The sequence below is a fragment of the Manis pentadactyla genome, chromosome 16 (assembly GCF_030020395.1).
Source record: "Manis pentadactyla isolate mManPen7 chromosome 16, mManPen7.hap1, whole genome shotgun sequence".
NCBI lineage: Eukaryota > Metazoa > Chordata > Mammalia > Pholidota > Manidae > Manis > Manis pentadactyla.
Genome location: NC_080034.1, coordinates 24,093,281 through 24,237,459, shown reverse-complemented (window position 1 = coordinate 24,237,459; position 144,179 = coordinate 24,093,281).

Here is a 144,179-nt window from a genome sequence, read left to right as displayed (position 1 = left end):
CCAACAGCTGGAAATTTAGAACCCAGTTGTACATCTGTACCTTAGTGACAGTTCTATATCTAAATAGGAATCTGAGTTTCAGATTTTCTTTTCTGTATGTGGTAGCTCTTGACATGCAAATGGCATAATTTAAAGAGACAGTGTAATGTGAAAATTGAGGAGAGTCAAGGACAGAGTTCTGGAAGCATCAAGAGTCAGAAAGATAAGTGAACTAGAGACCACAGAAGAGTGTTCAAGAGTCAGGGAGTGATGAAGTCAAATGCCACAGAGAAGCTGAGCAAAACAGAGTGAAAAGCAGTCTGATTAGCAGATAGGGAATCCCTGGAGTGGTACCTGAGTGTAGTGGCTACAAGAGTAAACGGAAGATGCAGAAGTGGAGCAATTCAGGTGATTTCTCTCTTGAAACTTGTATTTTACAGAAAAGAGAAATATAAACTGATAGTTGGAACCAATATAAGGCTTTTTCTTTTTTCATTTTTCACTTTTATTGGTTGCTCATCACGTTTTTATATATGGAAGAGAACTGAATACAGACAAGGACAAAAATAGAAGAAAGAATAGCAATGTTAGATCATCCCAGGTAAAATGTGAGATCATTTTAAGACGAAGATGTTGGAAGCCAGCCTTGGGCAGGATCAGGTGCACTGCTTCCTCTGATACTGCAAAAGGAAAGGGTGAGGGGAGCAGATGGTTTAAGGCATGATGAATGGATGGCATTTGTGCCTGGTATTCTGTGCTCTTTATGAAGTAGATGCCAGTGTCCTTTGTTGAAATGAGGAAGGGCATCAATGTGGGCTAGAGGAAAGGGAGATTTGGTGTACCAGATATGGGGGGGAGTGGTCAGGACAAATGGAAAGACTAAGCAAGAATGAGTATCTGGCTTAGGTGGGAGACTGAAAATAAAAGATTGAAAGGTATAAATTTAGCAGACATGGAATGAAATTCAAACTGTCTAATGTCAGCTGTTCACCTTGTACAAACCAGTAAGTATCTCCGAGTTTCAGTGTCCACTTAAGAAATACAGAAACAGATATCTCCTCTACCATTTTCACGACTATTTAGATGATTATAAATAATGATGTGAAAGTAGGTTACAAATTTTATAATTAGTTTTCAATCCAATTAGACCTCTGTAAAATAAAAAGTAAATTATGGTTGTATTGATGATCAGATAAAAAAAAATACACTTAGATAAGATAGTGAGTCGGAGGGTAAATGTTAACTTGTTTAGTTGCAATTAGTGATTCCACTTTCAATCCACCATCTTTATGAAACAGGCCTATATTTCATATGAAGGCTTAGCAATTCGAATTCACCTTTTACTTGCTGGGTATAATAAAATAATGGTCCATTAAATTAATTCTCTATTTTGGCAAAAGCTAAAACTGTGCAAACAAAATACAATGTAAACTTAATCTGTTCTGTTTATAGTCTCGCTGTCATTTCAAGATCCTTTGGGGATGTTACATGGGCTGGTCTACTGTTTGGATAAAGTCTACAAATATGAATGAGCACAGAAATTTTTGGAGTTTCTGCCATCAGATTAAGTTGGATACAACATCAAGTCAACAGCACATATCATTTTACAAAAGAAATAAGGGTTTATTATCACTGAGAAACAAATTCCCACATTATATTTTATTGGATATACAAAAATGTTTACACCCACTATACTTCAAATCTGCCACTTATTTCAAGAGTCATGTTTTTACCAAAATAAATCACTTTTCCAGTGAGTTATTATGTTTTCTAATATGCTAACTGGTCTTGTTGATCCTATTGAATGTTCATTAACAAATACAATCATAACATGTTGTTATTCTTTCCTAAAATAAAGTTCTCAGGTTGAAAATAAGGTAATTATTGACAGGAGCAGCATACAACTTATTTAATGGTGAGCTATTCTAGACAAGTCCATTGAGTATTTTAAAATTTAATTTGTTCAGGAAAAAAGGGATGGCCATCCTTTTTGTGCAGTAATGCTTTAGAATATTTGCTCATCCCAAATGTCTTTAGAAAGCCAGAGAACACACACAAATCAGGAAATTATTATACAACTAAGAACTGTTTTCATTAAATTAAGAAAATCATTCAAGAAAAATACATAATGTCAGGCAGATATACACTAAAACAGATATCTGAACTGTGGATAAATTTAGTAGTGAATTTGTTTCTATACTTCAACCCTTTAGTATATAAGGACCTTCTGATGGATCTTTATATATGAACATATTTTGACACCATAAGATCCTTACCAGCTTTACTGAGAAATTTTTTTCTCTTTCTATATCAGAATTAGTAAAGATGGTATCTCATCAGTTCTAAAATGATCACCAACATTCTCTTATTATTAAGGTAGCCCTTATTTCTAGAAAACTTTTCAATTTATAGTATGTATTTAGATGCAGTGCCTCAGTGACCTAGTAAAAGTCCATGAAGTTCATGAGGAAACACAGTTTCTTAAAGACTGGAAAGCTGGAGGTGAGAGAAGTGATGTCATGTGCCTTGTATGTTCAGTCAGATGCCACAACTTGGTTGCTGAAATCTAGATGTCTTTTTCTTCTGTAGACCACAATTTATAGCTTATATTCATTAATGGTGTACAACTAGCAAAATACTGCTTTATGCATTATCTCATTAAATCCTCTGAATAAATTATACCTGTAAAATAAGCATCAATATATCCATTTTCTAATTAAAAACTCTAATATTGGAAGGAATTAAAGTTCCTGCTTAATGTAACCCAGTTTATATGTAGAAATGCCAATACTGAATCAAAATCTATCTAATCTTTTAACTACATGATCAATTCAGATTATCCACCCTTTCACTACTAACCATTTTCTTTTCAATTTATTGCTCTGTGATTACAGTGATTCCAAGTTTTACAAACCTTCCAGAAATGAAGATCCTCAATACCTAACCCATTCCCCCCTTTGAGTTATTTGTAAAAGTACACCAAAGCATTTGGGCAAAGAGATTCAATCAAGGAATCAGGTAAAGACTGAAAAACCAGGAGAAGAGAAGTAGAATAATGAACATGAGTGTGCTCTGGGTTGGGAGGCTTGCTTACTTCTTAGTCTATTTGATCTTCACTAGTCTGCTACACTTCTTAGACATCCATTTAACTCCTACAAACCAAGATTTTCCATTGCGTGAGCCTGAGACTATAAACTAGGTTCACCATTATATGAATCTAAAAATTCTTAGTCAATAAAACATACTTATTAAAGGTCCATTATTATCTAAAGATTAAGTCCCAGTAAACTGGAGTGGAACCCACCCTACTTAAGGTAAATGGATTAGTTATAGTTCACTATTCAAATCAAAATCTCCAAATTATACTTGCTGGTTTTTATTCCCCCTGCATGTGTGGGAAGACATTAGGGGAACAGGGGAAGAGGGAGTAAAATGCAACTACCTTTGTGCTCTCTCTAGGCGTATCTATTCACACCATCATAAGATCTGAGTTGTAGAAAATAGAGCAAGTATTGTTAATTCTGGAACTCTATTAATTAGCTACTTTATAAGAAAGACTAACTCATCATGTAGTAAGCATACACACTGCTCAGTACAAAATTGCTCCATTACTGAGTAATCAGAAAATAGGTCCTTCATTGCTGTGTAAAAGAGCAAAGATGTCTGATCTGTGTCTTGTCTTTTATGTACGGTAGGCTGATAATTGCCCCTGAAGATACCAGTTTCTAATCTCTGCAACTTGTTACCTTATTTGAAAAAGTGTCTTTGTTGATATGATTAAGTTAAGGATTATTTGATGAGGTTCTCCTAGATGGTCTGAGTGAGCCCTAAACTTAATCACAGGTGTGCTCATAAAAGGGACAAGAGATGTGACCCCTGCAGAGGAAGAGCAGGGTCACCATGGGGGTGAAGGTTAGCACGATGCTGTCACATACTGGTGGCAGCCAGCAGAGGCTGGAGAGATGGCACTGGAGTCTATCCTCAGGCCTCTGCAGGGAAACACTGGCCCCTGCCGAAACCCCTGCTGACGCCTTGCTTTTGGCCCAGTGATAATGATTTCGGATTTCTAGCATCCAAGCTGGGAAAGAAAAAATACTGGATGAGTTAAGCCACTGAGTTTGTGGGAATTTGTTGCAGCAGCCAGAGGAATCCAATACGCCTTTTCACTTACACTGACCTAGTATTGTTACAACTACTCTTCATATTTCATTTTTGACATTAAGGTACAGGAGATGGCACTATATGCTTTTCAATAGCTATTCCCATGCTCACTATAGAAATAATCAGACTCTGTATTTCTGGCCTCTAGAACACCTTGTTTGTAATGATAATCCAATGAAAAGAGATCCTACTTTTAAGATATTCTTTATAGGTGAACATCAGGGTCCGTGATGAACTCAAATGAGAATTAAGATATTTCCTCTTTCTCTTCTCCAATTCAACTAATACGCCAAGCTGATTACAATCTTCTGGGTTATGGTTCTAATTTAACATTAGGATAAATTAACTGACTGGAAATTTCTTGGTCATTTGGAATTATTTTTCACTTGCTCATGGGCTGTTGTTTAAATGCTATGATAGCTGATTAAAACACTTCAAACATTACAAAAATAAATTCTATTTAGTGACCTTTCTAGATCAGCTGCTATATCTCACAGCTTTACAAATTGTTATTTGCCTTATAAATATGCATTGTAATTAAGAATGCTTATTCACAGATAATAAGCCCCACATTTTACTCTTGGCATGTTATTGTTCAAGGAGTATGAAAGGTCAGACCTGATGGTTTTAGTTCTGTTACTTGATGTATGAATTTGCTTCAATTCTCAACGTTACCAACTCCCCAGGAAAAGAAAAAATGTTGTACTGGAATATTTTCTAAAGGACAGTAGAGAAGATGGAATTTTCAGCACTTAATGGTTGATTATACTTTTCACTTAGGGAAACCAACTGGGACACCCAAATAAATACAGAGGTACTTTCTGATTCTTCTTAGCTAGTTTCATAACAGGTGAAGTAGCCAGTGATGCTTTGATTGTCCTAGAAAATGTGTGGAAGAATACAGCAATGTTCCCCATCCTTGGATGAGAGGAAGCCGGAAATTGGATGTTACCAAAGTACTGAGATAAATAAGTGGACTGTTCTCACCTATGCTGGTGATTTTCCTTTGTAGACACATTCTAAGGATTTAGATCCCCGATTCCACAGTAAAGTGATGTAAGGTTAATGGTTGGGCATGGATAACATACGGTGATGTCTGAATGAGACATTCGAGGGGCTTCCTCTATGTCAACATTCACAGTTTCAGCAGATATGACAATCCAAATTTATAACAAATATTCTGGCCCCTTTTACTAATTTGAAATGACACCCACAACTTGATCTACCTATACATATACTTTAAAAAGAAATAAGTAAAATAGCTCTGCTTCCATTTCATACCTAGAAATCCTCAGAACTTTACTATTAACAAAAATAAAATGCTGACTAATTTGCAAAATCATAACTTTTCTTCAGCCTGTGAAAGACCTGAAGTTGCAAGGGAAAATATGTAAAATAAATTTCAAGGGATAATGACTTCCTTTTAGGAGAAACAGGACACACGGACCTTTCCAGCTTTATAAGAGCACAGCAGGAAGGACTAGCTGCTATCAAAGTGGGTAAGAAGAAAATGGCAGAAAAGTTTATAATTTCTTAAAGGCTGTGTGTGAACTATTGAGGCAGCTTAGAAAATCTCCAGACACAAGCTGCATCACACTTGAGCTCTAGAGAAAGACTGGGAGCAGAGGGGATACCTCAGGTGTCCCACAGGTCTCTCAGGAGCTGTTCATTTATTTACATACTTTGCTTCTGTCCTTTATAATTCCTATTTTCTTTAGTTAACTTTCCTTGGTCTTTTTATCAGGTTCTTTTTTATAGCTTATTTTTCTACTGAGAATTTCTGTCTTTCCATTCATGCCTCACGGTTTAATTTTACCTTAAGAGGCATCATTATAAGAGTGGCTTCACGACTGCCTGAGTTTAACATCTGCTGACCTCCGTTTCTTTTGAAAATAAGTCACCTTTTTCCTGTTTCTTGATATGTAAAGCAATTTGGATGACAGTCTGGACATTGTGTGTGCTCTCTGGCGTTTTTTATAATCCTGGTAAGAATATTAAGTTGTTATTTTGTTGGTGCTGTTTTATTAGTCAGTCCACCTGCTTAGTCTGACCACAGATTCTTTCTCACTTTCTGTAGGCAATGATTGTAACATCAGTAAATTTTCCAACTTAACATCAGGATTTTCTTTCTGGCATTGATGAGTTAATGCCAATAAAGGGTAAGTCTGAGATTTGTGCAGTGGTTTCATTATTTCTTAGCATATTTGATTTGATATTTCTTAGAATATACTAGCTTGAAATTTGTTATGGTTGATCAGCTCAGCAGTGAGCCCAAGATTTGTGCAGATCCATTTACAGAATTAAGTCCCCTTCTTATCTAGGTCTCTCCCTCAGAGAATTTCCACCACACCTCTCCACACTCACCCCTTGCCCTACCCCCCCAAACGCCCCCACCCCCCCAAACACACACCCACATGCCTGCTCTCTTATGTATATATTCTAGTTTGTGGATTCCATGATTCTCTGGCTCCTCCGGCCAGGGAATTCTCTATACAATCCTGGGCGGACATTCCACTGGAGTATAGTGGCCAATGCCACCACTCTCTTCAGCTCTATAACTGACTCCCACCTGTAAGTGTGAGCTGTGGGAGGAATGAGAAAATGTAAACTCACCTTTCCATGCAAGTCATTTCTCCAGTTTTGATTACCTTTCAAAAATCTGCCTGTTTTTCTTTTTTTCTATTTACAGGATTTCTCAAACAGTTGTTGGTATTTTTTTTCCCAGAGTTTTTACATGTAGTTAGTGGAAGAGATAGGCTCTACTGAACTCATAGTACCATAGGGTGACTGGAATTATCCATGTTAAATACTACATAAATATTACTGAAGAAGAGATATTGTAAGTCAATTTACATGAGACTTAAACTTTATATCTAGATAAAGGAGAGAATATCAAATCCAAAGCAAGCAGAAAGAAGAAATAATTGAACAAGTTAAAAAATAGAAGAACTGAAAAATAATGAAAAGCTGGTTATGTGAAAAGATCCATAAAACCTGTTAGCTAGACATAAATTAACAATTTCAGAAATGAAAGAAGAGTTATCACGATAGATTTCACAAACAGGGAAAGGAAAATGACATATTTTTAAAATACACAATAAATCTAATAACCTATAGATCATAAAAAACTTTGAGAGACACCAAAAAAGTTGACTCAGGAAGAAGCAGATAACCTAAATAGCACAGCATCTTTTACAGAATATAATTTGTAGCTACAAACTCTCCCCCGCCAAAGAAATCTTCAGATCCAGATGGCCTGGTAGGTAAATTCTGCCAAATGGATAAGAAAGGAGTAAAATCAATTCAACACACCCACTTCCTGAAAAGAGGTTAGGGGAGAATATTTTTGAACTCATTTTTTTAAGGCCCAGAAACCAAACAAATGCATCACTAAGGGAGAAAACTAAAGACTAATATCCCTCATAAACACAGATGTAAAATTGGGAACAAAGCAAGGCTGTCAACTCTCAACTTCTATTAAATGTTTTAGGGTAGGTTAACAAGAGATACAGAAGGACATTACATAATGATAAAGGAGTCAGTCCAAAAACAGGATATAACTATTATAAATATCTATGCATCACACAGGATGACCTACATATGTGAAACAAATACTAACAGAATTAAAGGGGTAAACAGAATGGAATGCATTAATAATCTTAGGAGACTTCAACAGACAACTCAGTCCAAAGGACAAATCAAGCAAACAGAAAATAAGGAGACAGAGGCACTGAACAGCATATTAGAACAGATGGACCTAATGGACATCTACAGAACACTCCATCCAAAAGCACCAGGATACACATTCTTTTCAAGTGCACATGGAACATTTGCAAAAATAGATCATATACAGGCCACAAAAAGAGCCTCAGTAAATTCAAAAAGACTGAAATAGTACCAATCAGCTTCTCAGCCAACAAAGGTATGAAACAAGTAATAAACTACACAAATAAATGAAAAAGCACACAAATATATGGAGGCTTAATAACATTTTCCTAAATAATCAATGGATCAATGACGAAATAAAAACAGAGATCAAGCAATATATGGAGACAAATGACCACAATAATTCAACACTGCAAAATCTGTGCTAAGCAGGAAAGGCCGGGCTAAGAGGGAAGTATTTTGCAATACAGGCCTACCTCAGGAAAGATGAACAATCCATTATGAACAATCTAAACTCACAATTAATGAATCTAGAAAAAGAAGAAAAATAAGGCCCAAAGTCAGTAGAAGGAGGGATATAATAAAGCTTAGAACAGAAATAAATAAAATTGAGAAGAACAGAATAATAGAAAGAATCAATGAAAGCAGTAGGTGGTTCTTTGAGAAAATTAACAAAATAGATAAACCCCTAGCCAGACTTATCAAGAAAAAAAGTCTACACACATAAACAGAATCATAAATGAGAAAGGAAAAATCACTACAGACACCACAGAAATACAAAGACTTATGAGAGAATACTATGAAACATTATATGCTAACGAACTGGATAACCTAGAAAAAATGAACAACTTTCTAGAAAAATACAACTTTCCAAGGCTAACCCATGAAGAAACAGAAAATCTGAATAGACCAATTACCAGCAACAAAATTGAATTGGTAATCAAAAAACTACCTAAGAACAAAACTCCTGGTCCAGATGGTTTCACTGCTGAATTTTATAAAATATTTAGTGAAGATCTAGTACCCATCCTCCTTAAAGTTTTACAAAAAGTAGAAGAGGAGAGAATATTTCCAAAACTCATTCTATGAGGCCAGCATCAATCTAACACCAAAACCAGGTAAAGACACCACAGAAAAAGAAAATTGAAGACCGATATCCCTCATGAACATAGATGCAAAATACTCAACAAAATATTAGCAAACCGAATTCAAAAATACATCAAAAACAACATTCATCATGTTCAAGTAGGATTTATTCCAGGGATGCAAGGATGGTGTAACATTTGAAAATCCATCAACATCATCCACCACATCAACAAAAAGAAGGACAAAAACCACATGATCATCTCTATAGATGCCAAAAAAGCATGAGACAAAATTCAACATCTATTTATGATAAAAACTCTCAACAAAATGGGTATAGAGGGTAAGTACCTCAACGTAATAAAGGACATATATGACAAACCCACAGACAACATCACACTTAATAGCAAGTGGCTGAAAGCCTTTCCTTTAAGATCGGAAACAAGACAAGGATGCCCACTCTCCCCACTTTTATTCAACATAGTACTGGAGGTCCTCACATTGGCAATCAGAAACACAAAGAAATAAAAGGCATCCAGCTTGGCAAGGAAGAAGTTAAACTGTCACTGTTTGCAGATGGCATGATATTGTACATAAAAAGTCCTGAAAAATCCACTCCAAAATGACTAGATCTAATATGTGAATTCAGCAAAGTTGCAGGATACAAAATTAATACACAGAAGTCTGTTGCACTCCTATACACTAATGATGAACTAGCAGACAGAGAAAACAGGAAAATAATTCCATTCACAATTGCCTCAAAAAAATAAAATACCTAGGAATAAACCTAACCAAGGAAGTGAAAGACCTATACTTTGAAAACTACAAGACCCTCATACAAAAAATTAAGGAAGATACCAATAAATGGAGACACATCCTGTGCTCACAAACAGGAATAATTAATATTGTCAAAATGGCCATCCTGCCTAAAGCAATCCACAGATTCAATGCAATCCTGATCAAAATACCAACAGCATTCTTCAATGAACTAGACCAAATAGTCCTAAAATTCAAATGGAACCACAAAATACCACAAATAGCCAAAGCAATCCTGAGAAGGAAGAATAAAGCGGGGGAGATTATGCTCCCTGACTTCAAGCTCTACTACAAAGCCAGAGTAATCAAGACAATTTGGTACAGGCACAAGAAGAGAACCATAAACCAATGGAACAGACTAGAAAGCTCTGATATAAACCCAACCATATATGGTCAATTAATATGAGATAAAGGAGCCATGGACATACAATGGGGAAATGACAGCCCCTTCAACAACTGGTGTTGGCAAAACTGGAAAGCTACATGCAAGAGAATGAAACTGGATTTTTGTTTAACCCCATACACAAAAGTAAACTCAAAATGGATCAAAGACCTGAATGTAAGTCATGAAACCATAAAACTCTTAGAAGATAACACAGGCAAAAATCTCCTCAATATAAGCATGAGCAACTTCTTCCTGAATGCATCTCCTCAAGCAAGGGAAACAAAAGTAAAAATGAACACATGCAACTACATCAAACTAAAAAGTTTCTGTATGGCAAAGGACACCATCAACAAAACAAAAAGGCATCCTACACTAAGAAAGAATATATTTGTAAATGACATATCCGACAAAGGGTTAACATCCAAAATATATAAAGAACTCACACACCTCAACACCCAATAAGCAAATAACCCAATAAAAAATTGGCAGAATATATTAAGAGACAACTCTCCAAAGAAATCCAAACGGCCAACAGACACATGAAAAGATGCTCCACATCACTAATCATCAGGGAAATGCAAATTAAAACCACAATGAAATATCACCTCACACCAGTAAGGATGGCCAGCATCAAAAGGACTAAGAACAACAAATGCTGGTGAGGATATGGAGAAAGAGGAACCCCCTACCCTGCTGGTGGGAATGTAAGCTAGTTCAACCATTGTGGAAAGCAATATGGAGGTTCCTCAAATAACTAAAAATAGAAATACCATTTGACCTGGGAATCCCACTCCTTGGAATTTACCCAAAAGAATACAACTTCTCAGACTCAAAAAGATATATACATCCCTTTGTTTATTGCAGCACTATTTACAATAGCCAAGATATGGAAGCAACCTAAGTGTCCATCAGTAGATGAATGGATAAAGAAGAGGTGGTACATATACACAATGGGATCCTATTCAGCCATAAGAAAGAAACAAATCCTACCATTTGCAGCAACATGGATGGAGCTAGAGGATATTAGGCTCAGTGAAATAAGCCAGGCAGAGAAAGACAAGTGCCAAATGATTTTCCTCATTTGTGGAATATAACAATGAAGGTAAACTGAAGGAACAAAACAGCAGCAGACTTACAGACTCCAAGAAGGGACTAGCAGTTACCAAAAGTGAGGTGTGTGGAAGAGCGGGCGGGGAGGAGGGAGATGGAGATTCTGGGGTATTATGTTTAGTACACATGGTGTGGGGGGTCACAGGGAAAACAGTGTAGCACAGAGAAGGCAAACAGTGAATTTGTAGCATCTTACTACATTGCTGGACAGTGACTGCATTGGGGTATGGGTGGGGACTTGAAATATGAGTAAATGTAGTAACCATATTGTTTTTTCATGTGAAACCTTCATAAGTGTATATATCAATAATACCTTAATTTAAAAAAAAGACAATTTGTTACTGGCACAGGTACAGACCCACATACCAGTGGAACAGACGAGAGAGCCCAGATATAAACCCAAACATATATGGTCAATTAATATATGATAAAGGAGCCATGGATATATAATGGGGAAATGACAGCCTCTTCAACAACTGGTGTTGGCAAAACTCTACAGCTACATGCAAAAGAATGAAACTGGTTTATTGTCTAACCCCATACACAAAAGTAAACTAAAAATGGGTCAAAGACCTAAATGTCAGTCATGAAACCATAAATCTCTTAGAAGAAAACATAGGCAAAAATCCCTTGAATATAAACATGAGCAACTTTTCCTGAACCCATCTCCTTGGGCAAGAGAAATGAAATAAAAAATGAACAAATGGGACTACATCAAGCTAAAACCTTCTGTACAGCAAAGGACACACACCATCAATGGAACAAAAAGCCTTCCTACAGTATGAGAGAACATATTTGTAAATGACATATCCCTTAAGGGGTTAACATCCAAAATATATAAAGAACCCCAAAAAGCAAATAACCATATTTTAAAAAGGGCACAGGATCTGAACAGACACTTCTCCAAAGAAGAAATTCAGATGGCCAACAGGCACATGAAAAGATGCTCCACATCACTATTTATCAGGGAAGTGCAAATTAAAACCAGAATGAGTATCACCTCACACCAGTTAGGATGGCCAACATAGAAAAGACTAGGAACAACAAATGCTGGTGAGGGTGCAGAGAGAGGGGAACACTCCTACACTGCTGGTGGGAATGTAAACTAGTTAAACCGTTGTGGAAAGCAATATGGAGGTTCCTCAAAAAACCAAAAATAGAAATACCATTTGACCGAGGAATCCCACTCCTAGGAATTTACCCAAAGAAAGCAAGATCTCAGATTCAAAAAGACATATGCACCCCTATGTTTATCACATCACTATTTAAAATAGCCAAGATATGGAGCAACCTAACTGTCTATCAGTAGATGAATGGATAAAGAAGAGGTGGTACATATACACAGTGGAATACTATTCAGCCATAAGAAAGAAACAAATTCTACCATTTGCAACAACATGGATGGAGCTAGAGGGTATTATGTTCAGTGAAATAAGTCAGACAGAGAAAGCAAGTACCAAATGATTTTCCTCATTTGTGGAGTATAACAACAAAGCAAAACTGAAGGAACAAAATAGCAGCACACTCACAAACTCCAAGAAAGGACTAGTGGTTACCAAAGTGGAGGGGTCAGAGAGGGTGGGTGGGGAGGGAGGGAGAAGGCGGATGTAGGGTATCATGTTTGGTGCACATGGTGTGTGTGGAGACACGGGGAAGATAGTGTAGCTCAGAGAAGACAAATAGGGACTCTGTGGCATCTTACTACACTGATGGACAGTGACTACAGTGGGATGGTTGGGGGGCACTCGATAATAAGGGTGAATGTAATAACCACATTGTTTTTCTGGTAAAACCTTCGTAAGAGTGTATATCAATGATACCTTTATAAGAAAAAAAAATGTTTTAGGGTAGGTTTGCAAGTGTGAAAAATGCAAACAAACTAAAAAAAATAATAAAATTTAAAAGAGTACAGTTTTGAAAGGAGGAAATAAAACTACCTTTGCTTAAAACATGAGTATTTATATAGAAAAAAATGAAGAATTTACTTAAAGGCTTCTAGAAATCATTAAATGAATTTTGTAGGAAATGATATCAAAATGGGAAAAAATCAGTTTCCTTCCATATATTATCAATAAATGATTGGAATTACAATTTTTTCAAATCTATATCAAATAGCATCAAGAACATGAAATATTAATAATTTGTGTAGAAGAAGTAAATGGAGAGATACAGATTTTTTATCATTTGGAATGATTATGAAATATAATTTTATCATTTTTAAATATGGATTCTTCACAAATTGATCTATTTTAAGCACAATTCAAACTACAATTCAGGCATTGTAGCCTTGGTATGATAAAATGTGAATAACTCTTGGTAAAATTTCAAAAAGGGGCAGTGGACTTACATAGCAGAAAAATGTGTTTATTCAATCCATGCAAAAGTAATACTAAATAGTTTGGTTCTATCCTCAAATAATTACATATAGTTTTTTATTTTCATGTCCATATATGCATACTCAGCAATGGACAATTTTATACCTAGTTATGACTATCTCACACATTGCAGTGTGCCTGGCATTCTGCACCCCATCAGCTAAACGCAATAGCACCATCCCCAAATATTACATCAAAAACAAAACAAAAGAGAAGCATTCTATTTTTTTGAGTATGTCCTATAAGATAGTATGCTTCACAATTCAGTCATTGGAATTTAAGGCTTTTAGTCATAGTAATTTGATAAATGGAATATGTAGTCACCAAACTGATATTTTTATTCTTATAAACTGGTGTTCCTTCATCTGAAAATGAGGATAATAACAATACTGGTTTTATAGTGACCATGGGATGGTTTTTAATTTAAATAAAGTAATACTTTGCACATAACTAGGACATTGTAAGCATTCAGTAAATGTTGGTTATAATTTTTGAAGATTATAATATTTTTGTTTATTTGTTTATTACTGTAATTAGTGGAGTTATCAGAAGCATTCAAGAGGTTTTCCCATTATTATCATTGATTTTCATGCAAGTAATATAACCTCATCATATTTTCTGGTTCTTTCTGAACTATATAAAGTGGAGAAATGATAACACCTCCCTGCCTCTAAAGAGTATGTCTCCAATCAGTTGAGGGGCTTCCTCTGGGGTGAAAGTGGTATAAATGATTGAGATTTGGTTTGGCAAGGAGTTCCTAAAACAGACATCCCTTCTTCTCTTCCCTAGCAGGACAGAACAGGATAGAAGGCATAAGAAATAAAGAATATGGAAATATGAGAATGTTAGGAATACCATCTTAAGAATTTATACCCTAGGCTCTGATTTGTCACTTCTCATTTACATAACACCTATTCACAGTGATTCTATTTTGAAGTTGTTAAAAGTATTGTAAGAATGATTTGTATTAGGCTTTTATTTTTCTTTCAAAATGCACACAGAAAGCATTTCATCACAACTCTCAAAGGCTTGACAATACCTTTCATTTCAGTTTATCCTGGAGGTCTGGGTGAAAGTCTCCCCTTCTCTGCCCTGTGGGGGATTGAGGCACAGTCACGCAAGCTGTTGATCCTTGCCTCTTCTTCTCCACGTGCTTGGGCCATGCACAAAATCTGAATGCAACTGGGCCTCTGCACTCTGAAAGCCTCCACTGATGGGCATTTCTGTGAAACTGGGACACTGGTTTCAGTTCCTTTCTGTGTCTTACCTGGGAGAAACTATGAGTGTATTTTATCTCCATGAAGGCAAACTGTAAAACCTAACTTAAAAAAAAGAATAATTAAGTGGCACAAAGGATTTGCTATCTGAAAAATTTTCCACAATTCCCTACTGTTTTCCCTTTGTAACCTGGCATGTTTGTTTATCCTGACTGCATTTGGAGGGGCATGGAGAGGAATCATGCCACATCACGTGATTACATGAAGATAAAAATGCCTGAGACACACAGATACACCTTCCCTTTTTTGCCTCACAGGCAAAATTCTCACACACACTCTCTCATAATGGACATTTGAAAAATATGTGAATATTAAGTCTCAACTCCTTATAACTTAAGGAAAGGCAGAAGAGAATTATCCTGGATCCTCCATGACAAAAAAATCTCCTTTCACTTGGAAAAATTACAAAGATAAAGGTATAATGAACACTTGTTGCATACCTACCAGATGCTCAGCATTGTTCCAGGTGATTTATATGTGTCACTTCATTGCACACAGAATAGTGGAAATAAAATATAGCTAGTTATATGCCTGTTATATAAAACCTAATTGGCCTGAATAACATAAAACTGATGTGCATGAAGGAGATGATAAGGGAGGTCACAATTATTGGGGTGGGGCTATGCATTACCAAGCAGTCCCCCCACAGAAATCTGAGGGAAGCAACATCACGTTAATGGGATAGATGTGAACTTTCCGTCTCCAAAAGGCTACCTGTGTAGCCCAATGAGCATAAAATGAGTGTTGTGAGGCCCGTGTATGGGAGGGGAGTCAACTGCAATATTGCTATTTGAGAACCTTCATTTTCTTAGCATCATCTTAGTTTTATATGTTAGTGATGAAGAAAATAATCATTTTTGAAATGTGGTTAAGTCAGGAATCACTGATTTATAGCTGAGGAAAATTGACTTAGAAAGCTCATTTTTGTTGTGATTTTTTTTGCCTCCTCTTCCAAGTATATAGTAGAAAAAATTTTAAATTAATTAATTTACATAGACAGAGTTCCAAATTTTATTTAAACTGAGTGTCTATTTCCATTGATTGTAAGAGATGGCTAAGCAGTGAGGAAGAATTAAGAGAGAGGGGAACATTTTAAATGACCTGACACATTTCACCAGATCAAAATGCAGTGTGTGTATTCCTGCTCTTCAAAATATTCTTGCAGAAGAAATAAAACAGGAGACACTTTTACTGTTTTGACTGCTTCAGAGATTAAAAGCAAAAACCATACTTTTTTCCTTAGGTGGACTAAGTTGTAAAGTCATCCGTACTCCCAATATAATGAATAATAAACATATAGATATGTACGTGTGCATATTTATTTGTCAGTAGATTATTTTTTTATATCTATTTGAACAAAACACCTCACTACAACATTCTTTTACTCAAAGCCCTCTCCCTCAAATGATTTTTCCCTAAATATATAATCTATGAAATTTGAAATATTTTTCATAAGACAGATAATTTTAGATTTTGATTTTTAGACATATGTTCCGGTGAGCTGTTGGAAACAGTGTGAGTTCATCAGTTCCAAGTTAATTGTATTATTTCACAAAACAAAGTAGATCAGCATTTTTTCACAAGCTGGTAATAGAACTCTACAGCTCTTCCCCCTTACAGTGACAGTGCATTGCCTGCTCTAGCCTGTTACTTCGCAAATTTTAATGTGCACAAGAATTATCTCAGACTTTTGGTGATGCAAATTTCCAGTGATTACAGGAGAGGTCGTTAAGAAGGAAGTGAAGAAGCAATGGGGAATGAGGAGGTTTTTGTCTTTTTTAGTGGCTTCACAATTTCTCCTCTTGGTGGATTCTGTTTTCTTTGTATAGATGGCAACTTAAAAACGGAAGCTGATTATTTACTTTCATAATACTATTTTCCCTGTAGCTGGTCTGATTCTATGATATATCGATATAGCCAAACAACTCAGGATTTGAGAGGAACTTACTGTTTTAGCAGTAAGGCATGCTTTGTATTTTAATTATCTGAAATAACGAGTCTTATAATTGGTGGCATTCTGTAATTTGATTGGCAACATTTTCTCTTTTCTTTGCTCTTTTTAAGCTTATCTCTTTATTTTCCATGAATCACGAATCATGCCTCTTAAGATCTGTGGGATGCTAGGCTAGAAGAACTGTGGTTGCTGTTGACTGCATCCTGTACACCACTGCGCATCTCCTACTCTGCGGAAGCACAGCTCGGGCTCTGATGGCTTGAGTGGCAGATAATAATGTGGGTTCTGCTGCAGGCAGTAGCCAAGTAGGATTGAAGCCATGCAGGGTATGACATGGTGAGAGAACAGGGATCCCATTTAGTATTCTGCACAGATCTTCTTTCTGGGACCCCAGGGAACAATCATGGACCTGCAAAGTCAAAAAGTGTTTTCTTCTTCTTGTTCCTCCTGAGACTCTGCTCTAAATACAACTTACACTGGATGGAGAAGAGAATCAATGATCAACACTTCTCTCTGGTAACAGCTGTGGTTATTCTCTGAACACATATTTGACAAAAGTTCAAAGACATTTTTGGGCTCCCAAAATAAAGGCCACTCTGTTACGCTGAGTTTGAGCCAAATGACGAGGGATTCTCTCGTCCCATCAGCCAGTGTAGGTGTAAGAGAAAGACGCTTTCAGACCTTCATTGTCTTTACCAAAAACAAACAAAAAAGAAACAGAGTAACTTTAAAAGTCCTATTGGTAATATGAGATAGTTTCCTAAACTTAAATTTTTTTAAACTGAAATAACATTGGTATACAATCTTATGATGGTTTCAAATATACAACACACTGGTTCAACAGTTACCCATACTATTAAATCTTTATCCCCTTTAATGTGGTTACTATCTGTCAATTTAGAAAGATGTTACAGAGTCATTGACTATATTGTCCATGCTCTACTATTGTCCCCATAACCAACTGATATTATGATTGAGAATTATTGTGCCCCTTTATCCCCCTCACCCTCCCTCCCCAACCCACCCAACCCCTCCTCCTTGGTAACCACTAGTCACTTCTCAGTGCCTATGAGTCTACTGTTATTTCATTCTTTCTGTTTTGCTTTGTTTTTATATTCCACAATTAAGTGAAATCATATGGTATTTGTCTTTCTCTGTCTGTCTTATTCACTGAGCATAATACCCTCTAGATCCATCCATGTTGTTACAAATAACAGCATTTCTTTTTTAAGGCAGGATAATATGCTATTACGTCTATGTATCACTTCTTTATCCATTCATCTATTGATGGACACTTGGGTTGCTTGGCTATTGCAATAAGGCAGTGATAAACATAGGGGTGCATATATCTTTTCAAATCAGGGATTTTGTTTTCTTCAGGTAAATTCCAAGGAGTGGAGTTACTGGGTCATAAGGTATTTCTATTTTTAGTTTCTTGAGGAACCTCCATACCGATTCCACAGCAGTTGCACCAATTGATATTTTCAGCAGCACTGTAGGAGGGTTCCCTTTTCTCCACATCCTTGCCAGCATTTGTTATTTTTTGTCTTTTGGATGTTGGCCATCCTAACTGGTGTGAGGTGATATCTCATTGTGGTTTTAATTTCATTTCCCTGATGATTAGTGATGTGGAGCATCTTTTTATGTTCCTGTTGGCCATTTGTATTTCTTCTTTGGAGAAGTGTCTGTTCAGGTTCTGCACCCATTTTTTCATTGGGTTATTTGGTTTTTGGGTGTTGAGACATATGAGTTCTTTATATATTTTGGATGTTAACCCTTTATCAAATAAGTCACTTACAAATATGCTCTTTCACTCTGCTGATAGTGTCCTTAAACATGAACAAAACTTTAATACAAGGATGAACAATTTTCTCTTGGATACATCTCTTCAGGCAAAGGAAACAAAATAAAAAATGAACAAGTGAAACTGCACCAGACTAAAAAACTTCTTTACAGCAAAGGTTAAATTTTAAACACTTATAAGTTACATTTATCATTTTTATCTGTGTGTTGAGCATCTATACACACTATGAGTAATTACCATGACCTTAGACACCATGCTTATGACAAACTATTGGTGATATTCAAGCCTTTTTTATATTTCTTAATCAAATGAATAAGCCTTGAAGGACAAATTAGATGTTCCTTCACTCCCATGAGGACATATAAATAGATGTCCTGAATTAGCTCTGTTTGCTGAGAAGGGAAAACTATGCTTTTTAGTCTGCTGTTTTTAGGCTGTATCAGAATGTCTGCCATTATTGGTCATAACAATATTTCACCACATTCTAAATGATGATGAAATAATAGCCTAGTAGTACTGGCACCAAAAGTTACACTGTGACTGAGGAAGATAAGTAAAAATGTTGGAATAAGCTAGAATCCTATATTACCAAACATAAAATAATGGTGGTGTTGTATTTTAAAACAAAAATTCAATAATAAGGGAAAGTAATTAGCAATTCACAGTCACATATAAGTGAACCTCAGAAGCTATTTAAAATTGATGTAAAGCAATCTAAGTCTACAATCAAAATTCAGAGATTAATTTTCCAGATTTGTTTTTTCATTCAGTAGGGTTTCACAAAACATAATGTGTAAGTTATTGTATTAATTCTTTCTCTTAACCTATTACTCATATCACAGTCTCTTAACTTTACTCTTTGTTTCTCCTCTGGGTGAAAAATGATTGCCCATAAACGTCAGTTGCTAAAACATTAGGAAATCTAGTGGTAATTCTGAAATATAATTTCCAGTTTTGTACAACTATGGAGTAGTGGAAATGATTAATTCTTTTGTGTTTTTTTCCTTGCTCAACCCTACAATCAGTTTAATCAAGGGCCCACTAGTGTTATTTGAGAAACTATCATTCATTTCTTAAAATTTCCCTAACTTAGGCCTTTATTAATTTGTTAGAATGTATACTAGTGTCTGAAATCTTATCTTAGATTAGCTGCTGCATTTGGAAAAGGATGTTTGTTTGAAATTAAAACATTCTTTAAAAATTCTTCAAGATTTATAATTTGCTATGTTCCAAGGATGAGACATTGAAGAACCAAGCATGCATGAGTGCCCGTGTGTGTGTGTGCAGCTATTCCCGTTATTTATTACTAGAATCCGGTTGTAGTGGGGACTAGGCAATAGGTAGAATCCCAATGTAATATATATTTTTTTATTTTCATATCTTGCTTTTGAAGTCACAGTAAGCAAATTTCAGATTCATAAGGCCCTCTGATTCATAACGAGTATGGGATAGTGGACACTCTTTTCATACCATGAGGATTTTCTGGAGTGCTTGTGAGTTATGTTTATAGAATTTCCTACTGAAAACTGACAGAAGAGCCTGCTTGTTGCTGTCCTTCCCATAGTCCCTTCTGCTGTCCACGCACCCTCCTCCAGAGGAGTACCAAAAATAGAATGCTGAGAGAAACGTACTTGTGTCTCACCCCACATAGAGGCACGGCATACATGATTTTGTTTGAAAGTTTATGTGTTTAACAAAGCAAACATCTGGACCACCTCTGATTGGTTAAAAAGTGATTTCGTCATCATTTCCAATTATTTTGAAACTATGTATTTGGCTAATTTGTTGTTTTTACCTAACTGGATCTTAGTCTTTTTGTCCAGTGTACAGGAAAGAAGAATTGGGAGCTAATCTATGTCCTAAAATGATCTGTTCCTCAATTCCTTTAAACATCATAAAGTTTATACTCTCATGTATTAGGGAGTTTGTGTCCTTGTCCTTCACAAATATGCCTCATGGCAAAACACGAGGAGTGGCAGATTGTTGAATAAGTTGGTTATGTCATGAACACATCACTCATTTTTTAAATGTCAAGATGCTACCCCAAGTGCTTCAAAAGTTCATGAACTCATTAACTGAGTGACGAGTAGAGCTGTGCTACATCTGGAAAGTGTTTCATTAATACAGGCAAACATACACATACAGAATTACCATGTGGCAAACTGGACAATCTCAGGGAAACTTGGAAGAATGAAAGACTTCTACAAGTTTCCACCTGGACTTGAGCAAATGCTTGCCACCTCTCTTAGGACATATAAAGCGAGAAGAGGATCAAGGATTTCTTACATTTAAGATTCAATTCCCAGCACTGCTCTTTGTGTGGATAGGTCTTTTATGTTGGTTGACTATTTCTAGGGGTTGATTTATAATATTCTCAGCTTTGCCTTCTCCCAGGGCGAACCTCTCATGAGGTATTATGACTCCTGCAGTACCCTGCACTCAGCATCTTTACCAATTCACAGATATTTCAGTCCTATGTGAAGGACTCTTACTACAAATCATGAAGTGTTGGGGCAAGTTAATAACATAGAACTGTGTATTCACAAATTGCCTATTTAAAATAGTACAGTTTCAAATTTAAATAGGTTTTTCATGCACTTTTTTATTAAGTGGTCTTTTTGCTGAATCATTTATTTCTACCAACTCCCAACTGCTCTCCTTATGCCTTTGTCCTATCTCTCTCTCTCTCTCTCTCTCACATACACACACACACATGCTCATACTCTGCAAATCAGTTCAGTTCAGTAATGAAACCACTTTCAAAGATAATCATGTGGAAGAACCAAGTCATCAAATCGCCAAAAATATTACAAACTTACAATATATAGGTTTATATATTATAGATAGATTTATAATATTAAAATGTCTAAAAATTGACTCTAATATTGATTCTCTGGATCAAGCATTTCTTCCTCTTTCCCCTTCCCCCTGCTCCTCCTGGTTCTTTTCCTTGTATATTTATATATTTTGGGGATTGGAACACGTATTCTGTCTTCATTTGGATGGCAATCTTCTAGATATAAAATACTTGCCCATCCAAGTTTATCAGTCTGTTCTTATTCTTGGTATGAAAAATGGCTTTCTTAAGGGATTCAGATGCCAACAGGTGTTGGCAGGCCAGGGCCCTTTTTTAGTGAGGTTCTGCTGCCGTCACAAATGGGCTAACGAGGCTGCGGCTTGTTCTCGGAAACTGTGCCTCCCTCTGCTCACCTGTGTCCGTGGACTCGTGATTACAGGGTGCTCTGTCTCAGTTCTCATTCACTTTTTAATGTTTCAATAGCCTCTCACTGTAAGCAGTAGTATTATCCAGAATGTTTCTGTCCTTCAAACCGAAGGGTAACTCGGTGGAGTCAGAGTCAGTTGGTTCCGCATGACATTTGCTTAATTCTTCAGCTGAAAATACATGTTGAATCTTCTTTCTACTGGTGATGCACTGTGAGCACTCATTCTGGTGAATCTTCACTGTTCTTGGTGTGGCTCCCACTTCTGCCACAACTGTTGTTTCTCCTTACAGTTCTTTGTACCCACTGGTCTTTGCTTAATGAGATCGAGAAAAATGTGTGTCTATTGTGGTAAACACCAGGATTTACCAATATCTACATCCTCTTCTGCATTTCCCATCTCCCTTGGCAGTCTGGAAGATGACTTCTATTCACTGAAATGTGACTAGAAGTCACATGTGGCTCTATGACTTGAAGCAAAAGACAGACAAGACAGAGGCACCTGGAAATGCATTATTACATGAAGACCTACCCAGGAGAGCTCTGCAAACCATGTCAGACTTCTTGAGTGAACTGTAAGCTTTTGTTTTGTTAAGCCATTGGGTTGTGGGGATTGCTAGAGTGGCTACTGTTCAACTTCTAAGTTATTAAAAAAAACACAATTAATAGAAGAAACAGCAAAGAACTCCTATATTTGTAAATACTTCTTTTGTCTGTTAAAACTGTCATAAAATATATTTCCTATTTTGTTCATTCATCTTTCATATTTCAACTACTTTTAAAAACACTTTATTTTTTCTATTATTATGACTCATGGATTTCCAAGGTTTTGTTTGCTTTAAATAACTGTAGTTACTTATCACTTTTGGATATTCAAATTGATATAACTTGATCAATGGAAGCCCATTTAGGTTTGATACTTTGTATTTCTTTGAGCAATACCATCAAACATTTCTTCAAGTGTGTTACCTGGCAATGAGGAGTTACTGGTCTGTTTGATAATTTCTAAGCCTAGGAAATGTAATCAGCCTTTCGAAGGACATGAAATGTCAGATTCTGTGCTATAGTCTCACACACACACACACACACACACACACACACACACACACACACACACACACACACACACACAACTACAGCTGAGCAGAGTGGCAGCGGGTTTTTACATTGTTGTTCCAGTAACATAAACACTACTTTTTCTAAAGCTTATCTAATTTTTTATGCCTTATCCAAAGTGTACTCTACCTCCTATTTTTTTTTTTTGAGACTTTTTTATTTCATCCATTGCCACCTTGTAGTCACTCTATTGACAGACTCATGCATGGTGATAGTCTGAGTAATAGTTAATTCTCATCATCTACTAAGTCCTATGCTTCTTGGAGTCTTCTTTCAAATGACTGCAATCCTTGTACTCTAAAAGGTTTCTCCGAAAGAAGAGAGAGTTGATCAGAGATTTTCTATGGCCACTATTCTGATTGAGAGTCCTGCAGAAAAGGATTCAGTATGTATAGGAAAATAGATTGACCTGGTATAAGTGTAAGCATTATTTTCTGAATTTAAAATTAGGATACACAGTCTGACAAGCACATTTTTATATATTTGTAAATGTAAAATACATAAAAGAAACTATTACCAAATGGTAACAATATAAGTCACACTACATTAATTAAAGAACTAATTTTACTGGAAAGAAATACTGGAATGGAAACTCCTGGCAACTAACATTTCTTAATATTTATAGAACATAGAAAAAAGAGCAGGAAAAAGTTTCTAAATCACTTAGGGTTTTGATAGTGAATTAAAAATAGTAGTAGATAATGAGACATATCTATAGTAATCAAGATTATTAAATATTGAATGCTTTATAAGTTTTTGCTTAAGGGAAGAGGCATAATAGGAATACATAAAAATAACAACATGAGGTCAAGAAGTAATATTTGGAGGGGGATTCAAATGAGGATACAAATATTGTCAAGAATTTAAAAATGATGAATATCCATTACTGATATTTTTACTAATAAGCTTATTTAAAATGATTAAAATTGTGCCTCAGGGAAGTAGAACCCCATTTAATAAATTATGGGGAAAGTATCAAATGTCTAAGATTATGACAAAGAGGCAAGTGGTCACAATTGTTTTTTGTTATTACTTTTTAAAGAAATATATAGAGAAATTGTAAGCCCCTACTGGCTAAAATAAAATGGCTCATAAATAATAACATAACCTACAAAAGTATAGTCAGTAGGAAGAATTTTATGAAAAGTCTGACTGGTACTGCGTGGGTGAGGGGGTGAAGGACCAATAAAATGAATAAGCCAAAAAATTGCATTTTTAAGCCTAGCAAAATTTTCGTATGTATGGTATCCCCATATTCAGAAGAAGCAATCCTCTTTTCTTGGCAAGTAGCCAAGACATGGATAGGCTCTTGAGACCACATTGGCCATTTCTTCCCCCAAACTTCCTCACCCCTAAGCAATTTCCAAAAAATTGGAAATCTGATGGGAATTCTAATTTCTTATATTCAGGCCACAGAAGATTTTTTTAATAAAGAAAATCAGTGAATAAACCTGATCTAACGGGTCCAAGCCAGAATTACACTTGATATTATAGGGCAGAATCATACGTGCATACAGAAATGCAATTACATTGACAATTAAATTTAACACAGCTATAGAAGAAATTACTGTAAGCAAATCTTGTTACCTTTGTGATGGCAACATCTCACATACTGTTTTGCCTCTAGAGTCATATAGAAGCTCTTTTAGAAATCATAACGCTAAAATGGTCTGCAGTTTCATTACAGTTTGAAGCCAAAGGTCTCAATATGATTTATAAATTAATTAAATAAGCCCTAGCAATACTAACAAAATATTATGAGGGCAAGCCATAGAGGGCCATTTTATATGAGCCAATTTATTCTCCTTAATGAAATTATTCAAACTATGTTTAAAACTTATATGTGTTTTAACAAAATACAAATTGGGAAATAAGTCTAGGTCAGATTGCTACCTACTACTCAGTATGTCTGCTAGGCAACTTCAGATTTTATGTTAGAGCATCCTGTCTAAAGGGATTTTTAATCGCAACTGAACTTCCAAAATCATTTTGTGTACATGTTTGAAAACCGATAGAGAACACTGCAAATACACACTAAGTTAACCTGAAAACAATCTACCATGGAAATACAGTGAGTTGATTTTCCTCCATTGAGTTAGCGACACAAATTCCTCTTGGAAAACTATTTTCCCTAAATTTGAAGAAGAATGATTTATCTTCCAAAATGTAACATGAGTTAGGCAGATAAACCTTTGGTGAGACACAAATTTCAGTGGAAACCTTTGGCAAAATAACTTTTTAAGGTGGTATTCGCCTGTTTTTTTCCTGTGTAGCCCACTCTTGACCCCAGGTCCCAAGAGCCCAATGTTTTTGCATGTCCTTCTGACGGTTCAACCCAGAACTCTCTGCCCTACTTCAGTACCTGAATTCACACACACTTCAAATGCCACTCATTCAGGTTATCCCCTTGCAGGCTGATCCTGGCTAGTTATTTTAAATGAATCTCCTTGGGCTGTATGGATGTGGCACTTTAGGGCTTTTAACATGCTTTCGAGTGTATTATTCTACTTCATCTTTGTGATAGTTCTGAGTGAAGAGCATAAGGAGTTTTATATCTTACTTCACAGATTAGAAACCGAATCTCTAAAATGTAAAAAATTGTCCAAGTTCATTTCGTAGGTAACAGAAGTCGTGTAGCTATAATTAAGAAACAGTTGTCTCTCCTAATCAAGAGCTCCTCACATAGAATTAAAGGCTTAACCATACAAGCAGTGTAAGGGTGAGTAGGTTGTAAACACTGAATTTGATTTTTTATGGAAGCTTATTGATTTTTTCCCATTGATTCAACAAAAAAAAACCCCATTCATTCATTTATTGAAAACCTACTGCATTATAGGCACTATGCTTATTTGTTCAGAATCCAAGAAAGCATGAAAAAAATTTCCTCCTTTGAGGGGCTCAAGGTTTGGTGGGAGAGATACATGTGTAATACAGTGGGAGACATTTGTGAGGAACTGGATGCAGAATGCCCTAGGAGCAGGAGAACACGGAGACTAGAAGAGGTGGGGAACCACTAAATCAAGCTTTGCAATAAGTTTGTATTATGTTCTGAGAAATACATAGGAGTTTAAGAGGCAGATAACAATAAAGGCATTTCAGATACAGCAGCAGAATTTTAAAGACATGAAGGGTTGACGGCGTGAGCTCTGTTCATGTGGAAGCAAGCTCCAGGTCATCTCCCTGTTGGTGGAAATGAAAGGGTAGGGGAAGGAGGACCTGGGCACAGTTTTTCAAACTATCTGTTATGTGCAAACCATTGTAAAGCATCATTTAGGCAAAGTTTTTAAAGAAGGGGAGGTATATGATTCAATTTGCATTAGGAAAGACACCTTTGGGCCACTGGGGCTGAACAGCTGGAGTGGGCCAGACAGGATGCAGGAAAACTGAGGGTAGGGGAAAGTGATGGGAAGGTGGGGGAGAATATTCCTACAGGAGCCTATCCCGTGTTTCTCCTTGTAATTCATGGCTTCTACTTCTAAAAGTTTTCATACATATGATTTTGTTGTTCCTGCTGTGTGGTTAGGTACTGAGGGGGTACCATCTGCCTTCCCAGAATGTGCCACACTGGAGCTGAAGACAGTCAGGGTCCGGCAGACTCAGGAGATTTCACCTCTCCCTTAACTACCTAAAAGAATTTAGATCAGACACCAGTATCAGCAAGAGAGCTATTATCAGAGATAACTATATATATATTTGTATTGAAGTATAATTGATATACAGTATTGTATTGTTTTCAAGTATATAGCATAGTGATTCAGCAGTCATCTACTAAATGCTCACTCCAATTAGTTCAGTTACTATCTGTCAAAATAGAAAGATGTTACAGAATTATTAACTATATTTTCTATGGTCTGTATTCATCCCCATGACTAACTTTTGATTGAGATTTTGTGCCTCTTTATTCCCTTCATCTTTTTCACCCTTTCAACCCCTCCCCCATGGTAACCACCAGTTCTTTCTCAATGTCTGTGAGTCTACTGCTGTTTTGTTTTTAGATTCCACATATAAATGAAATCTATGGTATTTGTCTTTCACTGCCTGGCTTATCTCACTTAGTATAATACCCTCTAATTACATCCATGTTGTTGCATATGGCAAGATTCCATTCTTTTTATGGCTGAGTAATATTCTATTGTATATATGTACCACCTCTTTATCCATTCTTCTATTGACAGACACTGGTTGTTTCCATAACTTGGCTATTGTAAATAATGCAGCAATAAACACAGGGGTGCATATGTCTTTACAAATCAAAAATTTTGTTTTCTTCAGGTCAGGGATAACTTTTTATGTCCAGGCTTGGCATGGCAAACATTTATCAAATATCTGCTCTTCTCAGCGTCCTGTGAATTGTCTGCAGCTACACACACTCTTCCCATGACACACATACTTGTAGTTTCTCTCACAGAAAAGTGTACGTTAAAAAATATTTCATACTTCTATGGTTTCTGAATTTATCTTCTAAGTAGTTGCATATCAGCAGAGCCACTGCTCTTGTTTATTAATAGAGTGAGTACACCTTCCCCAGTTACCGTTATCCTTGCCTTTTTCCTTTTCAGGAGCAGGTCTCCTATATCTATGCCCGTCTTTTTTTTTTTTTTTTAATGCTTTGTTATGCTACCCTAGTTCCCACTTCATCTTTTGACCCTGTCGTCCTTCCTCGGTATGTTCTTACCATTCGATATTTCAATCACTCTTGTGTCTTCAATTAAAATCCCTATTGTAAGATTTCTAAATTTCCATCTGCAGCCATGCCCTCTGACTCTCCCAAACTCCAATCTTACCACTAATTATCTACTGGAGTGATTTGCAGCCACATCGGTATCAGCATATATAAACACGAACTCATCGTATTTCCCAAAAAAACTCCCAGATTCTTTTATGGTTTATATCTTAACGCTCTGAAACCTAGGGATTCAAAACTGTGGGAGGCTATGCGGTGTCCTGTTTAAGAGGAGAGCTGTGGGGTTGGACACAACACGACTTGCTCTGGCTCTATCTTTGAAAACTTTGCAACTTTTGGTGACCTAACTTCTCTAAGCCCTAGTAACCTTGCTGGTGTGAAAATGAGTGAAGGAAACCTCCTTTGAAATGGGGTCAGGCAGCCTGAAGGGGGCGCTCTCACACCTGTACCTCTCCTCGCAGCTGTTGCAACCAGCAGGGAGAAGGAATATGATTCTCATCTTGACAAGGGAGGACACTTTTCAAGTAGGAATTTTATCTCCTGCTTTTAAGAAAAAGAGGGAAGATCTCCCTGGCCCCAGCAATAAAAAAGAAACAACCATTATTTGCAGCCAATGAGAAACCTCCACAACCTCAAACTCTTGTTCTTCTCCAAAGAACTTAAGTTCAAAACAGCCCTCCTCAATTTACCTCGTAAGGCTTAATGAAAGCTGACCCTCTCTTTGTCTCCTCGGACTTGCTGATGATTTTCCATAGTTGCTCGTCTTGAATTGCAATCTCTCTGCTATTCCCAAATAAACTCACTTTGCTAGTAAAATAACTATTATGTTTTTAAGGTTGACACTCACAAAAGGAATTTTCTATGGGAATTAATAAGATGCTTATGTCGGTGCATGGCAAAAGAAAGACTTCAGTGAATTTTAGCAGCTATGTTACTGCTATCTGCACACGGAGCCTCTGCATTACAGGTATGTACAGAATCTTAGTGTCTTCACTGCATCTTCCTCCATTCTTTGGTCTCCTATGTCATGTTGACATTAATTCAATACTTACATCAATCATGGCTTCTTTGAGCCTGTGTTTGTCTTCTTTGGCTCCCTGCAATTTCATCTTTAGGAGGCCACACATACAGAACATGCAGAACCATGCCCGCTTATGCACCTAAACTGAAGATAACAGGGCGGGAAGAACATTTGCAAGCTTGGGATGCAGTGAAATCTCTCCGCATCCCGAGCTTGCAGTACCCTACAGATGCCATCTCCTAACACCGATTGTCTTTGCCAAGGCCATACTCCTGGCATGAACCTCAGTTTTCCTACCTGCATGTCCAGTCCACTCCCCTTCCTGCTACCCCCCACCTCAGCTGACCAGTCCCAGAATTTTCTGTGCTTAGGCAACTAGCAAATGATCAGTATTGATACTTATAAATCTTTTAATCACCCAGGTCACCATAGCCCACTTCTTTGTTTCCTCTCAGTGAGATAAATCTTCAGTTAACTCTCAAAAACTTTGGATCCTTCACTATTTCTTCACCTTTGAATTCAGTACTGCTGCATCTGCTGTGGCCTACATTTTCCATTGTTCTGTTTTCTCATTTGTCTGCTTTAGCTGGATTGATACTTACTCGTGGTTTTCTAACTCTGTCTTGTTAATTGCTTTTCTATCCCCTTGATGAAACTGCTGCCATGGCTTGGAACGTTCACCCCCTTCTTTCTACCTGTTTATATACTTTCAGACTCTGTTAATGTCTAGCTTAAGTCATTCATGAGAGTTCAGTAATCATTCTGGCTCATGGGGCTCTTCCTGTCTCTGAATCTACTCATCTTCCACCTATTGCTATTTGTTTTCAGACATTTTATTATTGTCTCTTAAAGCACAGGGATTATGGATGATGATTCAACACTGGCTAAATGTATAAGGGCATGTGAATTTGAGCGGGTCAGTATCATACTGAAATCAACAATCAATGAGGGAAATAAGTTGAAATATAAAAATTAAGACTGGCTCAGAAGCATCTTTTTATTTGCGAGATTTTGGTATAAATCAATATGCTAATGTAATAAGTTTTGAAGATTATATATGTGTGTATATAATGCATGTGTGTATATATATACACACACATATCTGTTGTGAAAATCTATGCTACACTACATAGCATAGACTTACATTGTAGGTACTTAACTGTTTGCCGTGGTGATAATAATAAAAGTGATAATTATGGTGATGTTGATGATGGGAACTGAAAAGAACTGGAAAAAGTAGGAAAAAGTGTCTCTTCATTTCCTGTGGTCCCTATACTGTTGAGGCAGATACATGATTAGTACTCCATAATAAATATTATGACTATGACTTACAACACTTGCTAGACATGTTCTCAGGGTATATCATAACCATAATCACCTAAGAGATTGCCTTCATCTGGAATTTTTCTTGAGGTTATAATTTACAACATGTCTAAATCAACACATTGTTTTTTGAAAATTGGCATTGTTTTAAGACAATCTCCTTCTGATTCTGCCTATTTCACTAAGACACAGTATTTATAACAAGAAACATCCTTGCATTTCTGAATGTTTGAAAATGATTAAGCTGTCAAGGAGACTGTCAGGATCACATACTGTGCATATAATCTTATGTTCCTTCCTTGAGGTGGAGGGCATCCTTTCTATATGCAGACCAAGCAGACTATTAAGGGGCTTCTAGGACCTCCTAGACATGTGTTGGTCCCCTACTGCAGGGGTTATTAGCGTTTTATGTGTTGAGAAGACACTGCTGCTCAATGGAAGCCCTACCTTTGATGTGAAATAATGTGAGGGACATTCAGGCTGTGAAACTGGATAATGTTACTCATGAGTTTCAAGGGGGAATACGTAGCTACATGGCTATTCAACAATTTGACAGGACTCAGAAAATGATTACCAGATGGGGACTTAGAATTTCACAATGGCTATCCTAATACTTTTCACTAATGATCACACATTTGTATTCTTTTGGAATTGGCTTGTTATCTCCCTGCCACTTCGGTCTGAAATAAAGATTACTTCTCTTAAAGAATTCAAGGCACTCATTCATTAATTACTGTTGTCCATTACTCACAGGAAGTAGCTGCAATTACAATTTATGTTGAGATGAATTGAGCCATATTAGCACCATTACTGACAGCCTTATTCACAATAAATCTTCATTGCTCTGAAATGCCCACCATTCAGTGTTACATATTTTTTTATATTAAATTTAGTCAAAGGAAAACAACAGCCTTAATTCAGATGAGCAATTCAACCCTTTAGATTTGGGATGGAGCAGAATTGGATCAGCAGTGAGTAGGTGAGAAACAAAGATTATCATGGGGATAAACAAAATTTGTCATGTGGCCTGTTCTCTACCCAGAAATGTGGTTTTAAGAGTGGCTCCTCCAATTACTAGGTATCTCTTCTGTACCTTCTCATTCCTCTTTGTATCCTTAGATTTGTGTCCTTAGGGCTATATAAACTGCTTATTCTATATATGAACTTCAATCCCTTTAAGAAGTAACATTAAAAAGTAACTACTGTCTAACTTTCATGTTTCTTGAACTAGTTAGCTTTGGCTAAAGTGTCTCAGAAGCTGACAATATTTATTTATTCCCTCTGTGGACGATATTCCTGCCATGGGTTGGCTGCACATTGGCTGTGGCTCTGCTGGGTTAATCTGGGCCTGCTTCCACATGTCTTCTTGTTCTTATCCTGAGCTGAAGGAGAAACTGCTATTTAGGATGTGTTTCCCCGAGGTGGGACAGCAGTAGGAGACCTCGAACTAGTCCCATATAACTGCACGGGAAGCATCAGCTTAGAAGCAACATCATCTCCACTGACTTTCTACTGGCCAAAGCCTGTCAATGGCCACAGCCAAAGTCAATGAAGTAACTGAATGCTTCTCCGACAGGCCACACACGCAGGATGCCGATGCGTAGGAGAGTATATTCAAGGCCGCTGCAGGGAGGGACAGACAGTTGAGAGCAATTATCTGTCTCCTCCCATTTCAACTTCCCATGCACCACACTTTCCCCCATGCTAGGTTTGGAGGGGCCCTGGGCAACTTTTGGATGTGACCAAAGGGAAGGAAACTTTGGGGATACATTTAGTTTGAGTTTAGTAGAATACATGATGTATAATCATTCCTGTGTCTATTGAACATATTTTCCAGAAGTAGGAGTAGCTTCCAGGAATTCCGCCATTGCCCCCTGTGCTAACTTCCCGGTCTTGGGACATGGAAGTGCAAGGCAAGGGGTGTGCATGGCTAAATAGATAAGAAAAAAAGTGTTCCTGTCATGTGCCCAACATGCCTCAATTTTTATGTTTGTAGTATTTGTCATCCATTATAAATTTGTAATTTGTAGATATTTGTGATCTGATTGTGTCAATTCTGTACTGAGCTTCATATTATTTTTACTTCATGAACACCCACAAAATTGAGTAAGTTTCAGCCCATAAAATCTGTATCCACCTCCAGTAGAGACAAATAATAGGCCACCAGCATGAGTTACTGCCTTTCTTTAGGAGGAAAAAAAATTGAAAATCCTTTGTAGTTACCTCAGTGATTAATAATATATCCTCCATTCCATAGATGGTTGGCTTTCATCCAAAAGATTGATTTTCTGAGGGCAAATTATTGGAGCCAGTCTAGACATTAACATGGTGGTTAAGGAAGGCAGAAAAGCATTCAGAGGTATTTTAGTTATGAAATTATTATTTGAACCCATATATTTAATTTTTGTTACAAATTTTTGACCCTGTGCAAACTACTTAAGCTTCTGAAGCTTCAGTTCTTTGCAGGGCAGCAGCGTCTGGGGAGATCTCTTCCTGCACAGTAGGTGAAACCTCTACCCAGACATGGGAGGGTTCTTGACTCTGATCAGGAAAGAATTCTCCATAAGGTCAAATAAGTGCCAGCAAGGAAGGATATTATTAAAGCAATAGTAGAAGCCCGGTCTCACCTGAGGGTTTCAGCCTGTGGCAAGTTCACTATGAATTCACTAAGACCAACAAATGACAACAGAATGTCAGGGGTAAAAAGAGGCACAGACCAAACTTTATTCTCATGGTGGCTCGTCAAGTGCTAGAATCTCATCTGCTGCCATGTCTACCTCCAGCTCAGCCTCTGCCCCTGGCTCTGCACTCACCTCCAGCCTCTGCTTCCCTCTCTCCTGCTTTCTTGTTCTCTTCTCCAGGCTCTGCTCTTAGCACTGGGGGAACTCTTTTATAGCAATACCAGCAGTAGTGGCTCATTGCCAATGGGAATGAAAGCATGCACCTGTGCAGTAGGCTAAGTATTTGATACCCATACACAGTGGATATCAGGTGAGGATCCTGCCCACAGAGCTTCCATTTTCCCTACAAAGTGAACACTGGCAGCCATGCAGGCAGTAGAGAGCAAGAAAGAACAAAGGGAGAAAAGAGAAGTTCATGAACTCCTGCTCAGCATAGGGCAAATCTCTTGCCAACTCCGAAAGCCAGGATCACCTGGCATCTAGTGTCTGTTTGATCTGCACAGTGTGGTAATTATATCCCTACCACCCCAAAATTTGGGGGATTCACAGAGCACTGGATGGAGTACGTTTATGTTCTGAGAATTTCCACATCCCTACTGATCTGAAATAAAACAGGGAGAAAGAAAAGGACTGTGTCAAGACTAGGAAGCTGAATGAAACAGCAAAGTGACAACTTACCACCAGAGGTGGAGGTTGGAGAGTTCTTGTCTTTATCATGGAAAAGAGTTCAGAGACAAGCGCAACTGGCTTATGCAAACAAGAAAGTTTATTTGATATAAGAGTACAAAGTCAGACGGGAGTGCAGGCGACCTCAGAGAAGAGGCTTAAGGGCTTAGGGTTTGGGGTCTTATAGGGCCTTTTGGGTAGGGTCAGCATAAGGCATGATGTATACAGCTGATTCATAATTCCTTTGAAGTTTTGTCTTAACAGGGTTATTTAGGTGATTGTGTTGATCTAGATCTCAGCATTCTCTACCCATATACCCATGTAGGTTCGTTTTCACTCTGGAGGTTTATCTCTCCTCCTAGTTACAAAGTTACTTAATTGTTTAAGGGGCTGGAAGAACAGGAAGAACAGCACGCAGATTAAGTTAAAGAATGAACTGGGCCTTTTTCACAGGCTAAACAGATTTTACAAGGGCGTGACCCTTGTCCCATGTCCCTGCTCTCTCTCAAGTTGCTCCATTTGTAAAATGTAAATAATGGTACTTACTCCAAAGTGTGATAGAAAAGTTTTAAAGAAGCCATGAGTTTAAACCACAATACTACACCGAGGGAGTCGCTCACTCCATAGAAATAATAGGGAGATTACATGACGTAAGACATAAGACACTGTGAAAGAGGTTTTCGGTAAAATGTTAAGATGGAAATGTCAATACACATTTTTATTTTTTTCAATGCTGTGAAAAGTGACATTCTTGCTCCCTGCTTTCTATTTCTCTATAACTCCTCTCTTATTAAGACAGGAAGATTCTTTTGGCTGTAGTTCCCACATGTGCTCTGGGAGGCTACGGGGAGGAGGAGGAGCAGAAGCAAGCATTTTGCCCAGCAGAAACAATGAAGGAGGGTAACAAATGGGCAGCGGGTCCAAGATCCCTCCTCTTGCCCCCCACCTCATTGGTGCTTCTGTCTCATGAAGTCATCACTGGGAAGCAAACACTGGCAGCGGGAGAGGAGATCCTGAGATCTGGCCTGCAGTCTGACAATATCTTTCTGGCACATTCCTGTGTAAAACATTCCTATTAGTACTCCACACTCATTTTGGCTACTGAGCATAGCCACTTGCAGGAGCCAAGAGGAAATTCCCTGTTGAGGACACGCTGTGGGATGCCGAGGGACAGGCGAACACAGTAGGAAACAGGGCCATTTGTTGATCCCTCAAAGAAGGATAATTTGCAGAATATTCTTTACCTACTTTGGCCTCTCCTCAGGAAAAGCAAAATAAAAAAATGAAGATTTCCATAAGAATAAGAGGAAAAGGAAAAGGCACAAAATAAGGAGAATCACACTAATGCATGCCACAAAAATTCTCTAGCTAGTAACAAAGAAAAAACATAATTCCTAGAATTTTAAGAGTTCATATAAACCCTAGAGCTCTTGTGAAAATTTACTTTGCAAGTTGATTTAGGTATAGAAACTATGCTGGCATTTCTCAAAATATTTTCTTGAGGATGCTATTTTGTTTTATGGGGGAAAAATATTGAGAATGTGGGGTTAAACAGAGGTTAATGGGTTCCTTTTATTGATGTAAATACCTTTTTAAAATATGCTGATGTATAATACAGTCCCCAGGTTGGTTTGTTTGTTTTTGACACTTATTGGATACTAATTTGCTCCACTTCTTTTCTTTCAAAGAGAATTTTATAGGACTATAGTAGTACAGACTACGTTTAGGAAAAAAACATGATCTAATCAACGAGTCCTAGACAATTTGAGGTGAAAATAGTCCTAAGTTTCTGTAAACTAGCCATACTATTTCTTCTCTAATACTCTGAAACTCCAGTGGGACGTGTACCAATTAATTTTACCTTCAGTATAACTCCCAGACGTATTGGAATAATTTCAACTACATGACCTTGTTTTCTGTTATTGCCCCCTTTCTATTTTAGTTAACATTTCCTTATGTAAACTTTGCTTATGTCTAAAAGCACTGAGCACCTCTTATGCCATTAAGATGTTTGTGTGGCATGTTACATTTACAATCCACGTGAGGCACACCTCCCAGCACTTGTGCCCTGCAGTACTTTCCTCATGTTACATTTCTACTGGCCTCCTGACGTGCTTTCACAAATTAAATCTAAAAGAAAGAATGCCGTTCCATTCCAGCCCTTACGAAGGCCAGCAGTTTTTGCATTTTCATTTTGGAAGTCTACCTTGCTTGCTGAACCAGGCACCATGCTACATAACAAATTTTCAAAACTATTCTGATGCAGAGAGAGTGTGTGGGCAGTCCCTCACAGATGAGAAAACACTTGGAAAGAGACCATGTGCAAGAGAAATGGGGTGCCCCAGTGGAAGGCACCAAGCCCCAGCTGTGAGAGAGGCCTTCTTGGACACCCATGACTGAATATAGCCACGCAGAAGCTATGTTAGATGTCTCCACTGATCAAAACCAGCAAAATCAAGTAAAAAGAACCTGAATTGTGGGCCTGCCTAAATTCCCGACCCATACAATTAAAAGGAGCCTTGCTGGGTGCCACTGTAGGTGTTTTGGATGGTGACTGAAATAGAACTGTTGCCACTCTGTAGTGTGCAGTATTTGGAGAAGAGACATAACTCACCACTCAGATCAGTACAAAACAATGGAATAGTCAATATGCAGAGGAGGGAAAATATCAGGAGGTCAATATATGTAATAATATCACTGGAATGAGAGGACTCTTGGAAGAATTTGTCATTTTTGTTAGGACTCTAAGGTTAGGTAAGATTGGTTTAAAAAGAAGAGATTCTATAAAGTGCAGGGGATGACCTATAAATTAAATAAATAAGTTGAAAAACATTGTTCCTGGAGATTTACATACACACACACACACAAGTATACATACATGTATGTGTGTGTGTATATATATATGTACATATGTATGTGTGTGCATATATAAAAATATAACTAGGATATGCATATAAAGCCACCTATACATGTATATAAATATATTTATCTATATGCTTATATATGCATATTATATCCTAATTCTATAGGATATGTTTATGTATTTCATATATATAAGATAGTTGCATATATTTGTATTTTATATACATATTAACTTATACATATATATACATACATACAGGTAACCCAAATATGTTTCTGGATTTATACCAAGAAATTTACATAATTTGTCCAACTTAATCCTCATACAATCCTACAAAATAGGCATTATACTCCGCAAATTATAGAAGAGGAAATAGAAGCTCAGAGTGTTTATATACCTTACTCAAATTTAAAAGATTTGACTCAGAAACTATATAATTCAAGTGCCCATGTTGTCATTATTCCAATCTGCCTCTTTTTAGTAAGAATGACTGGGAAAATTGTCTAATTGATGTTATTCAGCACAAACTGCAAGTGGTAGCAAATCTCTAAATCCCTGCTCATGGCACTGTTTGGGAGCTGTGTCCAATCAGCCCACCAAAATCATCGCACCGTATTGGACTTTGCATGCCATGAAAAGTGGGCATTCATTATTCAAACCTTGTAGAGCAAGGCTAGCTTTAGACCAAACAGTGTCATGTAGATCAGTACTTCTCAGACATTAATGTTCCTACGAATTTAGGATGGTGTTAAAACACAGATTACAATTCAGTAGATCTTGTATGAGGCCTGTGATTCTGCATTTCTAACAGGTCCTTAGATGATACTAGCCATGGACCTTACTCTATCATGGATGTAGACAGGGCTTCCATGCTTCCCTCTGCATCTCCTTCTCCTCACCGCTGCCTCCCAAGGGATTACCTTCCTGACCCTCATGACAAGTACCCCTGGCTAAACTGGAATTTAGATATTTGTCTCCTGTTCTCTAATCTCTACTAAAATGTACTAGTCTTATGCTCTAGTCTTTTAAATTTTCTAATTGAATTAGAAATTAGAAAATTACCTAGTAATTACAGTCACTGAAAATAGTTTAAGTTCAACCCCCCCAGAGAATATAATTTGCTATAAAACAGATTAGTGTACTTTTATCAAAAAAAAGTAAATAATGGTAGCCTATCAGGAAGCAGGGTTTTGTTACTGTTGTTGCTTGGGGAATATTTTGGTAAATATCCAATAACAACTACTAAGCATTATATGATTGTATTCTTTGGTAGGAGTAGCTTTGTACCCACTTATTAAATTGGAAGGTGTGGGTAAAATTACAGTATTTCCAGAATCTCTCACCTGGCCTTAGTGCATCTCCATATCAGTAGGTATTTCCAAGGGGTGATGCCCAAAGAGGTTGGGTGGGGTCCCTTTTTCTGCAGCTGGGTTGTGAGAGACACGGGCAATCGGAAGTGGATGACTGCTTGTAAGCAAATAAATGGGTTTCTCCCACTTTATTTCTCCCTGTGACTGATTTCGGTTTCAAAGGTATTTTGTCCCAGGGTTTTCCCCCTAGAGTTACAGAAGGCAAAGGACATAATGCAAACTGTATTTCACATTTATGTTTTCTCAACCTCTTCCTCAGCACCAAGAGCCGTAAGTTTGAGTTGTAAGGGATTTTCTACATCCTGTATCTTTCAATATGTCTTGTAGAATTAGAAGGTTTACATTGTGATTAGATTCTTAAGGGACTGTAGGTTTCTGCTAGACTTGAAATGGTCTCATAGTTAGAAACTGATTCAAAGGGAGATTATACGGAACCCTGTTTCCAAAACAATTTCTCTTTTACTTGGTAAAAACTAACATAATAATAAATAGAGTTTAGTATAATCTATTCGGAGTATACACTGTCTTGATTAGACATTTTGGTAATAAAAATTGCATGCCACTCAGGAAAGAATAGACTGATCTTTTCAAACAGGTTTAGTAGGGGGCAAACTATAAGTATATGGAATTTAGTAGGTATTGAGAAAGAGATCCACATGTTCCACTGAGTTCTGTGAAGACTCTAGTAAAATAAAATAAGATCTACTCTTTGAACAATTACATGTGACTTAATTGTTTATTTATCTCTTGCCTCCTAGCTGCATATTCTTTTGCAATAACACCTGTTTCAGCTTGTGCCTTGACCAAAGATTTGCTTCCTTAAAAAAAAAAAAACAATCTGCATGTGGTTAAAGCCAATAGAAATATAATTCTGTTAATTCACTATTTGTTTTTGTGTAGACTTCGAGGATTTATGTATATTTCATGATCTGAATGAATCACTGAAGAATCACAGCACATTTTTTACAAGCAATAACCCTAACATTCACATTAAAAACTGAGACCTGCGGTCAATGTTTTCAATAGCCTGGAACTAGTCTCAGGGACTTGAAGCAGCAGGCCCTTGAGGGGACCAATCAGTTCTATTCACAAACTACAATGAGCATCAGAAGCACATGGTTGGTTGATGATTATGTACAAAAGATGCAGCTGAGTCCACAGGCTTCCTAGGGTCTCTTGCACAGGGGAGAGAAGGGAGATAAAGCCATGTAGGGGCAAAGGTCCGGGGGCCATGAGGACTGAGAAATATAGCTGAGTTACAGGATGTCTGATACAAAGAATTTCAGGATTTTTATCCTCTTTTGTCCTGGAAAGACTATATCAGAAACAATTTAATTAATACCCAATGTAATACCATAATTCAGCTTTCAGCAGGAACCATTAATCCTGACTAAATTTGGGTTCTTTGTCATAAAAATATCACTGTGCCCACTTAGGCCAGCTCTTGCTCTGCATCTGAGTCATTAGTTGTTGACTCCACCTATATATGCCTCTGGGAATTTTCCATTTTTATCTATGAACAGGACTGACCATTTTTAACATAGTATTGCTGTGATGGTTAATTTTCTATGTCAACTTGGCTTGGCCACAACACCCAGAAACTTGGTCCGCTCTGTCAAGGTCAACTCTGCGGACTCCTCTTATGGCTCCAGCCACTCGCTCTCAGGTGGGATGTAAGCACGCAGCAGGAGAACTCAGGAAGCCCCGTCTCTGTGCACCTGATTTATCTCTTGATTGGGACTGACATATCTACAAACTTCTATACGGACATAGAGAGTTTCCTAGAATTTTCCAGCATCTAACTGAGAGACACAATTTCTTTCTCAGAGAAAGAAATACTGATAAAGCCATGAATGATGTTTCAGTAGAAATAAGCTTACTTTCTCCCCATCCCCAACCTTTAATATGTGACTCCCTAGTGCAAAGACATGATCTAAATGACTGCCATCTTTCTTCAAAATGATTGGTCTTGTTGTAAGGCATCATTCCACGGCTCTGGCTATGCTGACTGAATCAGAACTGTCTCTCTAATATACTGGACTCAATGGCAAATGCTACTGCTAATTTTTAAATTTTAATTACCTGTAATTAATGGCCTATGTCTGTTTCTTTTCTGACACATTGAATGTTTTAATTTGGGCATGAAATGCCTTTTAAGGAGTAAAAAGAAATTCACATCTTATTCATAATTTCTAAGCTCTTATAAATTTTATTATTTAACAAATCCTTTATTACTTCATCATTTTAGTACCCCAGTATTTAAAAACTAAGAAGTAAACCATTTTACTTTTAGCAAAAATATTGAAGATATATATATATATAAATCCTGTATAAAAATACAACAGTCCTTAAAAATTCTCATGGTCATTATTATCCAAACTGTAACTTAAGCACTGGGTTACAATAAATCCCTAACTGCAACACTATTTCTAAGCCAAGAAGAGAATAACTAGAGACATATCTATATAAAGACATTGTTAACTAGCAATTATAATTTTGTCTGTTTGTCTTTTATCATTCGTTTTGTGCACTATGATTCTAAATCAAGATTCAGGAGTCTTTTTAGATTTATTATGTGCTTTAGCTAAGTAATAATATGCTTACAATTATGTGCTGTCCCCATGACCTTATGAACTAAGGAGAAGGCTTTCCTAAAATGATGGGAAATTGTGAACAGTTTACTATAGTTTTCCATTTCTGTATTTGAAAATGAACACATAACTATATTAAAACAAATATTTTTTACTAACATTTTACATGCTATCTTAAAAGAGGACGTTATAAAAGAAAGAAAATAGTTTGACACAGTTACCTACTTTCCCCAGTAACATTTAAGTATTAATTATTATTTCTTGAACATATATTTTCTCCAGAATTTTGTAGAAAATATTTTTTTTTACCATTAATCCTAATCTTTTGATGAATGCAACTCTTTGAGCATGTTTATAGATATTTCTACACCTTGTCTAAGATCCCTTCGGGTAAAGATCCACTTGGTTATAAATCCTTCTGCATTTAAGTTTAGTACCAAATTTCTTGTGCCTACCTTGATCCAAGCAATCAAGGGGATCCCTCATCCAATTAAAAAACAAAACAGAACACCTGGTTGAATACCCAATGTATGAAGACTCAGAAATTTAATTATCCCCTTCACTCTACTCCCATGACTGCTTTTTTTCTTATGCAGCTTCCTACTTTTAACTCACACTTTCCCTGGCCCTTTTATTCTGACCTCACAGTCTGACACTTCCTATCTTCTGATTCTGAATTTGTCTCTGGGGTAATGATGTGCTCCGTCTGCACTGGTTTGCAAGTGCCTGTTATTCAGCTAAGCCCTCATCTTCTTGTGGAGTGGAGTGCATCTGAGGTTTTCATGAGTCCTGTTAGTGGAGAGCTAGACTGAGATCTTGAGTCAAACCAAACCACAGAGTTGCCAGCCTTATCTTTCCAGGTATTGTGCTGCTGGGAGAGTCTCCTGGCTGTGTCCCTTACTAGAAGAGATCAGCTTGGCTGGTGTGAATAAAATGAGAGTTTCTGTGCTCCTGTGCAAGGCTGCAGGAGAGCAGAGATGAGGCTGGAGTGGTGGTAGTGCCGAGGACAGAGGGCCAGAGGATGGCTGTGCAGAGAGGCCCAGAGAGGCCCAGAGGACGGCTGCATGGGACAACTTGCAGAGAGGCCCAGAGGACGGCTGTGCAGACGGGGGGGCCCAGAGGCAGAGACCGGCTTGCTGCATACAGACTCTCTCTGAGTGAACAGGATTCTAGTGACTGACCTGCCACCTGGAAATGAAGTTGGGTATAACCCTTTCACCCCAAAGAGTGTTCTGCTGTCTATTTTCTTTGGTCACACTGAATCCATAGTGAACTTGCCCGGGGCTGAAACCCATTGGCAAGACACTGGATATGAACGATGATCAAACAGCCTGAGTTTCCCTCAGTCCTGCACACATGAGTTTGAGCTGCTGCCACACTTTGTCCTCTGCTGAGGTCTGCTCTTCTTGCACTCTCACAACTTGTGTACCCCTGGAGGGCCCTTTCCTGGCTTTTCTCTCTCCCCACCACCACCCAAACCCAAGCTGCCTTCCAGCTCAGCTCACATCTGCCAGATCAGTTACTCAGCATTTCCTTAATCACTTCTAGTAATAAAGAATTCATGTCTTAAGGTCAGTTGGGGAATAGTTCAAAACCTCAGTAAGTTTGCCATCATAACTCACAGCTGTCCTCCTTTGATTTCCCTGTATTCATCCTTATTTTCTCAGATTACAGAACATAAAAGTAGAAGATACTGGGATATATGTTGTCTCTCATCAAAAATGATCTTGTCAATAACCACTTTAAAATACAACAATCAGAGGGGCGGAAGATGGCGGGGTGAGTAGAGCAGCGGAAATCTCCTCCCAAAACCACATATATCTATGAAAATATAACAAAGACAACCCTTCCTAGAATAAAGACCAGAGGACACAGGACAATATCCAGACCACATCTGCACCTGAGAGAACCCAGCGCCTCGCGAAGGGGGTAAGATACAAGCCCCGGCCCCGCGGGAGCCGAGCGCCCCTCCCCCCAGCTCCCGGCGGGAGAAGAGCAGGCAGAGCGGGAGGGAGACGGAGCCCAGGACTGCCGAACACCCAGCCCCAGCCATCCGGGCCAGAGTGCAGGGCGCTCGATACTAGGAAACCAGGGCAGCAAGAACAGTGAGCGGGCACCGGTGCCCTGGCGCTGGAGGACACCAGAAAAGTGAGCGACCTTTTTTTTTTTTTTGCTGTTTTGTTTTCGCGAGCACTTTTTGGAAGTCTTAAAGGAATAGGGCCCCCAATACTAGGGAAACAGGGCAGCAAGACCGGTGAGCAGATGCCTGAGGCTGGCGCCAGAGAATAAAGAAAAACGAGTGGCCACCTTTTTTTTTTTTTTTTTTTGTGGTAGTTGTTTTGTTTTGGCGGGTGCTTTTTGGAAGTCTTAAAGGGGCAGGGCGGGTCACTTAATCCAGAGGTAGGGAATCCGGGGATCTCTGGGCACCCTAACCCCTGGGCTGCAGGGAGGAGGGAGGCCCCTTACGGAGATAAATAGCCTCCAGGCCGCTCCTGCTCCAGCGCGACTCCACCACTTTGGAGCAGCTGCCCGAGCCAGGCCACGCCCACAGCAACAGCGGAGATTAACTCCATAGCAGCCGGGCAGGAAGCAGAAACCCTGTCTGCGCGCAGCTGCCCAGCACAAGCCACTAGAGGTCGCTGTTCTCCCAGGAAAGGAGGGCCACAAACCAAGAATAAGGGAAGTTCTTAAACCGTCACTTGTCCCAGCTCTGCAAACTATTCCTATCACCATGAAAACGCAAAGCTACAGGCAGACGAAGATCACAGAGACACACCAGAGAAGGAAACAGACCTAACCAGTCTTCCTGACAAAGAATTCAAAATAAGAATCATAAACATGCTGACAGAGATGCAGAGAAATATGCAAGAGAAATGGGATGAAGTCGGGAGGGAGATCACAGATGCCAGAAAGGAGATCGCAGAAATGAAACAAACTCTGGAAGGGTTTATAAGCAGAATGGATAGGATGCAAGAGGCCATTGATAGAACTGAAACCAGACAACAGGAACGCATAGAAGCTGACATAGAGAGAGACAAAAGGATCTCCAGGAACGAAACAATGTTAAGAGAACTGTGTGACCAATCCAAAAGGAAAAATATCCGTATTATAGGGGTTCCAGAAGAAGAAGAGAGAGGAAAAGAGATGGAAAGTATCTTAGAAGAAATAATTGCTGAAAACTTCCCCAAACTGGGGGAGTAAATAATCGAACAGAATAAGGAAATACACAGAACCCCCAACAGAAAGGATCCAAGGAGGACAACACCAAGACACATAATAATTAAAATGGCAAAGATCAAGGACAAAGAAAGAGTTTTAAAGGCAGCTAGAGAGAAAAAGGTCACCTATAAAGGAAAACCCATCAGGCTAACATAAGACTTCTCGACAGAAACCCTACAGGCCAGAAGAGAATGGCATGATATATTTAATACAATGAAACAGAAGGGTCTTGAACCAAAGATACTGTATCCAGCATGACTATCATTCAAATATGACAGTGGGATTAAACAAAAGCTGAGGGAACTTGCTTTCCACAAACCACCTCTACAGAATATCTTACAGAGACTGCTCTAGATGGGAGCACTCCTAGAAAGAGCACAGCACAAAACACCCAACATATGAAGAATTGAGGAGGAGGAATAAGAAGGGAGAGAAGAAAAGAATCTCCAGACAGTGTATATAACAGCTCAATAAGCGAGCTAAGTTAGGCAGTAAGATACTAAAGAAGCTAACCTTGAACCTTTGGTAACCACGAATTTAAAGCCTGCAATGGCAATAAGTACATATCTTTCAATAGTCACCCTAAATGTTAATCGGCTGAATGCACCAATCAAAAGACACAGAGTAACAGAATGGATAAAAAAGCAAGACCCATCTATATGCTGCTTACAAGAAACTCACCTCAAACCCAAAGACATGTACAGACTAAAAGTCAAGGGATGGAAAAACATATTTCAAGCAAACAACAGCGAGAAAAAAGTAGGGGTTGCAGTACTAATATCAGACAAAATAGACTTCAAAACAAAGAAAGTAACAAGAGATAAAGAAGGACACTACATAATGATACAGGGCTCAGTCCAACAAGAGGATATAACCATTCTAAATATATATGCACCCAACATAGGAGCACCAGCATATGTGAAACAAATACTAACAGAACTAAAGGGGGAAATAGACTGCAATGCATTCATTCTAGGAGACTTCAACACAACACTCACCCCAAAGGATAGATCCACTGGGCAGAAAATAAGTAAGGACATGGAAGCACTGAACAACAAAGCAGAGCAGATGGACCTAATAGACATCTATAGAAATCCACATTCAAAAGCAACAGGATATGCATTCTTCTCAAGTGCACATGGAACATTCTCCAGAATAGACCACATACTAGGCCACAAAAAGAGCCTCAGAAAATTCCAAAAGATTGAAATCCTACCAACCAACTTTTCATACCACAAAGGCATAAAACTAGAAATAAACTGTACAAAGAAGAAAGAGGCTCACAAACACATGGAGGCTTAACAACACGCTCCTAAATAATCAATGGATCAATGACCAAATCAAAATGGAGATCCAGCAATATATGGAAACAAATGACAACAACAACACTAAGCCCCAACTTCTGTGGGACACAGCAAAAGCTGTCTTAAGAGGAAAGTATATAGCAATCCAAGCATATTTAAAAAAGGAAGAACAATCCAAAACGAATGGTCTAATGTCACAATTATCAAAATTGGAAAAAGAAGAACAAATGAGGCCTAAGGTCAGCAGAAGGAGGGACATAATAAAGATCAGAGAAGAAATAAATAAAATTGAGAAGAATAAAACAATAGCAAAAATCAATGAAACCAAGAGCTGGTTCTTGGAGAAAATAAACAAAATAGATAAGCCTCTAGCCAGACTTATTAAGAAGAAAAGAGAGTCAACACAAATCAACAGTATCAGAAATGAGAAAGGAAAAATCACAACGGACCCCACAGAAATACAAAGAATTATTAGAGAATACTATGAAAACCTATATGCTAACAAGCTGGGAAACCTAGAAGAAATGGAAAACTTCCTAGAAAAATACAACTTTCACAACTGACACAGAAAGAAAAAGAAAATCTAAACAGACCAATTACCAGCAACGAAATTGAAGCGGTTATCAAAAAACTAACAAAGAACAAAACCCCCAGGCCAGATGGATTTACCTCAGAATTTTATCAGACATACAGGGAAGACATAATACCCATTCTACTTAGAGTTTTCCAAAAAATAGAGGAGGAGGGGATACTCCCACACTCATTCTATGAAGCTAAAATCACCCTAATACCAAACCAGGCAAAGACACCATCAAAAAAGAAAACTACAGACCAATATCCCTGATGAACGTAGATGCAAAAATACTCAACAAAATATTAGCAAACCGAATTCAAAAATACATCAAAAGGATCATACACCATGACCAAGTGGGATTCATCCCAGGGATACAAGGATGGTACAACATTCGAAAGTCCATCAACTTCATCCACCACATCAACAAAAAGAAAGACAAAAACCACATGATCATCTCCATAGATGCTGAAAAAGCATGTGACAAAGTTCAACATCCATTCATAATAAAAACTCTCAGCAAAATGGGAATAGAGGGCAAGTACCTCAACCTAATAAAGGCCATCTTTGATAAACCCACAGCCAACATTATATTGAACAGCGAGAAGCTGAAAGCATTTCCTCTGAGATCGGGAACTAGACAGGGATGCCCACTCTCTGCACTGTTATTTAACATAGTACTGGAGGTCCTAGCCACGGCAATCAGACAAAACAAAGAAATACAAGGAATCCAGATTGGTAAAGAAGAAGTTAAACTGTCACTATTTGCAGATGACATGATACTGTACATAAAAAACCCTAAAGACTCCACCCCAAAACTACTAGAACTGATATCGAAATACAGCAAAGTTGCAGGATACAAAATTAACATACAGAAATCTGTGGCTTTCCTATACACTAACAAGGAACCAACAGAAAGAGAAATCAGGAAAACAACTCCATTCACAATTGCATCAAAAAAAATAAAATACCTAGGAATAAACCTAACCAAGGAAGTGAAAGACTTATACTCTGAAAACTACAAGTCACTCTTAAGAGAAATTAAAGGGGACACTAACAGATGGAAACTCATCCCATGCTCATGGCTAGGAAGAATTAATATCGTCAAAATGGCCATCCTGCCCAAAGCAATATACAGATTCGATGCAATCCCTATCAAATTACCAACAGCTTTCTTCAATGAACTGGAACAAAGAATTCAAAAATTCATATGGAAACACCAAAGACCCTGAATAGACAAAGCAATCCTGAGAAAGAAGAATAAAGTAGGGGGGATCTCACTCCCCAACTTCAAGCTCTACTATAATGCCATAGTAATCAAGACAATTTGGTACTGGCACAAGAGCAGAGCCACAGACCAATGGAACAGACTAGACAATCCAGACATTAACCCAGACATATATGGTCAATTAATATACGATAAAGGAGCCATGGACATATAATGGCGAAATGACAGTCTCTTCAACAGATGGTGCTGGCAAAACTGGACAGCTACATGTAGGAGAATGAAACTGTACCATTGTCTAACCCCATATACAAAAGTAAACTCAAAATGGATCAAAGACCTGAATGTAAGTAATGAAACCATTAAACTCTTGGAAGAAAACATAGGCAAAAGCCTCTTAGACATAAACATGAGTGACCTCTTCTTGAACATATCTCCCCGGGCAAGGAAAACAACAGCAAAAATGAATAAGTGGGACTATATTAAGCTGAAAAGCTTCTGTACAGCAAAAGACACCATCAATAGAACAAAAAGGAACCCTACAGTATGGGAGAATATCTTTGAAAATGACACATCCGATAAAGGCTTGACGTCCAGAATATATAAAGAGCCCACACGCCTCAACAAACAAAAAACAAATAACCCAATTAAAAAATGGGCAGAGGAACTGAACAGACAGTTCTCCAAAAAAGAAATACAGATGGCCAACAGACACATGAAAAGATGCTCCACATCGCTAATTAACAGAGAAATGCAAATTAAAACTACAATGAGGTATCACCTCACACCAGTAAGGATGGCTGCCATCCAAAAGACAAACAACAACAAATGTTGGCGAGGCTGTGGAGAAAGGGGAACCCTCCTACACTGCTGGTGGGAATGTAAGTTAGTTCAAGCATTGTGGAAAGCAGTATGGAGGTACATCAAAATGCTCAAAACAGACTTACCATTTGACCCAGGAATTGCACTCCTAGGAATTTACCCTAAGAATGCAGCATCAAGTATGAGAAAGATCAGTGCACCCCTATGTTTATCGCAGCACTATTTACAATAGCCAAGAATTGGAAGCAACCTAAATGTCCATCGATAGATGAATGGATAAAGAAGAGGTGGTACATATACACAATGGAATACTACTCAGCCATAAGAAAAGGGCAAATCCAACCATTTGCAGCAACATGGATGGAGCTGGAGGGTATTATGCTCAGTGAAACAAGCCAAGAGGAGAAAGAGAAATACCAAATGATTTCACTTCTCTGTGGAATATAAGAACAAAGGAAAAACTGAAGGAACAAAACAGCAGCAGAATCACAGAACTCAAGAACACCAAAGGGAAAGGGACTGGGGAGGATGGGTGGGTAGGGAGGGATAAGGGGGGGAGAAGTAGGGGGGTATTAAGATTAGCATGCATGGGGGGGTGGGAGAAAAGGGAGGGCTGTACAACACAGAGAAGGCAAGTAGTGATTGTACCACATTTTGCTATGCTGATGGACAGTGACTGTAAAGGGGTTTATAGGGGAGACCTGGTATAGGAGAGAGCCTAGTAAACATAATATTCGTCATGTAAGTGTAGATTAGTGACACCAAAAACAAAACAACACAAAAAACAACAAAAAAAAGGGGCAGTTCCTGTGTGGTAACCTCCAATGAGTTCTACACAAGGGTCTAAAGGGCATATAAAAGTGTAGGCAAAGGGTCTGTTTGTGTTTATACAGAGAATCAAAGCCTAATTGGGCTACCCCGAAAATGAACTAAGATACGATATGAAAAAGAACCTCCAACATCAGCACTCTCGGGAAGACTCTTGCCAGAAGATGATCACCAAAAAACCCCAACAAAGATCCACACACTGCTACAGCTGTAGATGCACTCATCCCACCAGTTCCTGGACTTGCCATGGGAATGAGGAAGGAGATATCTAAGCTGGCCTGTGCATACAGTAAAACAACAAATTTGACTGGATCTATACTGTTGGAACTCAACCAAGAATTAGGAGAAGTGCAAATTGTAGCGCTCCAAAATCTTACAACTACAGACTATTTACTGTTAAAAGAACATATGGGATGTGAACAGTCCCCAGGAATGGGTTGTTTTAATTTGTCTGATTTCTCTCAGACTGTTCAAGTTCAGTTGGACAATATCCACCGTATCATAGATAAGTTTTCACAAATGCCTAAGGTGCCTAACTGGTTTTCTTGGTTTCACTAGAGATGGCTGGTAATTACAGGTATGCTTTGGTTATGTAACTGTATTCCTATTATGTTAATGTGTGTGCGCAATTTAGTTAGAGTTTAAAACCTATCCATGCTGAAGTTACTCTACAAGAAGATATGTCAAAGAAAGAATCAATCTTCGCATGTTTTCTGCCGCCTGCTACTTCTATAGCTTTTCTTCTTCCTTCCTAATTACAACCCTTAAATAGAATTCGTGCCTCATATCAAATTTACCGAGTATCATAATTCTTCCAAGTGGTAAAGATACTTCAAGACAAATGCTGGGCATAGAAGCTACAGGGCAGAAAAATGCAAAGAAATAAAAAGCTAACCATTTCAAACAATAAGGTTTCTCTCTCACTTACCAACTTTACATTTCCCTGTATGGCCCCGGAAGATGACTGGTTAGCCAGAGACGGGTAAGATTCCTCAAGGGAGGAACAACCTAAGACAGGCACAGTCACAGGGGGGTCATCAGGTGAGAAATTGGGGATCAACAGAGTGAGGCTTAGAACCTCACCACCCCTGTTCTGAGAGAAATCTTCTGCATACGTGGATGTTTTATTGCCCTTGTCTAGCTTGGATTAACACATAGGCTACAGGCACACACCTGATCATCTACATTTGCTCTCTTACAACACTAAACTATGTTTTCTACCTTTATCTTGTATCTACCTACCACTTCAGCATTTTATTAAAAATAATAATAATAAAGAGAGAAATGTGGTGTCCACATATAAATCAAGTATAAAAATCAAATGAGTATTCATATTTGAACTGACTGTTTATAGTTCATAATGCATGAGCAAAACCGAAGGTTTCTGTGATGGCTGCCCCTGTACTGTTCACCATGTAAGAACTTATTCACTATGTAAGAAATTGTTCTCCATGTAAGAACTTGTTTGTTATGCCTCAGAAGATTGGAGACTGACGAAAATTAGGCTTGGGGTGGATTAATGATTGTGCATTGAGCACTGACTCCCCTATACAGAATTTTATTGTTGTTAACAACCATTTGATCAATAAATATGAGAGATGCCCTCACAAAAAAAAAAAAAAAGTACACACTTCCAATGGTAAAATAATAAGTAACTGGGATGTAATGAATATAGTTGAGATATTGCAACAGCTTGGTATGGTGATAGCTGGTACCTAGAATTGTCATGTATATAAATGTTGAATCACTGTGTTGTACACTAATGTAATGTAATACTGTGTGTCAACTACCCTTCAATAAAAAATAATTATCTAAAAAAAATATAAATAAATAAATAAATAAATAAATAAATAAAATACAACAATCACAGCAGAACATAATCTGTCAAATGTGACCTTATAAGTACATATGATGAAGTCTCTTCATTTTCTATCACTTTGGTTCACTTAAAAAAAATAAAAACATATATTTAACAAGATCACATTATCATGAAATAAGGATTTCCAAATGCTTTGTAGCATCTTAGTTATGACTGCATTTGAGCCAGACTGTTTGGAAATGAGTCCCAGCTCAATCACTGACTAGTTATAAAGCAATTTCCAAACATTACATGTCTTTTCTGGGCCACAATTTCCTCATCTATAAAATGATGGTGAAGATAAAAGGGCTAGGATTAAGGTGATTTATACAAAGCACTCAAATTAATTCCGGTACATAGGAAATGCCTTAAATGTGGTAGGATTATGTTTACCTTCACTTGAGACAATCCTTTGTTTTTACTTCCATTTACTATAAGCATACCTTTTACAGATTGATGTGGTCTAAGTTTATAGTCATTTTTTAAGAAGGTGCTAGACTTTAACTAATAGCACATTTAAAGTTAAATATCACACCTGGATATTTTTAGTCAACTTGTTCTTGTATTTGGAGAGGATTGCTTTCTTGCTTTCCAGTTCTTTAACTAACTCTACGGCTATGATTTTATGCCTGTAAAAATACATTAGGTATTCATCCAATGATTCGTGTATTTGTCTCGGAGTTTTTATCTGTGAATTTTACAACATATTTTCAATGTTGTATCATTAATAAAACAGCTGAATACTAGGTTACGCTCAAAGTCAGAACCCTGGAGCAAGAGCCACTCAATCAGGGTGACAATTTATTCATTTAGTAACAGTGTAAGTCACCTAATTCTAACCACCATTCAGCCATGTTCACTTGGTTTGTCACAAGAATACCACAAGTGGTGCTGCTAAATCCTCTCACAATCCGATCACTCTTCTACTTCCTAGCTATATTCCCTTTACACCTCTCACCTGTCGTTGCTGGTCCTGTTGACTGATCTCCCTGTTTCTACCCTGACCCCTGTAATCTATTCTCAATACAAAAGACAGAGTGTTTCAAACCTAAGTCTGATCATGTCACACTTCTGCTCATAAACATTTTGTGGCTCTCTATTTCTCTCAGAGAAAGCCAGGATGCTTACCATTACGTATACGGTCCTTCCTGATCTGACTCGCTGTGATCCTCCAATCCCATCTTCTATTCTCCCCTCTGCTGTTTACTGTAGTCTCTTTGCTGCCCCTCCGCCTGTGCTACTCACTGTCCCTGAATTTGGACCTTCACCATGTCAGCATGCAATGGCTCTCCCCTCTGCCTGGAACACTTTCCCCAGCATCTCTAGGTCTCACTCCATCATTCTCCATGTTCTGTTCAAATCTCCCCATTTCAGTAAAACTGACCAGTGATTGTTAGACTGATGTAGCATGTTTTTAAAGTGAGACTATACCTTCTTGTCATGATTTTTTTCTGTGATGAGAAAAAAGTGTATAAAGTAATAGGCAGTCCCTATGGCAGACAGACACATCATAAACTTTCTGCCTTCTTTTTATAAATTGGAAAATCTCCCCCTGATTCTATCAAGGACATTTTCCAGGTTGTGTTGGTTTCTGCTCTTTCACAGGAGAAAGGAGCCAGAAAGCTTAAGTAGAGAGTAAAACTGTAAGATGAAGTTTCTCAGTAGAACTGTCAAAACTTACAAAACTGAGTCAATAATTGGCATTGTACCAGGCAGAGAAAGGTTAGGTCTTTAGAAAAGACATTTTGTAAATGATAGTTATGTTGATCCAGAAACGAGAAACAGAGATTTATTAGAAATTAATTTCAACACACTGAAGTGTAATTATGAACAACGTGACTAGATTAGTTTTGAGCAATGCCCCTTTTCTGTTATTTTTGTTTAAATACATCTATGCTGAAAACCATTTGGAGGGTTTTGCTCCTGTGGCTGAAATATTAGGGCTTTCTGTGTAAGCTTTTATGATTATAGAATGAAATATGATAGTGCCATTTTTAGCTTGCTATTATCTCTGATGGACGTCATCCTAACACAGTTGCTTGTATAGAATATGTCAGAAATAAGTCACACCTGTCTAAAACAGGTACTTCACCAGCAAATACAGCTCTCTTGGCTTTATTCTGAATGTGAGTCTCAAAGTGCTTTAAAAATAGAAAGTGAAGAACTAAAAACAATGCAAATAAAAAATTTTGATTAGAAATAAGGCACAGGTAGACCTATTATTTTAGCACAGACTCTAACAAAAGGAATCACCCATGTTTACTTCTGAATAAGAAAAGATCAGAAGAGGTTTTTGTGTTACATTTTGGTTCTTGTTGTCATTTTGTACCCTGACCCTCAGGTTTTTATGTGTCTTATAACCCACTGTCTAAAGTCGTATCATTTACAGTTTAGGAGAATCTTGCTCTGATTAGCTGTACCTCTTTCTCAGGGGACAAATACAGTAGAAATCAAAATATTTATTTTTTCATTCCAGTGAGAGATACCCTTGTATTAAAAATATACTTGTTTAAAGACTTAAACAGTAATTTGAGTTTGGAAAGCAATTCGTTTTCAATGATTTTTCTGGTTTTCTCTTATTCTCTTTTCTCTTCTCAAATTACTAGGAAGGAAAACAAAGCATGTAAGATTTTTGTATTTCTGCAGAACCTTAACCCAACACTTACTGCATGACAGAGTCTTACTATTGTGTAGCTGATTAAAAGAATAAGTAAATGCACTTTCCAAACTATTTTATATGCAGCAGTTATGATCTGAAAATGTGGGGGGAAAAGTGACATTTTCTTAAAACCTTTCTGTAGCTTCCTATCACACACACACTAAAATATAAATTTGTCCTTTTCCAAGGCTCATGAGATCTACTTGAACTGATTCCGTTTCCTTCCTCTATGTCATCTGGGTCATGACTTAGCTCTAAAACCAGGGGTGGCCTTTCAATTATTCACCCAAGCAAACTCTTTCCCAGCACAGAGATTTTGTAAATGTCATTCTCTCTGTCTAGAAAAATTTTTTTCTGATAAAATAAATAAATAAACACTTCAGGTCTCAGCTCAATATCCTCTTAAGAGTGTGCTCCTGCCCCACATGCCTACCATGCTTCAGCTAGTCCCCCCATTAGTCCCTATTCAGCACCGCTTATTTCCTTTATGGCACATATAACTCTTTACAATATTTTATTGACTTGGTTTTGGTCTTTCTCATAAAGTAAAAAGTGAGCTCTGCAGAGCCCATGACCGAATGGTCAGCACTGAATCGCTAAGTCTGGCACAAAGAAGATGCCTAATAAATATCTGTTGAATAAAATAACTATAATCTGGCTTTATGTTTTTAATCTTTTTAAGTTATATAATCTTCAAACAGCACAAATTTAGGAAGACTATAGTGCAATACATGTCACCCAGATTTAAAATCTATCAAATTTTTGCCAACTTTGCTTCACTTACAGTCTATTACATTTTTTTCCCTTTAGATAGGATTAAAGTTTACACACTATCAGTTCCACATATATTCCTCACATACCTGTGATTATCTCAGAAAATGCTTTTACCAATAGGATTATTTTTCCTTATGGATTTAGATTTATAGTTGAATTGGACCTGATTGTGATTTGACTGTATTGTTTCTGTATCAGGAACCATCTTTTAAAAAAATGTCTGTTTTCTCACACAGTCACAATGCCATGATCATAACTAATGCAAGTAACAATATTCTTTTGGCAACATCTAATACCCAGTCCAAACCAGATTTCCTTGATTGTCTCATATCTTTTTAGTATATTTGTCCATATACATATTAAAACAAAAGTTCGATGTCTGCATTAGTTTTAAATCTGTATCTAAATCTAAAATCTCTTCAAATTTAAATCAACACTTGCCCCCTCCCCACTTTTTTCTCCCTGCCACCAACTTATTAGAGCAACAGCGTCTTACATAATGTCCCATATTCTGTAGTTGTTTTCTTTCTTGTGGCAGCATTTGATTTGTTTTCCTACCCCTCATATATCTCATGATTGGATGTTATCTCTACAAACTTGGCTTAAATTCACGTTCTAATCTTGCCGAGATTTCTCATGGAAGGTACAGTGTGCTTCAAATTGCTTCATGTGAAAAGGCACAAAATGAGTAATCCTGACTGAGGCTAACATGGATGTGGGATTCATGTGTTTGCAGTCTGACTGTGCCATTTAGATTTCCCCATCAAACTTTTCATTAATGGTTTGATTATTAGTGATTGTTATCAGATCGATTACTTCTTAGGTTCTCAAAAATGGAGAGTTTGCTAATTCCACTGTAACCTGCCCACTTGTTAGCTGAGAGTCTGGTTTGGCTCTTGGTCATTTGGCCTCGCTTGTCTGTATTGTGGGGTTTGCAGGCCTTAAGCGTTATCTAGCTGTGGTGAAGAGATTATCCGTGTAGTGGTGTTTCTCTCTCTACTGTTTTGTTCTGTGTTTTTCTTTTTCTGTCTAACCCTGGCTGGGCTTGGTTTTTGGAGGGTTTTAAGGTTAAAAAAACAAACTTTGTGGCTGCCGTGATGACCTCCATGTCACCTTCACATTTAAAGTCTTCTTTCACCATTCCTTTGTATGTGCATCCCTACCCTCCCATTTCTGTTCCTTTTATCCCTTCACAACATTTCTGGCCCAATTAGCAATTTACTTTTGCAGCATTAAAGTGGAAGGGTGGAGCTGATTTTGCACTTATGAACTGTAGTTAATTACACAGCTGTGTGCTGGAATGAAACAGGGATCTTTTTTGGTGCAAAACTAAAACTTCTCCAGTTTAAAAACTGTCCCTGATGTCATTTTAATTTATGAAGGGATACAGAAAAAGTTCTGGTCTCAGACTGTCCCAAGGTATTTCATGAAGCCAGTTCTCTCTTTTATTTATTTTCACTGGAAATAGCACTTTGCTCTTTCCCTGTTAGAGGACATTCTAACAACAACCAAAGACTAAAATTACTTGGAACTTATCCAATTCTCAGGAGATATTTTTACCAGTAAGATTTTTTATTTGTGGAATTAGATTTACAGTCCATTGTAGCTATATTGTGACAAAATCACCTATTTATCTTGTTAAAATATGTGCATCTTCACCCCCATGTCCATCCTATGCTATTTGCCTTGGATGAGAACACTAATTTGTACAGCAGGCCTCATTAATATTGACATCTCCTCTAAGGGAATTGAGCATTGCATTGTGGGAGGCCTAAAACCAGATGTGGTGGGAACCATTAGAAATATTTTATTTTTTTTCTATAAATTGCCTTATTCCTAAGGGAATAACTAAAATACATTAAACAGGCCTTTGGAATGAGAAGGAATTCAGCCATTTACTTTGGGTTTCAGGATCTCATCATAATTATAAGAATCACATTCATAATACCCCCCTTTCCTGTCAGATAAAAGTTACTAGGCTATGTATTTGGACTTGTAAGATATAGGTAAATTTCACAAAATTAAGCTAACTGGTTATACAAAGAAGCCACTAAAGATCATCAAATAATAAACTGTAATTATAGATTATAGTGCCTATTTTCACTGTAGGAAAATATCAACACTGGAAGATAAATGAAAGCAAAATAAGCTTTCTCCATCACAGTGTGATTTGAAGGATGTGCCCCAAATAAATTCACATTAACATTTCCCAACCTTAGTCAACCACTCACTCTTTCATAAACTGACATTCTTATTTATGATCAGGCTTTATCGGTACCTACTTTCTCTGCCTTGCTCATCTGTAGATATTGAGACCCTTTACCTCAAATTTGACCAAACAATCTATTTTTGGTTCCCAAATTATTTTTGGTCAATATTCAAAAACTACACTGGGTGTTTGTGTCAACCAATTGATTGGGCATGGTGCGGAAGGAATTCAGGCAAGCCCATGGGTCACCATAAGTACATGTGTGCACACTTATGTTATTGTGTTATGACTCTATATATATGATACATATGCCATTTATACACACACACTAAAGAACTCAAATTTCTTTTAAAATAGCTTTACCACACAGAGAAGAATGATTTCAATAAACTTTAAAATATGTAATTTGTCCCTAGTCCGTTCTACTTAAGAACAAGAAGATGGCAATGAAGTCTAAAACAGTGTTCAATAATGACATTTTCAATAATATTTTCACTATTTAAAAAAAAATAGCCTTGGCTTTGACATGATGACACTCTTATAAATTCATTATAGGATGAGGCAAGTATGAAATTACATGACTGGTATGTGGACCCAAGTTTTAACATACAAGAAATAGATGCAAACATAAACTATTTTAAAAAGCTAATCAAAATCTTTGTATCCTAAAATTTAAGCTGAAAATGTTAGTGCAAACTCTTTATCTGTAGAAAAATCTTTATTGGTCTTGATCACTGAACCAGGTCAGTATCCCTACCCAGTAGCAATAATTACTCCTCACTGAGATGTGGACTATTTTCCATAGAAATGGCTGGCTTTAGATCTGGCTGGGTAGAAAATATATAGAAATAAATGTATTTATATTTATATATTTTTAAATTATATTTTCTACCAAAAGCAAATAATTCATCAAATACTACTACTGGTGTTGCACTAAAAAGGAAACAAGATCCAATTTGAAAGGGTATCTCTGGTTAACACGGGACAATTTGAGTATCATGAAAAACTGCAATGGATTGAAATCCATCAACTACATTAAAAATCCGTGATTTCACAGTGAAAATAAAACAGCCAGTTTGTTTATCTTGAAGTTTTTCTAGCATATCAATTTCTTATTATTCTGAAAACTGGTAAATAGGGGCAAAGAATCAAGAACATATCCTACCTCTCCAAACCAACTGCTCTTCGAAGTAACCAAATAGCTGATGGACAGTTGCTTTTAGAAAATAATTTCCACTAAAGAACTCAAATTTCTTTTAAAATAACTCAAAGTAAAATAAATAAATAAATAAATAAATAAAATGAAATAACTCAACGTAAAGGTGGGGATGTGGGGAAGGGAGACATAAATAAAGCAAATTTGGCTGTCATTAAGTGGAATCCATGAAATGAGTATACACGAGTGTTTATTATGTGAAGTGTTTGTTTAAATAAGCCAAAACACCCCACAAGGAAAAGAAAGAGTGTGACAGATTTAAGGAAGAGGTATTGATTCTGAGCAGGGACATTATGAAAGCACCAGATCTTGGACAGACAATGAACAGGGACATTAAGAAGACTCACCATCATGACTGCCATGTGGGAGTAACTGGCATTTATTTGTGAAGTGAATGGAACAATGATAAAGTAAAGTCAGATAGCTTTAGAGGTTTCAACTTTATTTATACACTGAATAGCCAGGGAAGGTTTTTGAAAAGTGGATTAAAATTTTTCAATCTGGGTTTTCAAACTACAGGTCAAGTAAACTGAAGGAACAAAACAGCAGCAGAATCGCAGAACCCAAGAATGGACTAACAGTTACCAAAGGGAAAGGGACTGGGGAGGATGGGTGGGAAGGGAGGGATAAGGGGGAAAATGGGGCATTACTGTTAGCACACATAATGTAAGGGGCTGGGGACATGGGGAAGGCAGTATATACAGAGAAGACAAGTAATGATTCTATAGCTGATGGACAGTGACTGTAATGGGATATGTGGGAGGGACTTGATAATAGGGGGGGTCTAGTAACCATAATGTTGTTCAAGTAATTGTACATTAACAATATCAAAAAAGAAATCCAGTTGATGGTATTCCCTATGCTGTACTTTTCATCTCAATGACTTGTTTATTTTAAAATAGGAAATCTGTACCTCTTTATCATCCTCACCCATTTCACCAGCTCCCTTTTCCCTCTTCCTTAAGACAGACACCAATTTGTTTTATTTATATGCCTACTTGTTGGTTTTATTTGTATTCTACATATAAGTGAAATCATATGGCATATGTCTTTTACTTATGTCACATAAAAACCCCTCTAGGTCCAGCCATGTTGTTGCAAATGGCAAGAGTTCATGGCCTTTTTATGGCTGAGTAATAATTCACTGACTATATGTACACTTCTTTACCTAGTCATCTACTGTGAACATTTAGGTGGCTTCCATACCTTGACTATTGTAAATAAAGCTGAAATGAACAGAGGTGCATATACCTTTTCAAAGGAGTGATATTGCTTTCTTTGGGTAGATACCCAACATAGAATGACTGGGTCATATGGTATTTCTAGTTATCTGAAGGACCTCCATACTATTTTTAATAGTGGACTGCCAATTTACATTCCCATAATAGTGCATGACAATTCCCTTTTCCACATCCTTGCCAACACTTGTTACTTTTTGTCTTGATGTCAGTCTTTCTTATTGGTGTGGGGTGATATCTCAGCATGGTTTTGCTTTGTATTTGCCTGATGATTAGTGATGTTGAGCATCTTTTCATGTGTCTGTTGCCATCTGTAAGAATTCTTTATATATCTTGGATATTAACCCCTTGTCACATACATCATTTGGAAATATATTCTCTCATTCAGTAGGTTGCCTTTCTGTTTTGTTTATGGGTTTGTTTTTGGTTTAGTTTTGCTAGCAAAAGCTTTTTAATTTCATATAGTGCCACTTGTTTTCGCTTTTGTTTTCTTTTCCTAGGTAGACATATGGAGAAAACATTAACTAATGCTGGTATTTGAGAATTTACTGTCTATGTTTACTTCTACGAAATGTATGATATCAGGCATTGTATATTCTTAACTCCTTTTTCATATACTAATTGATCACATAAGAATGGGTTAATTTCTGGGCCGTTCTGTTCCACTGTTTTATATGTGTGTTTTTTTGCCAATCATATACCATTTTGATTACTTTAGCTTGGTAGTGTCATTTTAAATCAGGATGCATATCTCCATCTTTTTTCCTTCTCAAGATTACTGTGAATGTTCAGGGTCTTTTGTGGTTCCATACAAATTAAGGATTATTTATTGTAGTTCTGTGAAAAATGCCACTGGTATTTTGATAGAGATTATATTGAATCTGTAAATTGCTTTGGGTAGTATGGACATCTTAACAATAGTAATACCTCCAATCTATGAGCATGGATATATTTCTATTTATTTGTGTCATCTTCAACCATAAATTGGATTGTTTTCTTAATTTTCTTCTGTTTTGCTCTTATAGAAATGCAACATATTTCTGTATATTGATTTTGTATCCTACAAATGTACTGAATTTATTAGTCCTAATAATGTTTTGGTGGAGTCTTTACAGTCTTCTATGTATAATATTATGTTATCTGCAAACAGCGACAATTTTAATTGTGCCTTGCCAATCTGGATGCCTTTTATTGATTTTTCTTGTCTGATTTCTGTGGCTAGGATTTCTAGTACTATGTTGAATAAAGGTGTGCAGGACTGGGCATCCTTGTCTTGTCACTGACCTTAGAGGAAGAGTTTGCAGCATTCCACAAATTTTCATCACATAATTGTTTTGAGCAGTAAATCTGTTGCATTCTCTATATTTTAGAGCTACAAAGAAGGGTGAAGACAATGATTGCCAGGTGACATTAGGAATAAAAGTTAGAGAGACAAAAACTGGCCAACAAAATTACTACCTTACAATCCAGAGATTTTGATTAGATTTATTATGTTATTTGGGGAAGAAGGTTACCAAGAGCTGACCTAATCGCAAACTCTCATGAATACCTCTTTTAGACTAATATATTCCAAATCCTCTTTTTCTGAGGTTTTCAATTTCAAGGTAAGCTTTAAAAAATCTGATTTTATCAGTCAAGATAAGTCAGGGGAGCAGATTTACAATGAAAGTTATGGGATTAACGGATTTCTTACAGTAAGTAGACATTATACGATTCTAGGAAGAGATGATGATGTGAAAGTTCCCATAATTCCAATAGAATTGAAAGATGAAAGAAAAGGTCATGCTAACCAGCCTTCCTGAAACACTGGCTTTAGTGAACAATTTAGAGCTTGCAAGGAAATGTTGAGAAGCCAGAGAGTTTCCACCTCCAATGTGGGCCTATGACAAGGAAACTTCAGAGAGATCCACAGGAAGCTGTTACCTCTGTGTAGCTATTGCTTCTATGGGTCTGTTGCCAACGTGAGGCACGGCCAAGCCTGACTTGGCCAGTAGATATACGGTTTATGACTTAGCCAAAAGTACCAGCTTCCTTTCCCCACTCTCAACAACAGAAACGAAAGGAGCCAGATGACTGCAATACAAGGTGTGGGACAGATCATTTATAAGGAACCAATTTTACACCTTAGCTGAGAGGTTTTCCTCTGCAGGTCTGTTCTGAGGGGTTAGGGTAGAAAGTACCATCTCTCATCAGAACTTGCAAGGTCATGAGAAACTGTCTCCTGACAGCCTCCCAGTGGGGTCAGGGAGGCAGAATCAGGATTGCTCCTTGCAGGCCTCCTGCCCTTTCGTGTCCTGGGAGGATCACAAAATATTCTGCCAAGACTCAGATAAGCTACAGTTCAAGCTTTTCCTTAACTCTTCAGAACTAACAGTATAATACTCAGACTGTTCCATGTCCTCTGGGATTCCTGCCTGGGTCCTGAGGAGAGGGATCAGCAGTGAGAGTTCAGAGTGCTGTTACCTCTGAAATCTCTAGAAAAAATGAGAATAAAAGGGGAACCTACTTTGTGAAGATTTGATAAAGGTGGATGATATTCCATAAAGCTGGCATCAAGAGTGGAGAGAAAACATGGTGAGTGGTACAGGCGGCCAGAGAGAAGGTATTCAATTTTAAAGTTAGCCCCTGGAGACTTCCGGAACTAATTTTGGAGGGATGTTAGCACTGCTAAAGCCTCCGTTGATTGTGATGCTCAGTATAAGAAGGAGAATAATACCCTTTTTATTGCTGTTGTTTTGTGGCTTATGATTCCTCATACTAGTGTGCTTTAGGAATTATTCATGCTCTTCTTTGTCTAAAAGAATATATTAGAATTTAAGACGTTAAAGTGACACTTTAAAGCTTAAGTAGACATGTTTATTCAATGTTTACATTTTCTATGTAAAATTATAATTAATGAGTAGATAAAAATGAAAAGCATAGTTGGGTAAGCATGAGTAGAGCATGTAAATGTGTGTTCTTGTAAGCAGGTGGTGACAGAGTTCTTTAATTTGAACAACAGGATGTGAAGATTAAATAAGCATAAGGTTTAGGGTTCAAACCAAATAACTGGTCTCAAAGTTAATGAGCTTGAATCTTAGCACAGAGCTCAACATAAAAATAATTTTAGGCTTTAGCAAACTGATTTGTAACAACAGCTTTAACACTGACTAACCAGATATGCAACCACTTCTACTTTAGACTGGCCTTATTTACTACAACCATTCCCATTTCTTATGCTGAAACACTGAATATAAAACCAGATACTGGCCAGACCATGCACTAAAACAAGAACTCTGATCTACAGCTTGCACAACCAGGATGGGTAGCCAAGCTACAACCTTGGTAGCAACGAACCCCAAATAGTCGGGACTTAATCAATAACTGGCAAATTTCCTAATTTTCCCCCTATTTCCAATTTATGACCAACCTGTGAAAGCCAAACATACTCTGCTAATGAATCACACAGAATGCCCCACTTCCCGTTAGCTGGCCTCCAGCTTCTCCATGTTAAGAATGCCTGAAACTTACTCTTTGTCCACCATGGCTTTTGTACTCCTCTGCCTGCCTGTGAGACTCTTCTAGACCCAAGTGATTCTGGCTGACCCCCTTACTATATAGCGAGCTCTAAAGAAGCACCCTTTGCTCATTCTCATTTGAGTGTCTTCACATCTTTCTGCAATGCTTAAATATACTTACTCAGTTTGGATAGTCTATGTAATTCAAGAATAGTGAATGATTTTGAAATAAACACTTAGCAGGTTTAGAACATTTATTTAGAGGTGAGTGGATTTGGAGAAATAAAAACAATCTCCTGAAATATCTGATAATAATGTATTTATAAGCTACTATTGATAAGGAGGTGACCACATTCCAAGCTCTGGGCTAGACGCATCCTTCATTTGACCTCATTGAGTCAACAGTTCTAAAAAGCAGCTATTACAGATGAAGGAATCAGGGCACAGGAAGGTTAATTTCCTTGCCCAAATCTAGTCATCAGCAGAAATGGACTTCAGACCCTGATGCATTATTGTCCCTAGCCCAGTCTTTTCCCCCTGGACTATAATACCTTAAGAGTTCTGATCATAAGGCTGATTTATTCAGTAGTCATCTATTAGAGAAGCTGATTTTTAATTGCTTGCTAAACCCTTCACTTGGGCTGGAACTACAAAGGTATCAAGAAAAGAACTAATAAAGATAAAAGCAAATTCGCCTCTGTCCTTAAGAGCTCATGTGGTAAGTAAAAGGAGTAAAATGAAACAAAATATATCAGAAATAAATTTGTTTGAAGAAATTGTTTTTTAAAATGAGTAAGATCCAAACTTTGTATTTGAGTTTGTAAGTTTTGATAATAGTAGGGGTAAAAATGTGAGGTTAATGGTATGAACTCAGATAATACATGTGGGATGAAGGAAGAAGAGTTTTGACATATGTTATCATCAAAAACCTTAGCAAGTAAATTTAAATGTGATGTTCTTTTCTGACCTGGAGCTCCGTTTACTGGTTTCTGGCAATAGTTCTAATATGCAAGTCCTCACACCAGTGCTGGCCTGTGAAATCCCTAATCCAGGAGCCTCTTCATTAATTGCAGATAGAGTGCTAGGCAAGGTGTTAAAGAAACCAAGCTTTCTAGTCCAGTGCTTCTCAACTTATGTTTCATAGCTAAACCCTATGCCAGATAAATTAGAATCCCTGAAAAGAGACACAAACAGCAATAATTTTAAAGCTTCCTAGATGACGACAATGTACATTCAAGTTGAAAACTATTTTTCTAGCCCTGCTTTAAACAGGCTTTCTCATGCTATGTATAAGAGGTACTATTTAAAGATCAGTCTGATTTTTATATGTGCTATCAATAATCACTTGAAGCCTTGATTTAATGCATCTAACAACTTATATTCAATTAAAAATACCAATGATGCCATTTTATCCCGAAGTTAAGCAGCTTCACATCCTTTCCATTATTCAGTCTTGTAAGACAAGGAAACTTACAGCTGATATATCTCACCACTGATTACTTGAATGTGATAAATTATGATGGAGAGAAATGCTCTTGGAAGTTCCCGTTCGATATGTATGGTCAGAATGAGAGGTTTATACTGTGGCATGCAGAGACTGATGGAGGTGAGGTGAAGAATGGCTTACTCTATTAGATGCAACGGTGAGGAAAGAACTCTTTGACAAGGTGACGTGGCACCCCTGTGACCCAGACCGAAGAGAAGACGATGCATACAGGTATCTGGGAGTGAAGAGTTCCATGAGACAGAGTAGGATATGCAGCAACTCAGAAGCAGGAACATGACTGTTGCATTTGAGGGATAACAAGGAGGCCAGTTTGCCAAAAATGAAGACAAGGTGAAAACTGTTTTTCTAGCCCTGCTTTAAACTTGGAGTGATGTTAGAAATGACATGCGGGCCGGGTCTTACAAGTTATGGTAAGAATGTTTATTTTAATAGTATGGGAAATGTTGGACAGATCCTTGTGGCCTTTTTAAAAATTAATTTTTCAGCACGTTAGGTTCACAGCAAAGTTGAATGGGAAATGAAGAGTTCCCATATACCCCTGGCCTGCTCCCAAAACACACCTTCCCCCCTGTTGACATCCCATGACACAGATGTATTTGTCCTTGTGGCTTTTTCATGGAACAGAGTTATTAGGGGAACAAGGCTGAAAGCAGAGGCAAGTTAGGAGACGATTTCTCTTGTCCTGTCAAGAGAGGATGTTGACTTGAATGAGCCTGATAAAGGCAGAAAGAAGTTTTGTATATGAAATGCCTACTAGGTGGAATATTAAAAATGCTAACAGAGAACCAAGGAAGGAGAAATGAATTCCATGTTTAGCACTGATTTCACCTTCTATTTTCCCAGGACTCTTCAACTGTCACCCTGCTGTATATCTTTTTAATAAGGTCATTGCTGCTGACCAGTTCTACAGAACTAAATTGCATAAGGTAGAGTATATGAAACTTATTATTAATTCACTGTTTCACTGAGTAAATATTTGTAAGGCCCAATTAGAACCAAAAAGCTGTTCTGACAATTTTAGGTTCCATTTTGGTCACAGACATGAAATGCTAATATTTGATTCTCAGCTACTTCAGTGGAAGCCCTGCATTTGTTTGCACACGCTGCGTATACCTAGGAGGGCAAGGATGTCTGAGTTCTGGAAGAAAAGGCCACAGTGAATAAATGCTAGCATTTCCGGTCTGTTATCTGTTAACCACTTTACAAATCAATTATACCTCAGCTCCTCTATTCTTCCCAGTGGCCAATTCTCTTAAGGAGAGAAAATCAGGCTCCTATTTGTCAAAATTAAAATGAATCATAGCTTTATTTTTTTCTCCTGGAGAATTATCAATACTCTATTAAGAATATTTTTAAACACTGTACCTGGGAAAGTGTCAGATTGCTTCCCCCAGTGTGTGCGACATACAGTAAGGATGGAAACCCTGGGTGCAACTACCCCTGAGGAACTGAATCCCACCAAAAGAAAAAAATTTGGAAGCAGATCTTTCCTCAACTGAGTTTTAGGATGGCTACCACCCAGCTGACCCCTTACTTCAGGACCTTCCACAGGCTGCAACAGAAGGCCCAGTGAGCCATACCCAGATTACTGACCAGCAGAAACTGTGAGATAATAAGTGTTTTGTTTTAAACCACTGAATTTTAGAGTAATTTTTATGTAGCAGTAGATAAAGAATGCAAGCCACCCACACAGAGATAAATCTCAACATGGCATCCTGGGAAGGGAGTGAAGCTGGCATTTGTTTTAATGGGGACTGGCAAACAGATCATGTTTCCAGAATATGTAATACTACAACTATGATCTTGTAAGTCAAATAGTTACAGACAAAGTGAAAAGACACCTAATGTGTCGTGTCTTTTCCCCTAACACAGATATCTTAAGTGATATTGACATTTTAGTTACACTTTCTTAGAGTCAAATTTATAGAATTTTATGACTTGTAAGCGTCTACGAGTTCCTGTTTATAGGGGTTAGAGGGCTGTTTCATGCAATGCTGACTCAAGGCAGATTGGTTAATTATTGGCCATCAGCTTGTCCTGGACCTGAGTCCCTGCTGTTGGATTCTACTCCTTTGATTGCTCTGTTATGTCAGCAGGCAGAAAAAAAAAAGAAAAGGAAAACAAACTTTCCATCCAGGTCAAAGGATTGTACAGCAAATATGCGGCCCATCAAGTGCGTCAGTTCTTAAAGTGACATCCCCCGGGGATGAGAAGCGCAGCACAGGGAATACAGTCATTAATAATGTAATAACTGTGTGTGGTGACAGATGGTGACTGCACTTATCCTACTGAGCATTTCGTCATGTATGCAAATGTTGAATCACTATGTTGTACACTGAAACCAACATAATACTGTGTTAACTATGCATCAATACAAATTAAAAAGAGTGATTTCCCATGTGACACGGAGGTGAGTTGAGTGTCAGAGAAATCCTGCCAAACTAGCATCTGCTCATTCTCTACTACTATGATTGCTTGATTTTGAATGTCGAAGTCCTTTGAAGCATCCCCAATTAAAATGCAAATATACCTGGGACGGGTCTTACCATTATTTGTTATCAATAAAAAGTAGAAGATAACTGGAATGGCTCATCAGCAGTAGTAGGAACATTAATATCTCCAAGTCATGGCCGTGGAGGCAAATGACTGTCATCAACACAAAAAGCACAGAAAGCATAATGAGACCTAATAGTTTACAGTTCTGCAGTGAAATATAAGCTTAAGTCTACATTCACATCTGAATGCTCATGAATTGTCCTTTTTGAGTGGCTTATTGCTGTGAACCCATTTGCTGCCCCAGCACAGAGCTGTCGTTCCTTAAAGGATTGAGAGAAATTGGAAATATGGCAATACTGATGGTTATACCCAGAGTCAGCCTCCAAGGATTTAGTAAGGCGTCTATGAGAGGGAATGTCACGTTGCTCCACCTCCATGTTCTCCATTCTCAAAAACTAAGGCAAGCAAAAAATAGAAATGTACTTTTTAAGTACTTACTCTTATGGCTGAGAAGTGATTTGGGGAGATACAATATAAAATACTAAGTTTGGAAGTGATTCACCTGTGCTGAAAGCAAGTCCACTATTATTTCCCAACCCCTCAGAGCATTGATAACATCTGTTAGATGAATAATGATTTCTATAATCCAAATTATTATTACAGACCTGTACTCTATTAAAAATTTTACCTGTGTAATATTACTAGTTACACAAAGATTATCTCATAAATGGATTATTGTGGATTTAGTCATAATTGGTTTGCTCAGTTAAATTAACACAATACTTTTACTCTGCAGAATCAATCATTAAGTGGTAAATAACTTTTTTTAAGCCTGGAAAATGTGGTCTGGTTTAGGTACCAGAGATTCTGTCTTTGTCCTGAGGTTCCTCTACTCTGTATCTAGTCAGCCTCTTAGGGATTTTAATCTGTTCTATAAGTCATTAACCTCTTTATGAAGTGGTGTTTCAGTAGGAAAGTACCTCTCCCTTTTAGGGGAGAAAATTTTAAAAAAGTAAAGTTATCTTTTTAAAGTAAAGTAACTTTTAAAGGAAAACACTATGTTGAGTAATACACAAGAGATAATACATGATTTAAAACAATACTACCTACTACCACATCACTGAAAGCAATAAATCTACAGAGGTAAAATAAAATGAAAGCTACTATTTTAGGAGATAACAATATCAGATTTATTTTTTCTGAGGCTTTCTGCTGAACTTCAGAGTTGTAACTTTGATAACTGCTTGGGGTGCTTAGGACAGAAAATAAAATCAAAGACTCTTCTATAGCTTGACCATTTGAGGAGAGTCAACCATAATTTTGAGTTACCAAAGGAGTATACCTCCTATCCAAAGGTCAGGATAAATACCCAAAACTAATAAACAAGAAAAAACCCAAAAGAGTAAAAATCATACAGAACAGGCCAGAAAGGAATTTTTCTTGTGTGTAACTTGGTTGGAGAGAAGGGAAAAAAATCTTCCTTGAGAATCTGTCATCACGAGCTGGCATGGGAATTTCTAGTGTATATTAACATTACTCATGATACCCAAAATAATCTCAAATGGAGAATTAATTAGTCAAAAGGAGGGTTTTTTAAAATAACCATTGTTGGGACAATTGGCTAATCATTTGGAAAAAATATGTATCTGGACTCTTCCAGACATTATAACAAAATGATTTCAGATCTAAATATGAAAGACACAAAAATGAAACTCTGAAATGTTTCACTGGTTTTCTTCCATTTGAGTATAAGAAGATTTATAAGTACCCTGGAAGTTACTGTAGATAAGATGCTTTTCTAAAGTGAAATGTAAAGGAACAATCCAGACATATTGGTCATTAAATTTCATCTGATTTCTTTCTGAAAAGTTTATAAATAAATAAATGAACATATATATATATACATATATATATATATATATATATATATATATATATATATAGTATGCCCTACTTTTCTCCCCCCACCATCTCATCCCTTGGAAAAAATGCATACTCCCAGCTAGAAGCACTTCCATGTAGTAAGGGAACTTAAGAGAATCTTCCAGGAAAATCTGTTTATCCAGGTTCCTCCTCTTATAACATGTGAGATGTAGAAAACGGCTTTAGGAGCACGGGAAAGAAATGTGCACGCTCAGGTACTGGCACTTTCTATGTAGTGCCCTTTGAATTAGTGACCACAGAATGAAAACCAAATGATTTCTCCATAGACCTCAATCCTAACTGCCCAAGGGGATCTTTCGCATTTGTTTTAGATAAGCCCAGTTTGTATGAACAGTCTCTTTTAAAATCTTACCACTGCAAATTTATACCCCATAAATCATTCTTTCCTGCTCCTCCCCCCACCACTCATCTCTCCCTCTGTGTGTGTGTGTCTCTCTCTCTTGCCTGGATTCTTCAAAAAAGCATACTTTATTTGTAATCCAGTAGACACATCCATGCAAGACAGAAAGCGAGACTATATTAGCTGCTACCCTCTGATCAAGGCTATTTAAAGGAAGTCAGAAATGTGAAAGGAGCACGTTTGAAAGGGACTGAACAGAGTCGTTGAGGTGAAGGGCTCTCAGGCTCTAAGGAAGCGATGTGCAGGACATAGCAGAATGGTTCCCCATCTGCGCTAAAGGAAAAGGGATCCAAGAGAATTCTAAGTTTCTAAATGTATAGAAACTTACATTTCCCTTCCTTTCTAAATGATTGCTGAGCTGCAGAAACTCAGTCCTGCTCCACGCTGTCTGGGGACTCTGGAGCCTACACGAATAACAGAGGTATACAGCTGAGAGAAGTCTGATGTCAGAAGTTATAAGAGCAAATGAGAGTAGGGTAAGGAGAAAGGGATTAAGAATTAGGCAGTTTAAGATTACTAATTAGTAGAAAGATGTGTGATCTTCCTGTGGGCTAATTTTATGCGACAGAAGGCAACTGGACTGGCTGTGGGGAGACCCTGCCCAGGATGACATCCTGGCTGGGCAATAAACCCCAGGAATAATAGAAGGTTATTAGAAGTCATAGAGGGTTAACCAAAGAATGCATCACAAGGGAACCACATAGTGCATGTGTTCATGATGAGCTACGAAATCGAAACCAAGAAGTGAATCTCCCAAAAGACAGCCGGCATAGAGAAGCATACAAAAAGAACTTCGGGAAACAATGGCAAACTTCCATACACTTCTTCTAATTCCCTGTTCTTTATCTACTCACCCCACCCACCTATGGAATTATAATTTCCCAGTTCTTCCCTGATTTAAAAATAGCCAGAAGGAGGAGAGTTGTGCAGAAGTGAAAGAGAAAGGAAATACAAAATAAAAAGACCACCTAAAACTCCACTTCTGTCTATTGCATATTCCCAGACATAGATTGGTGAGTTTAGAGAGTATCAAATTGGATATAAAATTGGAGTTTTGATATAAATCTGAGATTACTATGACAAGTAATCTAACTAGAAAATATTCTTATGATATTTTCCAATGGAAAGGGATTTCCACAGTTCATTTGTAAGCAGTAAAATAAAGAGTTGCTAAAATCCATGGATTTTAATCCTTTCAAGAACCCATTTACACAAATATAATCTACTGATTTGAGATTAACAATCTATACTCCGTAGACATTCACAGAATTCCCACTTTAAGAATGGATCTGTTTATATGGATAGTTCTACATGTTCCAAACATGTAAACTGAGTACCTCACATTATAGAGTAGAAATATCTGCCTAACAGAGCATCAAATTATGTGAGGCAAAAACTACAAAGAGAAAAAGATGAATCTATTATCATAGTAGGAAACTTCAAAAATCCTCTATCAGAAATGGACAGATCTAGCAGGTAGAAAATCAGTAAACACTCTGTTGAACTCAGCAAAACCATCGATCAACTGGATATAACTGACAGTTGTAGAATACTCATCCAGTAACAGCAGAATAAATATTCTTCTCAATCCCACATGGAATATTTACCTAGATCACACCATGGACCATGAAACATACCTTAACAAATTTAAAGAATGGAAATTATACAATATCTGGTCTAAATCACAATGCAACTAAACCAGATATCAGTAACATAATGATAACAGGGAAATCCCAAAATACATGGATAGTAAACGCTTCTAAATAATACATGGGTCAAAGAATAAATCTCAAGAGAAATTTTTAAAAATATTTTGAGTTATATGAAAGGGCAAATACAATCTGAAAATCAGTTAATATAATCCATCATATCAATAGTCTACAAAAGAAAAATCACATGATCATACAGATACAAAAATAGCATTTGACAAAATCCAACACCCACTTATGATAAAAACTCTCAGCAAACTAGGAATTCAGAGGAATTTCCTCAGCAAGAAATGTACAGCTAGTCAAATGGTGAGAAACTCAAAGCTTTCCCACTAGCTCAGGTGCAAGGCAAGGATGTCATCTCTCAACTTTTCAGCATCATACTGGAAGTTCTAGCTCATGCAATGAGATAAGAAAATGACACAAAATGTATACATGGGAAGGAAGACATAAACTTTGCAGATAACAATCATTGATGTATAAAATCTGAAAGAATCAACAACACCAAAAAAAACTTACTGGAACTAGATTATAGCAAGATTGCAGGATACAAGGTTAATATATAAAAATCAATCACTTTCTTATATACTGAAAATGAAAAAGCATAATTGTAAATTACAACACAATACTATTTACAAACCCCCCGAAATGAAAACCTTAAGTGTAAGTCTATCATATATGCACAAGATTCATATGAGGAAAACTTCAAAACTGTGATGAATGAAATCATAGAACTAAAGAAATGGAGAGATAATTCATATTTACGGGTGGAAGATTCAATATTGTCAAGATTTTTGTCTTTTAGTGTTCAAAAGAAATGAGCTATCAAGCCATGAAAAGACACAGGGAAACTTAAATGCATACCACTAAATTAAATGAAGCCAATCTTGAGAGCTAAATTCTTTATGATTCCAAATATGTAACATTTTGGAAAAAATTATGGAGATGGTTAAAAGATAAGTGATTGCCAGGGATTGGAGTGGGGAAGGTGTGGGGGTGAGAAGAAGGAATGAAGAGGTGGAACACAGGACTTTTAGGAGAGTGAAACTCTTCTTTATGATGCTGACATGGCAGGTACATGTCATTATACCCTTGTCTAAGCTCATAGAATATACAACACTAAGAGCAAATCAAAATGTAAACCATGTAATTTGGATGATTATAATGTATCAGTGTAGATTTATCAGTTTCAAAAAAGTGCCATTCAGATGGGGGGTGTTGATAATGGAGAAGCTATGAATTTATGGTGGCATGGGACATATAGGAAATCTCTGTCCCTTCTCAATTTTGTTGTGAACCTAAAACTGCTCTAAAAAGTAAATTCTTCATAAAAAATAATAAAATAAATATAATGGAATGATTTATGTTAGGTATATACTTTATGATTACTAAGATTGTTCAAGGAAATCCCATTGAAAACTATATCTGAACTAGCACTATAGTTTTACCATGGGACACTCAGCTATAGACAAATTGTCAGTATTTAAAATAAAAAAGCTGATCTCTTTAATTTAGGTACATGATAAAGGACAACACTATCAAAATTTAAAAATATAATGCTAACAATTTATATCATCCCCAGTGCTTAAAACAGAGCCTAAAACACAGTAAATGCTCAATAAATACTTGTCAAATGAGGAATGAATAGTTCTTTCAATTCAAGTGATCACAGTGTTTATAGGACACAGATTAGAATTAAAAGTCATTATGCAGTATTATGAACAAGTCATTACTAAAATTTTTTAAAGTACAGTCCATTTGTAGATCTAGCCTCCTGTCCCACAATGTCACTTATCAGGATGAAGGCTTGGCATTCTTCTTCAAATCAATACCCATTCAGGGAGGTGATACAGGATTTAAACCAATGCAATCATTACAGAATGGCATGGAGTAACTGAACACTCACTCATGATTTTAAATAAAAAGACAATTTTTTTTTAAAGAGTAGTGTTTTATCCAGTTTACAAAAACTTTTAAAAGGTTTTAGGATATTTTAGTAAGAGAAATAAAGTGATCACCATTTCTTGCATCCATATATCACTTCCCACTTGACAAGTTGCTTTATACACATTTTCTCATCTGAGTCACACCACCTCCTAGGCAAGACAGATATTATTCCTACTTTGCTGATGAATTAGCAGAGATTCTGTGATTTTCCAAAAGTTATATTGTTTGTAGAAAAAAAAAAAGCAAATGCTGGGGCACCCAAAGGAAATCACTTTTGGATAGAAAGCATTTAATACACTGCAGCTAGGAAAACAAACTGGCAAGGACTGGCTTCCAGACACTTGGAGAGCTCATATAAATTGATCTTAAGCCACAAAGGAGAGAGCATTGGCCATTCCTGCGGGACCCTGTGGGGAGCTATGACAGACATGGTTCTAGCAGTGTCAAAGGAGCTACAGTCTAAGACCAACTGCTGGTGTTGGGAAGAAGAGACACAGTTTGTGTGATGATGTTAGGAACAGCAAGAAAGCAGGAAGCTAGTTTCTTCTCGTGCTTTCCATTCTCCCACTAAAGCCCTATTCTTAGAACCTAACAAAACATTAGCTGACAAAAAAATCTGTGAGATGTAGCCCCAGCTTCAGACAACAGAGTGTAAAATGCTGGCCTTGGCTGACAAACTAGAGATGATAAATAACAGTCATGCCCAACTTCTCTTTAAAATTTCTTTAATGTTTCGCTGTCGAGTGATGAACTGTGGAAAGCATTGGAAATAAAATGCATTATCATCAATTGATACTCATTATACCAGCAAGACTCCAAAGAAATGGTCTGTTACTTCCTGGCCTGGCTGAAGCGTCCAATGTGTTTTCAAGGTTTACCTCAGAACAACAAAACAACTGTGAAGGAAACCAATTATTCAAAAAAGAATCCCTAAATTATGGATTTTCACTTGCTTCTCCTATGGACTTTCTCTTCTTCCTACCTTCCTTGGTTGCAGGATATTTCTTTATCTCTCTGACTTCCCTCCCTGCCTGGCAATGTGAATGACTGAAGGCATTCTACTGATTCCCATTTAATAACCAGCAGCCTGGATTGATGGCCACAGCAGTGGTATATGCCTGAGAGGAAAGGAGTAGAAATAGTAGCACTAGGCAATTGTAGCCAAGAAGATGCAGCTTATTACTCTTTGTTAGTTTTGTTCCTTTGGTAGGAACACATTATTAAAACAAAGCATCAATATGTGAGGGTGTTAAGCAAACCGTTAGAGCCAGATATTAGTCTCAAGGCAAATAAATGCCTGCCTCCCTATGTTCTTTCCTTCCCTCCTATTTTTCTCCTTTTCTGTCCTCCTGATTTACTTTAGCAACTATGTCTAAAGTCCAATGCTAGGAAACATGGAAATACAAAAGGGGAAGAGGTGGTCCCTGACCAAATGACTTTACATTGATCCTGGGTTAAAAGGCTTGCAACCAGTGAATGGAGAAAAGCTGCTGCTCATGCTTGCTTCTACAAAGACACAGACTGAGAGATGATATCTGATCTAAGCCAAAGAGCAATTGGTGAGATCTGCATTAGAGAAGGACGACTGTGTTTGAGGGATAAAAGGAGCAGAGGAGTGAGGCAAAGGGTGGAGATGTCAGCAACAAGAGCTGTGTAAAAATTCAGGCAAAAACGTCAGTGCGGTGTTCTGCAGCGGGCCTCCAATAGGGCTGCACACATACAGCCCACAACCTCCAAGACATGTATTTGCTGCATGATATGTGTAGGGAAGAAGGGATGAAAAAGTTCGATTTCCTGCAAGTCTATGGGTGATGAGTCAAAGAGGCAGAGAATTGACAGGGCAATTTTCCTCCCTGTTTCTGTACAGAGCATTGTGATGCGAGGCTCCATTGCAGAGAGAACCATGGGGAGGGCAGGAGGATAGTGGTTTTGAATCTCAGGGGTGTCGGTGTTTGGGTTTTACTCGGTACTTGGGAAACAACACTTCGGCAGAGTGGCGTTTTCTGAGAGGAGAAGCGGCAGAGTGCGGGTGAAGCTCCTGAGGCCCAGGGACATGGTGGACCCCCAGTGGGAACGTCAGGTGCCTGCTGGCAGGACAGGAGAGCAACAGCAGGAAGCAGGGGGGATTCCTTCGAGAGCACACTCAAGATACCCTCCAGAGACAGCCCAAACTCTGTAGAGATCGAGGCTCTGTATTTTTAGCATCCCAGATGATTCTTGTGTGCATTAAGATTTGAGGGCCACTACCCTAGATCTTTTCTTGCTGTTGAAATATTTACTCTTTTCCTTCTACCTCTCTTGCCTGTTTATGTTCAAATAGCAGCCATAGTACCCAGACTCTTCTTCCTGTTTCACGTTCCAAAGTTTTTCTCTTAATCATTTGTTTCTGACTGGAGAAACAGTTATATCTTTCTTCCAATAAGAAAGTCACCAGGGGTCATGTTAAATATCTTGACCTCACCTACAGACCTCCAGCCATGACTTCTGTTTTCACTTATTTCTGGAGGCCAAAGTTCAGATCCAGAGTCTCTGTACCCAAAGAAGATGATCAAGCACGCACTACAGGAGCATAGCTTGTCTACGGAGCTGCAGTTGGGGCCTACAGTCATACACCTACTGGTACAAGCACAGTTTTCTATTCAAATAATGTGTCCTGGTTTTGACAAATAATCTAATCTCATCTGTTTAAGTAGCAAGTATATGCATTTAGTACCTTTATTTTTTGAAAACCTAAACTGGAAAAGTCAACCTTTTATAATCTGGAGAGAAGGGCATACAGGGCATCTACTTGAAACAACAATATTCCTAAGTAGCTGGGCAGAAAGTTAAGAGAGAAAGCTCACACCCTGAGACTCCTCTGTGTTCACTGAGTAACTGAGAAGGCAAAATAGGAAAGATATGAAAGACAAAAGCACTGGTGAACTGTGCCAAAGCTGCAGCAAATTGAGGATAAGGTCTGAGAAATGTTCATTTAAATGAAAAGTCATTATTGAACTGGAATAAAGCAGTTTTCATGAAATGGAAAGAACAGTAGATAGAAAGCAGAGACTTGAGAATGTTTTAAGGAATGTAAAAGTAGAAACAATTATTTTATTCTATTATGAAAGCAAAGACCTGAATTAATAGCAATAATAGATAATGACAACTAATACATGTGTTGTCCCCTATCTTCTTCTTGAATCCTCATCACAATCCTAGGACAAGTGTGCTATTATCTTCATTTTTAATTGAGGGAACAGGAAAACTACAGTTAACTATCTTGCTCATGATCACAAAGCAATTACATGGACTATTAGGAATTTAACCCCAGTGTATTTAAGGTTTTAATTACCATTTTTATAGTGTTAATAACACTATAAAAATCTGGAATTGCTCTTGATTTTGACAGACACTTGGAAATTTACTTATTAGACTTCCCTGTTGTGAATGAAGTTGTTCGCAATTATTTCTTTCCCTGACAGAATAGAAGTACAACAAACAGAGATTCCCTAAGTCTTGTATACAAAAGCACTCAGGATAATTAAGGTACTTAATAAATGGAAAGAGAAATACATTTTTTCCCTACGAATGCAATTTTTTCTGAAAAGAACTTTAACGTGGTGCTTGTGCATTTATGTCCCATCATTGTTTGGCATCTCCTTGTTAAAAGCTGCTCTCTACTCACTAAAAAGCCTTGTCTGAAGAGGTTACACCAAGAATCATTTTAACAAGGGACAGAAAAGTTTCTGCCAAAGCAGACATTTATAGAATGAAATATTAACACACACACCCTTCCCCCGACCACCACATCAAAAAGGCTCTGGGAAAAACAACATAAACCTCTTACAGAGGGTAAATAAGTGATTTTCAGGAGCAGAAGATAATTTTCTTTCAAGAAGAAAAAAAATCATTGAATTTCCCATTAATATCTATTAAGAAATGGGGAAATGCTTTTGACATGTCCCACTGTGATATGAAAGCATTTCAGTCTTTCTCAAAGCATTGATCTAAAGAAAACACAGTCTTGAGATGGGTCAAAGAAGGACAAGTACTGTGTCATATATCACTCATCCGTGGAATCTAAAAAGGTCAAATTTGTAAAAACAGAATGAAACGGTGGATAGCAGGGGATGGTGGTAAGACAGAACAGATGTCTAATGGTACACACTCACAATAGGTAGTAAATAAGCCCTAGAGAGCTAATGCACAGTATAGTAGATGTAGACAACAATATTTTATTATTAATAAACCTGCTAGAGGCTATAACTTAATTATTAGTAGAATAATTATGTAATGTGATAAAGATGCTAATTTTGGGTACAATGGCAATCATATTACAACATACAAATATATCAAATTAACATGTGGTACACCTTAAATTTACACAATGTTGTATGTTAAATTTATTTTAAGGAAGAAAGGCAAAGAGGTAGGGAGGGAGGAAGGGAGGAAGAAAAAAAGGAGGAAGGGAAAAAAGAGGGAAGGGATAAAAGGAAGAAAGAACAGAATCTTTCTTGTTCTTGCCAAATGGAAGTCAGTAGGAAACTAGAACCACCCTGGCGTTAGGAAAGCCAAGGTAAGAATATCAAACCAAGGAGGAAATACAGATTATTTAAAATGACAGGAAACGTGAGCAAGGAAGTGGGAGCACCTTAAAAACAAAACTAGACAAGAAGACAACAAACAAAACACTGTGATTTCACACCAACTTGTAGTATAAATTTGAACCTTGTAGACACTATATAAGGAAGTATGAGATAACAGATTATCTTAAGATCCAGAGGAGAAAACTTAGATTCAAATATATCTCAAAAATATTACTTGATGCTCAAGTTAGTTCTTAAGTTTAGTCCATCAGTGCAAGACTAATAAGTAAAATCCCCCAAAATGTCTTAAGACCTGACTCTATTGTATCCTTGTTCCATATTGTTTCAAACTACCTGAAAAAGAAACAACTTTGATTTTTGCTGTTCTTCCAGTAAAATATTAAAGAATGGCTTAAAAATATAAAAGTGAATTTTCCAAGAAGACCAGAAACAATAGTACCATTTCTTCTGTCAAATATAAGTTGGGACAGTTAAGTTGCCTCTAATAATTAGAGTCTGTTACTTGAAATCTACCAAGCATTTGTTGTTTCATTTAGTTTTTATCTAATACTGTAGACTTATTTGAAAAAAAAATCTAGCAGTTAATTTATTATTTCAGAGTTTTTATATATTGTTACTTATTTCTTAAGATTATTTTTATCAATGGATATCAACTCACTGGTAAGTGAATGTAGTGAACTCTTTTGGAAAATCCTGAAGGCTCCAATCTGCTAAACCATAAAAGAAGGCAAAAAAACAGCCTTTTGATATATAAAGTCTGCATTTTATTGAATCTTGAGCTAAATTAGATTGCTAGCATTGCTGTGTACTGGTAAAACTCCTTTGGATCAATGTGAATTTGTTTAACTATGGATTGCACCTGAAAGTCACCAATGATGAGATGCATTTCATCTTCGCTCTCTTTGATCATGTTCATACTGTTATTCAGCAGTTCTGAAATTAATTATCTTTTCTACAACACTCAGAAGCCATTCTCAAAATATGTAACTTGATAACAGCACATGGCTGATCATCCCACATCACTAAATCTGATGTATACAAACTATAAATTAGAGATACACATGAGGATTCTAATTATTTTTTTAATATGCAGCAGAGGCAAATGAAGCCATCTGGGTACAGGGGATCTGCCCATATAAGAAATAAAAACAAGATCCTGGTGGTACACCATCTTCTTTTATTTTTGGGGTACTTAGGAGATGGAAGATTTGATCTTTTCTTCAACATTACCTTGGTTCCCCATTTAAAACTTTCTAAATGGGCATTTAATTGAAGGTATTATAATTGTTTTTTGTGAGAGTGGAATAGGAAGGGTTTCAACCCGTCAGAGCAGAAATAGAACATTTTAGAAATCTAAAACAGAGAACCTATGTACTATTCTCTGTGCTGTTAAGTCACATTAATGGTTTAAATCATAAAACAGGTGTTTCTTGTTCTTATTTATTAATCCGTGATATATGAATAAGCCTGTATTCACTTGCCTTTCACCTTCTTCCCACAATCTATCCATACACACATCTCAATCACCATGTACATTCAGCAAAAAATATACATATTGTTTTATATACAAAGATGAGACTTTTATCAAAATTAATAAACTTTTAACTACCATATACCGGACTTTTACACATAGCCTAATTATACAGTTACTCACTCTTTATGTAATTTAACAGAAGTCTATAGGGGTTCATCATATTTATATGACCTTTTAAAGGATTCTCTATAACCGAGTGATACTCTGAAAATTTGGACATGTATACAGTTTTCATCTAGTTCACCCAATCTGCTCCCAGCTTGATGTGTCCTGGGAGCTGGTGCCACTATGGTGAAGCTTGTTCATGCGCTCACTCACTTGTTCTTCCCACCTTCCTGACACCCTTGGTGAGCAGGATTTCAGAGGACTAATTAATGGCTTAGAAACCTTGCACAAACTAGAGAGCAAATACAGTGCTGAAGAGGAGAATTCATTAGTTTTTGGACATGGATGCTATTAACGGCTAAATGACCTTTATGCCTTTTGTACACATACACAAACACCTACACATATACCAACTCAAGGGAACTCAATTCTTACAAACATATTGAAATGTATTGAAATTATACTTCCCTTATAATTACAAAAAAAGCCTAAGTTTGAATGTACAGCAGCCCTAGTGCAGATCTGGCTCTGCCCCCTACCCTAGCTCGAAAGTTGGTAGATGGATGGATGTAACATGTTATTCCTTATTACACACTCTCTCTTTCTCTCTTCCTTCCCTTTTCTAACCAAGTAGATTTACTAAATGTTTGCCAAAAGGAGATAATTGTTCTGTACTTTTATTACATTAGCTTTTCGTATTTGGATTTTGCCTAGTCTCCTCTCCTAAAATACAAAAAATAATTATGGGAATAACACTGAAGATAGTCATAAAAACTTGTCCTAAGCTAGTCTTTCAATGGATCAGCCAGTTGCAGAGGAACTGGGTTCCTGTAGGAACCCAGAATATGTTTAAGTGGGACTTGTAGACCTGTCTCTCTCTCTCTCTCTCTCTCTCTCTCTCTCTCTCTCTCTCTCTCTCTCTCTTTCTCTCCCTCCCTCTCTCTCTCTCTCTGAGAAGGAAATTCCATACTCCCTTTTATTTCTGTGTCAAAAGATCTCAATCAGTTGTGATTTTGTATCATCCCTGTGCTCACTCACTTTCAGGGAAATTCCCAAGGTGTCTTGGAGAAGCTAGCTGCCCCTGCCCTGACAGAGCCAGGAGTTCTCATCTGATCAGGTCTGCCCCCTCAGGCCCTAAGTTCGGTGTAAGTACCCAACGTGGTCAGGCCTGGGGCTTTCTACTGTAACCTGCATCTGCTTCATTACTCTGAAAACTTCTGGGGTTTTAGTAGCAAGAGACATATTCTGACCACATGCTTAAGGTATAATTGCTAATTTAATACATATGAGCTTTATCATTAATATAGGCCATTGTTTTGTGAAAATAAAGGAAACTGCATTTAAAATGGAGTTCCTGGAAGCCCAGAAAGGGGAGACCTCAAACACATGTACCACTCCTTGCAGCCTGCATAACCAGCAGAAAGAAGGACGATAAGAATTATCTTGAAGAAATTTTATCTCGGGCTTTTAAGAGAGAAAAGGAAGGATCCCACCTCTCTCAACAGGCAGACTACATCACACTACATCTTCACAGGCTCAAAATAATACTATGATATTTTTAATCCCAATGAAATAAAGTAGCTTTTCTATTAGCTAGAGACATTTTTGAAGTGAAAAAATAGATTACCTTTACTTTTTGTGTATATGTTTTCTCACTTTGCATTTTCCTACAGTAAAAGTCTGAAAATCACCAGGTTGCATCATCATCATCACGGTCTCCACAAATTATAAAAGAAAACGGCTTTAAAGAATTATTATTCCCATACCAACAATAGGAAAATTGAGGCTCTGGAAGCTTAAATTAGAAGTTTACAGTTGCACATTGCATAAGGCACTAGAATTGTATCAAATACAGTTTGATCAGCAAGTCCCTTGCTTTTTTCTACATACTCTAGTCAACAAGAGATGAACAGGACAATATCTACAGAACAAAGGACACTGATTCAACACAGCTTCCATGGTAAGCATGAAATGTTTATAAAGTTTTATTTTCTTCCATTGACTCCATGTTTAATAGATATCCTTACGATGTTTAAATTAGGATTCATTCACTATACAGTTTAGGGATGAGAGTGTCAAATATCTAATACCAAATATGTTCATATGTGCTTGTGTGTGCATTAATGAATATGTATTTATGCACGTGTATGTCTATATGTAATTCTTGGTAATTAAAAACTCTATTTCCAATACCCTTTAAATGTGGGGCCCCAGGGACAAGCTATATCCAAATTATCTCACTGAATACTAACAGAAACGCTACAAATTAAAGAAACACTATCCATCATTTTGTAGTTGAAGAAATTTAGAATTAGAAAGATTATAAATCAAGATAAATCACAGATAGAATCAAATCGTGTTTCTCTTCTCCTTCCCTAAAGGCATGACCCAGTTTACTAATTCTATATATTCTGTGTAGTTCTAAACCCAATACCTAGTAGAGAATCAATAAATTTTACTATACAAATGAATGAATTAATGAGTAAGTGAATGAATGAGTTTAGATTCCGTGCAAATGAGTTTATTCATGTGTTGATGTGTGTTTTATATCTTCAATTCATCCTGTCATTTGCAACTCAATCCTCTCCATTTCCAAGGCTGATGAGTTTGAGAAATGGTGACAGTATCTCTGCTTCCTTTGAACAAGTGGTGCAAGACTAGAATTATACTTTGATGAACCACTGTAATGTTAAATAAAACATAATTATTATAAATAAATTGTTACTCAGGGACTCTTCCAAGTGGAGGAAACAGCAGTCATTACTCAACTTGAAGGAGTCTCTTTTCCTCCTCATTTTGTACAGCCTCACTCAGAAAACATATACACTAAAAGGTACCACATTAGCTAAGGCCAGCATGTGTTTCAATGAATAACTAGCAGAAATGCAAATTAAGGAATGATTTTTAATAAACATTTTTTAAAAAGATGCAGTTAACTGACAAGAGATGAAAGGAAAGGAACAGAAGGAGAGGAAAGGGGAGAAGGAAGAAAAGCAAAACATTTAGAGGCATCCAGCACCAAAGCCAGCAAGGAAAATTTAAATCATTATGCTTTAGAAGCAGAAAGGATTTCCCAGACTGTCTTATTCTAGAATTTAAGAAGTCAAAATGCCGAAGGAGCCCGAGGAAGGACAGCTCTGTGGCCCCAAAGGAGGTCATGGTCACATCAGGGCTGGGACAAAGTACTGCTGCTCCCACTGAGGCCAAGTTCCTTGTGCTGCTCTACCATTGGAGGCTAGCAAACCTGGTGCACTGTGAATTTTCTTCCAGAAATAGACTCTGTCTTAGTCAAATACTCCCTGTCTTTCTGATTCTATAGGCATTGCAAAAAGAGGACATGTCATTATAGACAAGGACTCTGCCACACTCACCACAGAATCCCCAGCATATAGCACAGTGCCTTACAAATACAGGAAGCTCAACAAATATTTATGGACTCAAGGTTTTCCTTGAGAAAATGACATGAAAATCTTAAAAAGAGAACCAACTGTACTTTAGTTTAAATTTTTTTGCAGGAATTGAATTCTATTTCTATTTAACCTTATTGATTGGCCTAGAGAAGACAAAATAATAATTCTGACACCTCCACAACATGACTTACTAGTGGGGTGGGGAGATAAGAATCTGAATTGGTTTAAATCAAATCTCAGTTACTCAGAATACAAAATTGTCTATGCCTCAGTGATTGTGGGACCTATTTTTTAGCACACCTGTAATACAATAACAGCATCACCACTGACTCAGCATTGTGGGTTTGGCAAACTGTTATGGAGTTGTAGATGATTCCACCTGTACTTGGTTTGAGGAAGTACCAAGTACTTAACGAGGAAATCATTTCAGACATTGAATTGAAGGTAGTGGAAAGTTCAAAGCTCTATAGCAAGTAGGCATAGGTCTGATCTTGAACATACTTCTTTTTAACTATGTAATCTCCAAGTCACTTCATGTCTTTGAAGCTCAGTTTTGTTAATATGTAAGTGAAATTCAATCGTTAAAATATTTTCCAGAGGCGGAGCCAAGATGGCGGCATGAGTAGAGCAGTGGAAATCTCCTCCCAAAACCACATATATTTTTGAAAATACAACAAGGACAACTCTTCCTAAAAGAGAGACCAGAAGACATAGGAAAACATCCAGACCACATCCACACCTGCGAGAACCCAGCACCTCGCGAAGGGGGTAAGATACAAGCCCTGGCCCAGTGGGACCTGAGCGCCCCTCACCCCAGCTCTGGGTGGGAGGAGAGAAGTCAGAGCGGGGAGGGAGACGGAGCCCAGGAATGCTAAATAGACAGCTCTAGTCATCCGCACCAGAGCGCAGACAAAGTGCATGTGTGGGGTCCTGGATACTAGGGAAACAGGACAGTAAGAACTGTGAGTAGGTCCCTGCAGCTGGCAGCCCAGGGACAAAGAAAAGCGAGTGCTTTTTGGAAGTCTTAAAGGGACAGGGACCCCAAAGTCGGAAGGAAGCGTCCTGGGACACATAGTCCAGCAGCAGGGAACTCCGGGCACCCTAAACCCCTGGATAGCAGGGCAGCTCAGAGGCCCCTCATGAAGATAAACAGCCTCCCAGCCATTCCCCCTCCAACGCGGCTCCACCATATCAGAGCAGCAGCCCAAGGCAGTCCATGCCCACAGCAACAGCAGAAATAAACTCCATAGCGGCCAGGCAAGAATCAGAAGCCCCGTCCATGCACAGTTGCTCAGCACAAGCCACTAGAGGTCGCTGTTCTCCCAGGAGAGGAAGGCCAAAACCAAAAAGAAGGGAATATTCTTCCAGCCGTCACTTATGCCAGCTCTGCAAACTATCTCTATCGCCATGAAAAGGCAAAATTTGAGGCAGACAAAGATCACAGAGACAACATATGAGAAGGAGACAGACCTAACCAGTCTTCCTTAAAAAGAATTCAAAATAAAAATCATAAACATGCTAACGGAGATGCAGAGAAATATGCAAGAGCTAAGTCATGATGTCCGGAGAGAGATTACAGACGTCCGGAAGGAGATTACAGAAGTGAAACAAACTCTGGAAGAATTTATAAGCAGAATAGATAAGATGCAAGAGACCATTGATGGAATAGAAACGAGAGAACAGGAAAGCATAGAGGCTGACATAGAGAGAGATAAAAGGATCTCCAGGAATGAAACAATATTAAGAGAACTGTGTGACCAATCCAAAATGAACAATATCCATATTGCAGGGGTACCAGAAGAAGAAGAGGGAGAAAAGGGGATAGAAAGTGTCTTTGAAGAAATAATTGCTGAAAACTTCCCCAAACTGGGGGAGAAAATAATCGAACAGACCACGGAAATACACAGAACTGCCAACAGAAAGGACCCAAGGAGGCAACACCAAGACACATAATAATTAAAATGGCAAAGATCAAGGACAAGGACAGAGTTTTAAAGGCAGCTAGACAGAAAAAGGTCACCTATAAAGGAAAACCCATCAGGCTAACATCAGACTTCTTGACAGAAACCCTACAGGCAAGAAGAGAATGGCATGATATATTTAATGCAATGAAACAGAAGGGCCTTGAACCAAGGATACTGTATCCAGCACGATTATAATTTAAATATGAAGGAGGGATTGAACAATTCCCAGACAAGCAAAAGTTGAGGAAATTTGCCTCCCACAAACCACCTCTACAGGGTATTCTAGAGGGACTATTCTAGACGGGAGCACTCCTAAGACTAAACAGATTTCACCAGAGAAAATAAAATCACACAAAGAAAGCAGACCAATCAAACACTAACTAAAGGCAAAAAATAAAATAAACTATGCACTAAAAGCAGTTAAAGGAAACATGAAAGAACACAGAATAAAACAACCAACACATAAAGAAAGGAGGAGGGGGAATAAGAAGGGAGAGAAGAAAAGAATCTCCAGACAGTGTATATAACAGCTCAATAAGCGAGCTAAGTTAGGCAGTAAGATACTAAAGAAGCTAACCTTGAACCTTTGGTAACCACGAATCTAAAGCCTGCAATGGCAATAAGTACATATCTTTCAATAGTCACCCTAAATGTAAATGGACTGAATGCACCAATCAAAAGACACAGAGTAAAGGAATGGATAAAAAAGCAAGACCCATCTATATGCTGCTTACAAGAAACTCACCTCAAACCCAAAGACATGCACAGACTAAAAGTCAAGGGATGGAAAAACATATTTCAGGCAAACAACAGAGAGAAGAAAGCATGGGTTGCCATACTAATAGCAGACAAAACAGATTTCAAAACAAAGAAAGTAACAAGAGATAAAGAAGGACATTACATAATGATAAAGGGGACAGTCCAACAGGAGGATATAACCATTCTAAATATATATGCACCCAACACAGGAGCACCAGCATATGTGAAACAAATACTAACAGAACTAAAGGGGGAAATAGAATGCAATGCATACATTTTAAGAGACTTCAACATGCCACTCACCCCAAAGGATAGATCCACTGGACAGAAAATAAGTAAGGACATGGAGGCAGTGAACAACACACTAGAACAGATGGACCTAATAGACATCTATAGAACTCTACATCCAACAGCAACAGGATATAGATTCTTCTCAAGTGCACATGGAACATTCTCCAGAATAGACCACATACTAGTTCACAAAAAGAGTCTCAGTAAATTCCAAAAGACTGAAATTCTACCAACCAACTTTTCAGACCACAAAGGTATAAAACTAGAAATAAATTCAACAAAGAAAACAAAAAGGCTCAAAAAACACATGGCGCCTTAACAACATGCTCCTAAATAATCAATGGATCAACAAAAAAATTAAAATAGAGATCAAGGAATATATGGAAATAAATGACAACAACAACAAAATGTCCCAACTTCTGTGGGATGTAGCGAAAGCAGTCTTAAGAGGAAAGTATATAGCAATCCAGGCACACTTGAAGAAGGAAGAACAATCCCAAATGAATAGTATAACATCACAATTATCGAAACTGGAAAAAGAAGAACAAATGAGGCCTAAAGTCAGCAGAAGGAGGGACATAATAAAGATCAGAGAAGAAATAAACAAAATTGAGAAGAATAAAACAATAGAAAAAATCAATGAAACCGAGAGCTGGTTCTTTGAGAAAACAAACAAAATAGATAAGCCTTAAGCCAAACTTATTAAGAGAAAAAGAGAATCAACACACATCAACAGAATCAGAAATGAGAATGGAAAAATCATGACAGACTCCACAGAAATACAAAGAATTATTAAAGACTACTATGAAAACCTATATGCTAAGAAGCTGGAAAACCTAGAAGAAATGGACAACTTCCTAGAAAAATACAACCTTCCAAGACTGACCAAGGAAGAAACACAAAAGTTAAACAAACCAATTACGAGAAAAGAAATTGAAATGGTAATCAAAAAACTACCTAAGAACAAAACCCCGGGCCAGATGGATTTACCTCGGAATTTTATCACACATACAGAGAAGACATAATACCCATTCTCCTTAAAGTTTTCCAAAAAATAGAAGAGGAGGGAATACTCCCAAACTCATTCTACGAAGCCAACATCACCCTAATACCAAAACCAGGCAAAGACCCCACCAAAAAAGAAAACTACAGACCAATATGCCTGATGAATGTAGAAGCAAAAAACTCAACAAAATATTAGCAAAACGAATTAAAAAATACATCAAAAGGATCATACACCATGACCAAGTGGGATTCATCCCAGGGATACAAGGATGGTACAACATTCGAAAATCCATCAACATCATCCACCACATCAACAAAAAGAAGGACAAAAACCACATGATCATCTCCACTGATGCTGATAAAGCATTTGACAAAATTCAACATCCATTCAAGATAAAAACTCTCAGCAAAATGGGTAGAGAGGGCAAGTACCTCAACATAATAAAGGCCATATATGATAAACCCACAGCCAACATCATACTGAATAGCGAGAAGCTGAAAGCTTTTCCTCTGAGATCAGGAACAAGACAGGGATTCCCACTCTCCCTACTGTTATTGAACATAGTACTGGAGGTCCTAGCCATGGCAATTAGACAAAACAAAGAAATAGAAGGAATCCAGATTGGTAAAGAAGAAGTTAAACTGTCACTATTTGCAGATGATATGATATTGTACATAAAAAACCCTAAAGACTCCACTCTAAAACTACTAGAACTGATATCAGAATACAGCAAAGTTGCAGGATACAAAATTAACACACAGAAATCTGTGGCTTTCCTATGCACTAACAATGAACCAACAGAAAGAGAAATCAGGAAAACAACTCCTTCACAATTGCATCAAAAATAATAAAATACCTAGGAATAAACCTAACCAAAGAAGTGAAAGACCTATACCCTGAAAACTACGAGACACTCTTAAGAGAAATTAAAGGGGACACTAACAAATGGAAACTCATCTCAATGCTCTTGGCTAGGAAGAACTAATATCGTCAAAATGGCCATCCTGCCCAAAGCAATATACAGATTTGATGCAATCCCTATCAAATTACCAACAACATTCTTCAATGAACTGGAAAACAGTTCAAAAATTCATATGGAAACACTGAAGACCCCAAATAGCCAAAGCAATTCTGAGAAAAAAGAATAAAGTGGGGGGGGGATCTCACTCCCCTACTTCAAGCTCTACTACAAAGCCATAGTAATCAAGACAATTTGGTACTGGCACAAGAACAGAGCCACAAACCAGTGGAACAGATTAGAGACTCCAGACATTAAACCAAACATATATGGTCAATTAATATTCGATAAAGGAGCCATGGACATACAATGGGGAAATGACAGTCTCTTCAACAGATGGTGCTGGCAAAACTGGACAATTACATGTAAGCGTATGAAACTGGACCATTGTCTAACCCCATACACAAAAGTAAATTCGAAATGGATCAAAGACCTGAATGTAAGTCATGAAACCATAAAACTCTTAGAAAAAAACATAGGCAAAAATCTCTTAGACATAAACATGAGTGACCCCTTCTTGAACATATCTCCCCGGGCAAGGAAAACAACAGCAAAAATGAACAAGTGGGACTATATTAAGCTGAAAAGCTTCTGTACAGCAAAAGACACCATCAATAGAACAAAAAGGTACCCTACAGTATGGGAGAATATATTTGTAAATGACAGATCTGATAAAGGCCTGACATCGAAAATATATAAAGAGCTCACCCACCTCAATAAACAAAAAACAAATAATCCAATTAAAAATGGGCAGAGGAACTGAACAGACAGTTCTTCAAAAAGGAAATTCAGATGGCCAACAGACACATGAAAAGATGCTCCACATCACTAGGTATCAGAGAAATGCAAATTAAAACCACAATGAGATATCACCTCACACCAGTAAGGATGGCTACCATCCAAAAGACAAACAACAAATATTGGCAAGGTTGTGGAGAAAGGGGAACCCTCCTACACTGCTGGTGGGAATGTAAATTAGTTCAATCATTGTGGAAAGCAGTGTGGAGGCTCCTCAAAATGCTCCAAATAGACTTACCATTTGACCCAGGAATTTCACTCCTAGGAATTTACCCTAAGAATGCAGCACTCCAGTTTGAAAAAGACAGATGCACCCCTATCGCAGTACTATTTACAATAGCCAGGAATTGGAAGCAACCTAAGTGTCTATCAGTAGATGCATGGATAAAGAAGATGTGGTACATATACACAATGGAATATTATTCAGCCATAAGAAGAAAACAAATCCTACCATTTGCAACAACATGGATGGAGCTAGAGGGTATTATGCTCAGTGAAATAAGCCAAGCGGAGAAAGAGAAATACCAAAGGATTTCACTCATCTGTGGAGTATAAGAACAAAGGAAAAACTGAAGGAACAAAACAGCAGCAGAATCACAGAACCCAAGAATGGACTAACAGGTACCAAAGGGAAAGGGACTAGGGAGGATGGGTGGGTAGGGAGGGATTACGGGGGGAAAGAAGAAAGGGGGTATTATGATTAGCATGCATAATGTGGGGGGTGGGAGAAAGGGGAGGGCTGTGCAACGCAGAGAAGACAAGTAGTGATTCTACAACATTTTGCTATGCTGATAGACAGTGACTGTAATGGGGTTTGTGGGGGGGACTTGGTTAGGGGAGAGCCTAGTAAACATAATTTTCTTCATGTAATTGTAGATTAATGATAACAAAAAAAGAGAGAAAGAAAAGGGGGATTACTCCCTGATATGATAAAACTAACTGTAAATCAACGATTAATGCATGCTTTACATATCCTTAATTTTGATCTTTTAAAGGGTGTCAGATGATCAGCTATGGAAGTACATTTTTCTGATAATATTCTTCTCTTTTAAAAAAAAAAAAAGCTGTTCCTGTGTGGTGATCTCCAATAGGTTCTTCACAATGGTATAAAGGTCATGTCAAAGTAAAGGAAAGGGTTTGTTTGTGTTTATACAGAGAATCAAAGCCTAATTTGGCTACCCAGAAAACAAATGAAGATACGATATGAAGAAGAACTTCCAACATCAACATCCTCTGGAAGAGTCATTCCAGAAGACAATCATCAAAAAACTTCAACAAAGATCCTGGCGCTGTTGCAGTTGTAGCTGCATTCATCCCACCGGTTCCTGGACTTGCCATTGGAATGAAGAAGGAGATATCTAAGCTGGCCTGTGCATACAGTAAAACAACAAATTTGACTGGATCTACACTGTCGGAACTCAACCAAGAATTAGGAGAAGTGCAAGTTGCAGTGCCCCAAAATCGTGCGACTATAGACTATCTACTGTTAAAAGAACATATGGGATGTGAACAGTTTCCAGGAATGTGTTGTTTTAATTTGTCTGATTTTTCTCAAACTATTCAAATTCAGTTGGACAATATCCATCATATCATTGATAAGTTTTCACAAATGCCTAGGGTACCTAACTGGTTTTCTTGGTTTCACTGGATATGGCTGGTAATTGTAGGTCTGCTTTTATTATGTAGCTGTATTCCTATTATGTTAATGTGTGTATGTAATTTAATTAGTAGTTTGTTAAAACCTATACATGCTTATGTGACTCTACAAGAAGATATGTCAAAGAAATAATCTTCCCATGTTTTCTTCCGTCTGCTACTTCTATAACTTTTCTTCTTCCTTCCTAATTACAACCCTTTAGTAGAATTCATGCCTCATATCGAAAATTACCGAGTATCATAATTCCTCCAAGTGGTAAAGATACCTCAAGACAAATGCTGGGCATAGAAGCTACAGGGCATAAATCTGCAAAGAAGTGAAAAGCTAACCTTTTCAAAGAATATTGCTTCTCTCTCACTTACCAACTTTACATTTCCCTGTATGGCCCTGGAAGATGACTGGTTAGCCAGAGACGGGTAAGATTCCTCAAGGGAGGAACAACCTAAGACAGGCACAGTCTCAGGGGGGGCCATCAGGTGAGAAACTGGGGATCAACAGAGGTGAGGCTTAGAACCTCATCCCCCCTGTTTTGAGAGAAATCTTCTGCATCTGTGGATGTTTTGTTGCCCTTGTCTAGCTTGGATTAATACTTATTCTATAGGCACAGACCTGATCATCTACGTTTGCTCTCTTACAGCACTAAATTAAGTTTTGTACCTTTATCTTGCATCTACCTACCACTTCAGCATTTTATTTAAAAAAGTAATAATAATAATAAGGGAGAAATGTGGAATTCACATATAAATCAAGTATAAAAATCAAACGAATAATCATATCTGACTTGATTGTTTATAGTTCATGATGCGTGATCAAAACTGAAAGTTTCTGTGATATGACTGCCCTTGCACTGTTCACCATGTAAGAACTTGTTCGTTATGCTTCAGAAGATTGGGGACTGGAGAATTAGGCTTGTGAATGATTAATGATTGTGCATTGAGTCCCCTATACAGAATTTTATTGTTGTTAACAACCATTTGATCAATAAATATGAGAGATGCCCTCTCAAAAATATATATATATATATATTTTCCCTATCTGTTTCAGAGGTCATTTTGAGGATGAAATAAAGCAAGGTGTATAATATATATGAAAATTCTCACAGCCTTTAAAGTACTATAAAAACACAATGGATTAAGTAGATATATTAACCCTATGGGCAGTAGCCATTCAGTAATATACAATGTATCAAATCAATAAGCTGTACACTGTCAACTTACACAATATTATACTGTCAATACTATCTCAGTAAAGTGGGAATAAATATTGGTGCAGGCCCTATTATAAAAAAAAGAATAGCAAAATATTAGGATCAGTGATTTAGGATTCAGGAAACTTGCATTTAAATTTAAGGTTCTGACATTAACTTGTGGTGTAATTGGATAATTACTGAGCTGAACTGTATCTTCTTCAAATTTATTTTGAATTAAATCCCCCAAAGCCTCTATTTTATGTTATTTCTTTTCTTCAGAGTAACAGGGTAATTGTATGATTTTAAACTATGAAGAAAGAAAAGCACTGGGAGAAAACTTGATGATGAAACAACACTACGGAGTTAGGTTTTTTTAAAAAGGCCAGTTCTTGCTTAGTCCTGCAGCTTTTGTGTCACCTGAATGTGCCATCTATAGCAATACTCAAGTATCAGAATCTAAAATAGTAAACACAGGAGCCATCTCTTATCAGGGATACTAACAGAAAAGTAAATTAAGATTTAGAGCAAAAATGAAGCAGACAGCTCTAGAAAGGAACTTGTATTTTTTTTCTGGGGTATTGAAAAAAAAATCAGATGGAATAGAGTAACTATGGCAGACCTGTTCTGCCTTAAATATATCATGAAGTAATAACTCAGAAAGGTGGGCGGTTTTATATTTTACAGATGATCTTGGATATCAACAATGCCTTTCAGAGTTTTCAAGTAAATTTAGCAACGTCTGGAATTGCTACTAATATATTCGTGCTTTAGAACTTCAGTTTCCAAGACACGTCTAGAAAGCTGGTTAATGGTAATCAGGACTTTGCCATCCTGATAATGCTAGTTCCTTTACGAAGCATCTTTTTGAAAAAGTAAGTATTGTGCCACTGTTTCGGCATTCAAATCCCAAAAGAGAAATTTTAAGTATACATTTAAGGAAATGTTTTCAGAGCTTCAGATCACTTATTCATTTACTTAGATCTTCCTCTGTCTTCTATGAATTTATCAAGCAGCTGTCCTTTTGAAATCAAACAACTAGGCAGCGGCTTTCATCTGAATGAGACATGCAGTGGAAAAGAACAAACCATATATTTACTTGACATGGGACTGATGAATTTTGCATCTCTGGTCACTCTGCTACCACCAAACATCTCAGTGCAGTTGTAAATGTAGCAGCCAGAGTCCAGGCGCCAGGGTGGAATACTCTACCCTGGAACCCTATGCGCTGTCATTTGATTAACATGGAGGATTCCTGAGAATTCCTAGAACTGCTTTCCAGAGGACTCAACCCCACTGCAGACCCACCCAGCCCCCCGCTGAGCCCAGAATACCTTGGCTCAAAAGCACTGCAGTTGCATTAAACATGAGAGACCACATCACAATTACTTGAACTCCCAACATCAGATGTCAGGCCCATGGTGATGGAATCACCACCTGTGTGATTCCTAGGAGCACAATCATTCTAAATTCATTTAGAAGTCTAAATATCTCAGGGTTTGTTATGGGCTGAACTGTGTACTCCCCGAAATTCATATATTGAAGTCTTGCCCCCAGTGTGACTATGTTTGGAGACAGGGCCTTTAAAGAGGTAATTAAAGCAAAATGAGGTCATACAGGGTAGGCTCTAACCCAGGATGACTGGTGTCCTTATAAATAGAAGAGAATAGGACACAGATCCCTGCAGGGGGAAGACTGTATGAAGACACACAGAGAGATGACCACTATCTACAAGCCAAAGAGAGATGCCCTGGGAAGAAATCAGTCCTGCTGACACCTTGATCTTGGACTTCTAGCCTTCAGAATCATGAGAAAAATTTCTGTCGTTTCAGCCACCCAATCTGGTTTTACTTTGTTATGGCAGCCTTAGCAAATGAATACAGACTTCAAGTCTGGAAACCTCTGGAATTTATCTACCCTGTTTAATGGACAGACCTCCTGGAACTTTCCTTAATTAAAACCTGTTCCTCGTAACAATCCCTATGAACCCTTTAGTATACTTTATTATAAACTCATTTGTCCAAGACTATCTTAACATTTGGGTTTAGGAGAAAAATTTCACTCATGCCAGTGTCCGGCTCACAAGGGTCACTAAATTTTGTGAATGGCTGGATTCTCTTATCAGTCTTACACTTAGTGTGGGGCCATATGTGATGGGAGAAGATGGACTCATCTTCCCCATTGAATTTACAAGAACCTTGATCCAATGAGCATTTAGAACCCTTAGGAAGACAGCTTTGCATAGCTTTGTGAAAATAATAGTCTATACAAGGCATACGTAAGGTGGTAATAGCTTTTTCTCTCATTTACGATATGGTTACATCCTCAGGACCTAGAACTTCATTCAATACTGAGAAGACAGGTATTTTTCATTGAAAAAAGAGAGAATGTCTCACTTAATATTTTCTACTTAGTGAAGCAGGAAAAATGAGTGGTTTTTGCATTATGCTTGGAAAATAATAGAATAGGCTGCATCAAAAAAAAACAGAAAAAAGCAAGATCTTCTGTTGTGTGCCCCTAGAATATCCACATTTATATCCATAGCCTATTGACTGAATAACTTATGCAATATACAATAAATCACATTTTTTGTCTCTGAAATCAGGAATCATTTTAGAATTGTTTGTGTTTTATAATTATAAATGGCAGCATTTTTTTTCTTAGAAACCTCTTAAAATCAATAGCATCTAGATTCCACAAAATATACTTCTGAATAGTAAAACTATTAACTTGGGTTAAAAGAAAACAAAAATGTCTGCCTTTTTCTTGGAAAAATTATCATATACCTTTTACTTTACTTATAAATCACTAATGATTATCTCTAAGAAACTATTCATTTCTAAAACAAACCTATTCAAACACCTTGTTTTAGTGGAAAAAGTGCTTTTCCAATCTGGGTAAGAAAAGAAAAGCTAGTATTCAAGTCATCAATGACCTAAAGAATTTGATTTCTAGCCCTACTAATAAGGAACAATTACTTACTAAAATACTTGGAAGTCATGATGTCTCCATACCTCCCTAAATTCATTTAGAAGATTAAACCCTGTGGGGTTTGTTATGGGCTGAATAGTGTTCCCTATTAACTATACCCATCCCTTAGTTTGACTTCTCAGCCTCCGACCACCTTTCAGACTAACTGATGAGCAATCAATCAGCACATCCTGAATTCCTGCATTTGAGTGTCCTATAATTAGACATGGCTCCATATGCAGAGACATTACATGCTCCACAAATCTGAAAGGAATACATAATGACATAATTAGTTGAAAGCTCTCTCTGGACAACCCTGTTCTTTGGACAATTACTTTACCCATACAATAATAGGACTTCTAAAAAGAAAACATAAATACAGTATCTGATCATTCCCAGAGTATGGTTAACTGGTAAAAAACTCATTTTTCAATTTCTTATAAACTGTATTAAGCATAATCACAGATAAGTTATAAGTCAATAATTCTTTATTTTATCTGTATTCTAAACATGTGCTCTAATATACTCACTCACTTCACCAATATTTACTGAGTATTAACCATGAGCTGAGCCTTAGGGACACAATATCCAAGCTGTCTTACCATGGGACAATCAAAGTGCTGACTGGGGCTGAGGGCCCATCTGAAGACCCAGCTGGGAAGGATCCTCTTCCAAGCTCATATAACTGTTGGCAGAGTGCAGTTCTGTAGGGTTGCTCTGAGGCTTCTAGCACTCAGCTCAGCTTTGGACGGCTTCTTGATTCACCAACATAACAGCTTGTTTCAACAAAGAAGCAAGCAGAGAAAAACATATACACAGTCTCCTAGCAAGATGGAGCCTACAACCTTTTGTCCTATAATCACAGAAGTGACATCGTGACATCTCTCCATGTTGCCATCTTATGTGTTAAAAACAAGTTACTTAGGAGTAGGGGTTATGTAAGGTCATAACCTGTCTTAAAATTATGTCTACTAGATAGATTAAATAACTAACCAAGTAAATAAAACTAAAAAAATAATCATGCTATCAATTAAAATTCAAGACTAGAGGGTTTGTATTTCTGTACTACATCGGCACATATACTTTGTTCTACAAAGCTAATCCGGATTTTCAAGGACACAAGAAATGACAGGCTATCCCATTAACTTTATCACACATTAAACACACAATAGCATCAGAGTAATAATATTATCAACACCAGTATGATTAGTGCGAAAAAGTTAATTTTTTTCACACACTCATCCCATTTTTTCCCACACTTTAATCATTTGTACTTTATCTACTTTGTCTGAATACAGAGCCATTACAAACCATAGTCTCTCTTTTAATTCTCATGTGGTTTCACTTCTATAAGTCATTTTTATTGAATGCCCACCTCCATGTCTAGAATTTTAGTGATATTTCTCTAGTTATTTTGGCTATGTGAAACTTGTTCCCTAATTGATTTCTCAGGAGATGCTTATGGGAGCTACATTCTCTGACTTGTTGGAAGATGAAAAACAGTTTGTATCCTTGATATGTGACTATCAGTTTTTCTGGTATTAAATCCTTGGCTCACATTTTATTTCATTTCTTAGGGCATGAAATACTACTGCCAAAATGTCTGATGATAATCCAATTTTCTTTTCCTTACAAGTTATTTCTTTTTGCCTAGATGACCAAGTGATTTTTCTTTTGTTTAAAGTTCAGTAATTTTACAAGCTTATGTTTGCCTGTTCATCTTTCTGGGTTTATAGTCTCAGTTATGAAATGTGTTCTTTCAATCTGAGGTTTCAATTTTTTTAAAATTTCCCAGCAGTTTTTTAAATAATAGTTTTTTATTGTGTTACCTTGCTTTGATTTTCTGTAGGGATTCTTGTAATCCATATGCTGTTTATGGGCTGCTTCCTGTATTTTTCACTTTTCAAAAAAATATTTTTTAACTCTACATTCCCCCCCACACCCTTCCACCTTCTATTTCTTTTGAGGCATTATCTATTTTATTTTCTTTTGTCTTTTCCTGGTTCAGAATTTAAATGCGAATTATCTCTCTTTCATTTTTTAAGCTCACACTGGGTTATTTTACATTATATATGAGGTATTTTTTGAAGTCTTTTCTTTCATGTCATATCATTTTTTTTATTGTAGTTTATCTCATTTAGAAACAGTAGGCTATACTGTTGATCTGTTTTGTGGACATATCTTCCTGGCATACTATCATTGACCATAGTAATGTTATTCTGCCCCTATTCTTTTTTTTTTTCTTTTTTTCTTGGAATTTGACCATTTTTTCCATTGCTCATTTTTGAGAAAAATTTATTTTATCTAAACTTTTAAGAGGTTCAAGACAGATTTTCTAACTTCACATAATTCCAGTCATGCTATTGAGAAGACATGTTTAAAAATAGAGCAACTTGCTTTCTGAGATGTCCTGGCTCTGTTCTTTTCTTCCGTGTTTATCTGGACCTTCTTATCTTCATCTCTTCTGTCCCTTTTCTGTTCCATTGTATATCGTCTTCTCAGTGTCAGGCCCTGCCCTGGATGGAAGTTTATCTGTCAGTTTCAAGACATCGTGTGACTCTGAGGGCTACAGGACCTATCAGAAGTCACTCAGGATCCCTCACACTATTTTGCTGTAAGTGTGGCAATACTCACTAGCTTTTAAACTGACCAAGAGGACCTCCTGGTGAATACGTATTGACTCATTCGAGAGGCTGAACTCTCCTTTGTAGGTTCTGGGGAAAAACCTGATTCCAAGCTGACTCTTGCTATTGGCAGAATTCACTTCTTTGTGGTTGCAGAACTTAGCTGTTTCCTTGTTTGCTGCGGGTGACCCTCAGCTCTGAGGGACTTAGCACATTCCTTGCCATGTGGCCACCTTCATCTTAAAGCCAGTAATGGAACATCAAATCCTTCTCATGCATTGATTCTCTGCTTCCTATTGTATCTGACTTCTAGGCCCACCTGGATAGTTCCCCTAATTTAAAGCCAAGTGATTTGGGATTTCAATTGCATATGCACATTTCCTTTGCAATATCAGGTAACATCATCATGAAGTAAAAATCATCATATTCTCAGGCCTGAGGATTATGCAGGGCTTGTGTAACCCCAGGCAAGGATCCTGGGGATATCTTCTTCAAGTCAGTGCTTCCACTGTGCTTTCAATAGACTACTGAAAAAACCACCACCTCTGGGCAGGGCAGTACCTGGTAGGACTAGTGGATTCCATGGTTGTGTGGCTTTCCCTATTATCTCCTTTGCAATAAAATGGATCCCACAGTCAGCATGATATTATGTAAGACCAGTCTCATGACAGAGGACCCAACACATTTTACTATATTGGAGAGGATGCTGGCTGAGATCCTGCATGCAGGCAAAGAAAAACAATGACTGGAATAAAAGTTAATGACAGTCAAAAAGAGTTACTGACCTCTCTAGGACATAAGAGATCTGATATAGTCAACTTGTCACTAAGCACCTGATGGTCTCCTGTAGAGACAGTATTATATTGGAACTTAGCTTGAATATCTGTGAATGTTACCTTTTGTGGAAAGAAACATTCCAGATGTAATTAAGTTAAGGGTCTTGAGATGGGGACATGATCTCGGATTATCTGGGTGAGCTTTAAATCCAATGACAAGTGTCCTTTTAAGAGATACACAGAGGAGAAGACAAACAGAAGAAAATGCTAAGATCCACGGAGGAGGCAAGGTGATTAGGGAGGCAAGATTGGACTTGTGTAGCCACAATTCAAAGAATTTTGATAGGCATCAGAAGCTGAAAAGTTTAAAAAAAAAACGGATTCTTCCTTACAGCCTTCAGAGGGAGTGCGGTTCTACTGACACTTTGATTTAGGGCATCTGGCCTCCATAATTGGAAGAGAATAAATTCCTATTGTTTTAAGTGACCTGGTTTGTAGTAATTTGTTATGGAAGTCCTAGAAATCTAATGCACCGCCGTCCCCTGATCTCCCACTATTTTCCAGGCCCCTAACCAATCAGTCACACCATTTCTTTCCACAAAAAGTAGATGATTGGGTTCCCCAAAGCTCTGTCTGTAGAATAATTTTTCTTCACTGTACTTTGCAGTATCATTCCTGAGAGGAATGGTAGCCAACCGTAATTCACTGTGCATGCCATAGGACAGCATCAGGCCACTTGCACTATGGCCTAGTCTCACTACAAACCCCTTTCCTATTTGGGCCTCACTCAAAGTGGGCAGGCCTTCATGGGATCCAGGTAATGGGTTGGAGCAAGGGTGTTACATGCTGCCTTTCAGAACCCAAGGAGGCTTACAAGGCAAACTCTTTCCTTCTCAGTGGTGGAGGTGTGGGATTCAACAACTCATTCTTTACCTGGAGAAGATACCTCAGCTGTTCACAGATCACTGATCTTCTAAAAACTTCACTGACATTTCAAGCCCTTGAATCTTCACGGGTTTTACCACCTATCCTCTGGAATACGTGTGTCTTACCAAAACCTCTAACAGACTTGTCACTCTCTGCTCATCTTGTTCCAGTAGCACTGTCTATTTAACATACTACTCCAATTCGGATAGCCCATATCTAGATGTTTCTGGTCTCTGATAATATGACAGAGGGCAAAAAAAGTTCACATACCCCTGAGGAAAAACCATTAATATATTTGGTTATCCATCCAATGAAAATGTAAACAGTTTCTAACAGATACGGAAAAGAACACACATACCAGCTCAGTGGACAAATACCATCTATTTTATTGGAAGCTGTGCTAATTTACTTGAGCAAAGATAATGCATCTGGCCTAGCAGCCGCAATGCTGGCTACCACTTGGTTGACCCAGTGGTGGTCCACTGTGACTTTCAGGTGCAAACTTATAGAATGGCCAGACTCATGAATCAAAGGGAATATGATGGGGAACACTACCACCAGATGATGTAGGTCTTAAAGGTTGGCACTAATCTCTATTATTACCTCCAGAATGTGATACCGTTTTTTATTTAGTGTAGTTTATTAATACCTTGCTGAGATGACGTTTTAGAATTTTCTCATCCTTCCCAACTGTAATAGGCCTTAACCCACCTATTGAATAACCAATGTGAAATTTCTGTCAGTGACCGAGTATATCCATTCTAATTACACATATGATCACAATCGCCAGGTGGGACCACTGACCCACTGAGTACCCCAGAGTCAAGGGGTGCACTGTTAGCTGCTCCTCTGATGCCTCTACTCTAGAAGTGGAGTAATGTTGATATTTCTGTTCTCTGGTTATCAACGTCAGCTCTGGCCCTGTGTCAAACTGTCCTCAAAATGTTTGGGTATTAGTCTTTACCTAGTCTTTACCTAGTTACCCAAGCAAATGGCCAGATATATCTTTTGGGCAGGGCTGCAGAAATCACTACCCTATTCATACACTTGCTGTGATATTGTCAGGGCGTCTTCCCAGGAAACTGCTTATATTTCAGTCAGTGGTTCCTGGATCTGAAAACTAAATGAAATCTCAAAACTGGGCAAGGAATTATGTCTTTTTATTTGGGTGGCTGCATTCAGCCTTTTGATTAATCATTTATGAAATTTTTGGATTTAGAGATCGAGCAGCACCCTTGTTGACTACCCATCTAACTTGCCTCTACAGATGTCATGCTCTATTAACTATTTCCACAGATCTCTGTGCACTACGCCCAGTTGCCATTTTGATCTTTCTAGCCATTATAATAACTGCACCTCTCTTGTTAATAACTGCACCTCTCTTGTTTGAGTAAACACCACCATCTGCCTTCTTTCATTTTTGGTACTGTGTAATGTTCATTGCAATCAGGGAGCTCTTTCATGGAACCTCTCACCGTAAGTCCTGTCCTACAGAGGACAGCCACCACTGAACTTCACAGCAAAGCCACTTCCTCTCTCACTAGAGCTTTGGTAAATGTGTGTCTCCTAGGAAATCCCAGGGTACATATCATCTCGTGATTTTTCTGGTCTTATTTCTAACTGGTGGCAGGAGGGAGGGTCTGGTAGGTCTGAAGAAGCATGTCCTGCATGACAGAGACCTTGGCTTTATCCTCAAACAAATGGGGGATTCAAGGCTTTAACAGGGATGAATGGGCTAAGTGCTGCACAGCCAGGGTTATATTGCTATTGGTGTCACCCTTCCATGCCTCAGCATTCCATATTTTCTTCATCATGCACCATACTTTGGTATGGCAGAACCCTGAAGGTTGAAAATTTAAATACCTCAAGTACTTTGCTGATTTTATAATTAAGTTCTAGGCTACATTCCAAGCTTTTTCTATCTTTTGATTGAAGGAGATAAGAATATCCTTATATGCTGCATAGAAGGCTCTCAACCTTTAATTTGTTCAATATCCTGGGCCTTTGTTTATTTCTCCAATTTACCAAATGCTCCAAATGTGTCCACACTCTTTATGATTACAATTTCTCATATTCCTTAAACACCTGATATATATCACTTGCTAGTTCATTCTTTCCATTGGACATATCATCTCAGTTAACTTCTTGTAAAGATGTGAAATTGCAGCACCGCTTCCACTATGGGCTATTCATGATGAGCCAATCAGCAGTGGTGGGGTTCTCACTGCAGGGAATTGGTGGTTGATCGCCTCCAAAATGTTACTTTCACCTGTGTTCTTGAACTATTTCTGCCACCAACTATCTCAGCTGAAGTGTCCTAAGAGGCTGACTCAACTAGGAAGTTTATTAGAGTGCTCTTGAAATATCTAGGGATCTCTTCAAGATAAAAATTTCAGAACCCTAACAGCTACTGAGAAATGTGGAATCACAATAAATGATGAGCTTGAAGATCAGTATTAATAATAAAGATAAGACATTTCTGCTCCTGATTTCCATTGCAGTAGTGATAAGAAAAAATGGAAGCTAGACTACTCCACCTTGGTAACTATCAGAGACATCTAGCAAAGTGTCAGAGCTTGAGGGAGCTTCTGAATTCATCTGGTTCAACATTACAGATCATGGATGGGAAGACTGAGGTGCAAGAAGGCAACACAATTTGAGTCAAAGTTAGGAACAGAGTCAGGAGAAGAAATGAGATCTTCTTTCTTTGCTGCTCCTAATCATGCTTCCTAAAGTCAAACACAGCTAACTCTTCGGTCATAGAAAGAGGAGGATATTTTCATGCTGGTTTTGAGCAACAAGCAGAGTAAGTTATTCCAAACTGGTAGCTGTTTTCAAGACTACTTTGTAAATTATTGCTAATCTTAGATATTAAAACTGGCACATTTGCCAAACTTATTTTCTAGTATTTTACAGAGAGGCCTATAGCAGAATTCACCTATAGCATTTCCAATCCACCAGAGAGTAACTGAAAACAAAAACAAAAACAAAATTCAGCGCCTCCCCAGCTTATTCTAAAGTAAATGAGGCGGCTGTATGGCCGTGTGGAAAGTGCCTCCTTAGTTCATGTTGGATATCAAGCTAAGGCTACAGACTAAGAGTTGAGAATATTTGCCCCCCATTTGCTGTTGTCCTTGCTGTTGCTGCCGTCCACTGCTGTCACTCTGCCACAACTCATCTTACATATCCTTTTCTTCTCATTCTATCCTTTATAAAACTAGTGTTTCAATTTTCTTGTGGATAGATAGATGGATAATAAAGCACTGAAATCTTGTGTGATTATAGAAAACCTTCTTGGAAAAACTTTTCAAGATGTGTCTATAAAAATATTCTGATGGCTACAGCCATCACAGATTACAAGGTAGCCCCCAAGCCACTGAGTGCTTTGCAATTATATTTTCAAGAAGATGTTTTAAGATTTGCCTTTCTCCTCTACTACTTGCCAAATGGAAGGCCTTCGTGGTTCCAAAATGCATTTAGTAGCCTATGCTTTGAAAAGTATTTGGAGCCATTTCTTGGAACCAAAAGCACAAGGATTTTCCCTGAAAGGAGCAGTCATAATACTTTTCCATAAAGTTATTTTTACTTCCTGTATAGCACTTGGCAAAGAAATCATGAAGGCAAAATTTTTCTGTTGTAGAGAATAGGTGAGGATGACTCTATTCATAGGAACTTACTGGAAGTTAAAGAAACTAGATACCATTTCCTTTTTGATTATTTTGCACTATGAAGTTAAGGAAATCCTTTCATTTTTTTCCACCATATTCTGTCCATTTATAAAATGCTAACTACATTTTAACCATCTTTCTGAAAGGCTTTAACACAGCCAATAGTACAATAACGGGTTCAAAGAAAAGAACAAGAAAAACAACAAGGACCCTAAGTTGTAAAACAACTGGTTGCTTAATCTATATGGTTCCAAACAACCTATTTGATAGTTTGGGATAAGTTTTTTCCAGTGATTTTGTGGATTTGGCAGCTTTTTTGTTCAAAACAAAAGACCCAATCGCTAAATAATATACCACAAGCATGAGACACTGAAGAAACATTCAGCAATCAGTTAAGACTGCAAAATCAGTTATTTGATTCTGTAACAAGTCTCTAGACATATGTAGAAGCTGTGTAATTGGAGATACTTTTCAATCAAGAGTAAGCTTTTACATTCCAAGGTAGGATATGAAAAGTGGATGCCCTTTTAACAACTACAGTAATTTAGGAAACCCTTTAATCTTCCTCTCCTTTCCATAGGTTATTGTGATTTTTTAAAAATGTGGTGTATGAAAAACACCTTAATGATGACTGTACACAGTAATGCATAATGGCCATTCCATTATAAATGTCATTTCCAAATACTTAGAAAAGAAAAAATATACAAAAATAGTTGAATGATTTCTGAAGCAAAGTGCAAAACATCCATAAATCAAAAAAATTTTTAAAAGACTGTGTTAAAAAATATACAAGCATACTGAAAAAAAGTTATTTCAGTTAATGCCGTTCTTATAACCTTCACTGGGAAATTATAATCATATCTGATATTCAAGCATAAATAAACTCTACTTTCCTAAAATTGCCTTAACCTTTCAAGATCTAGCATAATAAAATACAATATATGACCAGCATGCATTTAAAATTTTTTCAGGTAATTTTCTGTTTAATATAAAAGAGAAAATAACATGGTTTATTTTAGAAGGGTTAGAAGGAGAGCAAAATTTCTCTTTGCTGGCAATATGTAACTTGGTGACGAATCAATATGTTACATGATGACATTAAAGAAATAACTTTTGCTATTCTTTAAGGAGAAATTATTCTAGATGCCTGTCATTTCCTTTTACAAGGGTTCTGGGGATCTTCCAGAGGCATATGACCAAACTTCTGCAAGGTCTTTTAAAAAAGGAAACTAAACAAAACAAAATAGGGACAGCATTCACAATGCATTTGCTTATCATACCTGAAAAAAATAAAAGGCTTTGCCTTCCATTGCATTTTGGGTAGGGAGTTCAATACATCCCAAAGACAGATTATGGACCTAGAGAAAGGTGTTCAGAGTTGGTTATTTATCCTGATTTTGACCGTTGGTAGGAAATGGTACCAGGTCAAAGGTTCAGTGAAGAACTGGAGTCTTGATGACACTATGGTAGAGGGACTATTTTTAAATCTCACAATGCTCCAAATTGTGTTTTGACTAACTCCTTAATGAACTTGTGAGTGTTATCAAATCTGTCCAAGTCAAATGGATGTCTTTCAGTGTGGCACAGTCCAATATACAGATTTCCAGAGCTCCTCTGGGAAAAATTCATTTCAGAAATTCTAAATTCAGATAACACCACAAACTAATGATTATCTCTTGGCTGCTATTTATTTTATTTTGTTGAGTAGTAAAGTAATACTTGTATTCTTATCTGAGCAACCCTGATAGCCTTTATGTTTTCAATTAAAAAAGGTAGGTAAAAGATAGGTGAAAACTGGTATTGTGGGGCTCTTTTTAAACCAAAACTCAAATTTCATCTGAACAGAACTAGCTTCTTGGAAAGGCCCATAAAGCCTACAGTGTTAAAACAGAAGGAAAACCAATCAAAAAGCTTGTGAAAAAATAAGTAAGATCACTGCCACCAATAGTTTATCTCCAACATATCTCCTACAAAAGGTATGGAAGGTATGGACTTTAACAAGCCTCAAGGTGAAATCTGTTTAAACCCCCATTTTTAAACTTGGAAACATTTTATTTGAGTTCTTTAAGGTTTCCTTTGAGTTAATGTAGATTATAACAAAGAACTGTCTTGTGGAATCAGCTTGAGCCATAAGAAATTTGTGAATCTGCTCACTTCTGTGGGATTAGCCCACTTTGCTGCTCTCACTCCCATTAACCTGCACACTTAGACCCGTCAAGTTACTCCAAGCCCTATGCCAGACCGTGGAACCCTTCATTCCCTTTGTGAGGGAGAATATAGGAGTTTGAGTCCTGCTGTCCAGTAACTCCTGTATCAGCATCGTTGCTGTGGGTCACTCTTTGAACTTCAACCTGCTTCCTGTACCTGGATCCTTGCCTCATTCCTCATTGTCAGAAATTCAGTCACTAGCTCATATCTGGGTTCTATTTTAAGCACTTGCTCCCAGATCTTTGTGCCAGTCCTTCCTGATACTGGCTGACAGCCTGAGTGGGTTTATTCCTTCTTCCTATGACTAAGAAGTCCATAAATTCAGAACTCTCTGATGTCTTCTAATGACTCAAGAAGACATTACCTTCAGTTGTGTATAAATCACCATAAGCCTCATTTCACATATAATATTTTTCAAATGAATAGTTACAATTTGCCAGTAATCATTAACCCTACATCCAAAAATTCAAAGATACATCTAAATCAAAGAGATATTCTCATTACTGTGTTTCATATGTAGAATTCATATACAGACCCAAACCTCTCTTCCTTTCATTCTCTCTCCTTCTAATCCTCTTTGTTCTCCTCATCCTTTTTCCCTTCTTCCTCCTTCAATTTTTTCTTCTTGCAAAGTCAAAGATAAAGAACTTCATAGGATTCAAGATAGCTGGATGATTAACCTTCCCACAAAAGCAACTCACATGAATTCATGAGAAAAAACATGGGATCTGGCTTCAGAAGGGCCTGTGTTTGAATCTCAGAAGAGTCCCTAACATAATTTTGGTATATTACATAATGCTTCTTTCCTGTAAAATGCAGATAAGCATATCCACCACTCGGAGGTTATGCAAAGATCAAATGAAATAATAGACACAATATGCAGAGCATAGTGTCTGGCATAAAGTAGACACTCAGCTAACTTTTATTTTCTCCCTTTCTTAGTTTCCTTCTCTTTGATAATTATATACAGTAATAAATCATTATCTGTATATTTAATTTATTTATGCTGACCATTTGGCATTTATATTTGATAAGCCCAATACACATAAACTAGAAAATATAGGAAATAACCCTTTAATTTATTACTGTATGTTACTAAGTACATCTTCTGATGGTCAGAGGGGGCTATCATTAGCTTTCAGCTAATAAGAATGTGTAGAACAGATGGTGCTCTACACTCTACTGATGAGAGTTACTGTACAACCATATGGTCAATGTTTTCAGCCAAAATTTTGGATCCTTTGCTTATCCAAGATGAAAATGGTCAGCAAGGTAGAGCATTAATGAATACAGGGTCCTCTTTCTTATATTTATTTAGTATTCTACTAGGTTCACAGTGCCTAATAATGTACAAATGATGCTAAAGAAAAATTGCCAAAGAATGAAAATGACTAACATGTTGAAGATTAAACACACACACAGACCAAGATTTAGAAATTCTTCAGGTGCATTCAATAAACTATCCTAAGAAATAAAGGACAAAAATCAGCAGGTAGGTAGAGATTGTTGATGATCTCTTGATACCATGAAGGTTAGGGAATGTCACTGCAATCTATTAGGATAGATCAACTATTCAATAGAATGACAGTTGGGAAAAAAAAAAATACAGCTTCAGCCTGAGTGTCAGAAATCCACAAAAGTACAAGAGAGGAGGGATTTCTAATTTTCAGAAGTGGAATCTAAAACCTAAGAATTATGCAACTCTATGTAGTTCTGATTCACTTAATGCTGTTCCTAGAATGCATTCTACTTATATGCCACAGTCTTAAAATTGGACAGAAATTTGTAGTACATTCATACCAACTTCCAACCCAATGGAATTTTTTTTCTATATCATAGATTAATGATTTTTAATTTTCCATTTGAAAAATTTGAATATTAAAGAGCTCACTACTTCATGTATTAGCCTCTGAAACTTTATAGATTAGGATAGCAGAAGGAAAGAGCACATTCAAAAATGTAAGAGATTTTAATGTAGGTGCTAGTTGCAGAAGCTCGGGAGGGATTGATAGAATAAAGAATAGGTGAGGCACCCAGCTGTGGGCAATGGTGGGAACTTTTGCCCCCTCCAGGCCTGAAAGGTCAGAAGTTCTTCTCATTCTCTCCTTAGACAATCCTCATTATGCCCTCTGTAACACCAATGAGTTTAAGTGTTATGCCATTTGCCGATTCCCTGGGCACTGTTATTCAATTCTTGATAAGAGTTTTCATTTCTATATCATGGTTATTCTCTCCAAAACTGGCCTTTATCTTAGTTCATAGATGAGTCCTTTAACACCTGGCCTCTCAGTTCTTTGAAATCCTCTTCTGCAGTGAATCTGTCCCCACCCCCCGCCTCATCACTTACTCTCATGGTCTTCTCCTGGCCCTTGATACTATAGGTAACAACCTCCCCAAACCTCTATTTTATGGATCACCAATTCTTATTTTTCTATGTTATGGTTCCATACAACCCCAGTAATACTATTCCAACCTAGTCTGGGGAATTCCTGTACCTTTCACTGTGGATGAGCTCTCTGTGCTCTCTTAAACCAACCCATTCACTTTTGCACTAGATCCTAACTCCTCTCCCACCTTAAATGGCATTATTTCAGTTGTTCTCCTTCTATTATCTATCTACATGATTAATTTTTAATTGTTCATTTGTTCTCATCACCATACAAATATGCTCTTATTACTCTCACCTTAAAAACAAAGCAAAAGACATTCTCATATTTCCATTTCCCTGAGATCTTTTTTTACCCTAAAACTCCTCTTAAGACCTGTCTCAATGCCTCCCCTTTCCTTCTCTCTTAAACACAACCGAGTCATGCCTTTGCCTACGCCATTACACCAAAACTGCTCTTGTCCAGCTCTCCGGTGCCACCTCTTTATGGAGACCAGGGGTCAGCTTCCTGGCTTCATTTCACTCAGGCTTCTGGCACTGTCCTCCATGATTTCCTGTGTCCACTTGGTTTCCCTCCTGCTTTTACTCCTACCACTCCAGCCATCTTTTTCATTTTCCTCTGCTGGTATTTTCTCTTTCCCATTGCCTTCTTAACAGTGGAGTACCCAGGGTGACTTTTTTAACCCTTCCTCTTCTCTGTGTAAACTCATTATCTTTATACTTACATCCATTTTTATACCTTTTAATGCTCTCTAAATGAAGACAAGTCTTATACTTGTACCTTTAACCCATGACTCTCTTCTGAAATTTAAATTCTTACATCCACTGCCTCCCCAAAGCCACCATTTTTAAATTAATGGATATCTCAAACCTCAGTAATTCCAGGCCTGAATTGTTTATTATCCCCACCAAGCTTGTTTAATTTGTTGTTTTATCCTTTCAGTTGTGAAATACAAAAATGTAGACATCTTTTTCTCCTTTCTTCCTCTCTACTTCACATTCATTTGCTATGAAATACTATGGTTCTTTCTTCAAAACGTATAAAATATAACAATTTATCAACATCTCCATTGCTATCACCCTGATTTAAGTCACCATCACCTCTTGCCCGCAAATGGCCACATAAATGATTTCCCTCCTTCCACCTTTGCCCTTCTAAAGGTTCTTCCTGACACAGCAGCCAGAGTGATATTTTAAAAATTTAAGACGTAAAGTGTGATTCTTCTAATAGGGCCTAATATCATTGAGAGTAAATGCCAAGTTCTTATAAAAGATCAAAAGACCTTACAGAATGTGGCTTCCTGGTTCTTTGCTAAAGCCCTTCCAGATTACTATACAACTTGCTCAGTCCACACTAGACATCACCAGCCATCCTGGCATTCCTTGAACACTCTGTAGTCCCCTAATCCACAGGGGTATGTTCCAAGACCAAGGATGTCAGAAACCATGGATGGCATAAACCCTATATACGCTTTTTCCTATGCATGCATAGCTATGATAAAGTTTAATTTATAAATTAGGCACAGCAGAAGATTAACAACTAATTAAATAATTGTAATGCATTGTAATAAAAGTTATGTAAATGTGGTCTCTCTTTCTACCTACCATATTGCATTATATTCACCCTTCTTAAAATGATGTGAGATGACAAAATGCCTCCATAATGAGATAAAGTGACATGAATAACGTAGGCATTGTGAAGGAACATTAAGCTACTATTGACCTCTGACAGTTCGTCAGGAGGCAGATCATCTGCTTCTGGACCACAGCAGAACAAGGAAAGCAAAACCATGGATAAGGAGGAACTACTGTGCAGGCTTACTCTTACCTTAAGGTGTCTGCACCTACTGCTCCCTCTCCCTGGAATAATCTTCCCCACATACCCACATGCCTGCCTCCCTCACCTGTTTCAAAACTTTGTCCAACTGTCACTTTCTCAGTGAGGCTTTGCTATTTAAAATTTCATCTTGTCACAGCACTCACATTCCTCAGCCTCTTTACCTAACTTTTTTCCCTCATTCCACTTATATAATATATAATTTGCTTATTTAAAAATTGAAATTTGTCATCTCTACTTCCTGAAGGAAAGATCCACAAGAACAGAAATTGTTCTGTTGTATTTACTGTTGTAGCCCAAATAACTGGAGTATCTTGCATATAGTAGGAACTCATTATCTGTTGAATGAGTAAATAGCTATCTGAATACGTGTGAATAGATGACTGTAAAAGAATCCTCTAACTTTTATGGCTCAGTGAGAGAGGTTTTGAGAAAAGGCCTGACTTGCAGTTGTGAGGTGGCAGAGAGGCAACTGCTTACAGACTTTATAGTAGGAGACTTTAGACAGACCATATATCTATCAGATCTTGAAGATGATATGAGGGCTCCCTGTATATGTAAATGTTACCAGAAATTACAGCCTTACAAATTCTGTTCCTGAGACACACTATTTACCTAGTCAAACAAAGTCTGTGATTTGGGACCCAGGAATTTGTACCTTAACCATCCTCTTTAGTGATGCTCATGAACAATAAATTTTTAGAAATACTGTCTTGAGTCCTCATAAATAATACCTCACTGGCAAATACATATCTTAAGTAACAGTTTAAGAAATGGTACAGAAGAGGCATCTGTATAATGAGGATAATGAGAGAGAGGGAAACTTGATTTGAAAATGCCTGGTCATAACAGACAAACAGGAAGAGCAACAAAGGCAAACTATTTTTCAGGTTTGCTCTTACCCACCAGGGCCATGGATAAATGCAAAGGAAGTGCAACTGGAATTTGGAGAGAATCAGTGTCTTAGCAAATCCCTAAAAATGTGGAAGTCATTTTGGCACTGGGTAATCGGTAGAGGCTATAAAAGTTTTGAAGTATATGCTAGAAAAAAACCTACATTGCCATAAATGGGCAGTTAAGGTGATTTTGGTGGGAGCTCAGAAAGAGGAGAGCTGTAGAGAAGGCCTCCATCTTCTCAGAGAATACCTGGACAGAATGTTGGTTGATATATGAACAGTTAACGGCATTCTGACGAGGTCTCAGATGGAAATGAGGACCGTATTATTGGAAATGCCCCTGTGACCAAGTGGCAAAGAACACAGCTGAATTCTGTTAGTATCCTAGTATTTTGTCCAAGGTAGGACTTATGAGAGATGAAATTGGATCTTTGAAAGTCCAACTCAGCTGGCATATCTGCAGGAGCAGGACCCCCAGCCGGGGACTTGAAGGGTGAAGCACTGAGCCGAAGAGGCGCTTTCTCAATCCTTTAGGTCTAACAGACTCTGCCCCATTAGATTGTGGCCTTAGGATGTGCTACTCCTTTTTCTTTCTATTTCTTCCCTTTAGAATGGCACTGCCCAGCCTACTTTGTCCCACCTGTACATTTTGGAAGCAAATAACCTGTTTGATTTTACAGGTTCACAGGGAAAGGAATTTGCCTCAGGATAAATTGTACACTGAGTCACGCCAATATCTGACTAAGATGATATTTAAATGAAACTTTGGATTTAGACTTTAAAGATGATGCTGAAATGGTTTAAGGCTTTGGGACTATTGGGATGGAATTCATATATTTTGCATGTAAGAGGGGCATGAATTTTGGAGGCTAGGCGTAAAATACCAGAGTCAATGTCTGAATCCCCCACAAATTCCTACGTTGAAATCTGGTCTCCACTTTGATGGCATTTGGAGGTGGGGACTCTGGGAGATGATTAGGCCTTGAGGGTGCAGTCCTTATGAATGTGCTTCATGCCCTGATGAAAAAAGCCCCAGAGAGCTCTCCAGTTTCTTCCGCCACGTGAGGACAGTGGTTAGCTCCCAGCTGCATCCTGCCAGCAATCCTGCCAGAGAATCCTGTTTACCTGTATTAGCTATGCTTTTCTTCTCTTACACCCTGAAGGAATTTTCCCTGCTTACACAACTGTGGAGAAACTCTGACCTAGGTCACCCTTCTACCTTCTCTGCCATCATAGGTCTGCAATCAACCTCTCCAGGGAGGTCTGAATCCAAGCCTTGAGACCGATCATTGCCTTAGATACTCTCCCTCAGTCTCAGGACAGGTATTCTTCAGAGCATTGGCTACGCCTTTAAAGAAAATCCTGTTATCATCGACATTTTTTTATATTAAACATTTCCTTTTCAAATTACTATGTGTCTCCTAATTGGATCCTGGCTGACAGGGGAAGGAACAAACATTGAAATCTTTTCTAAGTCTTCTGCATTACTAAGTGGAATTTCATAAGTGGAATATATTAACCTAGGAAGTTTGTCCCTTAATACATTCTTCTTCTGAAATAACATCCCAAAGCAACTCATCAAGTGATGAAAGTTCAAGGATCAACATGTAACTATATAGATAATGTCTAGAGCAATCACATTTATAATTGACCTGATAGGAGGTTAAAATAGGACTTGTCTCTTTAGATTTAGAATATAGGACAAAATACCCATGATCTGAATGTTTAAATAGTCACAAGTGATAGAGACAGTGTTCTGGCTAAGGAAAAATAACTTTCATGAGCATTGATCAAACAGCAAATGGCAAAGATTGGCTAATGAGACACATTTATATAATTTTCTTGGTAGTACAATTTTATCACATATGTGTGACAGTGCAGTTAAGCACATTACCTATTATAGTTTTCCGTGAAAATGGCTCTTTTACAAATGGGTCCCTAAAGAGATTTTATATATGCTATGTTTTTACTAAATGAGAAACTTCTCTAATAGAAACATTGCTGACTTTTTAATGTGTAAGAAAAGTGTTGTAAGCCAACCAAGAATATCAAAATGGAATGCGCAGTTTGGGATGCAAGGTAAAATGATACTGATATTAATAAAAATAAAGAAAAAAAATCACTGCAATGTGCCTCCCAGACTTCCTCAGCCTCTTTTGTGGAGGAAGTTCTGGGCACTAAGTCATGTGGGGGTTATTACCAGGAAAAAATGCTTTTCTGATCATGCAATTTCTCCTAACTCTTTGCTAATTCTTATTCTTTCTTAGAAAAATAGCAGGAGCTGGAAGGGAGGCTCAGTTTATTGTCTGAAGAGAAAATTAAAGGGCCTGTGGTGCTGATTAAATTGTGCAGTGGCTCGTTTAGCTCTGGACCACTTACCTTTGGAGTTAATGTTAGCTGATGTTATTTGCCTTGTTTCTGTTACGTGCAACTTTGTGCAATTCCAAATCAATACGGTTAACAAATACCATAACTGAAAATCATTACAAACTAAGGGTCAGTAGAAAATTACTAACATTGAACAGTATACACTAGTGTTTTTCAAACTTGCTTGCACATTAAAATTACTTTGGGAGCGTAAAAGACAGCACTGGAAGCAACAACTAATTTGTGGATTTAAACTACATTTTTTTTTTAATTGGCTTGTGGTAAAATCCATTAATAGCTATTTTTTAAAAGATCTCCAAGGGATCTAATATTCAGTCACTGTATAGCCCCACTGATGTCATGTTCTGAATAAATCCTGGTGGACTGATCGGTTCTGAACACTTCTGAATATCAGGTTGAAATTCAAAGAGATTATTTAGCACCAATGAATTGTTTTAGAGAGATTTCAATACAACCTTAAAATTTTAGTATTGTACATATGTGTTTCATCAAAAACCAGTGTTCTGATTCAATAGAGAACAAATAATTCTAGCCTCTTTAATAATCTACTATTGCAACTCAATAACCAACTAATCATCTACCATTTTTAAAATTTTATCTGGCAGATTCTTTGTTTCACAACAATGTAGAGCCAAGCCTCTGGCTGGTTATCACCCGTTCTAAGTGCTTGGTAGTGGAAGAAAACTATCCTTGTAATGAGAAAGCACCAGCCTTTGAATTGTTGTTTCCCTGTGTTTTCTGGGTTTGGAATCATATTATGGTGTAGAATCCAATATTAGATGAATAACATTGGTTTTCTAACATACAATGTGTAGGTCCCTCCTGGTAGATATCTGAGTGCATTTACTATGGAGTTAGAGATGAAAAGGCACTTTCTTTAATGGTTCTGGCCAACTCTGCTTACATACTTATCAATTAATAGTAACTTGAATTAAAATTTTGGTCCATGTCAATATCCACCTGACTAACCATCCAGGTTTCAGCTGCTTTGGAATCGTTCCTATCATTAGAAATGCAAATATGTCTTAGAGGTCCCAGGAGAGTTGGCGGTAGGCAGTGGCAGGTGAAGGGCCAGAAAGACTGATAATCAGATGGCCCTGACACTCTATTTCTCAGCCAGATGGAGATGAACAAGCTTTAGTTATACAGCCGACGTCTCCAAAGTTTTTAAGAATCTTGTGCTTCCCAATTATCTACCTTATTGATGTTCAAAGTTAATTTTACTTAAAAATAACTCACATTTATTGAAAGGGCCACCTACCTTTGGAACATCTCAACAACCTTACAGAAATTCTGGGTAACATATAGGGTCACCCAAAGTCAACCAAATTATCAATACATATGGGAAGAGTGTCTTCACTGAGGTAATATTAAGTTACATTGACAAGCCGGTTAACATAATAAATGAACCTCATATATTTGATAGACATTCATTCTATAGGGATGTAGTTTTGATAATTAGAGAGGCAGACATGCTAATTTTTTTCTAGCAGAAGTTTTTAATTATAGTTCTACTGAATTATGGATTTTTAAAAGTACTACTACATATTTGCTCAGATTGACAGGGTTATTTCAACTAATCTATTACAAAGCCATCACAATAGCTTCCTGAAACACAGAATGTTTATTAGAACAAGTGCTTTTAACTAATATATGTAAACCAAGCACTGGGCAAATCTCTCTCACACACACACATATATGTACATGATGCACATACACACATGGATCAAAACCTGAACCAAAGTGGTACCCTTTGAAAAGAGTAGTTACACAAAGCAGAGAAGGGACTAGAAGGGAAAGAAGATCTCTAGGTCCAGGCAGAGGATGAGAGGCATTAAAGTTTCCTGAGCAGGGGTGTAACATGAGCATTCACTGTTGGGTGGAAATTAAACAAACAAATTTAGAAGGTGTAATTATAAGCAGCAAGATTTTAAGATAATCAAGGGAGTAGACTGGAGATGAATTTGTGAAAATGAAAGATGCAGAATGACAGAACTGGGCTCAGAGATACAATGAGATCTGAAGAAAAGAAAGACAGCATGGATGAGTACACACTTCTAATTTACTGAATGATGTGAAGCAATAGGAAATGAAGGTATTTTATTCTGGGGCTCAAGGGGCTGAGGTGGAGGATGACAGCATTTGGTGGGGGGGGGGGGGTTGAGGTAATGAGTATGAAGAAGGACACCATGCTCCTGCTGTTCATGCCCTTTTGATAAATAAAGGTTTTCTACATTGTGATGGGCTGTCCATTTGAGTAGATTGTCATGCAACATCAGAAGTCCAGAAAGAGGAGAGGCACCTGACTAGTGAGCTAGAACAACTGAACCAACCCTAGTTATCCGTGGGGAAGGTGAGATGAAGGAAATAATTAATAAATGCCTCTTCTCAATTTATGACATTCAGTGAGAGACGAGAGCTGAATAGTGCTTTGTATTTTAGGTACCTCACCTTGGCTAATACACACAACATAATGAGGTAGGCATTATTAGTACCGTTTTACCTGAGATAATAGAAAATATATCTATTGGTCTCTGCCCCTGGTTCCTGACACAGATTTCCTAAAACTTTTGTAATTTCCTAAGTGATAAGAGCACTTGGGACATCTTTTGTTCTAAAGAAGCAACTGTAGATGGGCTCCTGCATGGGGGCTGGTCACCAGAAAGACCGCACCAGGATTAGAAGCTTGAAATTTTCAGCTCCAGCCTCCAGCCTCCAGAAAGGGGAGAAGGGTTAGAAATGGAGTTAATGTAGTCTCAGGCCTACATGAGAAAAACTTCCATAAAATCCCAATAGTAGGGGGTCCAGAAAGCTTCCAGGTAAGTGAACACATCTACCTACCAGCAGGGTGATGCACCCCAACTCCAGGGGGCAGAATCTCCTGCACTGGACACCCTCTCAGACCTTGGCTAATGTATCACTTCATCTGGAAGTTCATCTGTATCCTTTATCATATCCTCTCATAAACTGGTGAACCTAAGTAAGTGTTTCCCTGAGTTCTGTGAGCCGCTCTAGCAAGTAATCAAATGCAGGGGAGGAGGTCATGGCAACCTCTGATTTGTATGCAAGTCAGACAGAAGTTGTGGTTAACCTGGAGACCTACTACTTGTGATTGGCATCTGGGCGGGGTGCGGGCCAGTCTCATGGGACTGATCCCTTAACCTGTGGGGTCTGACACTATCTGTATCTGATAGTGTCAGAATCGAGTTAAATTATAGGTCACCAGCTGATGTCAGAGAATTGCTTGGTGTGAGGGATAAAAACCCACACATTTGGTGGCCGGAAGCATCAAATGGGAAGTATTCTGTGTGAAAATAAAGAAGAGATACACAGGGGGAGAATTGTAGGTGTTTCCAATACAACCTATCAGGAAACTAATGTTACAGTAATTGCCCCGTGAATTCACACTATAAAAAATGTCAAATTTGGGGTCCAAACTAGGTATTTCTGACACTGATACTCATCCGGGTAGGCTTATTACACCACTTGGCCAGGGATGAGCTTGGACATGAGTCATAAAATCCATTGTGCAAGAGTTTTTATCACATTCACATCCTTACAAACCCAGGGAAACTAGAACACTGAGTGGCCGAGAGAGCTCTTTTAAAGCAGATGTAGCCTGAATTTTGAAAAGTAACTGTTCTCCTTTGTCCATTAAAACTGTGACAGTTTTTAAAGCCTTGAACCCAGTATTGCATTTAAATAGTATTGCATTTAAAGTTTGCCATCAGGTTTAAGCCAGAAATATTGTTAGAGATAATTAGTAATAGTCTTTTCAGTTCACAGCCATCAGATATGTCACCACCTATAGCCCTGCTGGGCATTGCAGGGAGAAGGGGAAGTTTTGTCACCTTAAAAATATGTATATATGAACTAAGAAGATTTTCTTTAAAATAAGAACTACCCTACAATGCAGTTTAATAAGAATCCAATAAATATAGCAAAGCATTGCTACTTAAAATACATTAAATTGTCTACAAAACTTTTTCTAAATAAGTATATTTTTAAATAAAACTTTCCAGTCACACAAATTTTAGCTATGTGTCAGATAAAAGGAACAAAAGGTAGGAGATGAAATGAAAGCCTAAAATTGATGGTTTCCCTTGAGAAGGAATGCCTTTTAAACCCTGAGTTATTGCAGCAAACTGCATACTTTGCATGAAAATAGCAGAAAACATGTCAAACTTCATATGAGTGCTTTCTCTCTTACCATCCTGACTCTGCTTGTGATGAATGACTTTTCAACAGACTTGAAATAACCCACCTCAGGCAAAGGTAATAGACAGCGAGTCTCTCATGCCTCAGCCTTCAAAATAGGATGCTCAGATACGGATCTCTGCATTATTGCGTCTTTACACTGACAAGGACCAACCTTGAAAACACAAGCTGGAGAACAGAGGCTGTGCAGCTGGGGGAAGAGTGAAACCTGTTCTGGACTCTTTCCCAGGACTTCTTCATTTTGGAGCAAGATCTCAAATTGAGAGTCCTCCAGCCACAAATTTCTTTCATATGGTGAACAGGGTATTTTCAAAAAAGCCTAAATTTGAACATTTAATGTAATAGAGCAGAACCTTTCCAGTTTGCCAAGTTCTCCACCAAACTATTTACTTTTACTCTGAGTCAAAAATGTATTTTACTTGCATGACTCCTAAAGGTCTTTGAATCTGAGATGAGGTCTTCTGTGTATCTAATATGGGACAGAAAATGTCTCAAGATTTATAGAATCATCTGTCAACAATGTTAAAGTTAGAGAATGTCTCCCATACCAGTAAGGGTGTGAGAAAGTTGCCAGTGACATAACTGCTGGTAGGACTACAGAAACGAAAAACATTGTCTGGAGGGTCACTAGATGTCTTAGGTAGAAAGGCAAACATGAGGCACCCAGGAAGGGGAAGGTAAGGTTCAAGAAAAACCTGTCCAAACTGCCCAGGCAGGGGTCCCACATATAAACAACAAAGGCTTTGCAGAGAGATAATTCCTTTGGCTATCGGAACCAGGCCAAACCAGTCTCAACCAGATCCCAACACAGGGGCAATCGAACAAAACTATGAACCGCCTGAAACACACCTCATCATAAGCTCATTAAAATAAAATTGTGGTTTTGAGTGAGCTTTTCAGTGTTCATTTTGAGAAAAGACATGAGCACCAAAGGGAAGGGTGTATAAGAGTAGTCAATCAAATGACTTCATCCTATCAATCAAAGAAGGTCCTCCCAGGTAGGTTATGACAAACAGATCCTTCCCTAAAAGTTCCAGGCCTTTGTCTAGCTTGACTCTGGCCCACTCCTCCCTTGGATTGTATTCAAATAAAACTTTCACTCTGCTTCACTGTTGTGTCTTTTGGGGACAAGAACCAAGGAGAACAACTCAAACAGTAACAGATGGACAGTATATACCCCAAAATCAAATGTATATGTATTTAGTACAATGCTTCTAATTATACCTTAGAATTAGAACTTACCTTGCATTAGAACTTAAAGATTTAAGTTTAAGGATTTTCACTGCAACTTTGTTTACAAAAGGAAAATTTGAAATTGACATAAATATCCATCTCTGAGAAAGTGATTATGTAAATATGACAAAGCTATATTATGGGAAATTGTGCAGCCATTAAAAATTAGTTATGGCTATGTAAACTTGTAAACTTTCTTAGAAAATGCTCCAAGATACCCAGTTACATCAAAAAATCCATTCAGACTATGTATAACATGAGCTTCTTTATTTACAGTATGTATATGTGTGTTTTTCCATGTATTTGTGCACACATGAAACATTAACTGGAGAAATGGAATGATGCATACTAAATTCTTAAGTCTTCTCTACTAACTGGGAAGTGAAATAAATAGACATTTTCCATATTTCTGTCCCAGTACTACTCAATTTCCTTGAAACTTTTATAATTTACTTTTATACTGATTTTAGCATAATAGTAATAATAATAAACTAAACTATAAAAGGGATGACATGCATAACTAATTATGATAATTTAATGCATCCCTTTATTAGAATACTCCCCTTAACCCCCACCCCTATCACTGTTTTTCCAACAAGTTCGTTTTTTTCATTCACCTCTCAGACTTGAACACATTGAGCTTCTTCAGGTAGTTCCGTCTAACCCCCAAAATTGAGCATCATGTACTTGCCACCATAATGATTTTCTACACTAGTCTGAACATTCAGTAAGGTCTGGAATCATGCCTTTATGCTTTTCCCATTATCTGCTTGAGAAAAACAAAGTCCTTGAGTGACTATATTCCATTTAGCAGAAATTGTTGGCACACACAGTAGATACATAGGTAAGTTCCATTAAGGAGGCAGGAAGAATCAGTGAAGCATGTTACTTTCATAGCATCAGGTGAGCTTACCTGTTGTTGCCTTCATAGCGTCTGTTGTTGCCTTCATAGCATCAGGTGAGCTTACCTGTTGTTGCCTTCACGGCATCAGGTGAGCTTACCTGTTAGTCAGGTCCAGTACATTTCAGCTGGTAGGAACTTCAGTGTTTGTTGGATGAATGAATCAGAGAATGGTGGAATCCTTACTTCACTTTTATGGAATCGTTGACAAACTTCTCCTGGAAAGAATATGAAAAAAAGGAGGACAAAGTGTGAACTTGGAAAAGGAACAGAAGAGCAACAATTTTACCAGCATGGGAAGTTTTCATGAAACAGCCCTTGGACCTCATTTAAAATTATTATGAATCACTGCCTTCAAGTAATTCATGGATGATTCAGGGGTAATTAATCATTTCTTTGTACATTCACTAATACCTATTTTAAAGTTTCTCAGATGATGTGAGTCTAGAGACAGAAAAAAAATTTTCAGGCAATCTGAGATTCAATATAGTTTATTTAGTACAGTTTATCCACATCCTTTTCTAAAAGAAAAGAGAAAGATAAAAGCCTCTTGTCATAATCTCAGAGAAGATTTTTCTCATTCACATTCCAGGGATTATATTACATTGATACATATATTAGTTTAACTGAGTAATTTTATTTAGTGTTGCATTTCAGTCTAAAATGTATGCTACTCAACAAAACACTTATGCTTGTTATTTTTCTTAATATCGTATGTCTCTGCTATTTATTTCAGAAATCTACTTGCAAATTTCCTATTGCAATTTTTCTGGCCTTCAGACACCTATTTTGTATTTTTAGAGGATTTGATCAACAGATTATATCTAATTTATATCTGTTATTTCTTTTTATCTGCCACTTCTTCAAATGCAACTATTTATTATAATTACCACACACATGCCAGCCAGAGCATCTCAGGGCCTGGTCAACTGGTATTTTCACCTAATATTATGAAGGAAGAGAGCCCAGTGATTTTTTTCCTGTATCTCTAAAGAAGCTCACCTGCATCTCCAGCACACATGCCCGCCCTTCTTGTTAAACAGGACATAGTCACCCAAGCACTTTATGTTTTCAACATCAGTGTGGATGTCCCAAAGTTGTGTTTTTCTTTTCAACTTACCACAAATTATGTAAGTACATTTTGAGTAACACATAAATACTTTTTCCTATTATTTTATAGACAAAGCCTTAACCTATTACTAATTTTTTTAGATGGTGGTGGCTGTAACTCAGAACTTGAAGACTTATAGTATACAACTATCTCTCAGATAATGTTATTGCATTTAGTTGAGCCACAAAATTATGAATTAAATTTACAGCTGGTTACACAAAATCAATGTAAAAGATCCTTCGGGATAGTATAACAGTTTTTCAAGTATGAATTACTGTTACCTCTTCAACAGAAAAACAGCTTAATTTTAACAATGAGGAGAAACATTGTAACTTCTCCAACAGTGTAGGCATCATACCTGGCACTACTGACAACACATCAAAAGGAAAATCAATCAGTAGTTTATATGACTTGAAAGTTGACATGGTCCCTTTTTCTTTGAAAAATAAAATACACACTTAAAATCCTGGAGAAATAAAATGTATTAAAATGATAGATCAATGTTGACCTGAAGTACTATAATGTTTAAAGAGTTTTATAACTTTAAAAAAGGATACATAAGTTTGAAGAAATTATCAAACTAAATCTGAAAACAATAGTCTTTTTTAATTTCAATGTCAGAGTTCAACAAACAGAGGGAAGAGAGGGGAAATACCAAACTTGGTAAATTTATTATCAGCCTTTTTGCTTCTGGATGTTATAATGTTTTTTTGGGTCAAGTAAATAAATAGCAATACTTCTGGACTGAAGTTTTGTCAAGAACTGTACTTTATAACCAAATACAATGGTGTAAATAGTATTATTTTTCTACAGAAACTTGCTGGTGTAGGCCACAATTAAAGTTGAGATAAACAGAATAAAATATGGTGTGATATTAAGCCCATCTGCTGCCCTTGGAAGTAAAACTGTGCCATAGTCTAGAATGACCCTAGATCCTTGTAAGGCAGAAATACAAATAATCTTCTGTTGTAGGAATACAAACAATCTTGTATTTCCAGGGTGTTTATTTTTCTATAAGAAAAAAATACCCCTTGAATTGATTTTATGGATAAAAACAGGGATCAAGAGCATACACCCATACCGTGAAACTTCTTATCACTGAACATATAGCCAAAGGTGAGAAATACAGTTGATGTAACCAACTTCTTTATAGGTACCCAGAAAAAAACAGACATTTTATATAATCCAATTGTGTAAAATCCAAGAACTTCAGTAAAAGTATTATCTAAGAGACAATTTCACAAAGATTATTCTGTGGGGTTTCTTCTGTGGATTTTTTAAAACATATTTAAAAAACTGGATTAAAGAAAGATAAATGGAAAAACTGGATTAAAGAAAGATAAATGGAATTTAACTACAGGACATATTGGAACCCCTCATGTGCGGAGAGTGACATTATCTCCTTCTTAGTAATGCAGTCAGCAATGTTTTCCCAAATTATCTAATAACAGAACCCGTCCACACACAGAATATTTGACAACACTGGTGTTTGAAAAAGCATATTTTGATGAACACTGACCCACATGAATAAAGGGAATCATCTTTTATTCTCTTTCTGCCTTTTAGCAGCTTCTAGATTTTAGATCAATCCTAAAAGAAAACGACGGTTTCATTAGGAATTTGGCATTATGTAGGAATCTAGAAATCATTAAGTTTCTCATTTTTGTTTGAGAAATGGAGACAAGAAACAATGAAGTCATTTACCAAAGGCTATGAGAGAAAATAACTGTATTCCTAGATTCTAAAATGAGCAAAAATTCTCTCATATTTTCAGTACATTTTCTGGAAAGAAGGAGACCAGGGGTAATTATGAAAAGGTAGTAAATATTAGCTTTTTTTTGGTTTTATTATTTCCTATCCATAGTCTTCTGTGGTATATTGAATAAAGAACATTATATAATGTCACAAAGTCTTTGGGCAAATCCAAAATTTGGTGGAAAAATACTGTGCAGCAAAGTATTTTAAGGAACTAAAAATTGTGATGTTTTAATATTTGATCTGCACAAATATAATGAATTATTTTCCATTAAAACATGATTTTACAACTTTTCACTGTGCTCTTGCTATAAACTACTTTGACAATTGATACAAGGAAAGAATTGGTATGTGGAAAAGAGAAAAAAAATGGGTGACGAGCTCCAACAACCACAAAAATGTTCTAATAAACTGCACACATGCCACCTGGGCCAGGGTAGCACCTAAATCTAATTTAATAAATGGATCTACAATACAAAAGGCAGCTGCTTTAGAAAGCATCTATCTTTTCCAGTTGGAAAATTATACATATTTAGTTAAAAAAAAAAAAAAAAGGAAATGTCCATTGGAGCAGTAGAATTTCCAGCACAACCTGCTGATTAGGACTTATGCAAAAATCACATCTTGTATGGTTGACTAGTTATATTTTTCTCCTTTGCCAAATCAGCATCTCTAGCAAAACTGCTTCTCAAGATTTGAGTCAGTGTGGAAATAGTAGATCAGCTGCTTCCTGAGGTTATTTTTTACGATAATCCTGATTCTGCCATTTTTCATTTTTTTCATTTCATTTTCTCTATCTGAACAAATGGAAATGATTAACACATAATTTATCTGGTGATTTTAAGGATTAAATAAGAACATTTATGTGAAGAAGCTGGGTGAATGCCTGGTGCACATTTGCTCCTCACCAAGCCTCAGTTCCCTCCTTCTGTGTGTCCATGTTGGGTATTTTTTTCTTCACCGATGAATGAAGAGTTACAGAGAAGCCTAATATGAATGCATCCCTTCCACCCTTCAACAAAAACTATGAAATGTCATACTGGCCAACACTTCCTGATGTCAGCTATGATTCCTGTGCCACTCAGAAAGGAACCATGAAGGATTTTTATTTTTGGACAAGGTCAAGTGGTTGGTTATTACAACTAACATTCAGACACAACCAACAGCAGCTCTACAATGAACTCAAACCACAGGGGAAGATACACTTCAAAAGTAGGCACAGTGTGTTGTCAAAGAAAAATTGCACTGGACCCTGTTAAATAGGCAAAGACTTTACTCAAGACTTTTGCAATAGAGGAGAGAGAATTTAACTTCCCTGAAACAAAAGGTGGGGTGTTTTTAAGCATTAAGATAAACTAATGGAAAAGTACTGCAAGATGTCAGGGAGGAGGTTAAGCAACGTGATTCGGCCATCTGTGTTTACTAATTGCTGCGTTTGGAAGGTAGGCTCCTACTTTCTGAGACTGGGAGAAAAGGGTCCTGCCTCTTTTGATAATTACATTTCAAAGGGATGGCAACTAGGTCTCACAGAAAGACCTTCCTAGGCTGTAAAAGTGGCAAATGGCTGGGAGAAGATTTGCATTTCAAAGGGGCAGATAATTGGCAGTTGAGAATTTCCTAAAGCAAATGTTCTGAGAAGAGTGCTGATAACAGGAAGAAATCTCTCTGAAGTTCAGTCCAGCAGAGAACAGTAAGGCCATCTGAGTCAGTAGCATATGAGGAAGAGCGCTGGTTTTGTAATGTAAGTCTTCTATGGACATTATCAGCTCCTTAAGAAAACCTAATTAATTACCATTTAGTCTTTAAATTTTTATTTCTATTCCCAAACTATTATTAACTCTGTTCTAAAAAAGATAACATCTCCAAGATAAAGATGCCATTTCTGTTAATAAAGGAAAATAAATAATTACATAGAATTGTGCATAAAGGAAACTGTGATCCAATCTATCAGACTCTTTGAGGGACAGGATAAGAAGACACTGGTGATTTCCAGCCTAGTAACTGATCCAAGCCAAGCTATTGCTAGCATTTTATTTCAATACATGACCAAGGAAGATACAAAGCTCTCTATAAAGAAGGTATGATGCATGTACTTTTCCAGCACTTCAGAAACAACCATACTTTTCTCCCTTAATTTATTACTTCCTCTTCTGCTTTTGTCTTTCTTGGCATATTTAAGGATTCCACCCCTGAATGAAAACCGGTGTGTGACTTTTCAGGCCTGAACACAGTCAATTACAAAAGCTTTAAGTTGCAGACCTCCCCACACCAGACTTGGTGCAGAGCCAGTGTACTAATTACAGTCCCTGAGGGTCATTACAGAGAATCAAGTCCCTCTGGTCCTTCATGCTCTGCAAACAGGCCAGCTCTGGTATCTTTATTCTGAACTCTTTGTATCTGAGCCCTTGGGCAAAGGTCTTCTTCAGGTGCCATTGTTAGGACTCCATGGAGGATTGGGGTGGGAGAGGAGGGGTAAGTCTTGAAAACAAAACAAAGCCATTTTTTTTTTCACTATGGTCTCAGTCTAGAGAGTTATTCATTCACTTATCTGCACTGATTTGATTAGCACACAAACAGCATTAGTATACATGTGTCTATCTTGTACAGAATTCCCCTTCTCTACTCTGACTTGTTACTCAGTACTTATCCACTCCTAATAGACCCACCAACACACACACACAGGCCCCCCCACCTCCCTCCACCTCAGAGTCAATAAAACTAGGAGGAGTCTTTTGTTCTGGGCTGGCTCAACAGTGAGACAACACTCACATCTCTACACCGATTCACCTGCCCCTCTACCTGTGCACCGGTTCATGGGAGAGAATCGAACAGGAGTCGTCTGAGCTTTCTCAGGTTTTAGACCCTTGCTTACCACCAAAGTAGGTGATTAAAGGTTGAAATCTTTCAAAAATTTTAGCTTGTTGCTTTAACTGGCTCTGATACGTGACAACTCACCTCTCCCCAAGCTCAGCCTGACAGTTTTACTATTTATTTACTTTTCTCACATTTCCTCTTTGTAGCCTCTTATTTCCTTCTCTCTTGCCATATGATACATGCCATATATAAACAGGAAGTACAATTTTGAGATGATATAAAGAAAGATAAAAATCAAATTATCATGTTTTACACCTTAAATGTATACAATATGTCAATTATATGTCAGTAAGTCTGGGGAGATAAAAAAGATTTAACACCAATTGTTCTCAAATTTTTCCAAAAAAAAAGGGAAAGGAGGGAACATTTTCAAACTCATTTTACAAGGCCAGCATTACTCTGATACCAAAGCCAGACAAAGACACCACAAGAAAATTAAAAACTGCAGGTCAATATTCCTGAAGGACATACATGCAAAACCTTCAATAAAACACTAACAAACTAACTTCAATAGCACATTAAAAGCATCATGCACTATGATCAAGTGAGAGACAAGGAGAATTTGACATAGGAAAGTCAACTAATGTGACATAAAACATTAAAAGAATGAAGGATAACATCACATGATTATCTCAATAGATGAAAAAAAAGCAACTGCTGAAATTCAACACCCTTTCATGAGAAAAATCTCTTCACTACTCCAGGAATAAAAAAAAAAAGTACCTCTACATAATAAAGCCCATATATGATAAGACCACAGCTAATGTAATACTCAATAGTTAAAAACTGAATGATTTTCCTGTAGAATCAGGAACAATGCAAAGAGGTCCACACTCACTATTTCTGTTTAACATAGTATTTGAAATCCTAGTCAGAGTAATTAGGCAACAATAAATCTAAAATAATTTAAAAGGCAACCAAATTGGAATGGAAGGTAAAACTATTTTCTTGCAAATGACATAGTCCTGTATATAGAAAACATAAGGAAGCCAGGGGATTCAAGATGGCGGCGTGAGAGGTGAGGCAGAGAATTCCTCTCAAAACCATAAATACTACGAAAATTTAGTTAAATGCTACAACTGACCCTAAAACAGCAACAAGAAAGAAGGCTGCACCAGACTGCACACAGACCTCACCAACACACGGTAAGGAACGAAAAGCCTTGATCCCGCGCGGGACCCAGGCCCTTCCCCCACCCCAGCTCACCGGAGGGAGGAAGAGAAACCGAGCGGGGAGGGGGTGGAAGCCTGGGACCACTGAACACCCAGCCCTGGAGGTCTCCTACCTCGTGTGGTGCTCTGGAGGATGGGAGCTCGGACAGGAGGAGGGCCTGAGAGACGGAGATCCAGCCGTTTGTGGAGGAGGGGAGCCACGGCAGCCGCTCTAGGATGAAGCAGAGGCGGGAGGTCTGGGAGGCTTCCTAGCGCGAGAGGGCGGCTGAGGGGGCGGGGTTTGGGCGGAGCTTGATGCGTTGAGGGAGAGGGGAGCTGGACGAGGTGTCTGGGCCCCAGCTGGTTGGGAACTTTGGAGAGTTTCAGGCACCCCATCCCCATGGCTGCCTACTCAGCTCCGAGGCCCCACTATGGTGACATGCAGCCTGCTCCCAGCCTACCAGCACCTGTTCCCAAACTGGCGGTCACTGTGCTGGCGTCAGGCCAGCCAGAGGGAGGCCCCGCCCACCACAGCTAGAGACCCCGAGCACAGAGGCTTACACCTGTGTTTTCCGCCCACTGGCTCTGACACCTGACACAGACAGCGCAGACGGGAACCAGGAAACAGATCTCTCCTCCCTGCCCCGGCAGCACCTCCACTCCCCTACGGACCCCAACCTCACTCTAGGGACTGACCAGCTCCAGAGATGGGAGCTTCTGGACACTAGCGGGCACCAAACAAAAATATGAAAACATCAAAAGAACATGGCCCAGACCAAAATCTCACAAACCCCAGAAAAAGGGTCAAATGAAACTGAACTCACCAATCTGCCTGAAAGAGAGTTAAAAAATAAAAATCATAAACATGCTCATGGAGGCACAGGAAAATATTCAAGAACTCAGGAATGAATTTAAGTCAGAGATTCTATCATTAAGAAATTCCATATCTGAAAAGAAACATTCAATGAGGGGATTTAAAAGCAGATTAGATGTAGTAGAAGAGACTGTAAATGGAATAGAAATTAGAGAAGAGGAATACAAAGAAGCTGAGGCACAGAGAGAAAAAAGAATCTCTAGGAATGAAAGAATATTGAGAGAACTGGGTGACCAATCTAAATGGAACAAAATTCGTATTGTAGGGGTACCAGAAGAAGAAGAGAGAGACAAAGGGATAGAAACTATCTTTGAAGAAATAATTGCTGAAAACTTCCCCAAACTGGGGAAGGAGATATTCTCTCAAGCCATGGAGATGCACAGATCTCCCAACACAAGGGACCCAAGGAAGACAACATCAAGACATACAATAATTAAAATGGCAAAGATCAAGGATAATGACAGACTTTTAAAAGCAGCTAGAAAGAGAAAAAGATCACATACAAAGGAAAACCCATCAGGCTATCATCAGACTTCTCAACAGAAACCTTACAGGCCAGAAGGGAGTGGCATGATATATTTAATGCAATGAAGCAGAAGGGCCTTGAACCAAGAATACTACACCCAGCAAGGTTATCATTTAAATACAAAGGAGGGATTAAACAATTTTCAGATAAGAAAAAGTTGAGAGAATTTACCTCCCACAAACCACCCCTCCAGTGCATTTTGGAGGGACTCCTATAGATGGAAGTATTCCTAAGGCTAAATAGATGTTACCCAAGGGATAGGGAGTACAGAATATAATTAATAACATACAAATAATGGAGGAGGAAGAAAAAGGAGGAAAAAAAAAGAACCTTTAGGTTGTGTTTATAATAACACACGAACTGAGTTAAATTAGACTGTTAGATAGTAAGGGAATTACCCTTGAACCTTTGGTAACCACGAATCTAAAGCCTGCAATGGCAATAAGTACACACCTATCAATTATCACCCTAAATGTAAATGGTCTGAATGCACCAATCAAAAGACATAGAGTCACAGAATGGGATAAAAAACAAGACCCATCTATATGCTACCTACAAGAGACTCACTTCAAACCCAAAGACATACACAGACTGAAAGTAAAGTGATGGAAAGAGATATTTCATGCAACTAACAGGGGAAAAAAATGTAGGAGTTGCAGTACTTGCATCAGATAAAATAGACTTCAAAACAAAGAAAGTCACAAGAGACAAAGAAGGACATTACATAATGATAAAGGGGTCAGTCCAACAAGAGGATATAACTATTATAAATATCTATGTACCCAACACTGGATCACCTACATATGTGACACAAATACTAACACAATTAAAGGGGGAAATAGAATGCAATGCATTCATTTAAGGAGACTTCAACACACCACTCACTCCAAAGGACAGATCCACCAGACAGAAAATAAGTAAAGAGACAGAAGCACTGAACAACGTATTAGAACAGGTGAACCTAGCGGACATCTAGAGAACACTCCATCCCAAAGCAGCAGGATACACATTCTTCTCAAGTGCACATGGAATATTTTCAAAAATAGATTATATACTAGGCCACAAAAAGAGCCTCAGTAAATTCAAAAAGACTGAAATTGTACCAACCAGCTTCTCAGGTCACAAAGGTATGAAACTAGTAATAAACTACACAAAGAAAATGAGAAAGCCCACAAACACATGGAGGCTTAATAACATGCTCCTTAATAATCAATGGAGCAATGACCATATAAAAACAGAGATTAAGCAATATGGGGAGACAAATGACAACAATAATTCAACAACACAAAATCTGTGGGATGCAGCAAAAGCCATGCTAAGAGGGAAATATATTGCAATACAGGGGTACCTCAGGAAAGAAGAGCAGTCCCAAATGAACAGTCCAAACTCACAAATAATGAAACTAGAAAAGGAAGAACAAATGAGGCCCAAAGTGAGTAGAAGGAGGGACATAATAAAGATTGAAGCAGAAATAAATAAAATTGAGAAGAATAAAACAATAGAAAGAATCAATGAAAGCAGGAACTGGTTCTTTGAGAAAATAAACAAAAGAGATAAACCCCTTGCCAGACTAATCAAGAAAAAAAGAGAGTCTACATACATAAGCAGAATCAGAAATGAGAAAGGAAAAATCACCATGGACACCACAGAAATACAAAGACTTATGAGAGAATATTATGAAAAATTATATGCTGACAAACTGGATAACCTAGGAGAAATGGACAACTTTTTAGAAAAATACAACCTTTAAAGCTGACCCAGGAAGAAACAGAAAATCTGAATAGACCAATTAACAGCAAAGAATCTGAACTGGTAATCAAAAAACTATCTAAGAACAAAATTCCTGGACCAGATGGTTTCACTGCTGAATTTATCAAACATTTAGTGAAGACCTAATACCCACCCACCTTAAAGTTTTCCAAAAAGTAGAAGAGGAGGGAATACCTCCAACTCATTCTACAAGGCGAACATCACTCTAATACCAAAACCAGGCAAAGAAACCACAAAAAAAGGAAATTACAGACCAATATCTCTGATGAACATAGATGCAAAAATACTCAACAAAATATTAACAAACCGAATTAAAAAATACATCAAAAAGATAATCCATCATGATCAAGTGAGATTCATCCCAGGGATGCAAGGATGGTACAATATTAAAAAATCCATCAACATCATCCACTACATCAACAAAAAGAAGGACAAAAGCCACATGATCATCTCCATAGATGCTGAAAAAACATTTGACAAAATTCAACATCCATTCATGATAAAAGCTCTCAACAAAATGGGTATAGAAGGCAAGTACCTCAACATACTAAAGGCCATATATGACAAACCCACAGCCAACATTACACTTAACAGTGATAAGCTGAAAGCTTTTCCTTTAAAACCGGGATGCCCAAGGCAAGGATGCCCACCCTCCCCACTTTTATTTAACATAGTTCTGGAGGTTCTAGCCACGACAATCAGACAACACAAAGAAATAAAAGGCATCCAGATTGGCAAGGAAGAGGTCCAACTGTCCCTGTTTGCAGACATGATATTGCACATAAAAAACCCTAAGGAATCCACTCCAAAACTACTAGATCTAATATCTGAATTCAGCAAAGTTGCGGGATACAAAATTAATACATAGAAATCTGTGGCTTTCCTATACACTAATGATAAACTAGCAGAAAGAGAAATCAGGAAAACAATTTCATTCACAATTGCATCAAAAAGAAAAAAATACCTAGGAATAAACCTAACCAAGGAAGTGAAAGACCTATAACCTGAAAACTATGGGACACTTTTAAAAGAAATTAAAGAGGACACTAATATATGGAAATTCATCCCATGTTCTTGGCTGGGAAGAATTAATATTGTCAAAATGGCCATCTTGCCTAAAGCAATCTACAGACTCAATGCAATCCCTATCAAAATACCTACAGCATTCTTCAATGAACTAGAGCAAATCATTCTAAAATTCATATGGAACCATAAAAGATCCCAAATAGCCAAAGCAATCCTAAGAAAGAAGAATAAAGCAGGAGGACTTACGCTCCCTGACTTCAAGCTCTACTACAAAGCACAGTAATTTAGATAATTTGGTACTAGCACAAGAACAGACCCACAGACCAGTGGACTAGAATAGAGAGTCCATATATAAACCCAAGCCTATATGGTCAATTAATATATGATAAAGGAGCCATGGATATACAATGGGGAAATGACAGCCTCTTCAACATCTGGTGTTGGCAAAACTGGACAGCTACATGTAAGAGAATGAAACTGGATCATTGTCTAACCCCATACACAAAAGTAAACTCAAAATGGATTAAAGACCTGAATGTAAGTTATGAAACCATAAAACTCTTTGAAAAAAATATAGGCAAAAATCTCTTGGACATAAACATGAGCAACTTTTTCATGAACATCTCCCTGGTCAAGGGAAACGAAAGCAAAAGTGAACAAGTGGGACTATATCAAGCTGAAAATCTTCTGTACAGGAAAGGATACCATCAGTAAAACAAAAAGACATCCTACAGTATGGGAGAATATATTAATAAATGACAGATCCAATAAAGGGTTGATATCCAAAAAATACATATAAAGAGCTCACACAACTCAACAAACAAAAAGCAAATAATCCAATAAAAAATGGGCACAGGATCTGAATAAACACTTCCCCAAATAAGAAATTCAGATGGCCAACAGACACATGAAATGATGCTCCATATTGCTAATCATCAGGGAAATGGAAATTAAAACCACAATGAGATATCACCTCATATCAGTTAGGATGACCAACATCCAAAAGACAAACAACAACAAATGTTGGTGAGGATGTGAAGAAAGGGGAACCATCTTACACTGCTGGTGGGAATGTAAACTTGTTCAACCATTGTGGAAAGCAGTATGGAGGTTCCTCAAAAAACTCAAAATAGAAATACCATTTGACCCAGGAATTCCACTCTTAAGAATTTGCCCTAAGAATGCAGCAGCCCAGTTAGAAAAAGACATATGCACTCCTATGTTTATCGCAGCACTATTTACAATAGCCAAGAAATGGAAACAACCTAAGTGTCCATCAGTAGGTGAATGGATAAAGATGTGGTACATATACACAATAGAATATTATTCAGCCATAAGAAGAAAACAAATCCTACCATTTGCAACAACATGGATGGGGCTAAAGGGTATTATGCTCAGTGAAATAAGCCAGGCAGAAAAAGACAAGTATCAAATAATTTCACTCATCTGTGGAGTATAACAATAAAGAAAAACTGAAGGAAAAAAAACAGCAGCAGACTCACAGAACCCAAGAATGGACTAACAGTTTCCAAAGGGAAAGGGACTGGGGAGGATGGGTGGGAAGGGAGGGATAAGGGGGAAAATGGGGCATTATGATAAGCACACATAATGTAGGGGATTGGGGACATGGGGAGGGTAGTGTATACAGAGAAGACAAGTGGTGATTCTATGGCATCTTGTTACTTCAATGGTCAGTGACTGTGGTGGTGTATGTGGGGGGGACTTGATGATGGGGGGAGTCTAGTGGCCATGGTGTTGTTCAAGTAATTGTACATTAACAACCTCAAAATTTAAAAACAAAGAAGGAAAACATAAGGAAGCCACAAAAACAAACAAAACAAAACAAAATCAAAATTAAATGAATAAATGTATTCAGTAAAGTTACAGGATACAATATCAACATATGGCAATCAACTACATTTCTATGCACTAATAATATCAGAAATAGAAATGAACAACCCATTTATAAATATATCAGAAAGAATAAAATACTTAATGAATAAATTGAAGTAAGGACATGAAAAACTTGTAGGCAGAAACCTATAAAATATTAATGAAAGGAATTATAGAGGATGAAATATATGGTAAGATCCTATATTCATGGAAGAGAGTATTGTTAAAATATTCATTACCCAAAGTGATCTCATATTCAATGCAATCAATTTCAAAATTCCAATGATGTTTTTTACAGGAATAGAAAACATCCTAAATTCATATGGAATGGCAAAGAACCCTAAGTAGCCAAAACAATATTGAGAAAGAAAAGCAAAAATATCACATTTCCTGACTTCAAAACATAAAACTAGAATTAAAACACTGGTATTAGCATAAAGATAGATATAGAGACCAAAGGAACAGAATAGAGAGCTCAGAATTAAGCCCACAGAGGTACAGTTACTGATCTCCTTCTACCAGGGTTCCTAGAATACTCAATGGGAAAAGGAGTCTCTTCAGTAAATGATGTTGGGAAAACTGGATATCCACATGCAAAAATTGAAATGGATACTTATTTTATATCATACACAGAAATCAACTCAAAATGGATTCAGCAGTTAGATGTAAAACCTTTAACTGTGAAAGTCCTAGAAGAAAACATAAGGGAGATCCTTCATGACACTGATCTTGGCAATGAGTTTTGGGATATGCTGCAAGTCATGGTTGACAAAAGGAAAAATAGACAACTGAGACTGATGCCAGGATTCTTGTTTGTGGAGTCAAAGAATTAAATTAGCAAACACTCAGAGTAGGAGAGCCAGGCAGAGGCTTTTAATTAGAGAGAAAGTGAGAGGACAGAGCTCATTCCAGGAGTGGACAAGAGAGCCCATGATGGTACATTGTCTAGGGGTTTTATAAGCAGTTGAGGATTTGGGAGAATGTGAAAAAAGGGCTTAGGGGTGTGGACTTGTTAAGTGGTCCTTGAATATTTAGAATTAACTTAACACAAGGAACTTCCTACTTGATTTCTCCCGGAGATACTGGTGTCTTGGTTTAGGAGCATATCAAACAAGGTGGGCTGAGGTATTGTTTGCTAAAGAGTAAGTTAAGAATTTCTAACTTCTTAACTTCCTGGGTATTAAAATGCAATCTTATCTTTAAGGTGGAATCATTCCTGCCTTGCTTTTTCCAGAGGCCTTTACCCTACTCTGACTATACCCACAGTCCCTGTCTCAAGACTACATCCAACTAAAAACTTTCTGCACAGCCACAAAAACAATCAACAAAATGAAAAGGCAATCTTCAGAATGTGAGAAAATATTTTCAACCCATAATACTGATAATGGGTTAATTTCTAAAATATATAAAGAACTTCTACACCTCAAAATCAGTTTCCAAAATATGGTTATTATTTAAAAAGAAAAGGTAAGTGTTGATTATATGGAGAAACTGGAACCCTTGTGCATTGTTGGAGGAAATGTAAAATAGCGCAGCCACTATGGAAAACAGTATTCAAGAGCCTCAAAAAATTAAAAATAGAACTATAATACAATCTAGCAATCTCACTTCTGGATATTTATCCAAAAGAATTAAAATTACACTCCCAGAGAAATATTTGTATTCCTTTGTTCATTGCAGCATTATTCACAATAGCCAAGATGTGGAAACAAATGTTCATCAGTGGATGAAGGGATAAGAAACTGTGGTATATACATGCAATGATATAATATTCAGATGTAAAAAATAAGGATATTCAGCCACATGTAACAACATGGATAAATCCTGAGGGTATTATGATAAGTGAAATAACTCAATCACAGAAGGACAAATACTGCATGATTCTACGTGCATGAGGTATATAAAATGGTAAAACTCCTACAAACAGAGAGTGGAATTCTGGGGTTACTAGGAGCTGGGTGAGAAGGGGAAAATGCAGAGTTGCTATTTAACAGTTACAAAGTTTCAGTTAAGCAGGATGAATAAATTCTTGAGATCTGATATAAACATAGATTCTATACTTAACAATATATATTATACAGTTAAAAAATTTGTGAAGGGTAATTTCATGTTACAAGTTTTTACCACACTAACAATAAAATAAAGTTTTTAGTTAAACAAATGAGGTTTTTATTTTTCTCTGTGAAAGTTCAAAAGTATATTTGATACACTTTACATGACTGGCTATTTTAGGATATAAGGTAGAATTCAGGAAGTACATATTAATCCAAACATATAATGTTTTAGAAATAATCAAATAAGCTACTATAATTTGATTTAAAGAATATTAAATAGTGCCAAAAATAAGTGATATAAATGCCCTGAGCCTTTGAGTAATACATAGGCTCCATTTAGTTCAGTGTCTGCACTGACCTAGTAGAACAATATTTGCAGTGTCAAAGTGATGGCTCATTACAGCCATTTACCCATGAATTTTTAAAAAGTCACTCAAATGGACTGAAACTTGCTAAAGGAACTAGAAGAGCAGCCTGGGTTAAAAATTCACCACTAGATGTGGCCTGTCCCTGAAGACACTGAGCCCAAGTGGTGGTTGAAGATTGCCAGAATAATCGCCTAATTTTTCCACTCTCCTAATGGGAGAAATGCTTCATAGCTAAATTAGTCTATATGCAGGAGGATAAAATTTGTTTGAAACTCATATTTTTTCCTAATTGTGGCTTTAGACTATTCTCTGATTCTCTTGGATTAGATGAGAGTTCAAATAAGAATATGTATGCAAAGGATTTGAGGTTGGAAATTAATGAGCCCAGTTCTACCTCCTAGCCTTTTAAAGGACAGCACTCATTTATGTGAGGAGGATTCTAATGGTATCTCCTGAACAGTTAATGTTTCTGTTCAGAAAGAAATATAGCATATTTTGTCTAGCCAAAGTAAAACAGGGACTTAACCTAAAAGTCGGAATTCTGTGGAATGTTTTCTTTGCTTTTTAAATTAACTAGTTATTTTAACTTTCAGTGTTCAGTTTTTTATATTTTAAAAACATTTGCCAATTTGCATGAAATGTGTTTATTTTTATAATTAAAAAAAGAAAAATTTAGAGTAATTTTTAAAAGATACTTTAAATCTTATACATTTGTCCTGGTGTCCACTGATTTTTTTCACTCAGTTTATGATCTTTCTGGTTCTTGGTGTGAAGAATGATTTTCTATTGAAACCTGGACATTTTGATAATTATGTTATGAGACTCTAGATATTACTTAAATCTTGTTTTAGATGGCTTTCTCTGACACTACCTCAGTAGGGGAGGGTGGGTACCACTTCATTGCATTTGGAAGTCAAGTTCAGGTTCCCTAGGTGGCTTCCTTTGACACCTGTTGGGCAAGATCATAGCTCTAGCCCCCAATTAGGCTTTCACTATCATGGTGGGTTGGTGGTCCTATTACTGCTAAAATATTCTCCCAGAATATTTAAAATAATTATAATATAATTTCAACTTTACAGAAATCTGTGAGAATTATAAATACATGGAACTAATTTATGCCCTCTTCTAAGCCTCACAATTTGTTTCCATTTTGCCCCATTTTGGGCTCTATTTCCCTTTTTCTCTCTTTCTCTTTCCCATTTGAGAACAAGTTGTAGATATATTGTCTCTCTAATCCTGAGTATATTACTGGTATTTTGGAAGAAGAAGGATATTCTAACACTGATAAATTATCAATATAAGGAAAATTATATTGACATATACTACTATTATCTTCTTTATTCCATATTTACATTTCATCAATTGTCCCAGTAGTATCCTTTCTAAGTGTTTTTCCCAGTCCAAAATCTAACCAAGATTTACTCATTGTATGTCTCTGTTCATATATCCTTAATAGTATTTTTTGTCTGAAATTTCAACAGGCTTTCTTGCTGCTTCTTGATATGTTGTAAGAATACAAACCCAGTATTTTTTAGAATACCCCTAAACTTAGATTTGTCTGATATTTCTTCATGATTATATTCCAATTATGCATTTTTGGTGGGATTACTGTGGAAATTATATATACTTCTCATTGCATTATATGAGAAAGCACATAGGGGTAGATTATCTTAATGATAATGTTAGCTTTGTTACTTGGTTAAACTGATGTCCATCAGGTCTCCCCACTATAGTTACCATCTTTCCCTTTATAATTGGAAAAAAAATCTGTGGAAATATATTGAGATTATGTAGTACCATTTTTCTCATTAAAATTTCACCTCTAGTTTTAGCATCCACTGATTATTTTCTAACTTTGTCATTCTTTCTACATTTATGACTTGATGTTCTTGTTCAGAAAAGATTTGGGTTTCCATCCATTCATGTGTTTCTTCATTTATTTATATTATAATTTATATTACAGAGGACTTTTTGGATTTTTATTTTTAGTATGGGTCATAATGTTATTATTATCATTTATTTTTTTGCTCAGTTTGGTCCAGTCTATTGATTGTTTTCCTTTGACCTTGGGACACTTTTTACTGTTTCTTCACATATCTGTTATTTTCTTTTTAAATTTTATACTGGATATTTTGAAAGCTATACTGCAGAGACTCTGGATTCTGTTATCCTTCTGTGAAGAGTATTGATTTTTGTTTTAACAGTCTTTTTAACTGGATTGAAACTCTATACGCTGCTTAAATTTCCCCTTGTTTTTTGTATTACAGCTATTGCTTCCTATTCTATTCCTCAGATTCTTCTCCAGGCATGTACTGGAGTCACCCAGAGATTTCAAGCAGCATTTATATGCAAAATTTGAAGTTAGCCTTCTGTGGCTTTTTGTTTTCTGGTATTTCTTCACTAGATTTCTAGCTGTTCTAACAGTTTTGAACTCTATATTCTTCAAGCCAGAAAGACAGGGCTTTCTGCTAGAATTCTAACAGCCCATTGTCTGGAGACCGAGGAATGTATTCAGTTAGCAAGACATTAAATGCCATTCTCATTCTGTATAGTTCCTTTTTTTCAAAGGTTGAATGCCTTCTAGGTCCTATCTGCTGTTATTCACTGTGTAGGGTGTCAAAATAGTTGCATGTTATAGCAACTCGTTCAGAGTTAAAATTATTGCCTGTGGGAAGATTTAGTTCAATACATGTTTCTCCCTGATTATCAAAACTGAAATCATCCCAGCCTTTCTAGACCACTTGATGCATAAAATAAAAATTAAAGTGTAAGCACAGAGTAAATTCTGAAAATTGGTAAACCAAATCTCTCTAAGCTTTTTGGCTCACTTATTGGGAATGATGAAATAAAACCATTTTGTTTTCAGATGACATGATTGTCCATGTATAAAATCAGAAAGTTGACAATAAAACTACAACTAATTAGCAATTACAGTAAATCTGCAGAATACAATGTTGATATACATTAGTCAATTGTATTTCTACATACCAGCAAAGGCAGACGGAATTTGAAATTAAAAACATGTCTTTATTTACATTATCAATGAATCCAAATGAAAATCCCAGCAAGTTATTTTGTGGATATTGATAAATTGAATCTTAAGTTTATATGGAGAGGCAAAGAACTAAGATAGCCAACTCAATATTGAAAGAGAGCAAAGGTGGAAGACTGACACTATCCAACTTTAAGATTTACAATAAAGCTACAGTAATGAAGACAATGTGAAATGCATGGAAAAACAGATAAATAGATAATGGAACAGAAGACAGAGTCCAGAAACAGATCCACATAAATATAGCCAACTTATATTTGACAAAGGAGAAAAGGCAACATATAAAGATCATCTTTTCATCAAATGGTGCTGGAACAACTGAATGTGCACATGCAAAAAATAATTCTAGACACAGACATTACACCCTTCACAAAATTTTAATCAAAATGGACTACAGACCTAAATGCAAAATGCAAAACTGTGAAACTACTGAAAGATAATATGGGAGGAAGCCTAGATGACCTTGGTAATGGTGGTGATGTGTGCTTTTTAGATACAACACCAAAGTTATGACCCATGAAATAAATAATGATAATCTGGGTGGGCCTCATTAAAATGTAAAACTTCGACTCTGTGAAAAGCAATGTCAAGAGGATGTGAAGGCAAGTCACAAAATGGGAGAAAGTATTTGCCAAAGACACTTCTGATACAGGACTTTTCCCCCAAATATACAAAGAACTCTTAAAACTCAATAGTAAAAAAACAAATAACAATTAAAAGGCGGCAAAGACCTGAGAAGACTCCTCAACAAAGATATATAGATGGCAAATAAGCATATGAAAAGATGTTTAAAGTCATGTTATTAGCGATTTGAAAATTAAAACAATTAGATACCCCTATTAAAAGTGACCAAAATCTAAAACACTGACACAAATGCTGACAAGAGCTTAGAACAACAGGAACTGTCATTCTTTCCTGGTGGGGATGCAAAATGGTATAACCATTTTGGATGATAGTTTGCTGGTTTCTTACAAAACTAAACACATTCTTACCATATGACTTAGCTCTTTGGTATTAACATAAAGGAGTTAAAAATTTATGTCCACACAAAAATCTGTACACAGATGTTTACAGCAGCTCTGTTCATAATTACCAAAACTTGGAAGCAACCAATATGTCATTCAGTAGATGAACAGATAAACAAATTGCAGTATGTCCAGACAGTGGAATATTATTCAATATTAAAAAGAACTATCAAGCCATGAAAAGACACAAAGGAACCTTAAATGCACATTACAAAGTGAAAGAAGCCAATCTGGAAAGACTGCACATTATATGATTCCAACTCTGGAAAAAGCAAAACTGCAGAGATGGTAGAAAGATCAGTAGCTGCCAGGGGTTAGGTGAAAGGGGACGACGAGTAGATGGCTGAGGATTTTTAGGGCAGTGAAACTATTCTGTATTGTGGATATATGCCATTAAAAATTTGTTCAAACTCATGGAATGTACTACACCAAGAATGAACTTTAATGTTAGTTATGGACTTTGGATATAATAAGGGGTCACTATAGGTTCACTGACTATAAGAAATGTACCACCCTGTTGCAGGATGTTGACAGTTTGGGAGGTTGTAGGTGTGTAGGGGCAGTTATATGGGAACTCTGTACTTTCCTCTCAATTTTGTTGTAAACCAAAAGTGTTCTAAAAATAAAGATTGTGAAAAATAAAAAACACATAAATAAAATAAAATTCAGACTTCTGGGTCCTATTTCCATGTACTTATTCAAATTTCTGAAGCTGAGTTCCGAACCTCTGCATGGTAAGGAGTTTCTCAAATTCCATTTTTAGAGTAAGAGAGTCACGCCACTAATGAGATTCACAGAATTTCTAAAGCCTAGTATGATCACAAAGTAAAGATAGATAATTATACATCTCTGTCCTGGATTATGAAACTACTGAAATTGGCAGCTATGAGATAAGAAATAAACTCAATTTCCCATAGACATGGTGTCTGTTTCCCAGTTGTTATTTTGACAGGGGCTGTTCAAAATTTGGAAGGAGCTCTGTCACGACATCTGGAAGTTGCTTTCAAAGGTTTCCAGCTGTGTTTGCAAATTGAAATTTCAGTGTAGTCATATAATGTAGACAACTGCTATGCTCTGAAACAGGTTTGTGCTGAATAAAATTATATAACCACAGAATCAGCTTTTTTGCCAGTAACTTAACTAAATTTAGTGCAATCATAGGAGGTCTTGTACTGAACAGTCAAAAACAACAACAATAACTACTTTGTACTTTGCTGAGAGCTAAGAAGTAGGCCTGTAAAATATTGAAAAGCAGTGCTTTAGAAATGATTTCCTACCTGATAAAACATATTTGATGCTATTTCAGCTAGGGTCATAGACTTGAGCACTTTCAGAGGGATGACAGAATAGTTTTCTTCTGACGATATAAGTTTACAATAATAGGCACTAAATTTACCAGGGGCAATTCTTCAAGAACATCATAGACTATTCACTCACGTGTTTTGGCATTTCTAAAACATTCTAGCTTGTAGTTTCTGAATTTAATTTTTAATACAGTGACACTCCAGCAGGAGAGAAAGCAAATAGAAAAATTCTGAACACTATTAATAATAAGGGATTGAACAGATATTAGTCATGAAGTTATGGAATTTTATTTTGTCATTGTGGCATAACTCAGGAAGCATGAAACTAGATCATAATTTTAGATTTTACTGAAGTTCTCTATTGCCTATAGCATGAATGCTGTAGTTTTAAGTCTTGTTTATTCAAGCCTTACTCCTGTGAAGTTTTGCTAATATACATGGTTATGTTAATTTGTTAATGCTTTCTCATCTTATGTGACTTTCTTGTTGGCCTGTTCAAGGAGAATGCCCATTGCTCTGTTACTCCATAAATAAAAAATTTTAAGAATAACATAATTACTAATCAAGCAACTATGTTAAATATGTATGATAGCAGTAGGTACCATGAAGAATGCAAAATAATGGATCAGATAGGAAGTTTTCAACTGCAAGTAACAGAATATTTATTAAATGTTAAATCTTAAGGACATGCATTTTCTTAGGTAAAAAAGTCTCCCGGCAGGGCAGTAGTAGGGTGGATAGTAGCTCATAAACATCCTCAAAGACCAGGTTTCAATTTTGATTCCATTCTACCACCCTCACTCTCATTTGCAAGATGGGTCTCACGGCTTTAGATATCACATCCTTACACAACACCACCTTAAGACACAGACACACACACACACACACACCTTTGCACATTTATTTTTTGTGCAAATAATAGAGAAAGAAAACCTTTCCAGAAATCTCTGCCTTTCCAAGATTGCCTTTCTTATTTGTTCCACTTGTCAGGATTGTATCACAAGCAAATGTCCTGGCTGTAAAGGAAGCTGGGAAAGAATGGACCAGGGATTTTTTCAGATGAGAGAGAGAGAGAGAGAGAGAGAGAGAGAGAGAGAGAGAGAGAGAGAGAGAGAGGAGGGAGGCTGAGACTTAGCCATCTGGGAAAAATTGTGCAGGTTGGTGGGGAGGGAAGGGTAAGTACCAAGCTAGTAAGCAGACTATCTGCCTCAAAAGATTAACTTTGTAAAACCATCAAAAATAACAATGTTTTTTGCTGCTTTATTCTTTTTGATGTATTTTCAAGTAAATTATCTCAATTCTTAAAATAAATATCCTTATAAATATTGTATTTACCTCCTTTTTTATATATGAGATAGCTCAGTATCACAATAGATAACAGTGAGCCGTATAGCACAGTTTATGCTCTCTTACATGTAGGAGTACTAGAACGTAGCCACCCAGGGTCAAGAGATATAGCTTAGGACATCACGTTCAGTGTGCTGATATAAATACATACGGTACTGGAGCAACCGATTGCTAAGGAAGGTGATTCCTGCAGAAGATACAGGATGAGTTCAGAAGGGAAGGGAAGAACTGAAGCAGGAAGGGTAACTACAAGGCTGAGAGTGAAGCCACTTTTCGATGATCCCTGCCGTGAGAGCAGTGATACGGCAATAAAAGAGCCAGTGGTAACTAAAAGAGGAGGAACTGGTGATGCAGACATCAGAAGGAACAAAAGCCAAGATTAGATGACATTTAGACGGAAGTGATCGAAGAAAGGGAAAACATTAAAAAAGCAGACACCAGGATCTCCTATTCTGTAATAAAACAGTAATGACATCATAAAAAATGGGGCTGTTGGAATAAATTCATTTGGAAGATCAAATAATGTCAAGTTTGATATAAGGTAATAGCAGATGAATGAATGTTCAGTTACAAACATTCAATGGAAATCATGCAGAAGTGAAATCAAGAGCAAAGTTCTTTGGGAGTTTTTTTTTATAAAACAGTTATTTTTGGAGGGATGCCAGCTAAGACAGTGTAAGCATGATATTAACATGACAGAGGACACACATGTTCAAAAACACCTTTGAGCTGTTATGTACTGTACCCCCACCACTGCTCAGAGTTCAAAATCTTGCAGTTTAATTTCCTTAAATGTAGGTATCTAAAAGCAAAAATAAGTAAATGTCAAATTACATGCAGTTTTTAAAAGAAAGAGCACTGGATGGGCACCTAGTACTCCGCCCATCCTATGCTCTGCTCTGCTCCCGCCTCAGTGGCTGTCTTTTATACCTGAAAGTCTGAACTTGTGCATTTGCTTCTGCACTTGCTGTTCCTGCCTGAATTCTCTGTTTTAATCCCAGCTCCCTTACTTTCTACCTGTGTGAATTTAGGGAAGTTAGTGTTCCTATGCCTCATTTTCCAAATTTGTGAAGTAAAGATGCTATACATACATATATAACCTACCTTAGAGAATTATTGGCATTACATTAATTAATACACAAAAAGTTCTCAAAAAGAATCAACACCTACATGTGCTCAAAGAATTTCTGACACTAGCTTAAGGATATCTGCATTCAAGCTGTGCAGCTGTTCAGCCCTGGATCAAGTAAGAGGTTTAGAAAAATCCAAATCTGAGAAAGCCTCAAATTGCTCTTTCTGTCAGTATAGTGTGATCTAACCCCCGCCCCTGCTTCTTCCCACACTCACACAAACCCAAACTTCTTCCCAATCATTTTCTCACCCACGACTAGTCAGGCTGAAATTGATTCCTCCCACGACAGAAACCGCACGAAAGTCCAGTGCCCAGGGCAAAGCTCTGCCTCCCCTGTCAGTGTTCGTCCTTGTTGCCAGTGACATGTCTGTTTCTCTGCTGCATTTGCCCTGCTCGTCTACTTTCTGCTCTTTGCCTGGCTCCTGTTTGCCCCCTTCTTGCAAAACATTCTGCATTCTGGTGTCTAAAGACAGGCTGGTCACTAATGGTTTTGAACGACTGTTGCGTAGCTTTGAACATCATCCCTTCTGTGTGACCTGACTCTGACATCAGTACCTGGGTGAATTCTCCTTTGAGTTACTTCAGAAATTTCAGACATTGTCCTCGGCATGGATGGCAGGCTTCTAGTCTGATCTAAGTCTGAATCATAACCATGCTTTTTTCTTAGCACAACAGTCTTCAGTTCTTGGGATTTAATTTTGTTTTGTTACTATTGTCCTCACTGTATATCTATGTCTGTTTAATAACTGACTCCCTCTCTTTTTCTGAAATCTAAGTGAAATCTAGTATACAAAAGATAAAAGTACTACTGTACTCAAATCTGGAGAAGGTTGGAAGTTTTATGCTGTCATTTCTCCCTTCCCCAGAGTGAATTCTTCTGATATTCCTAATCGTTAAGGGGAACAAGGTTTTAAGTAACCTAAATACAGTTGCAGTTGACTTTTCCTCTTAAAATATAGAAGTGAAAGTATATACAGCAACTTTCTCCAATGAAAAGGACAAATACTGTGCTTAGGCTGAACAACATTTTAAAACAGATGACTTTGACTTTTTGATTCTAAATTCTCAGAAAAGCACTTTAAAATGAAATTTTCGTAAGGAGAGATCATAAATAGCAATGACAAGAGATGAGTTTGTTTTAGTGTTCATTGCTATTGTCTGACCTTCAAACATATGGAGAGAATTTGGATCTGTGGTCTATACCTCTTGACATAAACTATGCTGAACACATGGCCTTTCCAAAAATAGTTTCAGGAACAGCTCTCTAAGTATCATTCATCATCTTTTGCCACAATGACATCTTGTTGCAAAGAAAAGAGAAAATTGTTGCTATGAGTTGGAAAGTGGATGGAGAATAGGAAAAAAGTTAAGTTGGTAGCTAATAAAGGACACTTGAAGATACTCTTCAAAGATACTGATAAATTTTGTGTGTAATTCATGTACCAGAGATAACATGGAAACTAGAGTTTTGTGAACACAAGCAGAGGGACATGTATGATTTCTTAGGATTTCTCATTTGTGTTTGTGATAATGTTTCTGATGACAAAGAAAATCTGTTCAAACATGTATACAAAAATTAGTTTTAAAGTCCTATTCTGGATTTCCATGTGCATACAATGCACATCTTAGAAACAAGTTAAATAAATAGTATGCCTAATATACTAATTAATATACTTCAGATCTTCAGTGGACAAAGTAAGAAAATAAAATATTACTAATTTTCAGTTGGAACTATATATGTAACTTTATTTTGGATATATGTGGATAAGCTAGATTTATTTTTCCTACAGAAAGGGAAAATATTTTTGAGTAGTTATTGTGTGATGCATTCTTCAATGTATTTCCTTTTATACTAGTCATTATAGACCTTCAATTTAGGGATCAAGACATTAAACAGGATCAAAGAGGTTGCCAATGAATCAATAGATCCTACATAGTAGGAGTAGAAATTAAACCTAGGTTGGCTTGGTGCCTAAGTCTTTAACCCTGTCTATAATACCACAAGGTGGCACTGAGGTTGATCTGTGAAACCCTGTTTTGTGTTTATAATAAAGTGGATTCACAGAAATGTTTTGGCCCAAGGATCAAACACAAAAAGAAGACAATATCAGTTTTCAATTTGAAAGAGAATCTCAAAATCAGAGAGAATTATAGGGTCCTACATCTGTATCCAGAATATTTTTTCCTGTGACAGGCTTGCAAAAAAAACCATGAAACCAGCAAAGATTATAATTGTGTAGGCTCCCTTTCTCCCAAGCTCTTTTCCTCACTGGATTATACCCTCTGAATCCTTTGAGCATACCCCTTAATTACATTTGCAAATGAAGTTAAAACAGAACCAACTGTGATCACATAGACATCAATTTAAACATTTCTTACTAAGGCATTTACATCATATTAGATCCTTGAATACAAATAAATGTGCATGGTGAACTGATTATAATGTTTTGATATTTTTCCTGATTCGAGGAGTGGCTTGAACAGAGCAGGTGAAAGATATGCATTTAGCAAGAATATGAATATCATACTAGATTGTTTCCATAAAAAACTTAGCGTCAGAAATGAGTAGCACCCTACCCCTCAAGGTCAATTTTTACAGCAAAAATCATCCATTACAAATGGTGGTGATCCAGAAAACTCACATGTTCTGAAGGCTAGTTCCGGGGAAAGTTGGTGTTCACAGACTTTTATCCACTGTGGGAAGGGTACATATGGATTAGCCAAAAAGTTCATTTTAAGTGACAATTCAGAACCAACATAAATAAATGAGATTACTAAGCGTTATCTCTATTGTCTTCAAAATCCAAGTTTTGATATCCTAGAGGTAAACCAAAAATACTTCAAATTTTTTTTTAATCAATTAATTTTTCCTGTTATATTATTCTATATTTTACTGGCTTCTCCTCTTGACCAATTCATCACCCAGTCAAAAAAGAATGACAAAGCTGTCAAAGACTAAAAGGCCTGAGTAACAGTCTGAAGAAGCCTAAGGAGGTATGAAGAACAGATATAATGTGGTACCTTGGATGGAATCCTGGGACAGAAAACGGATATGAGGTAAAAACTAAGAAAATGCAAATAAAGTATGGAACTTAATAATAATCTCTGTTGGGTCCGTGCAATCGACCTCCAGATACCCGGGAGATGCGTGGATGCAAAAGCAAGAGTGTTTATTGGGTAGCCAGCATGCTGGGGTCTCACACTTGTAGGTGGAGACCCCAAAGTACAAGTTCATTCTTCTTTTATACAAAGGAATGGGGTTGTGTGTAGAATGGGCCATGCGCAGGGCAGGCCATGCGCAGAGCAGAACAGGCCGTGCGCAGACCGGGCCGTGTGCAGAGCAGAACGGGCAGTGCGCAGATGGGGCCGTGTGTAGAACGGACCCTGCACAGAGCGGGCTGTGTGCAGACTGGGCCCAGATATGACCTGACCCTCACCACAACCAACCCGCTCACCAACCACCTGGACTGGTTCCCTCCAGGTGGAGCGACACTTCCGACCGCCGGGTGGGCGAGCCGTCCACCTTCCACTGGCCGGGAGCATCTGGCCAGCCCTGGCAACTGTGTTGGCCAAATCCCTGCAACTCCTGCAACCTCCCCCCCAATGTGACCCATCTCTCACAAAATAAAGTCACCTACAAAATGGAGCAGCCTTAGTCAGGACTCTTCAACCGCCAGTATCAGCTCACTGGTTATGACAAGTGAACCATAGTCACGTAAGATGTTAACAATGAGGAAAACTGAGTGCAGGGTAAGAACTCTTCATGTTCTCTTTACAATTTTTCTATAGATCTTATACTATTTTAAAATTAAAATTTTACTATAAAAATAAAGAATGACTAGTCCAAGTAGGGAGATGTAGTAAGAGAAAGAATTGTCTAGGTAAAGCAAAATGGAAATATGTAACTGTGGGTAAAACTGCACTATTTCCAGAATCTCCCGCCTGGCCTTAGTGCATCTCCATATCAACAGGTGTTCCCAAGGGGTGGAGAGAGTCGTCCAT